This window comes from Phoxinus phoxinus (genome assembly GCF_949152265.1).
Source record: "Phoxinus phoxinus genome assembly, chromosome: 4".
NCBI lineage: Eukaryota > Metazoa > Chordata > Actinopteri > Cypriniformes > Leuciscidae > Phoxinus > Phoxinus phoxinus.
The window spans coordinates 16,040,168-16,184,346 of record NC_136879.1 but is presented as its reverse complement, the minus strand read 5'-3'; the positions used below and the strand labels follow the sequence as shown (position 1 = coordinate 16,184,346).

Here is a 144,179-nt window from a genome sequence, read left to right as displayed (position 1 = left end):
GGAACATTTTCCATTCGCTTTCTGTACAGTCTCAATGGTGACACTGGTTTGTATTTTTAATTCCTATGAATATCTTTCCTTTTCAGTGACCGATAACAATTCAGATATCTAAAGATCGGGGTGAAAATCTTATTGCAAATGAAACATACACAAAACATTTTGTTTTCGAAACATTAAATGAACACATTTTATGCAATTTTTACTAAGGAGTCAATATAAAAAAAGAAACATTTATCTAAGTATATCAGTAGAATTGGAACAGACAAGAGAGAGAAAAAAAGATTTCTTTCTAAGGCCAACATATTTTAACACACTTTACTTTCATCTGCTAAAAGCCCTCGTCTAAAAGGACAGATGGTTGTATTGAAGGTTTTGCACGTGCGCGCGCACACACACACACACACACACACACACACACACACACACACACACACACACACACACACACACACACACACACACACACACACACACACACACACACACACACACAAACAAACACACACACACACACACACACACACACACACAAAGTAAGTAAGACACAAGAAAGCAATTGGAGCCCTTTGCAACATGCTTTAAAGTTCAACCGGAACGCCACTCTCAATCATTTTGGCTGTTAGTGTCTAAGTTAAATAAATGTTGCATCTTCACAGCCAGATTTGGAGTTTCGGTAAGCTATTCCTCAATGGGCTTTTACGGGAAACCGTAAATGATATTACAAAGACGAAAACACTGACTCATGGACATGTTGATGTGAAACAAATGCATGCACACATGCTAAGCCTACACAGACATGTTAACAACTGCTAATGTTTGGCTTGATAGTTTCCCATCATTTTTTTCCCCTCATAAGTACCCATACTACTTTGCAATGCAATGGCCGTGGCCGGGAGCCAGAGCGCCTGACATCAAAGCAAATTTAAAAGTGCTGGCTAATGCTAAACATAAATTCTCTAAGATTATTATTCACGTCGGCACTAATGATGTTCGACTCCGCCAGTTGGAGATCACTAAAATTAACGTTAAACTTAAACTTGCAAGTACGATGTACGGCACTGTAATTTGCTCTGGCCCCCTTCCTGTTCGCAGGAGTGATGAGATAGTTAGCAGATTGTCATCACTCAATGGCTGGCTGTCTAATTGGTGTCCGCAAAATAATATAGAATTCATAGACTATTGGAAAAGTTTTTGGGGCAGTCCTGACCTGTTGAAAAGAGATGGTATTCATCCCTCCTGGTATGGTGCTGCTCTTCTCTCTAGTGATATGGCATATAGTCTTAGAGCTCAACCATGACAATCTGGGGCTCAGGTCAGGAAGCAGACAGACTGGCTTAACCGACCGTCTGCTAGCGGCCTCACGTCACCAAGGTCAGATAAATCCCATCACATAGAGCCTCTTTCACCTAGATATCATCATATAGAGACTGTGTCTGTTCCTCGAATTAGGCAATACAAAAAAACGTCTAAACCCATCTAAGGGTAAAAATGTAATTGATGTTCAACAAATAAAAACAGATATAATACAGATGAACAAATTATAAAGCTTGGGTTTCTGAATATTCGATCTCTCACATCAAAAGCACTTATTGTTAATGATATGATTACAGATTATAACCTAGATATGCTGTTTGACAGAAACCTGGCTAAAACCATACGATTACATTACTTTAAATGAGTCAAGCCCACAAGATTAAGGTTATAAACATGAACCTCGTCTGAAAGGCAAAGGGGGAGGTGTTGCTGTAATTTATAGTAATATTTTCAGAATTACTAATGATAACTAGTTTCATCATCTCAGCATCCCAGATAACTTAGAACAGGGGTGCCCAATCCTGCTCCTGCCGATCGACTGTCCTGCACAGTTCATCTCCAACCTTGATCAAACACACCTGCCTTTAATTTTCAAGTGATCCTGAAGACCTTAATTGGTTGCTTCAGGTGTGTATGATTAGGGTTGGAGATTAACTGTGCAGGACAGTCGATCGGCAGGAGCAGGATTGGGCACCCCTGGCTTACAAAAACTAGATATTGCAACAGAAACTTTTAACTCCCTCTTTTCCAGCACTTTAGACACAGTTGCTCTGTTGCGCTTAAAGAAGATTAAAGAAAATAGTCCAACGCCGTGGCACAACGAGCACATTCAGGCCCTTAAGAGAGCAGCCAGCAACTGGAAGAAAACAAAACTAGAGCTGTTTCGGATTTCATGGAAGGAGAGCTCGATTGCTTCCAGAGAGGCTTTAAAAGCTGATAGATCTGCTTATTTTTCAACCCTATTAGAAGAAAATAAACATAATCCTAGGTATTTATTTGAAACAGTGGCTAAACTAACGAAAAAGAAAGCTTCAAGCCCAGAAGTTTCCAAGCAACACAGCAGTAATGACTTTATGAACTTCTTCACTTATAAGATCGATAATATCAGGGACAAAATTATAACTATGCAACCTTCTAATACAGTATCGCATCAGGAAGTGCATTGTAGTCTCCCTGAGGAAAAATTTGATTCATTCATTGCTATAGGAGAGGAAGAATTTTTCAAACTCGTTAATTCATCTAAATCGACAACATGTACATTAGACCCTATACCGACTAAACTACTGAAATAGATGTTTCCAGATGTCATAGATCCTCTTCTTAATATCATTCATTCATCTTTGTCTCTAGGATACGTACCAAAAACCTTTAAGCTGGCTATGATTAAACCGATTGTTAAAAAAACGCAACTTGACCCAACAGAATTAGTCAATTACAGGCCAATCTCGAATCTGCCTTTTCTGTCAAAGATACTAGAAAAAGCAGTATCCTCACAACTGTGTTCCTTTCTTGAAAGAAATGATATCTGCAAGGATTTTCAGTCCGGATTTAGACCGTACCATAGTACCGAGACAGCTCTCGTTAAAGTCACAAATGACTTGCTCTTATCATCCGATCGTGGTTGTATCTCTCTATTGGTGTTACTCGATCTGCATTTGACACCATTGACCACAACATCCTTTTAAATAGACTCGAACATTATTTTGGCATTAGTGGAATTGCACTAGCATGGTTTAAATCATACTTATCTGACCGTTATCAGTTTGTAGAAGTAAATGAAGAGATGTCTTAGCGATCACAAGTTCAGTATGGCATACCACAAGGCTCAGTACTAGGACCGCTGCTGTTCACTCTGTACATGCTACCATTAGGAGATATCATTAGGAAACATGGAATTAGCTTTCAGACACACTCTGTCAGTTCAAAGCTAGATTAAAGACACATCTCTTTGACCTAGCATTCACATAATACATTATAAATTCAATGTTAGGCTGCATAGATTAGGTCAGCCGGAACTGGGAACACCTTCCATAAATCCTGATGTACTCGTTACATCATAAGAAGAATGGCATCTACGCTAATTTTAGTGTCTTTGTTTATCCCGAGGTTTTCCCGCAGCCTGCCGGATCCAGGCCGTATCCAGATCTGACGAAGGACCTTCGCCTAGACCCGATGACAACGCAGTGCTGAAGTGCCAACTAGTCTCTCCCCTGTGAAGGATCCCTTTACCACTCTACAGATAAAGCGTTGTCGGGATAATTTCGGTTTCGCGCATCTACCCCGAAGTGATACAATTCTGTATAAAAATGTTAAGGCCAGACAAGTAGTTTGTTAAGGCTTGGTTTGTAGGGAATTACAAACCTGCGCACATATATTCAAATGCGCACAACTATTTAATTAATTCTTAATGCGCACGTGAGCGCCATCAGCATCTCTCACAGGTTCGTGGTTAAAGTCTGTGTAGAGAGAACGATGTTGTCTTAGCGGCCTCTAATTTAATAACTAGGTAACTATTGAAGTGAATCAATCAAAACTAACTTTAGCTGGAAAATATCTTTATTCAAGAACCACTATAAAGCCAAAACAATCTCTGCTACCTTAAATTATCCGTTTATCACTGCAAAGCCCCTTTGAAACAATCTACATTGTTAAAAGCACTAAATAAATGAAGATGACGACTTGACTATGTGTACAATATGCGTCACATGACTAAACATCATGTGGCATCCTTTTCAAATACCTTGGTTTTCAAAGTCTACACTACTAGTTTTTTATTTATTTATCCAAAAACACCATCTCAGTGTGAACATAAGGCCAAAATTAGTGTAGACATAGACTTAGAGGAAGGAAAAACAATGTTGGACACCTTGGTGTGGAAACTACCCATGCATACTAGTACTGAAGCTCTTCTTGGAACTCTAACTGACACATTCATGACGTGGAGTCATGTGAAATTCAGTATTTTAGTCTCTATGGCTATGTTGGGAATAGGATACTACTAACTATATATATTTTACATTTTATTGGCAAAATGTACTGAACCTACTGTATACACTGCATACTGTATCCCCCAACAATGCAATGCACTACACCTGACCGCTTATTTCCATTGTGATGAATAATCTAGAACAGGGGTCAGTAAATTCTGGCATGATAGATAATCACTGGCATGTAAACAACCGCGAGAGAGGTGTTTGTTCTACTTAGTTTGCTGCTCTTAGCTTTCATATAAAAGAAATTACCGCTATCAATGTTGGAGATTTTCAACTCAGTATACAGAATCCTTCACATTCCACACACAAATCCCAATGACGGTGGTGTGTGAACTACAACATTCTGTGGAGGTCAGTAGGGTAACACTGGAAATCTGTTATTCAAAGTCTTACACCGCAATGATGCACCAAAAAACGGAAACGTTTTTTCCTTCATGTTTTTTCGCACACAGGCGGCAACGTTGGCAAAATGCTCTCTTGTTCACACGGATCCGTGAAAACTACTAAAAACACTGAATTCTGCTGTCAGGTTAGTAGTTGCCGATGTCACTTTGTAAAGAAACACTGCGCCTACAGACTGAACAGGTAAAACACATGCGCATAATGCCAATGTTTTCAAAAAATTTGAATTCTTTTTCAAAAGCTTGCGTTTTGAGGCCCCCAAAAACACTGATGTTGGGTTTTGAACATTCAAAACTCATAAAAGGTGTTCTGTGTTTACTTGAAAACGGTGTCATGTAAACAGCCCCTAATTTAAACCTGAAAATATACAAACTTAAACTTTTACCCCTGGTTTCACAGATGAGGCTTAAGCTATTCCCAGACTAAAATGCATGTTTAAGCTGTTTAAATGAAATCAACTTGCACTAAACATCTTCAAATATGTCAGTGCCATTGTTTTGTCTCAAAATGCACAGCAGTAATGTTTTTTTTTTTTCTAAGGCACGTTTATAGGAGCTACTTAAATGTCCTAACTGCACTAAGGCCAAATCCTGGCTTAATCTAAGCCCTGTCTGTGAAACCAGGCCTTAGGGCTATGAAAAGTTTAAACCCCTTTTTATGAAGAAAAAAAAAAGGAATGGAAAAAGTTGTGATTCATCATGTTATGCTGGGGCAACCTGGATCATCAGGTTTCAACTATGACATTTGCTACACCAGCCATCATCCCTAACAGCCTTAAACCTGCCTAAGATGATTTATTGGCGTGTTTTTTTAAACAAAAAAAAACCTAGTCAACCTAGTAATGTGCTGGTTTAGCTGATCTACCAGCTTGACCAACTGAAAAATTTGTAAAATCCATATAAAACCAGCCAACAGATCCGCCAGACCAAGCTGGAAGAGAAGCTAAGAACTGACAATCAGCGTAAGCTGGTTTAGGATATTAAACACCAGGGATATTTCCGCATCTCTTTCTTGACTGGACAGCCAGAAGTTAAAATTACAGTCAAAATGCAAAATAATCAGAAGAAGATAGCAGGATGTGGCATTAAACATGCAAAGTACATGCAGCATATGCAGTACAAAGTGCAGTTTTGCACAGTATGTATTCCATTTTGAACAGAGCCATAGTCTTATACAATAACAGATACAGCACGTCGTTACACACTCCAACAAGCAACATTATACAGCAGCCCAGACGAAACCATTGATGGACTTACCGTTCATCAACGCAGTATAAGACACACCAGCAATGCAAAAGCAGAAGTGAACTGGTGCCACTGCTGTGGAAGGACTGGAATAAACCATCTACTGGAGAATGGGGGGGAGGAAAGCCAATGTTTTGTTAACATGACCCAGAAAGGGCAGGTCGCTACCGTGGGAGAGGGAAAGCTGCTGGGAATGAGGAACAGATAAACCTCACTTCCGAAAAGGAGACTCCTACCTCGGTTACACGGGTAACAGTGAAACCCACACATGGGGAAGTTGTGAAAAAGTCACTGAAGTTAAAGTAAACAGCAGTTGTGGACTGAACCACTGATGGATGTTGTGAGGATATGGGATAATGTGGGATGCTAACCATGTGAAAGATCTACATTTGTCTTTGATGCATTGGCACGAAGAAACTTCTTGTTATTGAACAATAAGTTAAAAAGACAGAAATATAAAATTGCTCAACGCGTCCGATGACTTGAACGCACGTCATGTCATAATTATGACTTTTCAGGAGGGCTTGAAAGTGGCATAACACACAGTCGTTAACAGAATTCATGTTTTGACAATGACATGCTAAAATCTTGCCAAATATTCATCTTCATCTGTTCCACGTCACACTCGTCTGATCATACGGAAGATCAGGCTGCTTGCTGTATTTTTATTCTTCTGTAAACCATCCTCATTCCAGAAACAGCCGGTATGACTCAATAAGCCTGCTCCTGTTAAGTAAATATTTCTCAAATATTTGTATTGAATATTTATTTCAAGACACTCATAGCTAACGTATAACCAGAAGAGTTTACCAGAAAATCCATATTTTAATAAAAGTTTTAAAATGTCATGTCTTGCATAAGGTAGTATTTTTCATACACCTTGAATACATTAATTACATGTACCTACAGTGAACGAACTGGTAATGTGGGTTCAGGCTGGGTTTGGGTTAAGTTCAGGGTTAGTACCTTGTTATAACCCAGTTATTGTAATTGCTATGACTACATAGTATGTACATGGGGAACAGGACTGTAAAATAATGTGCTACCATAATAAATTCTTCATAAATATCATAAATAAGATTTTGGGGATGTTGTATCAGATGACATTTTACAACCTGAACAAGACTTATGTCATAAACAAATCAGAGACCAGATACTCACTGACCTGGATGATATCATATCCTGTTTTTTCCCAAAAAATATTTATACAAATTTGAATCGCATCTGATAAAAGTTTCTAAATATATAGTATGTGTGTGTGTGTACATATATACACACACAAACATTTATGGTAGCTGTGATTAATCACAATTAATTGCGATTAATCGATTTTGTCGATTAAGTAATTTTGTAATGTGCTTTCATTATTTTTATTATTTTTTAACATTTATATTTAGCTTTATTTTATCGGTTTAGTTTTTAGTTAGTACTTCAATTTAAACCTTTCATTTAATATCTATATATTTTATTTTATTTCATTATTATTTCATTTAACAAAAACGTTTTAGTTTTAGTTAACACTCACAACACTGCGTCGCACAACTGGTGTATTAAAGTCATTGGTTTTTTCATCAATTGTACAGTTTAGGTATTTTTTTTATAAATTAACAAATTCAGACAAAACAACAGAGGTGAAAAAAAACACTGAGGGACTCAAAACATGCCTTGTCACGTGTGTGTGTGTGTATATGTGTGAAAGATACGGCGATGGCTCAAAGGTCAAAGCTCTGTTTAAAGGCCATCACACACTCTCTACTGCCCAACCCATCGCCATGGCAACAAGGCGGCGCCCATCAAGTCAACTATCACTAATTAAATCAATATGTCCTATATCCTGTCACAGGCTGTTTGACTGTATAGAGAACTCTCCAATCAGAAGCCTTGAGCAAGAACAGCTGTGAGGTCGTGTGGGGTCACCAGGACTCAAAGAGCGAGAGGCCATTTGTGCACCACGACAAGGAAACACAATGACACACAAACAACAAATCGCCACCTTGGAATTATAAGGTTCTATCTGCATTCTGACTGGTTTTGAGATATTGAGCTTTCAAGTTTTTGCATTCCATTCGACTGTGTAGAAATAACCTTTTTATTTTCTAAATAAAAAGTTCCAAAATGTACACAACTTAAAAAAACATCATCACATGATGTAAAGAAGTGGTCATAGAATAAGAATATGTGAATAACAATTTTTTTACAAAAATGTCAGATAGAACCTTATAATTCCAAGGGGACGAAACAGCAATATGGAGATAATAATAGAGAGAGCGAGAGAGCACACTTACAGTACACATGCACACGGAGGTCATGAAACAAGCTATAATTGTTATTTACGAAGGCCTTTTTAAAGCCTTGACGCAATGGAGGAAAAGTGAAGGTCTCTCTACATCAGCCATGATACTTTTAAAGGTGAACATGATTTATTATCTAAACATATTCCAGTGTTATGAAACAGAGGCTGGAGTTTATATTCAAGGTCCTTGAATCATTTCAATCCGACATCAAAGCTGGTTCGAATTTCACATGTAAAATAAATCTGCATGTACTCAGATATCACTAAAACAGGTGTCTTTCAGTGACAATATACCGTAGGGATGGAACAATATAAAAAATCGGACTGATACGATAAACCAATAACCTACAAATGATATTAAAAATAAAAAAATAAATCAATCCATTTTAAATGTATATAATATAAACAATCCAAGTAAATTTAGACATCACACGATTATAATGAAAAAGGGATATTCATTTCAATATTTGCTAAAGACTACATTTCACAGTGTAATATAAAAAAATATTAAAAATACATTATAAAAAAATATATAATATTAAAACAACCAATTACAGACTTACCTTTACAGAAAATCGGTTAATGTTTCATAGCCTATCTTAAAGTCAGCATGTCATCAAAATGGACAATTCTTATTTTTTTATGGAATAATGCAGTAATTATTATAAATGATTTATCCGTGCACATCAATATTTTTGTTAAAATTATTGTGCCCTTATAATCTTTAATCAAAATAACTTCCCCTCCCTCTTCTATGATGCTGGCGTGAGGGCGGGGCAACCTGTCACTCACATGAGATCCACCAATAGCAAACCACAACCATCCAATCAATTCCCCATTAACAAAATCAAGTCCCGCCCAACATTTGTTCTTGTTCGAGAAGCAGTTTGACTCAGATATACATAACAATAGAGAAGAAAATATAATATAGTTTAGATTTTTTTTTTTTTTGATTTAACCAATAAATATATTAATATTAACATACTCATTAGTTATTTTAAATATTAAATATCAGTATAAAGATGACGGCAAATCTTTATTAGGGAATATGACCATACACAATTAAATATCCAATATATACACTATATGGTCAAAAGTATTGATATGCCTGACCATTACAGCAACAGGGACTGTAATGTCATTCTGTATACATAGACATTAATATGGGGTTGGTCCCTCCTTTCGCTGAAGCATTACAATTCCCTCTCACAGGAAGTAAAGGGCCGAGCCCAACCCCTGAAAACAGCCCCACACCATAATCCCTCCTCCACCAAACTTTACACTTGGCACAGTGCAGTCAGGCGGGTAACGTTCTTGCCCATCAGACTGCCAAACAGAGAGGCGTGATTGGTCGCTCCACAGGACATGTATCCACTGCTCTGGAGTCCAGTGGCGGCGTGCGTTACACACTCCATCTGACGCTTGGCATTGCACTTGGTTATGCGAGGCTTGCATGCAGCTGCTCGGCCATGGAAACCCAATCCATGAAGCTCCCGCCACACAGTTTTTGTGCCGATATTAATGTCAATGGAAGTTTTCAGCTATGGTATGAGCGCTGGCGACTTTTACGTACTTCAGCACTCGGTGACCCTGCTCTGTGATTTTACATAGTCTTCCGCTTGTGAATGAGTTGCTTGAGTTCCAAAAACGCTTTAATTTCCAATAATAAAACTTAAAGGGCCCCTATTATGGAATTTTGAAATGTACCTTTCATGTAGTGTGTAACATAGATCTAAGTGAACAAAAACATCCTGCAAAGTTTGAAATATGAAAGTGCACCGTATATAAAGTTATTGTCTTTCAAAAGTAAGAGTCGACTCGGAGTCATTTTTATGAATCGTTAGAAGACCGAAGCTTTTTCTCCGACTAGATGACGTCAACTTGTCAAGTTATTTGAATACGATACGCCCACTTATTGCGCTCCAAGGCCAGGGAAAACATCATGGCGACGAGACGCTGTGTTCTGAAGTGCGACTCAAAAGCCAACTTTTTTCATCTGCCCAAGGAGGAGCATTTGAAGACTAAGTGGCTACAATTCATATATAACTATACCACAGAAGTGTAGTCCGAGCCTTGTGCTTTGTTCACGCCATTTTGAAGACGATTGCTTTTTAAATGCAATCAAACTTGGATTCGCGAGCCGCTGATATTGAAGGAAGGTTCAGTTCCAAGTGTATTTGCATCAGCTTCCTCCTCCGTATCACAACCTGTAAGTGTTATTAATAATTGTTGCTTTTATGTTTTATGTAACATGCTTAATAATTATTTTGTTTGTTGTGTAAGCACCGTTTAGCTTCTAGGTCTTCAATGGCAATTGTATTGAGATGTGAAGTGTTTGTCGTTGTTTTCGGAGTTGTCTTAAAGAATAGAGTAATACCTCGTAGTAACGTAACTGCATTTTTTTTTTTTTGTAAAAACGTTATGTTTATGCATCGGGCTAACGCAAACAAAGACTGATTGTGCTTTTACAATATGAACTCTGGGCTATGCTCGCTAACATAACATTAAATTCTTTATCTTATTTTTATTTTTTTTACTACAAACTATAAAGCAGTGGACTATAATCATTATTATAACACAATTTAATTGATAAAAGCATCATTGTACTCCGTGTTAAACAATAATGATTATCTCTGTAAACACTGCTGGGTCATCTGACCAATCGCAGATTAGCGTCGCGCAAAGGAGGGGTTTGAAAAATGAGTCGTTGAACGAATCATTTGGGAGTCGGTGAGCAAATCAGGTAAAAATAAATGCATATTATACGAAAACAAAAGTGTTTTTTGTCATTGCATGCACGTAAAACTGTTGTTGGGAACTCCAAAAACAACATTAGGAACATTTTAAATGTCATAATAGGTGCCCTTTAAAGGGATAACATTTTGAAATAAAATTTTGGTATGTTTTAGCTTACCTCAAGGGCATCCAAGATGTTTATATTTTTAGGTCAAACCGTTCTTGTCTGACAGTCATATCCAAATTAAACAATTCCCCATTGTAAGTACACATTGATGGCCTAAGACATGAAACGAGCGGTTTGTGTGAGAAAACGAACGGTATTCGGCACAGCCACGACAAAGTGATCTGAGGGCGTGGGCGCTTCCTTCTGTGTGACGTGTGCGCAGACTGGTGCATAGATGTATACACTAGACGTCACCTTGGCTTCGGCAGTTCATTGGAACGAATGTCTTTAATGCGACGTCTAGTGTATACATCTATGCACCAGTCTGCGCACACGTCACACACCAGGATGCGCCCGCGCCCTCAGATCACTTGGATCTGGCTGTGTTACAAGAGGTAAAAACGATATAAATACCGTTCGTTTTCTCACACAAACCGCTCGTTTCGTGTCTTAGGCCATCAATGTGTACTTACGATGGGGAATTGTTTAATTTGGACGATGGGGAATTGTTTAATTTGGACGATGGGGAATTGTTTTAATTTGGACTCTGTGCATGCTCTTTGAGACAGTGACCATAGACCTGCATGATATGACTGTCAGACTAGAACGGTTTGACCTAAAAATATAAAAATTGAAACTACTGCGGAAAAAAAGACACCTACATCTTGGATGCCCTTGAGGTAAGCTAAAACATACCAAAATTTAATTTCAAAGTGAACTATCCCTTTAATGTTGAGTGCGGATTATCTAGCAGGGATGAAATTTTATGAACTGACTTATTGGAAAGGTGGCATCCTATCACAGTATACCACGTCTGAATTCACTGAGCTCTTCAGAACGACCCACACATGTTGGTGAATGCATGGCTAGGTGCTTGATTTGATACACCTGTGGCAATGGGTCTGACTGAATTCAATAAAATTAAGAAAGTGTGTCCCAATATTTTCATTCATATACTGTATATTTTATGCAAAACAAGGCCAGTGCATGTTATCCAATCAGAAAATGCTCTGATGGTACGAGATGCACCAGATGAACTAATCACAACAGAACTAATTTACATATAATATTACTTAAAGATACAATAGCAAAAAAAAAGGTTGATGTAATTCTAAGAGAAAACAATTGCCCGTATGCGTAAGTTGACGGCCAACAAGAAACCCACGGCGAGATGGAGACTCGCTCATGAGAGCGAGACGGAGAAAAAGAGTAGCCTTACGAGGGGAAGGGAGAGGTTTTCCCAAGTTCCAGGAGTGGTGCGGACCTTTCTCTGTGCGGAATGTGATTGTTTGAAGTGGTTTCCTGAGGAGTGTTTTTGAAAGGAAACAGCTCGGTGGGGGGGAAGGCTGGCATAGCCCAACCTCTGCCCCTGAGAGCTAGAAATACCCTCACGCTCCTGCCCCCAAGAAACCCACCCAAGCCAAGCCAAAGCCACCTTGAAGGGAGAGAGCGCCAGCTATACAACAAACTCTCTGAACGGTTATTAAGAGACTAGCGGGGCCACACACACATTTCAATCAGCCCCCAGAGACCATCCGAAGGAAAGATGAGGTAACAAAGCCCGCTTTGAACAGCCAGAATGGGCATTACTCGATCCAAGTGAGAAGAGTACAGAAGAAGGGTGAACAGAAAGGGTGGGAAGCAGCGCGAGTCCGAGAGCCAGGCCAGCATCGGTCTGCAGTCGTCCAAATGAAGGTGCTCAGACATTCTGTCGCCAGCAGACGTGGGTGAGGTCCAAGTACAAATAATCACATACACATGCATAATTACACACACAATCTGCATTGTCTGACTCGCACTCGCAGACGAATGATGACTACAAATATTGTTCATGCTAAAATAGGGCTGCATGATTTGGGAGGGAATCTAATTGTGATTTTTCTTATTGACAAATGTATACAAATTGTTTGTACAGCTACACAATATGGCTAAGATTTTGTGATTATATATCAACATGGCTATAAAATAATAATAATAATAATAAGAATAATGTATTACTATTATTATAACTATATAAAAATATAAAAAATACAAAAATAAAAACAAAACAAGAAATATTGCTATTAAAAAATATATTTAATTTTTTTTTTACATTACAGATATAAATATAAATTGTCCTATTATTATGACTGGAAAACCTAACATATATTATATAACAATGTTTGGTTTGGTTAACAATGTATAACTCCCACTGACTACACTACTGACTTTTTTTTAGAGGAAGTGAGTGGCACTTTCCAGTTTAATCAGGGCTTTGAGGTGTGACGCACGCACACACACACACACACACACACACACACACACACACACACACACACACACACACACACACACACACACACACACACACAGAGAGAGACACACACAGACAGACAGACACAATCTGTAAAATCTTAACAGCAAATGTCAGGGCCTAAGTGACCTTGCCTGATCATTTGAGGAAGTGGAATTCCTCGCAGGGTGTGGATTACACAAACAAAACACACTTACGCACGGAAAAACATTGCCTCGCCGAAAGTGGATATTGAGCAGCTGGGAAAGCTCTGATAAATTGGATGACACCAGATCTGTAATTAGGCCAGTGCTCTACAGAGAAGTGAACTCACAGCAGGGCTGCTCGATTAGGGCAAAAATCATAATCACTATTAAATCACGATTAAATTTGGTCAATATTGTAATCGCGATTATTCAACATTATTATTGAGCGCCCATATGATCAAAGTCTGTGATTTTGCTTTGTCATCTGTCGTTTGATTATCATTAATGACAGACTGCAGCAGATTTATTAGGCTGCTGTCACTTTAAGATCTAATGTTACACACAAAGCCCATTTGCTTTTCTGCGTTCGACTCCGACTCGGAGTGCACACAGAGAAAGCCTCCCGAGGAACAGTGTCTCTTTTGCAGCTTAATGGGCTATCAAACACGTCCCGCAGTTTAGCAACAGTAGACTGCATTTTACAACACACTTATTTGGCTGATTTGGATGTTAAAGGACAATTCCGGTGAAAAATTAACCAAGGGGTTAATAACACATGGTTACCGAGTCGACCGTTCTCTGGGATGCGTTTTCACGATAATCGAATGTAAAGAGTTTTATCTCTAAAAACAGATTAGCTTATAACGCTAGTATGTGGGGCATATAATAGGCCACGAACGCAGTGCTACATTAGATTTCACAAGCGTAATTCCTATCGACCAGCTCACTTAGCACAGCGTTCATGGCTCGACTGGTCGAGACTGTTTTCCAAGATGGCTCCTGCCTGTATACGCGTAATGTACTGTCTTTATAAAGTATCTTCTTATTAAAGTAACACCAGGTAACTTCTGCTCTCGGGGTCCCCCTACAGTTGGGAAACAGTATTGTCCTCTACTACTGTCGTAAACTCTGTCATCCTTCACGCACGTGCATTTGTTGACAACCATGATAGCCCTGAACACTGTAGGAGGAGTTCACATGCAGGTGTTCTGCTTGCGTCGCGTGTGAAATGTCTTCATCCAGGTACAGTGGCATATATTTCAGCATGTCATATGAATATAATTTCATGGGTTTTATTTTTTTTCAAACGACAAATGATCGCGATGCTCACGTTTACAAGCCAGCGTCATTAGAGTAGCCTAGTCTATTGGTTACCGTTTTACTGAATCTATATGATACTTCAATGCAATGTTTGAGTGGTAGATAATAACCATATATCGTCAATATTATAATATCAAGCTACCATAGATGAATCTGCAAATTTTACAAATCGATTTGCATTATAGCTTGAGGCAAGACAAATAAACAAATATAACAGACATGTTAGGTATCCTAAAATATGATTTTGTACATCTTATATATTTACTTGCAAGATTGTAGCCCCTACCAAACGTGTTCACGCCGTTTAGACATAGGCTTTCATTTGATATTTGAAAGTCCGCATCGGTCGGGCATAGGGTTGCCACCTTTGATTTGTGAATTTTGGGGTCTGAGTTGTAGGTTGTAAATAGTATTTTCTTTGACACTGGTGGCTCATCTGATTTTGTTGTGTTATCCTCCTCGTCCGTCTCTCCCCCCATTTCACACAATAGATGTAAATAGACAGTTTTTAAAAAGCTAGCTAGCAACTAAACTCACACTGTATTATCTTGGATGTGTGTTGATGTGCGCGCGCGACCGACTGACCGACCGACCGACAGCACAGGGCAGTTGCTAGGCGATAAGTTGAGCTTGCAATCAAATAAAAGTAAACGCCTGGCATTGGCCAATCCACTGTTTTACCCGTTTTTACCATGGTTTTTACCCGTTTACGGACACAGGATTGGATGTACTGTACACAACTATGAAGAAAACCACAGTAACAGTAGACGGAAAAGGTTTAATTTGAAACCAGGAAATTCTACTTTAGAAGTACATTTTCACAAAAAAACGGGACAATTCGTGTCCCGGGAAATAATATAAATTTTCCGGGACTGTTGCTCCAAAAAGAAAACAATCCCTGGAGAACCGGGACGGGTGGCATCGGGCACCCCTCCTCCGTCAGCTCACGCCAGCGAGGAAACGCTGGCCCAATGTTGATCCTCGTTCTGCCTTTAAATGCGATCACTTTCTCGTTTCCTCTTTTTCCTTTCCTCCGACAAAACCTTTGCTTTCTTGCTTTTCTGTGCTGCTTCGTCCATGACTATAACATTTGGCAAACAAACGCTAGTTTGGCTCGCACGTCCGATTTTAAGGAAGTGGGGGTGGTGGTGGAAGTGACGTATATGCCGTAAAGCAGTCGAATTTTGTAGTTCTCTTTGTTCGCCGGTTACTACCCGAAACCCGAGGTTTAAAAGTACGATTAAAAACGCTACACACCCCGTCAGGCTATGGCAGACGTGTCATTCAACCTATTGTAAGTCGATGTACCATCACAAGAGACTTGGAAATATATTATTAAGGTTTAAAAGTAACCTAGTGCTGCTTTAACCTGTCTGTACACTTACAAAGTTCTCAATGCTTCGGTTTGCATGTAGGGACCCTCATTATGCCACTGTGTTAGTGTGAGGCTATTTTAAGCCTTGTTAGTGGTATTAACTAGCGATTTACTTTTACCTATTCTATGCCCCATATACTAGCGTTATAAGCTAATCTGTTTTTGGAGATAAAACTCTTTAAATTCGATTATCATGAAAACACATCCCAGAGAACGGTCGACTCGGTAACCATGTGTTAATTACCTCTAGGTTCATTTTTCACCGGAATTGTCCTTTTAAGCTAAGGCTTTTAGGGAGGAATGAAAGCGCACCGCTGTGAAGGAAAGGAAGTTGCGCTGGACAGCACGATAATCGTTTTACCTCGATTATCTTGTTTTCATAATCGTTGGACGCCAAAATCGAAATCGAAAATCAATTATGATTAATTGCACAGCCCTAACTCACAGATATCATCGATCAGGTGCCTTTTTACTTGTGTGTTCTTCATGCTTCTTCAGCCTATTTGCACTATTTGCACTATTTGCACCTCATATTGTAGCATATTATAAAATTGAATAATATTTAGTGTATAAGATTATATTTATTAAAATCATAAGTGGATGTTTCCTTATTGGGACATTACTTGTCCCTGTCACTGAAGCCATAAGATAAGCATACCCCAGCATTAAATACACATTTGGCGCTTTTTACCCACTTTTCTAATATCTTCCTAATTATTATTTAAAATGAACGCCTCTCCTAGCTGATGCGCAAGGGGGAAAAAGAGAAGAATTAGTTTGTAAAATGGTGGATTCAAACTCGGGTCAGTCACAATAAAAGCCCCACGCCACTGATCCTGTTATCAGATGAGTTTCTTTTGTAGCTTTGTCTCAATCAGATAATGGTGAACAGGGTTAATGAAGCCTCAACAAGGTTTTGCACTTAGTGTAAATAAATACTCCCCCTCAGTCCGTTCATTAAAAGTATTGTGTTTCAAAGATGAACGAAAATCTTATGGGTTTGGAATAATGTGAGGGTGAGTAATTAATGACAGATTTTTAATTCTTGGGTGAACTGTGCCATTAAGTATCTCTATGCCTGATTTATGTGCCACTAATGATACCAAGTACAATCAAACACACACACACACACACACACACACACACACACACACACACACACACACACACACACACACACACACACACACACACACAGAGATATTTTTCCATTCCAAAATATGGATAATTCCTGTCTGTGCAAAACTATCCACCACTTGTGTGCTGTAGTGTTTGTTAATGTGTTCAAAGTGGTTTTTGGTGTGTGGTTACGTGGTTGTTTTTACATTGTTCTAAATGAATCAACTAAAAAGTTAAATCTAATCAATCTAACACATTTATTTTCAGCTATGCTCTGTCAAAAGTTATAAATCAACTGGTGTGGGGTGAGTGCTTCATCTTTAAAGTGGGAATATTCTCGCCGAATATGTTTGCTTCTGCTTTATCTTTTTATATAAGTTTAAGATGTGATGATTCAGTTATGATTGTCTCATGTGAAACCATTACGTATGGCTCTATGTATGAAATGACCTGTTTGAATTCTTAAGAAATGCTAAAAACATAACCTTCCAACTCCTTGACCAATCAACAGATTGTCCCGCCCCAAACTCACACCACTGGACCGCTCAAAAAACAGAAATATGTTTTTTTTAAAACCACAGTCACAGTTTTTCAGGAAGTCAACCTACCAATGGCTTACAGTCGCTATACATTACACCTTCTTTGTAAAGTAATTATAATAAATGCTACAAATCTAATAGAGAGAGAGAGAGAGAGAGAGAGAGAGAGAGAGAGAGAGAGAGAGAGAGAGAGAGAGAGAGAGAGAGAGAGAGAGACAGAGAGAGAGAGCTGGCCTGAGCTCTCAGTGGTGACACGAAACGGAAGTCAGGGTTCAGCAATCTCCTTTTCCTCTTTTCTTCAATTCATGACCTCTCTCCACACTCCGACAGCGAGACCCGCTCAATAACTCACACATGTACACAAACAACCACAACACACACACACACACACACACACACCTGCTAATGCAGACTGAGCAAACCACTAATTATCTCTTAGACATATCCTCAGACTGTATCCAAACAGTGACTGTTTTTGCTCGGCAAGACAGATCAACATCTTTTGTGGTTCTTGAAACAAAGTTCCTGAGAAACATTCCTAAACATTTCCATTGACTAAAATCAGGCGGGAATGTTTGGATGAAATGATTGTTGTTCAAGCCACTAACCCAAGCCTTCCCATAGGAAAGAAAAACAACAACAAAAGATGCATATCTTTGCCACGAATTAACAATTCGTTCCCGCAACTTACTAATACGTCAGCACGTTTTACTAATTTGTTCCCTCGTTTTAAGTTAATCGTGCATATGATATGATAATTTAGTTTTACTAAATCATGGCCATGTTGCAATCATTCGTTCTCTTGTTTTAGTTTTATCAAAACAAGGGAACGAATGATTACAACATGGCCATGATTTACTAAAATGAGAAAACCAAAGTAAATTAATAATTAATAATTTGTTTTCTCATTTTAGTAAATATACACACACCATATATGTGTCATGTGCAGAGCTTGAAACATTGTAAATACATAAATTGTTTGAGAAAAGTTGTGTGATGAAAAGTAGAACTTTTTACTTGTTGGTTACACCACTTGACATTTTAGCATCTCTACAATTAAAACTGTGACAGATATAAAATAACTTGACAGCTCTTTAATTTAGATTTTCTTTTAAACTAAGTTTTTCTTCTGGATCACTGACCCAGATGCTATTTATTTAGACAACACGTATATTGACATGCTGTGCACCAAATGTAAATAGCTAAAAAAATAGCATCTTGTTTACATAAAGTGCAAATGGCGATAAACGCAATTCACACAAAGTTCAAATAAGCTATTTGTTCTAAGTGTAAATTGTCTGAGCAAAAGTGGGCAGAAACACTGCCATAAACATAATGAAACAGCCCCGTAGTAACACACTTGTGCATATATTCTCACCATCTCTGTTAAGTCAGCAACGGCTGCGCCCCGGACAGCGGGAAAACAAAACAATAAATCAATCCCTCATTCAACACGCCGCATCATACAGAACCGGGAACAAGCACTGTAACGTACCTCACACGCCACAAACACATGAAAGACACAGCCTTCCCCCTCTCGTTTCCTTTTCTCCTCTCTCTCTCTGGTGGTGGCCTCCGTCACAGAGAGACCATAAACAGCGAGCAGAACGCTTTCAGACAGGGGCGGGAGGCACAGACAAACAACACATGCAGGGGAGTTTGGAAATCACAGTCAGGAGGGTCCGTGAGGGTAGGAGGGGGTTTGAGACACAAAAAGGGGATGAGAGAGAATCAACAGGGGAGTTCTCTGAAGGGATGAAGATAGTGGGAAAAGTAAACAGTTTCGTCTATGAAAAATGCCTGGGGCGGCTGCTTGTTTCATTCCACATTATGATAAAATATAGGAAAGTTCCTTATAGATGAATTTAACACCCAGTGAAAGAGAGAAGTCAAAATAGGAGCTTTGGCTTAATGTTTAGCACACACTGAGCCCTGGTGCGCCTATGGGAAACTTATGTTTGAATCTTGCTCGCAACATTAACATTATCTTCGGCCAGGCAACAATTTGAAGCCCCTTATGGGACATGGTGATGTTAAAAAATTAAAGATGGGAGGGAAAATTTCTAGGTCTGCAGTCGTCCAAATGAAGGTGATATTTTATTAATGTTGTCGAGGAACACAATAGTTCTCCCACAGAACGCAAATGTTTTACTAGCGAATGCAAAGTTTCTCGGGAAACACAATACTCGCGATGAAATGAAAATTCACGCTATTTTGAAAAGTCACGTTGTAGATATTTTTGTGACTGATTCATTTGTTACTTGTTATTTGTTACTTTTTCATTTTTTTTTTTATCTTGTAATGTTTTTCAATGTTTATCAATTGGTGAAAAGGACAGTTCTATGACATATGCCAAAGTTAGCCCACTCCACATTTTTTAACACCTACATCTTAAAATCCAATCAACAACCGGTGAATAAAACTGAAGATATTTTGAAGAACATGGGTAACCAAACAGTTGATGGACCCCATTCTCCTCCATAGTATGAAAGAAAAATCCCATGGAAGTCAATGGGGTCCATCAACTGTTTGGTTACTGACATTCTTCACAATAACGTATTTTGTGTTCAGCAGAAGAAAGAAATTCATACAGGTTTGAATCAACTAAATGAGTAAATGATGACAGAATTAAAAATTTTGGGTGAACTATCCCTTCAATGTAATGATGTTTGCCCACTAAAATGCCCCAAAATAGAGATAGTTTAGCCAAAAAACGAAAATGTTGCAGTAATTTATGCACAATTTGAGCCATGGTGCTTATAGGCAACTCAAATTCAAATCTTGCTTGCAAAAATAATCATCCCCAAGTCAAAAAGTCTGATTGTTTAGAAAAGAAACAAGCCACATGGTTTGAGGTATCATTCATGTATAATTTCAAACCTGTATGATTTTCTTTTTAAAGTTAAACACAAAATTATAAGTTTAGCAGAATGTTCATTTTGTCCTTTTCTATACAATCCAACTGGTTGGAGACTATTAGCTATCAAGCTCCTAAAAGGTAAAAATAACACCATAAAAGCATCGGAAAATGAATGACTCATGCACTTTAAATCTAAATGTATACTATATTTCTGAATCATTGGTTTCAACATCTCCATTAGTGTTTCACAGAAGAAAGAAAGAAAGCCGTACGACTTGGAAATGACACGCGGGTGAGTAACTTATGACAGAATTTTATGACAGAAAAAGAACATAACATGGACTCCACCATCTCGCAGTTTATAGAGTAACATACATTTACATCAAGCTATTTAGAGTATCCACAGAGTTCGAGGCATACCCCGTAAAAACAAACCACAACCCTTCCTTTCCTCTGTACATATTCGCTGCACAGTAACTCCCATTCAAAATCGGCCCACCACCCCCTATTCCCACAGTCCTCTGACCGCTCATTCATAGGGACTTCATTCAGGCTGCCCGCTCAGAGTGTGCTAACACTTCTGCACCGTTAGAGGGGGCTTCCATTGTGGCCGGTTAAAGGGTACAAGGACAGAGAGTCGTACTGTTGTGGTACAAAAGGCCATTCTGTCCTGTGCCGGCAGCCCAACATGCCCTGAAGTAGTTAGACACTTGAGCGCACTTCACACGAGCCCCCCTTCCACTGTAAACCAATACGCACAATGTATGAAGACCTGCTGATAGCAGCTTTTTAAATGAAATATTGTTTTTGACATTCAACTCAAAGTGAAATGCAATCTGCAAGTCATATAACAGGACTAACAGGAATGTCAAATGCTAAAGAATGCAGGGCTGGATTTAATTTTATCTGCAAGGAAATTAAAGATCATAATAGTGGGTGTTTTATAATAGAACAGGTTGTTTGAAGGGAGGAGTCGAGAAGTAAGCGAGATCGGTGACATCAGTTGTATCACATGATGCGGAACAAGTTATTATGCAGACAAACATTTTTGGAATACCATGCACTGGTGAATCACTCACGAAAATCTAGGAGTTTTCATTAAGGAAATAAACATGGTAATTATTAATTTCATGTTGACTGTAGGGCTTGGGTCAATTTGACTTATTGAATGAAAAAAAGTGGAAAGATAAAAAGAAACTTAAAAATATACAATCATTGTTGTCTAATTCTGATTCTAAAAATAATTTAAAAGGACTTCATAAATTATAAAAATCATATCGAATTAGAAGAACCTTCTGATTTGTCTTCATTACACATTGTAATATATATTGTCACTGTTTAAACCAAGTCTCAAACCATTTAGCACTTTTCTGTTTGATTAATAATTACGCTGACCTTTGTACATGCTGGAGAACATAATAATCCAGATTCAAACCAACCTGTGTAGTTCATAAAGCTTGAGTGCTGCTAGTGAAATGGTAAATAAACCAAATATTATCTGAAGAGAAATGATATCTTTGAGAATATCATACCAGGATTTAGACCATAGAACAGCACCCAAACTGCTCTCATCAGGGTTAGATACGAGTTTAAATTACTTGCTCTTATCATCTGATCATGGTTCTATCAATTTTAGTAATACTGGACCTGAATGCTGCCTTTGATACTATTGACCACAATATTGCTCGAAAATTATGTTGGCATTAGTGGAATGGCATTAGCATGGTTTAAATCTTATTTAGCTGACTGTTATAGTCAGATAATGAATAAAGATGAATCACAAGTTCAGTATGGTGTACCACAAGGCTCAGTACTAGGACCGTTGCTTTTCACTGATGATGCTTAGCTCTATATTTCCTTGAGGTTTGACAAAATTTACCAATCCTCCAATGGAAAAAAAACGGGTCTTAATTATTGTACCAAAAACCTTAATTATTGTAATAACATAGAATATAATCTGTCTCTTGATGGATGTACTGTCAAAGTCTTGGTCTTCAGTTAGGAACCTGTGTGTGTGCTATCCGATAGCAATCTGTCATCTGAAAGCCACACTCTAGTATTTACAAAACAGCATTCTACCATCTCAGAAGTATCACTAAATAATAACAGTATCTATCTATAGATTACAGAAACGTCTGTTTGTCTGTCTGTGTGTCTGTCTGTTATTCGCATATCTCTCAAACCGTTAGTCTGGTGGATTTCAAACTTGACAGGTGTCTTGCTACGAGCACGAGTAAGTGCAGTGCCAAGGTTGCATTAGAAATGCAAAAGATATCACTACATATATCGGTAAAAGAAGCACTTAGAAGGTTGTGGTTTAAAAAATAAACATTCTGACATAAACACTCTGTCAGCTAAACATTAAGTCAGCTACACTGTTTACTTCTGAATATTATATTTTACTCACGGCCATCATTTGTAGTAGCTTATTCATAAACCGTTTGCTAAGCGTAGCGTTTTTTTGCTCCTTACGCTGTTTACTTCTGAATATTATATTTCATTCTGGTGCGCTTAATGTTATCGCTACTGTGTAATAGTAGCGATAAGCAAGACACATGAGGTGGCTTTTGCCGCTCTGTTGCTGCGGCACGAGTAAGTGCAGTGCCAAGTTTGACGTTGTTTGGATTAGACATGCAAAAGATATCTGCAAATATATCGGAAAAAGAAGCACACATTGGCTTTTGCCGCTCTAGCCGCTGGCCTTAGCGTTATCGTTTTCTCAGAGTTTAGGCTACGGTGTAATAGTAGCCTAGGCTATTCAGCAACTCAAACATACCAAACCAACAATTACTAAAAACACACACAAAAACTGATTTTGCGCGGGCACTTTGCACTAGTCCCTTAAATCCCAAAAAGCAGCTAGAGTGAAGTTTCAGTCAGAATGGTTTATATTAGGCTAAATCTGATGTTTTATATTTAATTAAATTAGAGGTACATTTTTATTTTATTTTACAACATGCCAAGAGGATATTAAATGTATTTCCACATTTATCAGATTCAGATATCAGATTCAATATGATCTTTTGCTGTTCACACATGGAAAAATTGCATTTAAGCCATGTTCATGTGTGAATGCAGCCATGAAGGGTAATAAAGGCATCTGCTTATGAGAATGTACATTCTCCTTTCCGTTTGCTATGCCACCCTCGGTTTTGAGTGTGTCATCGATTAAACGAAAAGAACCACACTCAGTGTGTGTGTTTTTGTGTGTTTCTGAGAAAGAGAGAGAGTATATTCCCCAGGGTGCCCGAATGACGTCACCCATCTGGGCATCAAGGTTACCTCACTCCCCGCACGCAGACTGTGAGAGGAAGAAGGGAGGAACGGAGGAAAAACAGAAGGAAGGAAGGAAGGAAGGAAGGAAAAGAAAAGACAGTGGAGAGAGTGCAAAGAGTTTTGATTGGTTTGCGATGATACTGTGCTCTTTTTCTTTGAAACACACTACTACCAGATTCAGTTGAACTTGAGCATCAAACAATGATTTTTTTTTTAAAACACAAACGCACATTCGAAAGGAACATTTAGGACTCATAATAAGCACATTATGCAAACACACACAGCTTTCCTCCGAGCTCGAGTGGTAATGCACCACAGGAATCATGGGAGGGAGCCGTCCGAACGTCACACTCTGCTGTAGAGCTGTTCTTCACAGCACATCGTCATCTATTAACTGCTTACTTCCTGTCTTCCTGTGGACTTCTGCCTGTGCAACCCTGACAGACTTCAAATAGCTTCCCTCCTGTTGTCTAAGCTTTCACACAGGTGTGTTTGCGCACAGAAAAGCTTACACCGCAAAACACATTTTCTTAAAGAAGTAGTTTTGTTCAGTTGTCCAGTACAAATCCAAACGCTATAAAAACAGCAAGTTAAATCCACTTGAGAGGAAATAATCTGTAAGATACTTCCTTTCGGAGAATAATAATAAAAATGTGTAAAAGAAAAAAAAAATACAATTTGATTCATAGCGCCTTTCATATATTACATGCAGCTCAAAGTGCTTCACATATCAGAATATATTTTTAATTAAATTTTTTTTCAACTTCATTCAACATTTTTTTTCTTGTTTAGGCATAAAACTGAAAAGAAGAAAGTCTAATGCGAATTTATCTTGTTTAGATTATAGGGCTGTCAAACTAATCAAAATTGAAATGAGCAGTTTGTGCAACTGCACAACAAGACACAAATGCAGTCTGTAAAAGAATGAGCTAAAAACATAGAGAACAAATCATAATAATATTGTTTAGATCTAATACGCAATCGGTAAGCGATCTAGACGAGCTGTAAATTTACTACGGGAGGATGTGATTAAGAGGAAGGGGAATTGAGTTCTTCACAGTTGACTCTCTCTCTCTCTCTCTCTCTCTCTCTCTCTCTCTCTCTCTCTCTCTCTCTCTCTCTCTCTCCTTTGTCATTTTCATGCCAGTATTCAGGTACTGCAGTGCAGAGCTGGCAGAATGTTAAACAAGGCAATAATGGCAACATGGAGGAATAATAGGGACAGAGAAATACAAAAGAGAGTTAAGAGAAGGTATAAAGTGAGCAGAGAGGGTAAAGACAACAGGGGGGCAAAGCTGAAGGACAAATGCTGATGATAAAGTAGCTGGTTTGAAAAGATGAAAGAGCGACATGACAGTCAGGACAGACGGTCCCTAGAAATCAATAGTGAGTCTTTTTACTCTCTTAACCTTCATATTCTGTTTCAATAGCTCAAAAAAACATAATTAACATTAAAGTATCTGGTTAATACTTCATGAGTCTTCCTAATCTAATGAGAACTGTTTGTAAACAAAATATCAACTTGATAACAGACTTCAAACGGCCTTTAAGATTTTTTTTATTTTTTTTGTACATTACTTATATCTGGAGGCTCAGAGACGGCAGATAAGCATAAATAAATGCAATGAATTTTCACACCGATTGATGTATAAGCTGAAGAAACACTTTTGACAGGTTTTTTTTTTCTTTTCCAATTCATTTTTCTACAGAAGCGGACGCGAGATCACTATATTTGATAATAGTTGTTTTTCTGAAAAGTCTACTTTCTGAAACAACACAAGATTAAAGCTTCAGTAATGTCTCTCAAGTGAATTTTTGATTAGGTCAGAGGAACAAATTAAAAGAATCCGAAGGGAACATAAGAGGTTAATTGCACAATTACTATCATTATCTACATACATCCATCACTAGAGCCTCTGGGAAGCAAAACAACTGGAAAGTTAATCCAAGAACGTGAAGGTTAATACGCATACGTGTTTTCATCAAATTTAATTAAAATCAAATACTATGCTCCGCTTGAAACGACATCACCTAGAGTATTAAAAAATTATGTTTCCAACTTTTCATTCAATTCAATTTTTCTAGTTAGTGCTAACTAAAGGTCATGCAAATATTAGCAAAAATAACAACACAGGTTACATCCCCGCCGTTGTTTTGATTTTTTATAGTGATAAAAATAATTTAGTTCAGTTAGAGAACAGACACTACAACAAAAACTGAAGGCGTCTGCTCAATTTAGCATGAGCCGAACGAGTCACAGCTCAGATCAGCAGACGGAGTCAGATTTCACCCCACTATGCCCATTTCACCTCACTCTAGTGGGCGGGTTTGTCATTGTACTGTTTTGTTGTTGTGTTTTCCATTAAGAATAATAAGCAATATAATATTGATAAGATATCAAGCAATTGCCTCCCCCGAATTGGCGCTAATTCAAAAGCGAAAGTAAAATGCGCACAGTCACACAGGCATTCATAACGTTGTGTATCCACTGTCGCACCGTGAGAGATTTAAAAGCGAGGTGGAAAAACTCCAACATCTCCAAATTACCGGTGTTGTCACACGTCGATTACCCGGTCCCTACTCCAGATCCTTCAGATCCTTCAGATTCCTAGATCCATGTTGGTGCTTCTTCTCTTCAGTTAACCCCACTCGTTTTCTATAGGCTTCAGGTCAGGGGACTGGGATGGTCATGGCAGAAGCTTCATTTTGTGCTCAGTGACCCATTTATTTGTTGATTTAGATTTTTGTTTTGGATCATTGTCCTGATGGAAGATCCAACCATGGCCCGTTATAAGATTTCTGGCAGAGGCTGTCAGGTTTTGATTTTGTTGGTATTTCCTAGAATCCATGATACCATGTATCTGAACAAGAAGTCCAGGACCTCCATCAAAAAAAAATAGGCCCACAAACATTAAAGATCCAGCAGTATATTTAACCGTGGACGTGGCGTACTTTTTCTCCCTGTTTGCTGTCGTTGCAGTCGTGTTTGACAACTGAATATGCTGGAGTTAGTTATTGGATGAGAGCATGGGATTTTTCTTGAAACCCTCCCATACAACATGTGGTGATGTAGGGGTTGTTTGAATTTTTTTTTTTTTAAGTCCCTGTAAAGTCAAAATTAAGTATGTGTTCGGAGTTTGTCACACCACATAAAAAAATGCATTATTAGCGACCCAGCCAAATTTGAATGATAAAAAAGCCGCCAAGTAAATAAAATAAGCTATCAAAATCTTGAAAAAATTAGCAGTATTCTCTAGCAGTAAAATTAGCCGCTCAGCGGCTCCAGTGCGTCATCGACAGTAGGGGCGGGACCAGGAGCTCAGCGGCTCCAGTGCGTCATCGACAGTAGGGGCGGGGCCAGGAGCTCAGCGGCTCCAGTGCGTCATCGACAGTAGGGGCGGGGCCAGGAGCTCAGCGGCTCCAATGCGTCATCGACAGTAGGGGCGGGGCCAGGAGCTCAGCGGCTCCAGTGCGTCATCGACAGTAGGGGCGGGGCCAGGAGCTCAGCGGCTCCAGTGCGTCATCGACAGTAGGGGCGGGGCCAGGAGCTCAGCGGCTCCAGTGCGTCATCGACAGTAGGGGCGGGGCCAGGAGCTCAGCGGCTCCAGTGCGTCATCGACAGTAGGGGCGGGGCCAGGAGCTCAGCGGCTCCAGTGCGTCATCGACAGTAGGGGCGGGGCCAGGAGCTCAGCGGCTCCAGTGCGTCATCGACAGTAGGGGCGGGGCCAGGAGCTCAGCGGCTCCAGTGCGTCATCGACAGTAGGGGCGGGGCCAGGAGCTCAGCGGCTCCAGTGCGTCATCGACAGTAGGGGCGGGGCCAGGAGCTCAGCGGCTCCAGTGCGTCATCGACAGTAGGGGCGGGGCCAGGAGCTCAGCGGCTCCAGTGCGTCATCGACAGTAGGGGCGGGGCCAGGAGCTCAGCGGCTCCAGTGCGTCATCGACAGTAGGGGCGGGGCCAGGAGCTCAGCGGCTCCAGTGCGTCATCGACAGTAGGGGCGGGGCCAGGAGCTCAGCGGCTCCAGTGCGTCATCGACAGTAGGGGCGGGGCCAGGAGCTCAGCGGCTCCAGTGCGTCATCGACATTAGGGGCGGGGCCAGGAGCTCAGCGGCTCCAGTGCGTCATCGACAGTAGGGGCGGGGCCAGGAGCTCAGCGGCTCCAATGCGTCATCGACAGTAGGGGCGGGGCCATGAGCTCAGCGGCTCCAGTGTGTCATCGACAGTAGGGGCGGGGCCAGGAGCTCAGCGGCTCCAGTGTGTCATCGACAGTAGGGGCGGGGCCAGGAGCTCAGCGGCTCCAGTGTGTCATCGACAGTAGGGGCGGGGCCAGGAGCTCAGTGCGTCATCGACATAAAAAAATCCTGAACACAGCAACGGTTTAATGGTCTAACTCCACAATTCAGTACTTCACAGTTCACAGTCTTTGTAATGTGTTTTAGTAATACATTTCTAACATTTATAATATGTTTAGAATTTTTTTTATTTTATTGCCTTTACATTGACTTTAAGGCTTTCTGACCTCAAGACTTAAATAATCTCTGCAATTCTCCATCTGTGATCCTTGGAGAGTCTTTGGCCACTCAAACTCTCCTCACCGTGCATTAGGATGATATAAACACATGTCCGCTTCCAGGCAGATTCGTAACTGACAACGTAATTTTTAGTTGATTGGAAATTCTTAATTTTTGCCTTGATGGTGGAAAAGGGGGTTTTCAATGTTGTAGCTATGTTTTTACAGCCACTTTCTATTTTGTGCAGCTCAACAATCTTTTTCTGCACATCAGAACTATATTCTTTGGTTTTACTCATCGTGGTGGATGATTAAGGGAATTTGGCCTTCGTGTTTCTTCATATTAATACTCCTATGAAACAAGACAAATTCATGTTATATACTTATAGGATATATACTTCAGAGATATTTTACTGATAAAAAAATTCTAGAGGTGCCAATAATTGTGCCCAACATGTTTTGGAGGACAACATTTATTTCATAATGTGAATTTCCCCCCCCACTTTCAATTAATTTACTTGAATATAAGATTAGTACTTGAATATATATTGTTGCAACAGCCTCATTGGAAAAATGTTCTACTATCTACAGTATATACTGTACTGTACTGTATGTACAGTAGATAGAGGAACATCTTTCCAATGAGCCTGTTGCAACAATAAATATTCAAGTTCCAAAATTGTATGTGTGTCTGATGATTTATTGGTAATAAATTATATTATTGCCATTATATTGGCCATTGGCTATTGGCAATTAAGATATCGACATTGGCCATTTAAAAACCAGAGGTCGACCTCTAGCCTAGAAGTCCAGTATTGTGACTTTGTACAAGAGAAAACCAAATGTTCCAGAGTCCAAGGAAACACTGTTCAAAAAGACCTTCTCTAAGGAACATCAGATGGTGACTGAGAAGGTGGATTGCTAGATTGCTGACCTTAACTTGGACCCCTGAACACACACACACACACACACACACACACACACACACACACACACACACACACACACACACACACACACACACACACACACACACACCGGTACAGATGGAGTCTTGGCGTAGACAGGAAAGTGTGGCCATCTCCCTGCTCTCACACACCCAATGGCAGGATGTACCAGTGCTCTCGAGCCCTGAGCAGTGCTTCAGGGGTCACGCAGGGGATGACTAGAGAGTGCACTCCACCTCCAGAGAGCTTAACAACCAGCCTTTCCCACAGCAAGCCACACCCTGGAGTCTCCCTGTCTTTCTGATCTGGAGCCAGTGCTGTGTTCTCTCCAACGATGGATACGGTTTGGATCGGGATTTGACAAGCCGCTCCTAGATTAGACCGAAAGGGCAACTGCTGCTCAAAAAATCTTTTTATTTCTACTACCATACCACAGTATGCAGTGCCAAGCCTAAAATGGCACCATGTTGGGATAAAGACAACACTATTCCAGATAAGTATGGGTTAATTTTCAGAAAGCATTGATGGAGATAGTGTGCATGAAGCATAAACATGCAAACAGGATGATGCTGGTTACATAACATCTTTATCTACACAACCAAATAATCCAATAACTGTCGACACAAGCCAGTGCGTCTCTGGTCATACCAAACATCAGTAAAGCTTGGCTGAAAGTTTACAGCAAGCCTCTGGAAATGACTAAACAAATAGCATTGCTATTTAAATGTGCAAAAAACACCAAAATACTGACACTGGTGCTATTTCCATGATGCACTAAGTGCAGAAACACAGAGGAAGTAGAAGATAAGATAAAGAAGTAAGCTATTAGCAGCCTTGCACACTAGAGTTCAATACGTTCAACAACCAACAACCAGATTTTGAAGTGGATTTACTTAATGTAAAGTTAACGAAAGATATCATGAGGATTGTAATGTTTAAAGCAGATGTCTTAACAAATGTCAGTAGATTTTAAAACGAGCCGTTCATTCATAAATACGCAAGATCGCTGTGAAAATACAGACCGGAAGACAAAAGACAACGAGCGCAGAGCTGAAAAGGGGCGGGGCAACATAAGGTCTATATAGTAACAAAATATCTTACTTTCATTATATGGGCAAAAACAGTCGAAACATTTAGTGGAAGAAAGATAGTCATAGAGGTTTGGAACAACATGAGGATGAGTAAACGATTAATGAAATGTTTTGGGTGAACTCTGAAACCCGAACACATGAACGTTACTATTTTACGGTTTAGCAAATTGGTTGTGAATTGGTATCATTTTTTACGATTTGGGTCTTACAATACACGTTGTACAAATTACTATATTGTGCACATTATTTACTTAAAACAAGGGAACGAATTAGTAAAACGTGCTCACGTATTAGTAAGTCGTGGAAACGATTTGTTAATTCGTGGTCACGATACAAATATTTTTTCCCACATGTCATGTCCGGGGCTCCGTAGTACAAAAATGTACGATTTTTAGAAAAAAAAGGCTAAGCAGATTGTATGAAATGGTATGAATAAAATTGTACGAAAACATACCAATTCGCCAGAAAGTGAAATAGTTACAAATTCCCATGAAAGTGTGTTGGAACTATCCTGTTAACTGAAATCCCAGGACTGACGGACAGTGAAAATGTCTATAGTATACCATTCAGATATACTGACCTCTGTGAACCAATCTACAAACTGCATCGGTTTCAAATTATTTGCACATTTTTTATACTTAATTGAAACTGAAATATTAATGAATGCATTTAACAGATATTTACATTTTACATTTAGCAGATACTTAACCAACGTGACTTCAAAAAGAGGAATAAAAGCATTTAGTCAAAAAGCGGGCAATAAAGGCCATCATTCACTAAAATAAAAAGCCTACATGCTGTACATTCAGTATGTTCAGGAGTAATACTGAACGAGAGGCTTTTCTCGACAGGAACAGTGGTGAAGTCATTTATCATTTTGTATATAACATTAGTACACCGTGTGCGAACACGGTGTACGACATGCATCAGTCTACAAATAAATAATCTTGCAGATCCGGATAACAAAGTAGTGGAAATGACTCTGGTTCTGCAAGCAGTAATTGATTTACAGCATATTGAACTGGGCTAATTACAGCCGCTCCATCATGACCTGAGCACTCCTCCCTAATGAGGGAACAGTGTGCCTTCACATCTGCTCGAGGTACATTAGATTTAAAGAAATTAGTTGCACTTATTAGTGGTGAGGGCTAAGTTCTTCAAAACCCCCTTTCCTTGGTTGTAACGCTCCGGCAAGTCCCACACTATTTAAGCAGACATGAGTGATAAGTCCTGTGGGCTGTTTAGGAGGGGTGCTGTGATTAGACGTACGATTTTTACTTGACAGACAATAAATTAAGCATAAAATTCCAGTAGACTTTAAATATATATGAGATTTGAGACACCTTTAGATGTTTTTTAAATAATGGTTTTACTGAAATGTATATATTAGAGTATATTCACTGTAGGCTTATCTAATAGGCTGTTCTGCTTTCAGCACCAAATGATTGGAATGTGTTACAAAATCACTGAAAAAATAGAGACGTATTCAATCTCTGCTTTTAAAATATTATTAGGGAGCTTTTGGTTCACTGTTTGTAAATGCTTTCACTAATCCCTTTTTCTTTGTTTTATAGTTTGATTTATTGTATTTGCACAATGTCTGTCTGTATGTCCTCCCGGGAGATTATTCTCCTGTCAGGCTGTTGTAAATAAGAATTTGTTCTTAAGTGGCTTGCCTGGTTAAATAAAGGTTAAATAAGATAAGATAAGAACTTGAGGCAGTAAGGATCCACTTGGCAACAACTTGGCAACACCATAGACACTATCAGATCAGCCTAGCAACCACATAGCAATGTGTGACAACCACTTAAAACACCACCGTTACTGTACAGCACCTCGCTGGCAAGCACAACCAATGCAGTTTTTAACTTAAATCCCCCTAATCAATAATTGTATCACTTAAAACTCATCTTTGATCACCAAAATGACATATTTAAATGTTTGTTTTTTTCCCCTTTGAAAAAAAATATCCATGCCTTAAATAGCTTGAATGTAACTTTACACCACTGCCTCGTTTAATATACAAGGTTATTTGAATATGCAAATTAGCCCGCCTCCACTCACTCACAGCAGCTCAGAGATCCACTCGTTGACGATCACAATATGTTTGTGACATCAGAAACACCAGCGATTTCAAACCGCATTTTTGAGACTGTCTTTGGTTCACTGCTAGCCTGGGAAAACCCTGACGAACTTCAGGCAAAATTGAGATTTGCTCTGCAAGTCAGTCTGGCCAAGAGCCCATTCAAACTCATTTCCAATTTTTCCAAATCGAGGCACCAATCACAAACGTCGAGGCGGGCTTTACACGATGATGATCGCTCTGATTGGTTTTAGGTCTATCCAATTGCGCCCAGAGGCATTTGACATCTGTTGGTGATGGGCTGTGAATGAACCTTCCCCAGACCCACTCTCAGTTACAACTGAGCAGGGTCTGGTGTCAACCAGGGGTGCGTTTCCCAAAGCCAACTATGGTCGCAAGATCCGTCGTTACCAATAGAGTTCAATAGAAATTGCGATCATAGTTGGCCAACGATGCTTTTAGGAAACGCACCCCAGGCTAGTTCACTGCAGTTTTAAGGAGAAAATACTCAGCAATAGTGTTGACTTATGAACTTGTAGGCTACATGGTTTGTCCTGAAGCATATTAAAAACACCACATAAAAACTTGATTTTCACCACAGGGGGACTTTAAGAAGTTACTTCTGTTCTACCTGAGCTTAAAATTTAATTTGTTTGTATAGGTAACCCAAGGCCGTTACCATGTCTTGCACGCTTTTATTTATTTATAACTTATTTATTTGCATATGTCGAAAACCGTTTCGATTACATGAATCACTATATTTTCAATTCAAAACGGCCATTTGAGAAAAAAGTGGATGTTACTGTCGGTCTTTTAACATTTCTTTCGCAAAACATTTGACATATTTAAATGTTTCCCTATTTGCATCTTACCTCGCAGTTCAACGGTTTTAAACTGATCCTTCGCGCTGGAATTGGCATTCTGCATCTGTAACGGTAAACCCCGCCTACTTTGATTTGATTGGCCATCTAAATAATTTTGACATTGAGAGCAGACCAGAATAAAACAAGTCTCCCTCAATGTCTATGGTGGTTAGCCTCAAAACTAATATATTCAGATGGATTCTGTATTATTAAGTGTACATAGTGCATTTTAGGTTATCTGACCATTTTGCAGTGTGCGTGTTGTCCTACAGAGTTTTGCACAAGCACCACTCACAATTTCATGGACTCAGAACAGTCCATTTTGTTTGTAGGCTATCTAATTAACAAATATGAGTCTAATTAAAAAATAAATAAAAAAAACGCAGGTTTGCATCGTACTAAAGGAGAGCTCACGCGAGAATAGAGTCCTACCTGTTACAGTCCATCCAATACAACTATCCTCGCGCGACCCCCCAGTTGCCATGGTAGCGTACGCCTGTCTATAAAGCGCTGTGCAACTCAAGATGCTCTCGAAGCCACTCCCTGTAAACAAACGAGTGAAACCTCGAACACAAAGAGTCAAGCGATAAAAACCAGTTCGTCTGGAGTTGGGAAGCAGCTGTTCTACAGGAAAAAGGAATCTGTGTTATTCTAGAAAACCAACGAGTTCGGCGTGTCGTGTTGTCTTCGGGGAATAGTTTATGGTTTCAGGGAATCTACGCGCGTTAGTACAATAAATAGTTTGTTTGTGATAGAGAGCAGCGCTGTAGCGATGTCACATTTCAGCCCCATGAACATTTTGACGTAGCGACTACATCAACTGTTTATTTCCATAAAAAAAGATGCTCCGTGCTCAAAGACACGCGGAAACGAGAGTGGAAACCAGGAAACACAAACCCAATAAACGTTTGGTGCGTTATACAAGAGTAGAACATCATTTGTCATGAGTTCGTTACATCAGTCATTGCGCAACCGAAGTGTAAACATTAAAAAACAGACGCGCGATAACCATGATGTGGTGCATCTCCAAATGTGCACAATTTGCCTTTTTACGTGTCAAGAATCAATTTAAAGCAGCTTCGATCAATTCGCCCAATGACATGGCTTGCAGATGTTGTGATGTGATAAAAAAATAAAAAAAAGCATCAGTGCGACTCACGTTATTTCGTAAATCTTGCAGCGCTACACTCATCGTGCAGCATCGGCGCTCCGCACGCGACTAAGCCATCATCCCTCGCGCCTGAAACAAACATGACCCGTGAGAGTTAAAACCATCGTTCATCTGCGCTATTATTGAAAACAGACGTTTACCATAGCCTACCGCTGTACGTTTTCAGAAGACGGCGCGCATTATGGGTTGCTGTGCCACCGTCAACGACCAGCAAGTCCTATGCTCTGTGTGTTATAACATAGAAAGATGTCTGTGGAAGATAGATAGAGATCAGCCTGTGTGCGCTCTCTCTCTCTCTCTCTCTCTCTCTCTCTCTCTCTCTCTCTCTCTCTCTCTCTCTCTCTCTCTCTCTCATTCCCCCGCCCCTTTCGCTCTCATGCGCGCCGGCTCCGTGTCCGTGATTGAATGCGATCTCGATCTCCTGCCGCATCTGTATGGATGGAGGTGATGCTGACGCTGTCATAAGCATCAAGAAAGATGAGGGCTAATAACCTCTTCCTGTACTCTTAAAAAAACACCTTTTTCCCATGTACATAGTTCTTGAGTTGACATATGGTTCTTTAGAGATTAAAACGTCTCGACTCCACTGGTTCTCCACTGGTTTATGGTGCTAAATAGTTTTCTAAATAATTTATTTTTAAATTATTCGAATTTATAAAGTCGCGTCTATGTGTTAAACCATTTAGCCTTGTAATCTTTTAATCAAATTAACTTGCAGCATTTCTTCTCTTCTCTGATTATATTTTTACTGGCGTGAGGGCGGGGCAACCTGTCACTCACATGAGATCCACCAATAGCAAACCACAACCATCCAATCAATTCCCCCATGGACAAAATCAAACCCCTTTTTCACTCGGATATACAATCGCAATTTCTGTTTCGCATCAACTTTAACACTGGCCCCGGGGTCACGACTCACGAGAGCCTGATCGATGGGTTCCCACGTGAAGAAACAGACATAGCTCAGCGCTGGATCTCGAAGCTGATTGAAAACATATGTTTTAAATGACTTGAGCCTGGGTAGGGATATGTAACAGATTTGAGCCGCTCTCTCTGCTTCTCTCTCTTTCTCTCTCTCTCTATCTCTCTCTCTCTCTTGTCTAAGAAAATGAACGCAAATATCTCCGCATCTTGGAGCCCACCCAACCCCTGCACCGTTTAAATGAAATGGAAACTGCAGTAAAGTTCTGGCCCAATATCAGAAAGCCGATTAGACTGATTAGCTTTTACACAAGATGAAGATACAGAGACTGAGGTTTCTCAAGTGTATCCACCAACTGGCATGATTTCATTAAAACGTGAAAATGATAACTGCGTCGGGCTGAAACTAGCAAAAAAACACTTGCGTTGCGCCTGGATCTGCTTTGCGCCGGGTGTATGTTAGGGCCCTTAGAGTCTTAATTATAAGCATGCCCTTTAGTTGTATCATCTGTCACTTTAAATACTCAAGCTCGTTACAGAAGGGTGGATTCTGATTGGCTATCAATGTTTTTATCGTTCATCAGTTGGATAAAATCGTTCTGAAAGTGATTTCAACGATATCGTTTCTCAGTGCCGTTATCGTTATAGTTGTGGTGTGAACTCTTGTCGTGGCTATTCTTTATTATTGAGAACAATTTTTAGAACTATTATTATCTTTATCATTATCTTTAAAGTTATGGTTCTTGGTGTGAACTGGCCTTTAGAGTTTGTATAAATACATATTACATAGGCTATAAGTTTACGTAATTACTGGAACATTTTCACATTTTGTTTTTGTTCCTTCATTTATAAGTCACTTTGAACAAAATGAATAAACCATGTAACTTTTATTTGAATAATGCAAAATGAACTGCCAAAACATTTGACGCACGGTAGAGAGCAGAAAAGTTTTTCATGTTTCGAAATTGGAGCATGAAAATAAACACCCCCTACCAAGGAGAAGCAGCAACAGTGAAGTCTTTATCTCCCATCTAAATGCTCTGTGTGATCAATAGCTGAAGGCTGTAACTCTTGGGAGGTTTTCATAAAGTGCCCCATGCATAATATAACTCAGCTCTCAACTTTGGCCAGATGGGAGAGCAAGGTCGGCGGGCAGATACGTCTGCTGATAGCCCCGTCTGCTGCCATTCTCATCTCTCACCTTGAACAACATCAAGGCCTGCCAGAAACCCAACGATCTGATGCAACCACACACACTTACATTCTCTCCTTTCTATTTCCATTTCTGTTTAGCGCAAAGTGTGATTGACTATTCAGTTTCCAAACGGCGTACTGCAGAAGAGTTTCTCTGGAGAAAGCTTGGGGCGCTGTGAAGTGAGACGCACTGCAGATTGACACATTTCTTGTTCCTCTTCCAAGCTAGTTCAAGTTTAGACTTCATTTCTGTTCGCCTTCACAATCTCTCCTGCTTATTTCTGGCTGTCTCTCTTGGCCTCCTGCTCAATGATGTTTTTGTGTCTGCCTCCAACAGATTTCTCTTCACCTCCTCCCTCCTTTCTGCTAGAAGGTCAGATCTTGCCATTGGGTGAAATGAACAAGCTCTGCATGTGGCCTTGTCACACTCTTAGAGGAATATTATAGGGTTCAAAAACACGTTGAAGGAATTGTTTAGTCAAAAAAGGAAAGTTTGCCATTTTACAAATCAGGCTGAATGATATGTGAAGGATAGGACTGATTCGTTCACAGATTCACTTAATATTGAGCATTATTGAGTTCACTGACGCTATTGGATGAGAGCTCAACTTAGCTGGATGACGACTTCACTGTTTTACAGAAGAGTTGGATTCTTTTTACATCACTGAATTTCTTCAAAGCTGATTTGAAACAATTTGTATTGTATAAAGCGCACTCTAAAAAAATGCTGGGTTGTTTTAACCCAAGTCTGGGTCAAAGATGTGTAAACCAATAGTTGGGTTTGTCCATATTTGACCCAAACATGGGTTGAAATAACCCAGCATTTTTTAGAGTGTAAATGGACGGTTTTGAGAGTAAACAATTCTCAACGATTCCCCGTTCTCAAAGATACGATTGGTAAATTAGCAGTCTGAATAACATTTTCATTACGGCTGTGTTCCCTACACCATTTCGCACACTAAATCTCGCCAATCAAATGTGATCACACCTTGAGTGTTACTACAGTACTACTAGCGTTCAACATTTGAAGTGGATCAAAAAAGTCCATCAAAGTTGTCCTAAGACAAGACCGGGTATTCATGTCTAACTTTGATAAAAGGTTTTGATCCACTTCAAATGTTGACTACTGTAGTTAAGAAGAATCCCAGGAACCAAAATGCATCACTCGCTGGTCTTTTCAACAGGCTATTAAACTGCCAACTCTACAACTCTTTGCAAGTTGGTATTCCAAAACTGTATCGCGTGTGTACGGATTCTCTCACCAGAATGAAAGTGCAGCCGTGCAAGACGCAATCTTGTTTCAGATAGTGGCATATAATGGAAGACTAATAACATGCTGTTCACCCCACAATAGAGGTGTGTGTCAGGACAGGGCATAGCATGCATAAATAACACCAGCAGCCTGTCTTTACATCCCCGGCGCTTCTTGTTATCAGGGGTGGAAAACACTCTCAATTGACTCAATTAAAAGTCCAATATAGACAAAAACATAATTGAGTTCAAGTAAAAAAGCACAATTTTAACTTTAAATGCAATACTTTTTTAAGTATTACAAAAAATGTGTAACATTTTATAATGTTCATTTAAAACACTAATTGCTTTAAGACTTACAACATTAAATAATAGCCATCAAAATATTTACATCAATATTGCTGAAAAAACCCTTATTTTATTCTCATTTGTAGTGTAACGGACAGTTATAATGGACCAATCGATTTCACTGTTAAACAAAAGGTCATATTGACATACTGTATAGCTACTATCTCTTAACCTCAGAGCTCACTAAAGGTCTCTCTTAAAAGGTTTATAAATACTTTTTTTTTTTCTATCTGTTTTTATGGATTTTTTTTTAATGGCGTGTTTACTTCCAGAGCCATATTGTTGCACTCTATTGCTCAGTTAAATCACAGAAAAAAAACCCTGAAAACCCTGTATGGATATTAACTGACTGTCAAACTGTGAAACACCACTGCAAAAAAACTTACTTTTCAAGTCGAAAATAAATTTTTTAAGGTGTGTTTTTCTTTGGAAAACGTACAAGTATTCAATTTAAACTGCACTTAAACAAAATACAAATCCTTCAAAATAATCCTTTAGTATTGTAATAAAGTACAATTACACAAGTGCTTTACACCCATTAAATGAACAATGGTTTAACCAACAGTTACGGTTTGTTAAATGTCATAACCTTCGTCTTTCCTATGAGTTTTAGTCTTAACCATTCAAAACAAATGAGGAGTCAGCCATTCAGCAGCATTCTGAAATTCACTGGTCCAAAATCCACTCAAATGCATATTAAAGATGTTTATTTAGCCTGTTCTTGTGTTGTGATGCACAGTATTTTCACTTTTGAAGAAAAAAAAACCGACATGTCGCTGTAAACCTTTCACGCCTGAATGTCATATACATGTTGTAGAGCTTTTTATTCCTGCATGTTTTTTTTTTTATGAGGTGGTGTTGGCATTATTACCTGACTAGCAAACAAAACAGCGATCTGAAAAAAGGACTAGTTGCTAACATGCTGTCAGAATAATGGACACATCCCAGAGATGACCAAGCAAAACCAGGCAAACAGACGCCAAGCGGTTTGTGTCTTAATGCTGTATTTTTAAAGCATTATGTAAAAGCGTCACGTTTGCATGACTGAGCATTCCCAGCGCACACAGACCGCGATACATTCTGCGTTGGCAGGATACCATTGTGCCATGAGAGTCTCATGTTCTGATGTGGTCATAGCATCAATAATGCGATGGACTAAGGCGTTGTCATAGTATTGCCATGGCAACCGTTTCCAGCCAGTTGGAGGCCAGAAATCCTGTTTTCCCGTGGCGAGAATGAGTGTGGTGTGGGAGGATGGTGGGCTGACAGCAGCGTCTGGGGGGGAGAAACAAGAGTGTTTTCTCAACTTACAGACTTATTTTTATCATTCCATTGAGTTGTACTGAACTGCTCTATTAGTTGCTTTGTGTTGTTTAGAGTTCAACATCAAATGTGGCAATTCGATGTAGTAAACAGCCCGTATTTAGAGCACTTATTTATTTATGAAATCCTTGAAGTGAAATAAACAGAATACCCTCATTCGTATTGTGATTTTGGACATGTTCCCAGATCAACATTCCTATCAATCCGCCAGATTTTACGGATAGGAAAAAGGGTTAGGCTCATTTTAGGACTGCTAATGTGGTTTTCCTCTATAGCATTGGGACTTGGATTGGAAGTGAGAGTTTAGACTAAGAAGATGGATGGGGTTAAGGGTTTATGGTTGGAGATTTGGAGGGTTTCATGCATATGGTTGGGAAAAGGTTAAAAGGCTTAGGATACTGTAGAACTGATAAATCAACACTATGTAATTTTTAGGTTCAAAATGAACTATATTTAGGCTATATAATGAGAAAGTACATAACAAATACATATTCAAAACTGTGTTGGCCTTCATTTATCCAGATTCCCTGTTAAGCTTTTGGGACTTTATACGTGTGTATTTGTCATTTGTCAAGATTTTTTAAACTGGCAAGCAATAACCTACTTTAATGTCACTATACTTTAAGTTAAGTTACATTTTTGTAATTACACATTTGTAATGAGGATTTTGCAGTTTAGCACATCAAATATATTACTTTAAATGTTATATCAAACAAAACTACTGTTAAAATGACTAAACACTAAAGTTAATCAAATAAAAAAGTACTTTACGTGTGATTTAGTACGTTAGTCAACACAAAAATAAGTGTATTTATTTTAAGATTGACAAAAAGATAAAACAATTATTTAAAATTTAAGACAATTAATGTGACATTATTACAAAATGCACTTTTTAAAAGTGAACTTAAGTGTGTTAACACAGTCAGGAAAGTGTACACTCTTCAAGTAGAATTAAATGGCCTTTTTATTTCAGAAATATTATATTATCTGCTAGTTGTAACAGTTCTGTTTTGTTACCATGGTAATCCCTGTTTGCCAGTGTGTGTTCATAGTTAGTTTCCTTGGTTATGAATGATCCCCAACCTGTTTCTGTTCATGTTAATTGCTTTCCTCGTGCCTTTAAGCCCTGAGTTTCCCAAGTTCATTTGTCTGGTGTCATCAATGTTAATGTGGTTATGTTACATTCTTCTCCTGCGATCACCTGAGTGTTCTGTTTTTGGATTTATTAAAGACTTCTTGTTTGATTCCTCGTCTTCGTGCGCTTTATTCAGCCATATATGACAGAATACCGGACCTAAACAAGATTTGCAAGCCGTCCAGCTGCTCTACCTCGAGCAGGAAGAACAAAGCCTTGAGGACCACGCAAGGAAAGTTTTAAACCTGGCGATCCTCACCAACTTCCCTGACCTCTCGCTTGTGTGTTTTTTATTATTCCAGCCAGCACGAGCGGTCCAAGGCCGGTCTTCCAGTGGATGGTCCTCGGGGAGGTTTAGCCGTGTATGTGGAGTGGGTGCTGGCGAACATCGGATCGGCGAACATCACCGGCTCATCTTCAGACCCAGAGCCCAGCCAGCCATCGCCCCGCTGCACGGACATGACGCCAGAGCCCCTGCAGACGGAGAGCCCGAGCCTGCCATGGTGGACGAGCCAGCGTCAGAAACAAGGACTGAGCAAGCCATCGCCAGGAGCCTGAGCCTTACAATTCGTCTGACCACGTGTGTGAGCCGGCAACATCATGTGCCGCCGTGGGATTACGAGGATTACTCATGGAGTATGAGGGAATGGAGGAAGACCCTGCCCACAGTCCCACCACTCCCAGCTGAAACTGACCTTTGTATTTTTTTATGGTTTGAAAGAGGATGCTTCTATTAATCTCCCGCTGCATGCTGGTCCCGTCCAGTTCAAAGTCTCCTGTGTCTCCAGAGTTCCCACCCGGCCTCCCTCTCCCGCCTCTTCTCAAATCAGCCAGTCCGTCAGCCCCCTGGTTCCCTTCAGCCCCTCGACTTCTCCTCTGACTCCACTCTGTTGTGTAGATCTGCCTGAGGTCTTCCAGTCTCCAGCTCCATCCAGTCAAGAGGATCTCCTGGCTCTGCCTCCAGCTCCACTTTGGCTCCTTCCTCCCTCTGTTCCACTTGGGACCATCGTCCTGACGGCTCCACCGGGCTCCCTCGTCCCTCTGGCGCCGCTTTGGTCTGACGTCTCTCTGCCTGTGCCATGGATTTCCGGGCCTTCAGCTTCGCTTCGTCCATCCACTCCTTCGGCTCCATCGGGCTCTGCCTTCTCTCCGGCTCTGCTTTGGTCCTCAGTCACACCACCTTTGCCTACCGGGCTCCACCCACCATCATCGCCACTTGGTTTCTCACGCCACCATCGGCTCTTGTCTCCTGCCCTTCGCGGGCCCCTCGTCCTCCTCCTCCAGAACCCCTGCCCTCCCTCCCTCTTCAGTTTAGACTATTATCAGTGCGAGGACGTGCCTTCAAGGAGGGGGGAGCTTCTGTAACAGTTATATTCTGTTTTCTTTGGTTTCATTACCAAGGTGTTTTGTTTGAAAGTCCCTAATTTACATGTGAATTTCAACATTTCATTAGTGATATTATTGTCTCAATTGTATTAAGATGAATGGAAACTATTAAGACAGGCATTGGTCCTTCATAAGATTTTTAGGCATAATATTTAATAAGGTTCACAAAAGAATATGTGAGGCACCTTTCGTTGTTACACCGTAAGCTTTGCCCTTGATCACACCTTCAAATTATTTTGTCCACCTATAAATAACTTGAAGGTGAAACACATCTTTGCACTGGCTAAATACCAAAAACATGCGGCAAGCAAATTGCTGTCCTGTCAATTATTCAGCTGCTCTTGTATTCTTGTACTCTAATATAATATCTATTATTCAAGAGGAAAAAAAACCTGGCTGTAAGAGTTATAAATTAGTCTTGCAAATCAAATACGGGTGCCTTTCATCATAAAGACAGAACACCTGTTTATTCATTAATGCTGAAATCACCTGTCACAATAGAGACCCTTAAACGCTTTCATCCAAATGCCTTGGTTTCTTGATGCTCCGTATTCTGTGTTGTTAACCATCTCAACAAACTGGAGGAAGCTCAATGTAATGATTTTGCAGTGATTATGAATCTATAAAGCTTCAGTTCTATTAAATAATAATGTGCACTTGTATAACCATCTACATTCGGGTCCTGCTCATATAACTGCTAACACATCTCCACCTTGTGGAGACCAGAAGAGTTACATGACCAACCTCTCATGAGCTGAAGATGCGTGATTTTGCCAAGACGACTGTATCGTGGCCAGTCTTTTATATTTTCCAAGTATTTTAATTAGGACGTTAGAGAACTTTATTGACTATATTTAACTTTATTGTTATTTATAAAGGTAAAATAATTTGAGCTGCAAACGACTAGTTGCGTGTGAACTAAATCACGAGCGAGCTGTAGCTACTAATGTGGACATTTAGATGTAGACTAGCCTAGCTCTCATACTTAGGGTTAGGGGTTTAAACAAACTTTGTTACTTGTCAGAACTTTGTACTTTGTGAGTGATACCTCAAACCGTGTGCAGTTGAGGTGTGCTATTACCTTTCTTAGTGATAGACTTCTGACTGATAATAACAAACAAGTTTTGCACACTCAAGCTCCACTAACATTTTACTCAGAAAGTCTAGGTTGTATTTTATGCTTTCCTTCATAGCTTTGCGAAACTGTTCCAAGGCCACCGTAAGTAAACATTATTTGTCCTTGATTACGTGAACACTTTGTATTTACGTTTGTATTTATGAGTTAGGAAATCGTAAGATGTCAGGTGCGTTCAAGACACTTTCGTCGAAGCAAGATGGCGGTGTTCCTTCTCTTAATTATCTACACAAAAATACAGCAAGGTTTTTAAACTAGAAAATGAAGAAAGAATGTTCCTCAGATGTGTCTTTCATAATAATTAATTTATGAAGCCGCTGTTATCTTTATCGTTACATACATTGGTGTATTACAATGCTATTATATTTTGTGCAGGATTTTGCTGTAAATAATAGTAGCTATTGTGGTATTCCGCCACATTTCTCACTGACAACTCGTAAACTCAGGGCTTAAAGGAGAACTCCGGTCAATTTTAACATTGAGCTAATTTTTTTGTGAATTTGGAGTGCTGTCAATACAGAGAACAATGACAAAAATCGGTGTTGCCTTCACCGTGTTATCCTCTTTTTAACTCGACAGTCGACTACTGTGGACTTCGGCCGAAAACAGTTAAAAAAAGGTATGTGCGCTTGTTGAATTAACATAATTTTTATTAATATCTTCCACATCTACTGCAGTCAGATTCACTCGTGTTCACTCTGAAGGAATCACTCAACATGGCTGGGCACTTGTAATGACACATCAAAGATTAAGAGGATAAAAGCAGGTTTAAAACAACTTGCCCCATTCAAGTCAATAGGGTGCAAATTTTAAAAAGAGGATTTTTGTCGTTGTTCTCTGTATTGACAGCACTCCAAATTTACAAAAAATTGAGCTCAATGTTAAAATTGACCGGAGTTCTCCTTTAAAGAAGAGCCGTTCACTCCTAACTTATAAACATGATCGTTCCACCGTGGCTTGAACAATCATCATGATTTTACTATATAGAAATTTAGAAATGTACATTTCCTAAGAATAAAGGTGCGTCGGCGCCATGTCGTAATTACGAGATTCCAACTTGTAAAAAGCGTTCATCTTTGTAAACTCGTAATTATAACTTGTAAACTCGTGATTTCTGAAACCTCCGCCATGTACCATGTGACCGCTGGCACCTGACCACTGCAGATTCATTTTGCCGTTGATAGTATTGCTTTAGAATCGCATAATTTCGAGTCCGATGGCGTCTCAGAGAACGTCACGTGTTGTCCTCTTGTAATCCGTTACGGCATTGCATGAACAGCTTCATTGCTTCTTATACAGTCCCATTAAACAAAGGCAGTCATTCTGCATGCCAAGCCAACTATTACATAACATGCAAGATACTCATTTAATTCATTTAAAGAAGGGATTGCATAAATATAATGTGGAGGTCTTGCGTGTTTTACATTGAAATCAACAGAAAAGAGGACAGCACCAATAAGATTAGCATTGAAGGCACCAAAGGGCTTCGTTCTTCAACTGTAAATGGCCGTGCTGTTGGAGGCCTTAAAGCTCTCAGTAAGTGATAGTGGCAGGGAGAGATACTATACTCATCAAACAGACACTTTGCCCTGCAGCTCAGCTTGATACGAGAAGATAAATCCAAACTTATCCTTCTGTCTGCACATAGAAAAGTGATCTGTCCTCTCTCACAGTCCAGAAAGACTCCTAACCACTGCGGGTGAGTTGCGATGGCAGCACTAACCGTGAACTGCTGAAAGCCTCATTCAAACGGCCTTCCCTAAACCCAATAATCCAATCCTCATTCGGGCGTAGGGCCCACTGTGCTTTCCAACGTGGTGTATAAAGCGTTTGCCCTCGGGTATCAATAATGCCTTCCTGCTTGCTTATTTTTCTGTCAATATGAACAGTTTCATTCTTTTTATTTCGTCTGTATGAGCAGAATGAACAAACCAATATTGATTTGAGTTGTAATGCCTGAATTAATATTGGCATGTCACTCAAATTAAAGGAGTAGTTCACTTTAAAATGAAAATTAGCCCATGATTTACTCACCCTCAAGCCATCCTAGCTGTATATGACTTTCTTCCTTCAGACGAATACAATCTGAGTTGTATTAAAAAATATCCTGGCTCTTCCAAGTTGTATAATGGCAGTGGATTGCAACCAACAGATTAAAGCTCAAAAACGTGCTTTTTTCCGTCATAAACGACCTCCACACGGCTCCGGGGGGGGGGGGGTAATAAAGGCCTTCTGAAGCAAAACAATGAGTTTCTGTAAGAAAAATATTAATATTAAAAATGTAATAAAGTAAAATAACTAGCTTCCGGCCAAACGAACATACGGATTCCACTTAAGTGTAAAACGCAACTTTATACGAGTAATGTGACGTACTGCTGATATTAACGCTATGCCATGACGCACTACGCTACTTCCGACGTCACAAGTTGCGCTTTAGGCGCACGTAGAGACTGCGTATGAAAAGAAAAAAAAGAGAGACTGTATGGCCGGAAGCTAGAATTTTACTTTCTAACGTGTTAAATATGAATATTTTTTTTTACAAAAAAAAACAATCATTTTGCTTCAGAATGCCTTTATTAACTAGCCTGGGAAAACCCAGACCACTTCCGGCAAATTTAGATTTGCTCTGCAAGTGGGTCTGGCAAAGAGCCCATTGAAACCCATTTCCAATCCGCCGAAATCGCGGCACCAATCAGAAACGTTTTACACGATGACGACAGAGCAGAGACGGTGACGCAGATTTTGTACATTACAGACATGGATGCCGCCGTGGAACATCACAACATCACTCGTTCGAATCAGCTATCGCGTCTGTTTCAAGCGATTTAAAATGGTCATTTTCGTTAACACAAACATGAAATTGCTGAGAGTCTCGAGATGTTTCTCCGTCGCTCTGCATACGTCATGTCATTCATCGCTCTGATTGGTTTTAGATCTATCCGACGTCCGTTGGTGACGCCCCTGTGGAAATGAATTGTCTATGGAGCTTTGCCAGACCCTTACTCAGTTACAACTGAGAGGGTCTGGGTTTTCCCAGGCTATTTATTAACCCCTCTGAGCCATGTAAATGTTCGTTTATGATGGATGGATGGATGGATGCACGTTTTTGAGCTAAATATATAAAACGTGGAAGAGCCAGGACATTTTTTAATATAACTCTGAAAGAAGAAAGTCATATACACCTAGGATGGCTTGAGGGTGAGTAAATCATGAGCTAAATTTCATTTGAAAGTGAACTACTCTTTTAAATCCTGCCGTATAATCTTTTTTAAGCTACTCTCTAAAGCAATACTTTCTTGGACACACTTCTAGGCTGCCATTCAAATAGTATCTAGGCCTACAGTATATGCCTCCAGCCGAGAGCTGTGAGCAGATTGTCAAATCGTCTGAGACATTTTTTGTTATTTAACAAGTTTTGACCAACTGGTGCAGCGGTGAGTTCAGTGGATGTGAAGATCTCCTCAGGTTCACACAGGTGTTCTCCATCACTGCAATATCCCAATCTAGAATTTGTATTGAAAGTCTGTGTCTGAAACAAACAATAAAAAGTGTACATGAAAGGTAGGCCTATCTGAATGCATGGTCCAATACAGTTTGAATGTGTCCTTCAGTACCTGTATACATTTAAATCTGTTTTTAAAGAATTCAATCCCTGGGACATGAAAGTGTCTGTGTTAAGTTTACTGCTCGGAGTTGCCGACTTGATTACAAAATAATCACACACAGGTGGAAGGAATCAGAATATAACCAGGCAATGAATCATGGGAAATGCAGTTCATTATAAGATCAAGGCGACAGGAGGAGTGCCCTCTGGTGGTTATCGTCGGCACTCCAGCTGACGGGCATGACAGTCTGAAGTTAAAGTCCTCCATGGCAATAGTCAATTATTTGACCCTTAAAACTCATCTTTGGTCACCAAAATGACATATTTAACGTTTTCTTCTTGAAAAAAAATTATTCATGCCTTAAAATAGCTTCATAACTCTACACCCTTGCCTCATTTAGTATTTGCGGATCTATGAATATGCAAATGAGCCCCGCCTCCACTCACTCACAGCAGAGATCCACTCGTTGACGATCACACCGCGATTCCATTACCCTTCAAATTGCGCAAATTGGAATTGGAAACGCCGTCATTTCGCAATAGTTTTGCGAACAAGGAGGCAACTTCTCCAAATAAGTCTCCAAATCGACAAAAAGATTAAACGTTATGTTTACCACAGGATTTTATTTATTTATTTTTTACACATAAATAAATAAAAACCATTGGAAAATCTCAAAAGAACCAGCTGCAAATCTTGGACTAAACCACTCATATGGATTCATTTTACGATCCTTTTTGAAGCATCAAAGTGGTAGTTGCGTAGACTGTCAATGGAGGGACAGAAAACTCTCAGTTTAACAAAAAGATCTTCATTTGTGTTCCGAAGATGAACGAAAGTCTTACGGGTTTGGAAAGACATGAGGGTGAGTAAATAATGACATAATTTACCTTTTCGGGTGAACTAGCCCTTTTGGGAATCAGTTCAGATGACCCAATGATTCCTCGAAACAAACTACTGTTAGTTGAGAACAGAAGCTGTCTGAGTCGTGATGAATGTTTATCACATCATACTGTGGTCCAAAACTTAAAGAAATCATTCACATGATGGTTCTACATCTGTGCTGAGCAGGACAGCTTTCTGAGAGTGGTTCCAGGTCAGAGGTCAGGTTCCTGCAGGGCGAAAGCTCACTTATCAACACACTCTCCAGCCACTTGGTCATGTCACTTCTCAAGCCCGATCTCTGCTCTTGACCCTGAGTGTTAATGCTTCTGTTATCAAGAGCAGGGCAGAGTTGAGGCCTGAAAGCCAATGAAGAATTCAGACATGAACTCTCTGAAGTGCCGACACACAGCAGTCACATGCTGGAGGCTTGTACCTTAGATAGTGGCAGTTCAGGTCAGGTCACACAGTGTTGAGGTGTGTAGCCTAGCCTAGCTTTCCCCATGATGTTAACAGCAGTAACATCTTGCTATGCCACTGTTGTTGTTTTTACACAGTTATATGCTCAACGCTGCAAGTACCTTTAATGCAAAGGGGAAAATATAAATAAAACTGTAATATGCACTTTTCATGATTAAGTAATCGCGGCAGCTGTAATCTTACTCACATTTGTTTTAGCGCCGCCCCTTATATTCATTGAAAATGTTCATGTATCTTCACTGAGGAGAGGCTTGAGTCTGGCCACTTTATTTCAGTAAATGTTTCCCATCTCCATATATGATCATGGAGCTCAACCAGAGTAACCATCACCCCTTGGTCACCCCTCTCACGAGGCCCTTCTCCACAGATTGCTCAGGTCAGGGCCAGGAAGAGCTCCAGTCTTCTTCCATTAAGGATTATGAAGGCTATGCTTCTGTGAACCTTCAACGCAGCAAAATGTTTGTAAGTCTTCCCCAGATCGGTGTCTTGATATAATCCCGTCACTGAGCTCTACAGGCAGTGTTCCTTTTACATCATTTAGTTTTTGCCCTGATGTGGAAAAAAAACGAAGGGGTACGAATACTTTTGCAATGCACTATTTCAAATCCCGATTCCCGTTTTGTTTTGAGAAAACCCTCCTCACAGAATCATGTAATGCGCATGACAGCCGCTAGAGGGCAGCAGTAGACCGTGTTTCGGTCACTATATCCTTTTTAAACAGGTGACGGTAAGAATTGTGTACAGTCTCATGGCAATTTGTAACTATTCTACGTTTTGGCGAATTTGTGGCCAATACGTCTGAATTTAAGCGGCACAGATAAATATTAGTGTGATAAACAGTATAATGTATTGTATGACGAAAACCACTTCATTGAATAACCAATTAATTGATTGAAATATCAGACTATAATATGACAGTTGTAAACAGTCATTCATTCCTATTGCTTTTTAAGAGTACATATTCACAAAATAAGCTGTTATCTCATTGGTAGCAGGATTATTCTCAAAAGTTTGCCATGTTGCATTTTAACATTTTATATTTATTAGTTAGGCTATACACTACTGATGAAAAGTTTAGGTCAGGAATATAATAATTTTAAAATAAATAAGTATTTATTCTGCAAGGACGCATTAACTTGATCAAAAGTGACAGTAAAGACTGGTTACAAAAACACTTACTCTATTCATCAAATATTCCTAAAAAGTCAAAATTTGCTTTTTTTAATTATATATATTTTTCACTCCATGATAGCAGATTATTTTACAACTTGTATCATCTTAACTTGCCTTTTTACATTTCAAATTAAAAATACATTTCAAGTTATTTTGCAGTTATGAAACATGTATTCAGCATCTGAAGAAAACACTCGATACAGCAAAAACAAAGCTTTGTTTAAAATCACTTTTATTTCAAGATTTTTAAACTCATACAGATCGTAAGGCATCTGCACAAAGAACAGTTTCTGCAGAGGTTTAAAAAAGATCACTTCCCTCAGATGGTGGACGGGTTCTCAAACAAGGTTTGATATAGATGTTGTTGTTGTTTTTTTGGTGTTTTCCCTTCCCCCCCCTCCTTAATGTTTTTTTAATTTCTCAATAATCTTAAATTACAGCTATTATATAATTTCATACTCTTGATTTCTTACAGCAGTCAGACAAAGTGAGAGCGATGACGGAGGAAAACGTGTTTAAAATCCATTAAATATGTACATAGAGGCTTCACATCACACACACACACACACACATGGCAGGCTAAACAGTACTATGAGGGGAGCACATCATGTGTTGATGCATCTATTTACAGGTCCCTATACTTACTACACGATGACACTAGGTTCTCTCTTACGGGGAGGCGTCGGAGGAGAATCAATGCGACTTGTTTTGTTTTTTTTACCTTTGCATTTCATTTCCAGTGGGGTGTTTTTGGATTAAAGGGTGGTTCTGATGAGAAATAAGTCCTAAAACCTTAAATAACGTCACGCATATGCACACACTCCCGACCCTGACCCATCCGTAACGCAGGGCCAGTGAAGGTCTGCATGCATCGATCTACACTGTAATCCAGGACGAGTTTTAAACCCATTCGCACGGCGACCCTGATTTAAACTCACGGGACGACGCCAGATGGGGGACGAGGTGTACGTGATGGACATGAGAAGGGACGGGGTTTGAGTGAGAGGAACTGACATCGTGCGTCTCCGGGGATTGGCCCAGGCTACTTGGACACGTTGATCCGGAAGGTGACCCGGCCCATGAACTTGTCGCGCTCGTCGTTGTTGATCAGGTCCGATCCCTCCACCTTGCACTCGATGACGAGCTCAGAGTTGTAGTCCTCCTCAGCCAGCAGAAGCTTCACGGCTACCACGGGCTGGACGTAGCTCGCCTGGGGGAGACCAGAGAGAGAGGAAACCACAAACATCAGAGAAATACGGTAAGAAACTCCGCAATAATGAAGTATCGACACCAATAATAATAATAAAAAAAATATTATTTTTTTGGTTCTAGACAAACTTTCCTAGAACTTGAACAAATCCAGAACTTGTTCTTGTGTTCGATCATGTAAAGAAGACACTATTAAATATCTTGATCCTGAACCAAATCACACAATCATGTTTTACACAAAGTCAACTTTGGAATTAGTATTTTACATCAATCTATTTTAATACATTATAGACATTTAATGCAGACATTATAGATCATGTACATCATTTCAGTTGCTTAAACAATCTTTGCCATCTTATTTTTAGTTTTTTTTTGGTTGTTTATTTATCGTTTTATACTTGATGTTAATTTACACTTGTATTCACTGATCATTATATTTTGTTGTGCAAAATATAAATATTTGGGTTAAATACTTAATGACTTTAATATTTTAATTATTTTCTATATTCTGTACATATAATATACTATAAACTACACTTTAAAATGCAAATACTTTTAAATATGCATTTTATATTACTGATTAAATATTTTCAATATCAAATATATTAAAATAAAATATGACAAATACCGGTATACATTTCTACATATAAAATATACATATAATACTTAAAAATATATACACACATTTCAACAAGACTATTTGAAAATAAATATGTATATTTTATGTTTAATACATAAAAAACAAGCACTTATTTGTACGTCTCCCATTAAAGGCGCAATCAGACCAGTTTATTGCTAAATTAAAAATGAATTTTATATTACATATTTTTTATACATCTATATTTTCATATATTAAACTTTAAAACGCATTTTAAATATTGACTTTATATGAAAGATGTATACATTTTCTATACATCATTTTCATTCATAATAAAATTCATAAATTATATTTATATTTTATTATATTTTTTAAATATGTGAAATATATTTATATTTTATACATGAAATATTTTTTTAACATCACTATATTATATTGTGCATCTCCACATAAACACTGTGATCTTGCAGCATTGTACTCACTTGCAATTTCTTGCCATAATAGGGGTAGTAGCTCTTGTCCAGAATGCCCTCGGTGGGGAAATACTGCATCTGCAGGGGAGTCTCTCTCTGTACCTGGAGACACGACGGCAAAGGGTGAGATCACACGGCGGCACTTCATGGACAAAACCTGTCATGTGACTCGAGCAGTTGCCAGTAGCAACAGACTGCCCTCACATCACTCAAACTGATGACACCAGGAAAAATAAGACCCCCTTCAGATGCACAAAGACATCAGATATGTTACACGCACACATTCATACAATACAGACAGGATTTTGCATCATGTACTGTATATGAACGCATGAATCCATAACTCGCAGTCCATCACAGTAGTCTATATCCAGCAGTAGCAGGAAGCAACAAACTGTTTCAGGAACAGTTGCAAGGTTCTGATCCTAATGTGCATTCAGTAACCGGTTCATCTTTCATTAGGCGAACCGAATGAGATGATATGCTGGAAGCCGTAAGCTTTTGAAATGGCTGTGTGTCTAGAGAAAGGTCAAAGTGATGCATGCTTGCAGACAGCGTAAGTCCAACGAAAAAGAAGATCATAAAAACACTAAAAAGAAGGTGTTTAGTCAGTCATTTTAAAGCATCAAAACACTACAGACCATGATTCATGATTTAATAATCAAATTCAAGTAAAGAATGTAATTATTAAGAATCCGCACAGAAGCTCATAAAGTGCAGCGTTTCATTCGTTGCTTTCACACAAACTGCTTGAGCTGTAAATATACAGCATACATTCAACGCAAACTAGAAATTCACTTTACTCCTGTTCGATACTACAATTCGTGTACGAATAATCCGTTCACAATTTATGAATGACCACTACTGTGCATTCACTATATTTTCACAATAGCTGTTTTAATGCAGTTTTGATAAGGGGCGGTATCAAAATGTGTAAAACACCAAACACTTGTGCGCTAACAGATGCGGTATTATCACTGGAAAAGTTATCAAAAACGCAATCGCTTTTCTTGTGTGAAAGTCCCACTGAAACATTGCAAGGACTCGATTAGTGGAAGTTAGTTTAGTAAGAAATGGCAAGATAGAAACAGCAGAATCCATCAGCATAATTTAGCAAAAGCGTTAAAAGTTCAGAGAGTTCCTGAAGGAGCAGAGAGCACTTCCTTGTGTCCGCTGTATACCTTCAAGGGTCACACGGGCGAGAGCTCTCGGAGAAGTCACGAGGTACAAGAATGACTAAATGATAAGGGCAGTAAAGAAGTTCTCATGGGAGTCGAGTCAAAAACAAGTGCAGGCCTGATAGGAACGGCTCACATCTGGAGCAAAGAACTACGCCAAGGAGGCAAACAAGTGTTTGAAATGGGTCCAACATTGCATAACTCATGCCTGATATCGCTTAGATGTTTGTGGACGTGTTCGTAAGAATTCGTAAGAGGTTTCTGAGGTCAAAAGGCAATGTTTTGCAAGGGAAAAAAATATTACCACGTCAATAAAATCAATTGGAATACCTGGAAAAACCATGAATTTGACCCAAACACATTTCACTTATGTGTGGTAGATTCCCAATAGCAACTGTTTACACCTGATATGGTGATCCAAAAATAAGTGCTCAATAAGCACTTGTAATGTAAACATTGATGTGGCCTGAACAACCCTAAAGAGCTGTCATGTTTACAACCGGCTGCTACAGTGAATAGTGATGACTTTGCCTGGCTCATGTCAATGTAAAACAAACTGTTTGTTCGTTTAAATGTCCTAATTTGGTCCCTTCCTATACAAGTTGGTCCTTTCTGACCAGAATATGATGTCAAGTGTAGCAAACCTTCTGCTAATAGTCCTCAATATGCTTGTCGCGTAGCCATGCCTTGGACCAGGGGTGTCTAATCCTACTGGAGGACCACCTTTCAGTAGAGTTGATCTCTAGCTCAAAAAAGCATCCCTGAACATCTAATCGAGCGCTTCAGGATCACTAGAAACTGAACTCTGCAGGAAAGTGGCCCTCGTGGAGCATGATGGGACACCCCTGGTCCAAAGTATGCCTGAGCAAGACCACCTAACGGTAATGCTACCCTTCCACCGAAACTACTGACGGATTGGAAATGTCTTCACTATGCCGGAAAATGAACACGCAATGACGCACACCCTTAGTTTAAAAGCATTCCACAATTTGCATGTTAATGCTAGATGAATACGGAAATCTTGTGATTGAATTATTTGAATCAGATGTTAACATCAGGAATAAACAAGGGCGCCTATGGTGTGGAAGGACCCACCGCTAGGGTTGTTCTACCCAGACACTATGCGTTTCATTCTCAATGGCTGGGGGGATCTGAAGGTATACATCATTTCTAGAAAGAGGGCAGTTAAAAGCACCATAGACAAAGCAGTACAGGAGAGAGGCAGCAAAGAGATGGAAAAGGCCCGGGACAAGGACCCTGGGGAAACAATGGGGGGGAGGGAGGGGGGCCCGACATCTTACCCACCATTAATACTGCTGGCCCTATAGGCAGCGTGGAGAGAGACCAGATACAAACAGATGTGTGAAAACCCAAGATGGAAACAAGTACATTAATTCAGACTCGCACCATCATGATACACTCATCCTGACATCGTCGTCACTGTGATTCTGCCAAATAAGACATGTTCCTGGATCCACTTATTTTGTTGATCATGGAACAACTTTTGTCTGAAAAATTAAGCCTCATTAATATCCCTACCCCTAAACCTAACCCGACCCATAACTTCTCCCTAAAATCAGAGGGAAATGATAGGTGAAGAACACTGATGTAGAAGCAACTAACCCTGGTTATAGGCCTACTTATAACTTGACATAAACTGTAAACTTGTCCCTCAAATCTGATTGGTTGATTGGAATATTGTTCCAGGATGTTGATCCAGGAACATGTTGTACTTGTTGAAATCACGTTACACCTAATATTGTACACATTTAAGCTAGTATACGATGTGTGATGTAGGAATTACCTTGGCTGCACAGCTGATACGTGGGTCTCCTTTTGGCCTAAGCCCAATAACCTGCAAAAGATAAGGAACATATACACTGAACAAACATCCTTCGATAAATGATCCGACTAATTCCACAAGTTGACGAACAAATGAAACGCAGAAATTTATAAGCAAGCCTGGTCTCTCATCCTTCAAAGGGGAAGTGTTGAATTTCTGAGATGCAATTACGACAACTGCTAATAGTCCTTAATATGCTCGTCGCGTAGCCATACCCTGGACTAGGGGTGTCTAATCCTACTGGAGGACCAACTTTCAGTAGAGTTGATCTCTAGCTCAAAAAAGCATCCCTGAACATCTAATCGAGGGCTTGGAAGTTTTTGTCCACTAAAAGCCACCTCGCCGCACATAGTATACATTCATCAAATACTCTCACTTCAAACTCCCTAAATCCCAGTCTCAGCCCATTCAGAAATGCCGGTACTTGGGTAGAAACCTATACGTAGGAGTCTGATAAAAATGTTAATATTAAACAAAAACTTTAGACGGACTTAGAGGCTTTTGCATCTGAAGTCTTCATATGCTAACAGCTAGCCTGCGTTTGTTTTCACCAGTAGGTACCTTTTACTAGAGGTCGACCGATTCATCGGTTTTGCCGATTAATCGGCACCGATTGTTGACTGGTGGAACTATCGTTATCGGCAAAAATATATACCGATAGTTTTTCCTGGTTGCGTCCATTGCTGGAGCGGCTGAGAAGCGCGCGCTGTCATTCATTACACAGTGTAAGAGCTGAGAAGGGTCTGCTGGCATGATGCAGTACAAGAGCGGCCTCTAGAGGTGTAATAAAAACTCGTGCCTCGTGTTGTTTATTTCGACACATGCTGCGTGGAGAGCGCTGACATCAGATGCGCGTTTAAAGCACCGACAGCTCAAATGTATGTATACAGTTACAGTACATTGTCATATCATTATAAAGTGATAAATTTGTTGACTAAATGCTGCATTAGTAGAGAAAGAACAGCACAACAGTATGTTTGTTTGCCTTCGAGGCTGAGAGGACGCTAACATTAGTAGTACCTCAAGCGGTTAAAACACTGACAAACATAAACGCAAGTCCGACCCGAATGTTTAATGTCACAATTGTTACCTCTATATTTGCATTAGTTCATATCCAGCTGGTCACATTTATGCATTAAATATGCAGAGAAGTTGCATATTTAAAGCTAGAGACGTAAGCAAACTGATATGTTCATACAGCCGTCAGAAACATAAACGAATCAGAAAAGCATTCGATTTCGGTTATTTTTTTTTTTTCATCTTCACTTTAATACAAATTTTGTTACTTTTTTATTAATTAAGTTGGCTTGAAAAGAACAGTTAAATAGTTAAATTTTGAATGTAACTGGTTTTATTTGTTATTTAGAGTATTACTTTTTGTTTCAGTTTGAATGAATGTCTTGTATTGACTTAAATATTTATTCACATTTATATATTTATTTCATTTAGCATGTTTTCATGGTTCAATACAGTTTTTTTTATTTTTATAATAAAGTTCAGCACTGTTTTACTTGGAGTGTTATGTTTGTTTTTATCCAGTATCAATTTTAAAATCTATCGGTTCATTAATCGGTTATCGGCAAGTATGGCCCAACCTAGCTATCGTTATCGGTAAAATCCACTATCGGTCGACCTCTACCTTTTACTGGGGAGCACGTAAAAACATGCGACTCACTCGATTCATCTTGACTAGGATGCATGGCTGGCCCTCTGAATAACCAAAATTGCCATCAGCCAGTCCAGAGCACTGCCGTAGAAAACTTCTCTTGAACTGGCAGGCCTTCTTCTCCACAGCAACATCATCACCTTGCTCAAAGTACTCCCCCTTGGTACAGATCTCGTTCCCATCCTGCAGGGAGTCATTGTACTCTGAAGTATCAAAAGAGAGAGAACAGATAGTGAGATAACGGCGCTGAGCTGAAAATAATCAGCAGTAGTTTGATACAATTGTGTGGGAGACGTTTTTTCTTGTCTACAAGTGTGGCCAATTTGGAAGTCTTTGCGTGCTCCAAATAAGAGCTTAAAAGCCCCCAAAATGGTTTGAGAAGCACAACATTCCTGTTTGATACGTCCAGTTGAGGAAGGACATCTCAAAAGTTGTACTTCTCTTTAAATAGCTAATAGTTTTAGTTTAAAATCAAGGTCAGAATTGGGACATTTCTACTTGAGATCAACTCCAAAATAAGAGACATAATCGTAGTTGTCTTTAGCACCCAGTAGGCACTACATTTGATGAGGAAAGAACTTTATGACTGTTAAAAGTATGTTCTATATGGTAATGAAATCCAGACCCACTACATCCGCCATGTTGGCTTTGTCATGTGACCTATGGCACTTCACAAACCCTCTCCTTTGGGCTAAAGGGATAGTAAAATGTCCATCAGACAGTTCAGTTCAGAATCTTCCGGGAAATTTCGCCTACGGTTTTCTAAATACTATAAACTTCTATGAATACTCATATCAAACATACTAATTTACCCTACACTATATAGTAGGCATATTCGAATGCAGGGCATGTTTTACACAACCGTTTCTGCACATATTTTCGAAACAGGATTTAACAATGTAACAGAGGAACTTATTTTTCATAAAATGAATGTCATGTTTGTCATTAACCACGGACCTGGGTGCTGCTCATCTCGAGTACAATCACAGGTGTGGATTTCCAAAAGAGATACAAGTTGGAATTGCGACTTCAAGAGGTGATCTTTGCACTTTTAGCAAGCAAGATAATTGAACATAGCATCAGACAAACCACTGAACCGTGATTTGCTATTGCTAATCAGTGGTAGGTGTATTTAGGGAAGGACAAGTGTTTTATATGAGAAAAATGTGTAAATGCCTCTGAGCAGCAGCTGATGTCATTGATATTTCTGGTCAATTTTCCCAGTGTAGAAACACTTTAAATGAGTGTATCTCCTAAAACTAGCATCTAGATGACCTTAAACCTAATTGACTAAAACAGCCACAAGACTCCAATTTTGATTGCATGGGGTCCTTAAATGAGTCACTCATGACTGCTGTATCTGATCATTAGTGATCTATTTAAGAAAGACTTTGGCTGCATGTCCGAAAGCTAAAAAATGCTGCCTTCAGCCACGGTCACACTAGAGTATGAGCATGCAAAAATTCAGACACTGCAATGGTCATGATATGATGTCACGGTCTGCAGAGTCTTATTTATAAACATGAACTTAACTTTATTACTGTTCACAACAATAAACTGAAAATGTATTTTTTAAATCTACTCGAATTTACTGCAAAAATATTGTTGAATTAATTCAGTCAATAGGTCAAGCCGTTTTACTTGCTCACATCTTCATGTGATGCCAATTCGCGGCTCAGAGTTCACCAAACTTGAACTTTTGAATGCAGAAAAATACAAAACTTTTTGCATGAGCTTGCATTAGTGGCCTGAAGCGTTCGCATGTGTATGAATTGAAGTCAATGGAACAAAAAAATTTAGTGTGAACGCCCCTTTCGGATCAATGCACGTCCAAATCCAATGTTAGCTTTACTTCCTGTCTCCTGAGATACCTTCATCCGATTAATTTTTGAAGGCAGCATAGGTGTATCCTTCACTTCAGCCTTTGATATCCCACAATCCTGTGCTTTCAATTCTGTGACAGTTGAGCTACAAAATAAAGATGGTGTCTTAAAGTTGCATTTGTTTACAGTATGCTTGTAAATGCGTTTTTGACCAACGTTTTCCACTTCTTTAGTCATTTCTAGCGAGAAATTAATATCGTGGAAATTAAATATTTACTTGGTTATCACCAAAGTTCGCTCTATTTTGTTGTAGATCATTAAACTTTTATTCTGCCTCAGAAGTCTGTACGAAATCGGCTTTGTGAGGTACCTTCATGCACAAACACTGACTACAAAGTCATTGCCTGATAAGGCAGCGAGTCAACAAGTCAGCTGCCAACGTTTCCGGATGCAGCCTTCAAGTTCTACGTTCTCTAGTGGGGTGGTGATCGCATACAGCTGAGAACAATTTGTGCAAATTCAAGCACGTTTAACCATCAGCAGTGGGAGTATTACGAAGATCTCATTCAAACCATCCAAACAGAGGCTACACAAGGGGGACATTATCTGAGAAGTTTATGTATAGACCAATTTCGAGCCAACGTCACGGCGCTAGCTGGGGGCAAAACAAAGGGAAAACTGGAGGCAGCCCATACAAACCAGCACAGATTCGGAGCTTAAATTAGTATTATTAAAATGTCATCTTTTTGTGTTGTGTTGGGTGCAAGAATTTATGAAAAATGAATATGCTGTATCTGGAATTTTTATTTCTAGATAATATTCACACCATTGAAATTGCACCGTAATGCCACTCTTTACATTGTCGTCTTCTTGGCGCTGGCTAGGCAGAACTTCGGATCGTACCACACAAGTCTTGTAGCCTACATGGCCATTCAGCACATAGTTACAGGCATCTAAAGATGTATGCCCTCAGTTTCTCTTTACGCTCAGGTTTCTCTATCGGGTAGGTGTAGAAGTCAGGCCACTCGACCGGAGGTAGCGTTAACGTTAATCCTGTCACATCGTCCAGCCATAGACTGAGCATGTACGGGTCGGCCAATCTGCTTCCGTCCGTTAAAATTTTAGCAAATAACAATCGCAGTCATGGACAGTGACCTTGCATATTATCATAAAATCGGATTTTCTCCAGTCATTGTTAAAAAACAAGCTAACAAAACTTGCAAACTAACATTAGTGAAGCGGCCAGAGGGATCATTCTGCAACCACCTAAGCTCCGCCCACAGACAAACGTCATCATGTTTACTAACTGAAAAGGGGTCTATTGAGAGAAGCAAATCAAAAGAAATTGAAAACATTTCACCATTTATATATATACCCTTTATATTATGGTGGATTTGAAGTCCTCTTATTGTCTTGCAAAATATCTGACAACACAACGTCCTCCTGATTACTTAAGTGTAGCGGTTGATTGTCCCAAATATGACCTCGATGAGCAATAGTGTAACAAAAACACCCATGTTAGTAAAAAATGTCATTATTTGATCTAAAATCTGGCTATTAACAATATCCTCCTAATATGATTTGTTTCAAACATTTATTTTATCCACCCATTGCCTGCCATACATGGATAATGTTTGCTGGTTCTGAACAGAGTCTTGATCTCTTGCCTTCTCTCATCTTCACAAGACTCTGAACAGCTTCTTAGAGCGGTAACCATTAAAATGTACAGCCTGGTTTCTGGGACTAGCTGGAACTGGACGTCGAAAGGTCTAGTTTTGCTCTGGGTTTAAGTGTCTGGGTCTTAAATGGTCTAGGTATTGGGGAGGCCTGATAATGGTCACGGTCTTGGAAGGTCTGTTACTGGTTTGGGGTTTAGGCAGTCTGGAACTGGTCTGAGTCTCAGAGGATCTGGTCTTGACTAATTCTGGTTCTTAAATTGTTAAAAATCTGGTTAGGTTCAGGTGGTGCTATGTTGAGTATTACTTTATACCTTTACAAGGCAAATATGTAGAGAGGTAAGGTACTTAGAGCGTTGATACTCACGCTGCAGGAACGACTCCAGGTGCTGCACATACTTGCTGTATTGCTGGGGAATGGATCGGTTAAATCCAATTTCCAAGGACCTCGGCCTGATCATCAGCCCTGAGGACAAAATAAGTCATGCAGATAAACAATACATTGATTCAATATGTGCGTTTTTAGAGTGTTGACACAACTGCAATACTTTAATACGCACATTTACATTTATGCATTTGGCAGACGCTTTTGTCCAGAAGGACTTGCATTGCATTTCGGGGTGCACATTTGCATTCTTGTCGGTTCTTGCCTTCCCTGGGAATCGGGCCCATGACCTTGGTGTTGCGGGCACCGGCGCACTAGGAAGGTACTAGGAAGCTTACCTATCGACCGAACACGTGATGCGCATGTGCGCGCCGTCTGCGTCTTCGCGGGTTTGTGTTTTTGAGGTTTGCGCAGAGAAAACGGATAATCGTTTGCACCTTCAAGCCTATTTCGGGGAGTGCGCTCTCGAGACGCCAGGCACTTTTTGCGTAAAGGGGCGGCCGGAGCACGTTGGGGGTTTTCTGTTGGAACGGTGTCGTGTTGGCGGCTCCTAAGTTAATGACTAATGATCTTCGCAACTTCACTGTTACGCTAATTTCTATTATAACTGTAAAGCTGCTTTAAAACACTCCATACTGTTAAAAGCACTATATAAAAATTAAGGTGACTGTCGGATTACCTTCCCTTTTTACCTACATGACGTTTTAAAGGAACACTCCGACTTTTTGGGACTTTAGCCTATTCAACTTATCCCCCAGAGTTAGATAAGTCCATACATACCTTTTTCACCTCCGTGCGTGCTAAAAGTCTGTTTGACACACCCACCGCTAGCCTAGCTTAGCACAAAGACTGGATGTAAATGGTTGCAGCTAGCATACTAATCCAAATAAGTGACAAAATAACGCAAACATTTTCCTATTTACATGTTGTGATTTGTATAGTCACAGAGTGTACAAAAAACAAAGTCACATGAGACACAGACATATTTTAACCGTATAAATACTGGGAACTATATTCTCTGAAGGCGAAGCACTGCTACTTGGGCGGAGTGATAACCGCAGCACCTGAGACGCGCCGTGGTGAGGAGCAGGGAGTTTGTTCAGAGTTTGGGTAACAGAGTCAGCAATTTATAAATAGTAAAAGCGTAGTTTACAATCATGGATTTTCGCTGTATTGTAAAGAGCTGTGACAATAAACAGGGGAGACCAGGTGATACCATGATGTTTCATAGAATTCCAACTAAAAACGCTGACCGGATGAAGAAATGGCTACTTGCTCTGGATATTGATCAAAACACACCTAATGAGATTATCAAGGGACATTATGTTTGCTCGGTACATTTCACTGAGGACGACTATTTAAAAAAAATGGAATTTGCCACAAGGACCTTGAAACATGTGCTGAAGGATACGGCCATCCCATCTATATCACATAACGTTACAGGACAAAGTGGAGCGGCTGCGGTAAGTGTTCCGTTATATTTTTAAATGTTTAGCCTAACGTTACTGTAACAGTGCCATTAGCTAACTTAGATCTAATGTAACGTTAGTGACACTATTATATGAATAGGGTGGTAACTACTATTGCAGTTGTTTACGGGCTCCATGTATCCCCTGTAATGTTAGTATTGTTGCCTCGAACGCGCTCTGTCGTCCCAGTAACACTTGAGCGGAGCTAGAGTCACTCACGTGGTTTTGTTGACAGAAGAAACAACGGCGCGTCTCAGGTGCTGCGGTTATCACTCCGCCCAAGTAGCAGTGCTTCGCCTTCAGAGAATATAGTTCCCAGTATTTATACGGTTAAAATATGTCTGTGTCTCATGTGACTTTGTTTTTTGTACACTCTGTGACTATACAAATCACAACATGTAAATAGGAAAATGTTTGTTTTATTTTGTCACTTATTTGGATTAGTATGCTAGCTGCAACCATTCACATCCAGTCTTTGTGCTAAGCTAGGCTAGCGGTGGGTGCGTCAAACAGACTTATAGCACGCACGGAGATGAAAAAGGTATGTATGGACTTATCTAACTCTGGGGGATAAGGTGAATAGGCTAAAGTCCCAAAAAGTCGGAGTGTTCCTTTAAATACGTTTTCCAGTTAATGCCAATTTCTAGCCAACAATTACAAAAAAATTATATTCACTAAGACAGTTTAGAGGGAGTTTAAGACCTTTGTTTAATTATTTCCATTAGTCTTTGAAATATAAACTCCATCATTGCGCATTTGTGATCATTGACACTCAAAATCTTGCTTGGAACAGTCAATGCACTGATAATTGGAGACACTAAACTGCAACTTGTCTGAAATGATGTCCAACTGTGTCTGTACCGAGAACATTCTGTTACTAAAAGATCTCGAGAAAGGTGGGGGGAGCTGAGGGAAGAAAAAAAGAGATCAGTGGGAGGAATAAATTGACACTTGGGGAAGGATGAATGATGGCGAGCGAGAGAGTGTGTCTCATTTGCCGGGTTTAACGGCGCTCATAATCGAGAGAGAGGATGGATTTGGAGCGCACTCATCGCAACCACTGTACACAAGTGTGTGGGGGCTGTACAGTGTACGACTGTGTGTGTGTGTGTGTGTGTGTGAGACTAATGGATGATGTGTAACACTGCTGAGACTGGTGTTGTGTGTTCTGACTCTAATGGAGGTAACGGTAAAAATAGCACTGAATAAATCACACCAGCTAAATGGCACTCAATGTCACAAATTGTGCATATAGAAGGATTTATAAATCTCAAGTCATTTCAGAACCATTAACTACGTGAGAAGATCAATAAGCCATAAAATGTGTTATTAAACCACTCTGAAATATATATAATAGTGAGAATTGAACCCTAATCTAAAACACAAACACACACGGCAAAGAAAACTAAAGTTTTTGTTCTTTAACAGTGGTTTCTCAGAGATAATGCTTTGCAAAATGATCAAATATGGTGTGATAGACCGTTTCACATGAGAGGCTTGCTCTGATAATAGACAGCTTTGCTTTAAGGGATTAAAATGCAGATGTACACACAAGTCTTTTGTCTTTGTCATCTACGGTTTTACGCAATAGAAATGATTTAGAAACGCTCTACATTCCCCAATAAGACTTCCTCATGTACAGTACAACTAACCAGTTATGAAAGTTACATACTTCTAATTAAACTGCACACCATTATAAAAAAAAGCAACAAAAAAACACCAAGCCATTTTTTTGTGTATGGCGATGTTCAGAATACACACTGCAGTCCTGCTTCTACTTCTGCAGTGTACAGTATGTGCAGTATGGATGGATATTGACACAAATTTCACCATTCGATTTCTAATCACACAGTTGGGATTCAAATCCGATTTCGATTCGATATAGATTATTTTGGGTATATCAGGGACAGTGCATGGCGATTTTTCCTCATGGCAAAACTTTTTTTTTTTTTTAAGTAAAAGCAATGTTACGTGACAAGCTGTATTATTGTCATCTTTTTGTGGTTGAAACACTGATTGATAGACTACATGGAGACATATTGCATTTTTGAAAGTTGTTCGATTTCATTCAGTTTTGTATTTATTTTGCAAGAAAACGGTGCACCTTTGTAAAATGACATACAATATTTAATGCGGCATACTACTGTTTGAAAAATGTATTGCTGCATCTTGTTGAATTTCAGTTGATTTGTACCGCTTTGCATAATACATACATTTCCAAAGGGGCTTAACAAAGAATAGTACCTTAATGTTGTGGGATTGTTACCTGGATTGGCCACTCGGTCCCTGTATTTGGGAGTGTGATCCTCCAGCGTCTGTAGCATCACCCACATGGTGAGACTGAACATCCCAGCCAGGAAGCCATAGAAGACCAGATAAAAGAGTAATATAAGACCTGCAGAGAGAAGACAGACACTTTCAAACATGGCCACAGTTTATTTTACAAACCTATAAAGCATTGGGAATTTGTTCCATGTAACGTCACAGAACAAGCCCGCTTGGAGCAACCGGTGGTAAGCACCAACACAGGACATTAAAGAGTGTGTCATCTGGAAAGCATTTTATTTAAGACCGTGTGATAAACGTTGTAAAAAGAGTGGATTCACAAAACGTCAGTTACTCTAGCGTCCAACCGGAGCTGAGGAATAGGCAGGAAAGAGCCTGTGTGTTTGAGGAGTTCAGAGGTTCACACGCTCATACGATGGCTTGGGGGTCTGAAACTAGTAGGACGACAGTGTGGATTAAACTAGTTCTGGCAGTTTGCACTTCCATGCAGTGCAACTAGAAGAGGACATGCCAGAACAGAAGGGGGGCAATAGTAAAATGAGGAATGTGGCAGCTGAATGCTTTAGAGGAAGGCCAAACATATCTGCTCATTGTCAACAAGTGGAAGAATAATGAATGGCGGTTAATCTGGGAGAATCAAAGGGTGATTGGCACCAAGAAATGGTCAGGTCATATTTCACTTTAAATCAATGGGAAGAATACTTATTTATACATATACACAATTAAAATTAAGACAGGAGTGGATGTCTGGATCCAACTACTGGTGTGGCTTTGGGGTAGAAATATTTGCTAAAGTATATTTAATGTATATTAAGTATATTTAATGAATCATAATTTGTTTGAAATTTTAAAAAAGATTGTTTTTGGACAATTCATGCAAGACCTGCACGATAAATCGCTAAAAGATTGTGATCTCGATTGAAACACCCACGCAATCTTATTACAAAATGACAACAGTCGTCATGTATAGTTATGAAACGGCTTCACAGACGGTATAATTATTTATGAGTTACATTAATTTAGATTATCACAGAAGTACTGGGATAAAAGTTTATGGTTTGGATATAAATCCTGATGTCTACAGAAGCGATCAAAAGACAATCACCTTTTGAAAGTATCGTTTCAAATAAAGATTGTATCATTACATTGTTACGCCAGTATGTTAATAACATTCATTTGTCATCGAATCATTCATTCCAGAGATTTGTTTAAAAAAAATGGTGATTCATTCAGTAATGAAACAAGTTATCAAGTTACAAATTATCTTTATGAATAAATCATTGAATCAATTAAAACATTTTTTTTTAATTAATTCAAATTAAGCAAATATTTTTTAGATGCTGCAGCAATTAACATTTTGTCCTTTTGAACCTAGTAAATTGCATGTTATTTTTTTTTAGTTGTCGTGGGATAATCGCAATCTCTATTTAAAAAGAAATTTGTTTCTTAATTCTACAAATTACTTTAATGCAAAAAGTCTGTATAATAAGTTTGTAAGGATTTGTAATGAGAATCATGATGTGCAGAAACAAGTAGAAACTGTAACATTTTAAAGAACTACAACAAATACACACTTAATTATTTTATTTTGGATTAAAATAGGCTACGGGAAACTTTAAAGAAAATGTCATGAAAATGTAAAAAAATTGATTCTGGTGTGACCGTGACAATATTTTTTATTTTATTTGTTATTGCCTAGATATTGAAACTAAATGGAATGTTGAATTATTGAATATGTAAAAAAAAAAAAGAAAAAAAAAAAAGAATTGGCCAGCAATCCATTTGAGAAATTAAGCACAACGATTATATTATTATAGATTGTAGGGACATGACGACTCCATCTCTCCCGCTTACAACCGCACGTTCAGAGAACAACAGTAATGACTAACTAGAGCCCGAGAGACCGTCTACAGCACAGAGACTGCAGGGGCCGGTGAAACAAAGACTTCAGAGGAATCAACATGTTCACATATATGTTAATGCTGAAAAAAAAAGGAGAAAAAAGTACATATAGACCGGCAAGACAGAATCTGATGACTTTTTGCATTTTCTCGACTGATTTTTAGGGAAATTCTGCATAATCCTGTAAAATGTGTTTAATAGAGCTAAACACTTACAGTATTGGTTGCTGAAAAGCACTAATATATTAGCCAAAATCTATAATAAAATGTACATTAAAGAGGCAGAGCATTTGTAGAACGTTATGAATTATGCGTGTTCTAATCCTGTGGAAACATTTGCAAAATTTGCCACATTTTTACATTAAAAAAAAATTAAAATAAATAATAATATTGTATATAATATCAGGACAGATCAGTGTTATTTTAGTATTACTTTAAAATATTATTAAATTACAATAATTTTTTTGCATTTTTGTTTGTCGTTTAAATATGACTACTGTATTTTATATTTTTTTATTAATTTGTATTATATATTATTTATTTTCGCTATTTTACTACGGTACATCCATTTAAACTTAAAAATGAGAAATGTTTCTTTGGCAACTAGGCCTAGCTGAAATAAAATTAATTTAAGAATTTTAATATTTAACATTGAAATATTTAATTTTAAATATTATTGCTAATTAACGTTTATTTTAGTCAACTAATAACCCTGCTGCCGACTTAATACAACCCTTACAAAAGAGTACGGTGGTGATCCTATGGTACAGTATTAATGGCATTTCAATACAAACAAGTGTACGGTTTAAATACCATATGTATATACTGTGGTATTTTAAATGTACTCGAGGTACTTCAAGGGATGCCATGCAAAATGCCCATGGAAACACTATGGTACTTGTGGGTATACGGCTTGGACAGAGAATAACACGGGGTCTGAGGTAAGGGAACATAAATACTATTTGGAGAAAAGTAAATAAATATAAATAGCGAGAGTAAAAGGATAAAAGAGGGGAAGTGAAGGACAGTGTGTGTAAGAGCGTGAGAGAGAAGCTCAGTTTAATTATAGATGCATTTCTTCTTTGCAGATGTCTCTGAGGTAGACTCTTACTATAAATAGCATCTGGGGGAGGACAGTTTAGTGATGGCACAGCACTGGCCTAAGGAGATGCGCACACACACACGCACACACACAAACGCGCTTTCTGCTGTCTCCCATAATATTCCCCTGGTGAATCGGTCTTAAAGTGTGTGCTGGCACGCATTTGCTATAAATGCAAATGAACAACCATAATTACATTTCTCCAAAGAATTGAAATTTCTATATTAGGATTGATGAAATTACGCTCATTTACTCGCCTGGATAATAAGGAAATGAAAATGCATTTCATAGGAAAAAAAATAAAAAATATATAAACATAGCCTATAGAGGTGTTTAAAAATGATGATGATTATTTTTTCGGTGACAAGTGAGATAATACAGTCTTGATTTTACAGTTGTGGTCAGAATTATTGGCACCCGTGTTTTGGAGAAAATCATTTTATTTTATATTGTGATTTTTCCCACTTACAATTATTTTACTTCATTAAAAGCTTAGAGTTGTGTGAATTTTTTGAATGAAAGATCAAAAGGATAAACAATGCAGATTTATTTTTGCAGGCATCTTGATCATATTTACCAGGGATGCCAATAATTCTGACCACAACTGTATATTACTTAAATACAATTCCTTTAATAAAAAATAAAAAAAGTTAATTGGCACAATTTATTATTTCTTTAAATATATTAACAAAAAGCTCCACTGCTTAATTCATATGAAAAATGTCTTGATGGTCTGATTTGGAAAGGTCAGTAAGTCTCCAAGTTAAAATCTCAAATAATTTGACCAATTTTATGACAAGGAAAGTTAGTTGTAAAATGTCATGTGGTATTACTGCCCTAGACATGAAAATTAATGTATATTTTTAAAAATCTTTTTAGATTGAAAACATATTTTAAAAAAACGTATTTAAAAATGATTTTGTACATATGATTAAAATATATTTTGCCCTTTCCTTTGATAGTTACATAACATGACATTTTTAGAGACATTCAATTGAAACTTTTGTAAATTTTTCTTGTCAATGACACAAAAAAAGTGTCCATAATCAATAAATAAAAATATAGGTTGCTTCAAATACTTGTCATCAATGATGGTTTATCCAAAAATCATTTACTTTAACATTATTTCTTATTGGTGGACCACACCGTCACGTTTTGAGATATTCTGCTAAATATCTTCGTCTCTGTGTCAGAGCGATAGTGAATGGGGACAGATCCTGTTGAGCTTAAAACCATGTGAAACATAACTGCTATAATAAAAAGTATAATAAAAGATCATGAATAGACCCATTGATAAATTGAGAGATTTTTCTAAATCATTTTAAGGTCCATTAAAGAAAAAGAAAAAAATCTGACAGATTTGCAATTGAATGAAGAGTGAAACATGCTGTTTATTCTGGAAAGGGAGCCGATGAAAATCCTACATTGTATTTGTCACCTAAAACGACTTCCGGTGTCATAAAACACATGTACAATATGTTGGCTAGTTTCAGGAATGGGCGTTATAAGAGGTTTTGGCTCTCGTTAGATTTCCATTTGGCAGATATTACCCCAACATCTAAACTTTCCTTTAAACTCATCATGTTTTACGAAGAGTATTTTGCATCGATCTCGAAATTGCTTCTCTTATAGTGTAAGAAACTAGTTGCTCAATTAATATTTCTTTTTTGATTACTGGGATGTGGTTTATCAGACGACATTAAAATCTGATCTTGTCTCACCTAATTCGGCATATAATAGAGTTTGCGGATTTGTTTTAGGATGTCCATTTTCCACTCACCACTGTACAATGCATGATGCACTTCAGTGGCCATCTTTGAATGTGAGAAGGCAGATTCACTGGCTCCAATTTATATTTAAATGTACTTTGATTATCCTAGTTATCTACAACAATACTTTGTACTCTTTTCTTCAAACCACCAAGTTAGGCATTCGTCCAGAGTCAGACTTACTTTCTCGTTCCTTGTGTTAAAAAAACAATTGGTAAGAGAGCATTTATGTTTAAAGCCCTATTAGACTGGAATAACTTGCCTGTATATATTAGATCCATTACTTCATTTCAGTTGTTTAAACAATCTTTATTATTTTATTTTAAAGTAGATTGCACATGCTATCATTGAAACTGTTGTTGTTGTTATGTGTACTGTTGCTTATTTTTATTTATTGTTATTGCTATACATTTCTTTATTATTGTTATTGCTATAATTATTTTTTTTGGTGGTGTTTTGTTGTTTGCCTGTTTGCTGATGTATTGTTACTTGTAATCTTATGTTCCTTAAGTTGTAATTGTTTCATTGTAAGCACCCCCTCGAAAATGAGATGATACATCTCAAGGGGTTAATCCCAATAAATTCTAATATATAATATAACATACAGCTGGGATGCTGAACTCTGACCAGACGCTGATGTGGGAAGGCTGAGGAGGAGAGATGAGCAATAACACTGAAGACAGAGACAGAGAGACACTCCTCCTCAGTCAGTCAGAAGGGATATCAATACTGAGAACAGTAGCCAGTCATTGCTGTCAGGAAGCCACTCAGCGTATCACCACTTCTCCATCTCCAATTCACTCACGCTTCAAACTATATCCCTGGATCTCTGTCTACACTGTTAGACATTTTATTGTATTTTTGCGGTAACTTACTGGCAGCACTATTGCCAGTAAGTTACTGTAAGTTCCACTTTACAGTAGCTTACCTGTAAATGTGTTTTACGGTATGATGCCCTTACTGCAATTTTTTTTACAGTAAGATGGCCTTACCGCAATTTCATTTTACAGTAAGATACCCTTACCGCAATTTCATTTTACAGTAAGATGCCCTTACCGCAGTTTCATTTTACAGTACAATACCCTTACTGCAACTTATTTTTCAATTATTTTACACTATTAATGCTATTGAATTGAATAAATTCCAAAAAAGTTACTTGAGTTCATGTACATCAGCATATTTATTATTTACTATCACAATTAATTACATTCAATTTACTTATTGTGATGCAACATTTAAAAGAGAAATTCATGCATAACAAATAAAAGCAGATCATGACAATACGCATTTTTTTTTTCTTAAATCAAATACAAAATACACTAACAGTTCTCAGCTAAAACAAGAGGAAATTAAATCAAAAGGAAATGGCACCCACCTCTCTACTAATCCCAAAAAAATAACAATATACATTTGTATGATAAAGAACAATACAACAAAAGTTTACAAATAAATAACTGGCTCCTCCAATCACAGCAGATTTACACCCGATCATTGGCGTCAGGTGGCAGCAATTCCTTTCTGCTTATGGGAAGTAGAGAGAGAGAAACAGGGAGAAAGGGGAAAATAAATTAAAATAAATAAATAAATAAAAAATACATCCTTGGACATAACACACTCAAACAGCAAGTTCTACAGATTGTAGCACCAGCACCAGATTTGGTAGCACCGCACATGTAATATGAGCTTAATCACCGTCTTTCTTAAAGGTTCTCTAAGCGATCCTGGGTGACGTCACTTCTTGTTGACGTTCGAACTATTGCCAAACAAAACGGAGGCTAGCTAGACCCTCCCTCCTCCTCATCCGCGCACTAACAACCCAAACCCCACCCCCAAATCCTTCTTGTCGGTTATTGGCTGGAACACTGTTTGTTATGTTGTGGTGCGGGTTAGTCCAGTTTGTTTTTGTTGCTGTTTGTGGAGCCTGGGGTGTCTACAGAGACCGCGTTTTTTTAGAGTGTGTTCAGGAGACAGATAGCTAGCGGATAGTGAGGAGATATTTGCAGTATGTGACAAAAAAATGTTTGGCCTAAAAATGTGTGACATCGCTTAGAGCACCTTTAAATTTAGACTTTTGTCTCAGTGCATGCGTTGTTTTAGTTTGGCAGGGTCGCCACTAGCTTAGCTTAGCATAATGAATGGAATCTTTTGTTGCCAGCTAGCATGTTCTGAGTAAAAGTGATATAAAAAAAACACCTAATTACTTCTTGTGGCCTGCGTATTCACAACGAGTACAAATAGCGATGCAGATTAAGACTAGGCGATTTCCTAGACAGATTTTGACTTGGGACTATATTAGGGTGAAGCACAGAAGAGGGTGACTTCTCAGACAGTCAAGATCCAGAACCATACCTCTATGAACCAGAGTTTTCAGAAGAGGAGCTGCGTGCTTTGGAAATAGAACAACAGGAGAAGGAGGTTGCGATCGCTCAACAACCTGAGGACGTGAGGATGAGAGCCAACACAAACTGGTGGTGTGAGTGTGGGGGAATATGCCAACCTATGCCGACTGAAATAAACTCAACACAATCCAAAAGCGAAGATACTCGGTGCAGGTCACGCCGGTAAGTTGACAGATTTCATGTGTTGCGTGATATCTCTGCGCCCAAGTAGCAGTGCTTCGCCTGTGCTTCACCATGATATAGTCCCAAGTCAATATCTGCCTTGGAAATCACCTAGTCTTAATCTGCATCGCTATTTGTACTTGTGAATACGCAGTAGTAATTAGGTGTTTTATTTTTTATCACTTTTACTCAGTACATGCTAGCTGGCAACAAAGGATTCCATTCATTATGCTAAGCTAAGCAAGCGCCGACCCTGTCAAACTAAAACAATGCATGCACTGAGACAAATGCATTTGCCCACCTATCTAAATGTAGGAAAGACGGTGAATAAGCCCTATTTTAAAAAACGGTGGAGTGTTCCTATAAAAGAAAACTCCGGTGAAAAATAAACCTAGGGGTAATTAGCACATGGTTACAGAGTAGATCGTTCTCTGGGATGCGTTTTCATGATAATCGAATGTAAAGAGTTTTATCTCTAAAAACAGATTAGCTTATAACGCTAGTATATGGGGCAGAGAGTAAGTTTAAGTAAATCGCTAGTTAATACCACTAACAAGGCTCAAAATAGCCTCACACTACCACGGTAGCATAATGAGGGTCCTTACATGCAAACCGAAGCATTGAGAACTTTGTAAGTGTACAAACAGTTTAATAAGAAGATACTTAATAAAGACAGTACATTACACGTATTCAGACACAGCCATCTTGGAAAACAGTCTCGACAAGTCGAGCAACGAACGCTGTGCTAAGTGATATGAACTGTGACTTGTTCATTTTTGTATTATTATTTGTATTTATTTATTTTCTCTGTTGCGTTCAGTGCTTTCTTCCGGAAACAACAGAAGATTCCAAGTCACAGTTCAAATCACTTAGCATGGCAATCGTTGCTCGACTTGTCGAGACTGTTTTCCAAGATGGCTGTGTCTGAATACGCGTAATGTACTGTCTTTATAAAGTATCTTCTTATTAAACTGTTTGTACACTTACAAAGTTCTCAATGCTTCGATTTGCATGTAAGGACCCTCATTATGCTACCGTGGTAGTGTGAGGCTATTTTGAGCCTTGTTAGTGGTATTAACTAGCGATTTACTTAAACTTACTCTCTACCCCATATACTAGCGTTATAAACTAATCTGTTTTTAGAGATAAAACTCTTTACATTCGATTATCATGAAAACGCATCCCAGAGAACGATCTACTCGGTAACCATGTGTTAATTACCTTTAAAGGATTCACGGACACCCTGAGAACAGCAGGGACAAATATTTAATGGAACTGCAAAAATTGTGTACTGGTGTTGGTGTCTGACTGATTGTGGTGGCCTGTCCGGGCCAATTTTTTGTACCAGTCCAGCACTGCATAAGAAACTTACCTAATTTGATGTTCTCCACTCAATTTCGGTGAGCCTCTGCAGAAACGTTGCTACCCGGGAGTTGATGGCAGTCACCTTTCTCTTTACAACACCTCCTGTCTTTCGACTTGTGTCAACTTTGGCCGTGCACAACCTCTTCAGGGTTGATCCTTAAAAAGAATCTTAAAACAAACACAGGTCTTACATTTTCATATTAACACATACAGTAGTCATCTTTAAAAGCGGCCCTCTAACACTGCACAGTTATACTAGTGAACTCACTCAAAGCCCAGAGAGAAGGAAATTAATAGTGGAAAAAAAGTTGTTAGTTTTGTGTTTTTTTTGCAAACAAAAAATATTCTCGTCGCTTGATAAACTTAAGATTGAGCCACTGTAGTCACTTGGAATATATTAACGATCTCTTTAATAACTTTTCTGGGCCAGCAAGATTCATTCCCTCTGAAAGCCTATGGTGGAGTGAGACAGCTCTCAGATTTCATCAAAAATATCCTAAATTGTGTTCGGAAGATGAACGAAAGACTTACATGGTTGGAACAACATGAGGGTGATTTAATTACTGACAGAATTATCAATTTTGGATGAACTAACCCTTTAAAGTATTATTTAAATCATTTTATATTTTTATAATCAAAACCTTCTATTTAAAACATTAAAGTACGCGTGAACCGGAAGTTGCAAACGACTTGTCTCCAGTGTTGTGACGTATTTCCCAGTGAAACAGAATATTGAACAGAGGGCAGGGTTTTACTTTAGCGCTCCTCCTCTCCGTCTCTCGCTCAAAGCAGAGTAACGGTCTGAGGGGAGTGGTTAAGCGTTTTCCAACCCAAGCCGTCAAGCCTACATCATCAGAAAAGGAACGCCATTTCAGACCGGAAGTAACTTTTCAGACTTTGATTAGATTACCACGGCAAACTATTTTTTCTGTGTATTAACTTGCACGGATTCATTGTTCACCACAAGACTAGTAATATGCGCTAACAAAGTAAACAGGGTCAATCTTGATTTTAATGCTGACTTTAATCTCATAACACTGTTATCAATAATTTAAATGCATTCCTGCCACTTCTGAGGCTCATTTAAGTCCCAGTGAACCGGAAGTTGCAAACAACTTTTTTCCAGTGTTGTGAAGTATGAATTTTGTTGATTCTGATTTAATTTGATTGATATCTTATTCTTCCTGATTGTGTTGTATTATTATACCTCAATTTATATTAATTTATAAATTTGACATAAAGGGCCCTATCATACATTTAGATCGTTAAACCAGGGCCCAAAATAAGACACATTTAATATGGTTAAATGAATAAATTAAAGAAAGCGTAGGGCCTGCAAGGCTCCATTATCACATAATGCATCTGATAGTTACTCAAAACATATACTTACAAAGCCAAAGACCCTCAGTGCTGTGGTTCTTAAAAGAGCCTTTGGGCTGTAGTTAGCTCCTGTTGACACAGACAAAAGAGAAAAAGAAGAAACATTATTTTTTCATCGATGATTATTGGCTAATGACTATATGTTATGAACATGATTAATCACAGATCTATGACTGCTAGATTGATCACTTACACATTCAGATGACAATCGACACTGAAAAAAGAGAGAAGAGAATATAACTTTTTAGCCTACAACATGCAGGAGGGAGAGGGGGAAGGGATAGGGGGGCCGTTTTACCAATAATTAGCATAGCATTTCTAAAATATTTTGCAATGAAAATGTATCAATTAATCTATTAGCCTGCCTTTATATTGCGTTAAAAAGCGTTACTATTTTAAGCATGTCTGTCCTTTGCAGAGTGAATCCAGCACGTGTGATACTATTATGTAAATTTAGCTGTCACTTCAGAAATAGTTTGCAGCTGTCGGTCCAATACATCTCTTACATCGTGTTTACACTTTGTTAATGAGAGGATTCATATTCATATCACATTAATATTCATTCTTTATTGTCCTCAATAGAGGACATTTGTTCGCGAGCCCGAAATTCGCGAGCCTGCATAAATCGACAAGAGACCAACAACTACCGGTAATCTGTGATTGGCTACTGCTGCTCACCGCTGCAAAACCCGTTGTAAATGGATTAATTTTCCGTTCTCCAGAGCGTGAACACAAATAAGCACAAATATACACTGGGGCGTTTGGCAAATCTGTTGCGCCAAAATATTATTACAGTATCAATTGAGGGTGCTCTTGCTTGCGTTTGAGGGTGCATAGCACTCCCATAGAATCGGCCTGGAGCGAGAGCGCGAGAGAGTGCCTTTGAAAAAAACGCGCTAGGTAACTTCAAAATAGCCTAACGTCACACACATTTACGGTATTTTTTTAAATGACGAGTAAAATATGCCTTAACTGGTCGTAAAAATTACGGAAAACCATTGTTTGTGTAAATACTAGATTGGGTCCATCGACTGGAAAAGGCAGTCAGACATAATGGGATATGAAAGCGGCAGTTTTTGAGGAAAACTAAGTTCCTTCAGACTGTCCTTTTAGTAATAATAGCCTATTAGATTGTATTATTTACTTTCTTCATACATTTAGCTATATTTAATTGATATTGGTAATAGTTTACGCTGTAAAAGTAACATAAAAGAAATTTGTTCAGTTAAATTAGCCTACTTACCTCAGAAAAACTCACAGCTGGCGTCTGTGGCGATCCACTCTCAGCAGGGACGTCTGATAAGCGCGCGCTTGACACACAAACCCCTGTTTACATTCTGCGAGGCTGTTGCGCGGGCTCTGCACGCGAGCAACAATTAAAATAGTAATTTTATAAAATTATAAAAAATAAGGTCTAATGTCTATGTATGGGAACCAGTTTTTTGAGAAAATTCTAATATAAAAATGACTTATAAAATGACATAGAATTAAAATAAATCCTTCCATCCACGTGTTTTTTATTTAACTTTTAAACATACAGCGTGTGCATTGCTTATTGAGAATGCAGATTCATGATTTTCATCTGCAGAACACAGGGGAAAAAACTATAAAACATTTTTATATGACATTTTAATAGGCCTAACACATTAATACAATATGCATAGCCCTATGAGTAGCCTAATACACGTTGTGTACACAATGAACACAAGTGCAGTCATCCCGCGAATTATAAGGCAATGATTAGGCAAGTTAGGCAACTATATTAATATATATATATATAGGCTATATATTGTGCAAAAGTTCATGTATTTCAGTAATTCAAATTAAAAGGTGAAACTAATATATTTAGTATATAACTATGATTATACTTTTCAGAGGGCCGACATTTCTGTATTTAAAATCCTTTTTTAATTTATTAATGTATTGATAATTTTTTTTCTTTTTTCATATTTTTATTTATTTATTATTATTAAAAAAAAATTCCTGTATAGTGCTTTGCATATATGCCAATTCATATATACTGCAAAGAGGCAGGCCTTGTCAAAAGAAGCCTACACACTTCAAGAAATCTGTCTTCTTCATTTACAGTAGCACTACTGCTTTTGCGTAAACAGTAAAGTACTGTAAATTACCATATACAGTAAGTTACTGTAAATTTCACACAAAATACCCACAATGCAGTGCATATTACAGTAGTTAACCGTAAATAATATAAGTGGTATTTTACTGGGCTTTTTTGCGGTAAGTAACTGTAAAATTACGGCAAAGTCTAACAGTGTATGCTCTCGCTAATGAAAAGTGTTTGAAAGCAGGGGTGCATCAGCGGATCCGTCTATCAGTGGATATATTAGGGATCCGCAGATACTGTAGACGCCTGCTTTTAAACGCTCTCGTGTGTATCTGTCTCTCGATGAAGAGCGCCAAAGATGTCAGTGTTGATCATTGTAGCCAATCACAGACATGTGTTGAGCGCGTGAACACAATGACCAATCGGGAGTTTAAAAATCTGCTCAACAGCGCTCAAAATGCTAGAGGGAAATGCAGGTGTCACAGGTTTCAATTTCAGTACCAACTTGGTACCTTGTTTCTGGCACCGTTATGCTTTAAAGAAATAATCCACTTTTTTTGGAAATAGGCTTTTTTTCCAGCTCCCCTAGAGTTAAACAGTTGAGTTTTACTGTTTTCGAATCCATTCAGCCGATATCCGGGTCTGGCGGCAGCACTTTTAGCATAGATCATTAAGTTTTAAATAGGAAAATTATCTAAACTCTTTGGTTATGTTTTTGAGAGAGATGCTAACGGTCTAATCAGATTCAATGATCTATGCTAAGCTATGCTAAAAGTGCTACCACCAGACCCGGAGATCGGCTGAATGGATTCGAAAACGGTAAAACTCAACGGTTTAAAAATGAGCCTATTTACAAAAAAAAATGTTCCTTAAAAGCATGCAATTTGCAAGGTAGGGCCTCCATGAAGCAGATTTGTTGGTCCAGCGCATTTGGAGGGAATTTGGAGGCCGAGGCAACACCTTGAACTCTTTGTCATGTTCCTCAAACCATTCATGAACAATGTGTGCAGTGTGGCAGGGTGCATTCTCCTGCTGAAAGACGCCACTTCCACCAGGGAACACCATTGCCATGAAGGATCTGCATCTAGGCCAGAGGTGTCCAATCCTGCTCCTCAAGGGCCACTGTCCTGTAGTTTAGCACCATACCCAATCACACACACCTGAACCAGATAAGCAAGGTCTCACGAGGCATACTGGAAACATTGAGGCAGGTGTGTTGAGGCATGTTGTAGCTAAACTCGACAGGACAGTGGCCCTCCAGTTTGACACAAATTGCCTACCTCAGTCTCCAAAGTAACATCCACATGACTGCCAGTACTCAAGGTTTCCCAGCAAAACAAGGATAAGAATAACAAAAATAACTGCCTCTGCCTTCTTCCGATCCTGTTGCCATCTCTTCCCTGGATAAACGACGCACAGAGCCTGGTCATCTATCTGATCTATTAGAAAACGGGATTTATCAGACCAGGCAATCTTCTTTCATTGCTCCATGGTCCAAGTCTGACACTCATGCCCCAATTGTAGACGGTGGACATCATAGGCAGTCTGTACAGTTTCCGGCTACACGGACAGATACTCCGCAAACTGAGATGCACTGTGTGTTCGGACACCTTTCTTTCATGTTCTGTGTGATTGGACCACGGCGGTTTAACCTTTGCTTCCCACATGCATCAATGAGCCTTGGGCAGATTGTCCCTGACGGAGATTGTCCTTCCTTGCACCACTTTGGTAGAGACCAACCACTGCAGACCAGGAACCCCCCAAAAGACCTGTCGTTTCGGAGAAGATCTGACCCATTCGTCTAGCCATCACTATTTTGCCCATGTCAAAGTCACTCAGATCTGTTTCCGACACATGAAATTCAAGAACTTCTGTTCACTTGCTGCTTAAAATATCCCACCCCTTGACAGGTGCCATTGTAACGATATAATCAATGTTATTCACCTATCACCTTTTAATGTTCTGGCTGATCAGTGTTTTTTGTATATGCATTATATTTACCACAAAAAAAAAAAAAAAGTCTACAATTGTGTGATTGTCACACGAGCATCCACAAGAAAGATGTTGTAGGTGCGTTGTGAAGCTTGCTCGAGAAGCGACGGTCCTCCATGCTTCCCTGTTACTTCTCGCGCAAATGATGAAAAACTATCCCCCCCAAAAAAGCTCAAATCAAATATCAACATCTTAACCAAGTTCACAAATTGGAGGTGGGACTACCCGTTTGTCTGAACAACAAAAGACGGTAGTGGGACTGTTTGAAAAATTAGTTCGTAAAGTAATTATTTTTAAAATAATTATTTTTGCAATTCAGTTATATGTCTAAGGGTACGTTTACACGACAACGATATGCTTAAAACGGAGACACAGATCCGTGAAAACGACTAAAAACACTGTATTCTGCTGCCAGGCCATTAGATGGCGATGAAACACTATAGATTGAACACGTAATATGCATGACGCCATCGTCTTCCGAGATTTGCTTTTTATGTTGTTTACACGGAGGAAAAGTTTGCGCTTGTTTTTAGGCACCCAAAACACTGCTTTTCGTGTAAATAAATGGCCAAAACGCATATAAGTTTTACGCTTTTAGTTGAAAACGGTGTCGTGTAAACAGGCTGGGGTCTCGTTTTAAACTAGATTGTTTTAAACTAGATGAAAAAATGCATGCATCACTCAAAAAAGTGCAATTTGGCTATCTTTTTTTTTTGTACAATTTCAAAGCATCAAAAAAAACAATAAATGTAGATGTTAAAGTGTTGTAATGTTCTCTACTAGTGACTTGTTTATCCCTGTCTGATGAATTGGTATGTTACTTGTAACCGAATTCATTGATCAGGTCGCTAATTAAAGCACAGCCACTAAAAATATCTAAAATATCTAAAAATGTATGTAAAGTATTATGTAAAAATGTAAGGCAAAAATCGAGTCAACAGTAATCAACTGTCTGTAATTTGGGGCAGGACTGAAACAGGTCGTCCCAGGAAATAAAAGAAAGAGATGGAGATACGGAGAGAAGAGATGCCAAGAATGAATGAATGAGACAGTAAGATCCACAATGAAAGACAGGAGACAATAAAAGCCCACAAGACAAGTGTTTATCAGTGGCTTCTTATAGCCGTTGAGAAACCCAAGCCTCCGAAGAACCAGATACTCGTCCTCCTCCTGTGCCGAGGAATGCTGGGATAAAAATACTTCTTTGCAGCCAGCCGTGGGGGTGAGGGTGTGTGCCGTCACACCAGGGTGCAGACCGGAGGTAATTTAGGGTACCGTACTGAGACTGTGGCTCGCAAAGTGAGCACCACCCATAATAAGCGTCTGTTTTTCTGTAAGTGGACATGCTTGAGCTGCATATTACACCATTAACTATGACCACATAAACCTGCACTGTAAGGAAAAGACAACCTGTACCCGGATTTAAAAACATTGCGGGACAGAAGAGCCTCGATGAGCTGAAGGATTGTATCATGAAGGATTATCGCGGACTTCAGTTTTCTCAGAGACTATAGTAAATGCATTAGAAATATGAAAGTTATGTTACTGTACCATTAAATACAATTTATTTGCATTTACTAGAGCTCTCAGTTGATTCAAATATTAACCTGCATAATTTTGTAACCGTTAAAGTGTCATGAAACTCCCATTTTAGCGCTGATGATTCACACCTCAGATTTGCAAAAAAGGTTCTTGAAATGGGAGTGTAAAAGCCCCGATATACACACACAAGTACTTTTTTTCTTCTTCACTCGGGGGTAAAATTAATTTTGAAATACCTGAGCCGCATTATACTTTTAAAAAACATCCGACACCACCCAAAGTGGAACAAACATAATTTTGACCTGATTTTGTTTGAAATTACGTTACACCAGTTCAGTCTTTGATTTCGCTTGAAGTATATCGGAGCCTTAAAGGGTTAGTTCACCCAAAAATGTCATTTCTGTCGTTATTTACCCTCATGTCGTTCCAAACCCGTGAGACCGTTCATCTTCGTAACACAAATGAAGATCTTTTAAATGAAATCCAAGAGCTTTCTGAAGCTCTTAAAATATCTTAATTTGTGTAACGAAAATGAACGAAGGTCTTACGGGTTTGGAACGTCGAGGGTGAGTAATTAATGACAGTATTTTTGGGTGAAGTGAACTATGCCTTTAGAGCTGTGGAGAAGTGGGAATGCAGACAGAGTGTGGGAAAACACACGTTTTATACAGACGAATGAATTTAAACAGAATTTTGGAAATATTTTTATTTTTTTCAAATGGTTCAAAGAAATCTGTTCTACAAACCTATTTGACACATCAACTTCAGTAAATCTATTGCTGGAGATGTACTCCTAAATAGCCCCAAAAATAAAAAAACAAATATTCATCATCTTCCAGGAAACATGATAAAAAAAATATTGAAGACTCAACCAGCACTCTTGGGCCTATTCAAATTTCTAACCAATCGAATGCTTGCAGATTAAGTATGTTGCTCCCACGACTAGCAATGGCAAGTAACAAACGGCTGAGGTGTAAATTTAAGGATACAGTCTATCCAAAACAGCAGCACTTTGAATGAATGAGGCATTTATATAGCGCTTTCATATATACTACTGTACACCCAAAGCACTTTACAATCATATCAGGGGATCTCTCCTCAACCACCACCAGTGTGGTAGATGTATTGATATATTCCAGCCCAGTTTCCTGGTTCAATAGGAAATACACCAACACAAGTAGGCTAAACTGTGCTAAAACCATTTCACAGAAATTTCTCGCACCTCGCATCGTCAACTGCATTTTATTGTGAAGCACGTTTTACTCCAGAGCGCGATCAACAGGGGTACGCGTAACACAGCGTGGCCAGCTTGGCTCTAGAGAAGAGTGGCAGATCACCCAGTGATGGTGAGAGGAAGAGGCCCTGGAGAACAGCTGAGACTCCCAGTATGACTTTCCTTCCTGCCAGAATCCCTCCTCCGGGCAAAACACAGACAGCTACATTCCCTCAGGCTAGTGCTAATTCAGTCACGTGACCATGGTGGCGGCATCAGCTACACGGTCTCTCTTCTCATTAGCAGCACTGAAAATGTATTGGCATAAAATAATCTGGGAATGAAAGAGGAGTAGGCTATAATTTTCTGAAGTAAACATACCACTTCGATGCTAATTTTGTCGATGGTTGCCAGGGTGTTGCAGTGCGGTTGCTAGGTCATTCACGCCAAGGTTTAATACTTAATATTAGGGGTGTCAACAAACCACTAACCTCGAAGTGTGAGCAACTGAATTGTGAAAGTGATTATGAAACCATAACATAATTGTCAAGTTTACCAAAACTTACTGCACATTTGAAATTAACAATTTTTTATCAATGACTTCTAAATGCTACAGTGTAGTAAATAAGAGGAAGTGTAAAGATATACCCAAGAGCTCATTCTAATGGGTTTCCGACTTCATCCAATCAAGCGAGGAAAGACGCCAAATCTCACCCGTCGTTTGGCATGAAGGAAAATGGAGACAAGCCAGATATTGCGAAAAGGATTTTATCACCAAGAGTTAAAGCGATAGTTCACCCAAATATGAAAAATCAGTTATCATTTACTCAATCTCATGTCGATTTAAGCTTGTATGATGTTATTTTTTATTTGTAGCACTATGGGATACATTGTGAAAGTATTTTATGAAATTCTTCTCAATACAGCACCAATAACCACGTCTATCAACCGTGACAATTCTCCTTAAGTCTTCCGAATACTGATGATAGTGAAGAACAGAATGGAAATTACTGGAATAATTCCCCCCTAAATCAAACATATAACATCAATATAACAATGTACTCTCCCTTATGTTGTACGAAACCGTTTTCTGCGGAACAAGAGGATATTTTAAAGAATGTCCCATACAGTGAAAGTCAACTGGGTTCAGTGTCATTTGGACCCCAATACTCTTCAAAATATCTTATTTTGTTCCGCAGAAGAAACAAATGCATATCATTTCGGAATTACCAGTACATGAGGGTGAGTAAATGAGTTTGATGCATTAAAGTTATTCATTTATTCCCCACATAATCTTTGAAATCCGTGTTACACATTAATATTAAAAAAAGGCATAGCAATGCAATATGCCAAATTTGATGCCGTAATCTTCAAAACATTAAAAGCTAGCGTCAGCCCTAGCGTCCACACAGCAGACATGCTTACCTGGCGTAGATTATCCACATTATAACTAATTCGATCAAATATATTTTCCAGAATAAGAGCATAAAGTACAATTGAAATGACAAGGACGCTTTTCATTTTTAGCGAACTATTCCTTTAACCTAATTCATGAAGGGTGAAATGGCTCATGAAATCACCATTTACCCCAATTTAAAACGTGAATGAAAAGCCGGCGTTGTGCAGTTCCTCAATTACTACGTTGTGAATCTCAAGCCAAACATGCTTGAACACACACACACTCAAGGCCGTGTTAATGGGGCGAACAAGACCAGGACGTTTCATTGATGAAATGCAGAAAATAGGTCATTGTTGCATATGAAAGCATCACTGCCACATGGTTGGTCTCCTGATGGAGAACAACGTTCCCTTTCATCGGTTTAAACTGTCCGTGGTAAACGTATCCTGAGATCTTACCAGCCCAGCTCCAGGCTCATCATCCCGCATCGCCACAAATCCCAGAAGCTGTGGACAGATTAGCGTGATCGCTAACTCAAGCAAGGTCAACAGTAGATTGGGAAGCGTTAATCTGGGCTAATCCAAACGGACATGCATCAGGGTGCAGATGTCCCGCTGAGCCGGACCCGTCCATTAACTCAAGCCTGATCCTTTTATCTCTTCACTACGCATCTTCCCCTCCATCACTCTCTGGCTCCTTCCCACCCCATGGGAAAAGTAAAAGCAGCCCAGGAATCAAAACGGTTTCTCTTATGTGTACATTTTTTTCAATTACTTGGTTGTGGACAGGTCGCTCTGGGACCCAAACACTGCAGAGACGCTGCAACCGCTGGAGAAGAAAAATTTAAAAATGGAAGAATCATCATTTAATTTGGGCTTATTTTGGATAATTTTTATCTCATGGACTCAATTAATAGACTACACTACATAAAATAAGTTATTTCAATTGTCTATTTTGCCCTGCCCAACATTTTTACAACATTAATTTTTATTTTCTTGCAATTTTGACAAGCAGAATTCACAACCAAATGTCTAGAGAAAAACCAGATTAAATGTGCAAGGCATACAAATCGCATGTAAATTATACACAAGTAAGATATAGCACTGATCCAACATGTGAACTACAAGCTATCCCTAACCACTCTAGAAACCGATACCAGCATCGATCGAACGCCAATACAGGCAATTCTCATGAAAACATGAACACGGGCTGAGAAGAAAAAGCCCAGGTAAGCAGAATGACTAGGCCTCGTTATGTAAAGCAAACCCGAGCTCCATTAAAGCTGCGAGCAGCGATGAACCATGAATAAAGATCTGCATAACACGTCATATTCCTCAAGGCTGGAGATCGTTTTCATTTGAATTACATTGATTTCTTTCAGGCCTACTGGTTCAGGAGCCTGCGGAGAGCCGGTGTGACCTTGAGAGGAAAGCAGGGAGGAAGACGGGGAGGAGGGGCTGAACGCGAGCTCATGCATCACATCAAGAAACACCCATCCCAGCCCAGGAGAGGTACTGCAGAGTTTAGCATCACGGACACCAGCGACTGATCCATTGACCGAGGCGCACAACTACAAGGAAATAGTTTCATGCAAAGCTCGTTACTAAGCAACTGGGTATTTAAGAAATTGCTCCCCACCCCCACCACCGATAATTATTGACACTTTGCAGCTTTGAGGAGAATATACATGCTAACTGGATTACAAAACAAGCCCTGATATACCGGGATATCTAAATGCTCTCAAATAAGAGAACAGAGAGCTTCTTCTCCTCCTCCTCAACCTCCCTCGGTGAACCAATTGTGTCAAGGGATGTGGAAATTTCCTCTCATCCTCTCAAGCAAAGGCTGTGAACCACAGCAAAGGTAATTTGAATATCGAATGAATGCGGATGCTACGTCATCACGGCCGTGAATGATTGACAGCCGAAACGTTCCAATAGAACGCGCGCGTTAATACTTGCTCGCCGAATATCGCTGCGACTAATCGCAATATTTCCAATGAAAGGATACTTTTTTTTTCTTTTTTGCGTGTGCGATGGTAAAATGTGTGTGTAAGGGGAATTTCTCAAATTTAGTTCAACTATAAAAGACGTTAAATTAACCTGTAGGAGAGGTTTACATGCGCACCTGTGAGTTCGGAGCCGCCATTCATCGAGTTACGAATAACAGACACGTAACCTATTCGTTTTAGCGTACAAATTATTCTCTCAATGCATGATTTCACAGCTAATGTGACATGCAGGCCTGCCGTAGAGAGCGCAGTGATGACATTCAGGAAAGCTATTCATAGACCTCGAGCTTCAAGTGAAACGGCAGGACACAAACGCGGAGAATATCTGCCATGCTGTTAAATTAAAATCCGATTAATCACAGAAATCCGCGATGTTTGACGACCGCTTAAGCGGATTCATCACGTCAATAAACCAATGTTTTGATTTAGCAACAGTAATTATGGTACGGTCATTCGTATAGGCTACTGCAGTAAGTGGAATCATATGTAGGCTTAGATTTAAAGTCGCATATTTAGGCTACTAGGCTACTAAACGCCTTCTATAAAGCTTTTTTTAACAGGATCGGTTTTAGCTGACTTCAGGTTTCTATAGTCGTATAGTCGTAGAATATGCGATCGATTTGCCAGCGCTTTTATACATGCATCTCGGGTTATGGCTTATGGATATGGTCTAAAATGAACAGTTTTAAATGGTGATATTAGTATGTGGCTTGAGATTGATGCATCTCAGTGAAATCTAATGCATGCTGAACTGCACATGCTGACACATTGTAACGGACTGTAAGGTAGAGCACAGAGCCATAAAGCTCAGTTCGCTGGGTTACAAATGCGTTTGAGAATCATTATCAATGCAACTGAGCTTTGCATTAGGGGCAATTCAGTCAAGAACAGTGTGTGTGTGTAGCCGTTTAATGGCACATTATGCGTGAAACAATACCTCAACCATAGGTAGATCATATTGGTGTCTGAACATCAGTTTTAAGGGCGTGCAATTGACACTTGTCAACACAAAAAACAAACACAAAAACGATTACTTACCCCAACTGCTCGCAGTGCGCCCGATGAATTCCCCCGTCCTTGGGTTGTAGATAAAATCTTTCCAACTCGACTGTTTATCGTCAGCTTTCTCCTCTTTGTTGGCCATGGTGTGGACAGGATGAATAAACCAGTTTGAGGACGGTAGATGTGGATAAATCTAAAGAAGCGTTGTTTCGGGCTTGCCTCGTTCGCGTTGTGAAATAAAAGAGGTGTGCGGTGTTTTCCACGCGGCTCGAGACTGCAGTGCGTCCGTCGCTCGCTCGAGCTCTTCACTGGCAGCGTTTGAACTGCGCTGTGACGCGCATGCGCGGTGGAGCCGCGCCGCATTTACAGGAGCCGCATCAAGCGCGTTCAACATAATTTGTACAAGGTTTACCGAAACGCCACGTAGTTTGCACACTGCGAGGCATAGAAAACGTACACTGAAACCTTTATAGGGACCCTGGAGCTAGTTATTACACTTTTTTCCCCTCTGTGACTATTTCACAGGTTGGGAATGAATTCATTTTTTGTGTAGGTATCTTGCTTGACTCGACTAAAAGGTGTTGAGCATGTCCGCCGGGGTAAATTGTCACAATAAGTATACCACTTTCTTAAAACATGAACACAGATCTAGTTTGTCGTCCAATTTATTTAGCCTAATGGTTTTCAGCTAAATTAAAAAAGTAAAACTATAAATTATTAGTATGTTAACATGGGCCCACACAAATACCAAATATGGTATTGGATATTTTGCTTCAGGTACTAATTCTAACTTTAATACTAAAAGAAAAACTTTGACTCAAAACCTTATTGCTACCCAGATGCTCTTACAAATGCTCATTATGATGATTAGAGGATAATGAATAAAAAAATAAAACAATGTAGTGAGTGCTTTTTTATTGATGTAGCTGCGGTATTGGCTATTTGGCTTGAGAATGACATCTGATCTCATTATTCTTTATGAACACGGTGTTCTACAATGACGTTTTTCTCATTATTTTGTTTTTGGTGTAATACAGGGTTGGAACAACACGAGGGTGAGTAGCCTAAATGATGACAAAAAAAACTATCCCTTTAAGATATTTCTGATATGCAATTACATAAAATAATACCATTCCATAATTCAAATATCTGTTTTTTTTTCTCACACAAAAAGCAATTTCTACCTAATAAAAAAAATTAAAAAAAAATTATATACATCTTAATGTATATGAATTCGTTTTCATGACTTTTCCAGGTCTTGAAATCACACTTTTATAATCCACTCATAGAAAATGCAGATTGTCCAAGAAGATAATGAGAACCCCGTTTTAATTTTTTATTATTTTATTTTATTATTATTTAAGATAACGAATTACAACTAGTAGTGTGATTTCAGATTACATCTTGATTTATAGATATTTTTAAATCTTATTTAAAAAAAGTTTTTTGTCTTATTTGAAATGATTTTACGCAATCTTGCTGCCCCCTACTGGGTCCTGGTCAACTGGTTAAAAACCACTGCTTTATGTTTTTTGTAAAATCTCTGAGATCATCCTCTCTTCCTCTTGCACTCAGCTAAAAATATTGATTTCTTTTCCAGTTTATGTAGAATTCAGCGTATTAGCGCCACCGGTGGCCGTTCAGGGAACTGCAGACGACAACCTCCTGCGTGTGATTCAAGGCAAACTTCTTTTTCGCTCTTTGCTTAGAAGTAAAACATTTGAAATGCCTTTGTAGCGAACATCCCAACACCGCGCACCCGGTGAGAGCAACGTTTGATGAATATGTGGAGCACTTTCTCTCTGAATAACAAATTAAACGCACAACCAATTCGACAGCGGTGAGAAAACAGCAGTGAGAGCATCTGATCGTAGTGATATGGATATGTTTGCAGCAGCTCTGCTATTCACAGGCATCATGTCCACATATGAGGTTATTAAAATTACACGGATTATATTTAAGACATAGACTATATAGATCTGTCTGAGACTATAAGTTTGAAATAATCTCTTTTCTTAACATGACACATTGACATTACAGTACAGAATGGCATTTTTCATCATTATCCTGAACATATAGGCTTTCGTTTCACGCGTCACTGAACGGAAGAGAGGCTCGCGGGAGCGCGTGTACACGTCACATCCTTTTGATTTTCCCGGCAAAAAACATCCGGAGTCCTTCACATAAAAATCAGTCTTCAGGCTTTCATACAGAACCTAGGAAGTCGGGAAGATCTCGTGTTTTTTTGTTTTTTTTGTTTGTTACACACATTGGCTATATAAAAAAGTGATTAATATGTGAACATTCTTACATATAGCCCCTTTAAGGAGATGTCCGATGCAGTTATACTACTGTATTTCAAGAATACTTAAAATCTGTTAAATTGCCATTACAGTAAATATTAGTTTTGTTAACCCATCACATTTAAATTGCATTGCTGCTGAAATGATTTACATTTTTGAATATCAAGGTTTAATAACTTGTATTTTTAATAATACCATATTATGGTTTTGAAGTATTCAGGTTCCCCGCCCCTAGACCACACCACACCAGAGGTAACCAAAATTATATGTTTATATATGTATACATGTACATACAGTTACATTTGCAAACCAAAATTCACATCAGTTCTGTTGAGTTGGATTAAAATGCCGACCCGAGTGGATCAGCGCTGTTTCCTTTACACCGGCCACTCTCAAATCCAACAAAAATGTGTTTTTAATCACTCACAACAAGACTAAATCTCCCAACATGCAACATTCACACAGCTTGAGGCAACGAGCTGCAAGCCATCCGAACCCAGAACGGCAGATGACAACCATCCATATTTAAATTTCCTTCAACTATTGTGATGAATGACAAGGAATAAACTATACAACATGACAAACATCACACTGAATCAACCTATAAAAAAGAACATTTTCCTTTTTTTTAATTTTTAATTTTTAATGTAAAGTCCTTCCAGTCGGTGAACGGATCAGGACGCTGCTTTCCGATCCCCACGGAGAAGAAAAATAAAGTGGCACTAGCCCACTGGACTACGCAGATACTGTCATATTCATATATGACCGAAATAAATACATGTTTGGAAAGAATTTGAAAGTCCTCCGGATGGGGAGCAGAGACAGGAAGTACACGAGAGGCATCTGTTAAACCTCACTTAATCGCTCCCTCTATGGCCTGACCTGTGGCTCTCTAGCCTGAACGGCACCACAGAAGTACAGTTAACCGGTTCCCCTGGAGCCAAAGACTCCTGGCGCTTTGCAGCCAAACTGGGAAAGAGGAAGAAACAGTGAGGGAAGTTAAAATGTGGTAATGTAGAGAGGAGTGGCAGCTTATTTCCTGTGTAGCGTTCTGCTCGGGGACCCCGCGCATCACTCCGGGGAAGAGGGGTTGTCGTCGTCTTCGTCCTCGTCGTCCTCTTCCTCGTTGAAGGAGCTGGGCGTCTGTCCGCGGGACTCTGAGGTGTGTGAAGGGGCAGCGCTGCTGCGACTGTGGACAAGAGAGAGAGAGAGAGAGAGTGTCATCGAACTGAAGCTGGCCTGGATGTGTGAGACACTGCGCTGGTCAGCGTACTGTACCTCGTGAGGCTGAGAGGCGTTCTGCTGGAGTTTCTGGCCATGTCTGTCGGGACAGAACCACACGTTTATTTAGACATTAGAAGACAAACACAAGAACCCTATTATAAAAGGCACGTCACTTTACTCTCACAGAACAGGAAGGAAGTCTGTGGCTGAAGGATAAAGCGGTGACTAATGCTTTTGAGAGCAAAAAAAGAAAAGAAAAAACAACAACATTGTAACAATTAAAATTGAGGAAAAATGGTCCATGAAACCTGTCCATGGAAATGTATTGTGAATAATTTCATTGAAAACATAATTAATTTTGGTTGTCCCTGTGCTTACGTTGATCATTTAGAGGCCGTAGAAATGTGCGTATCAAACATGATACAGTAACAGCAGGCATTATAGGGTTAAGCAAGTATTAGCTGCCTAGAAATGTTCATTACTGAGAAATCGAGGTTTGGTGAGTGTTAATTTTGGACTCTGCCAATATGTGACTTGCAGATTTTGTGGCAGATGGGGCATGTAGCTACAAACACATCACACTCTCGGCTCTGTGTGTCTTGTTACTGTCCTGCTTCATGTGAGATGAGCGGTGAAACCACAGTACAGTTCTGCATTAACTCGAGAGCTGTGGATAATTGGGAGCAGAATAATCCTTTACACAGAGATGACTGTAGTGAAGTGTCTTTTTTTGAAGAGACAAAGAAGCCATTTACAATCATGCATTTGCATCAGTAATATAAAAACAAGAGGAGTTATTTTAAGATCAATGATAAGTACTTCATCTATTCAAACTATATGCTATTATCTATCAGACCTGTGATATGTTGATGTTTGGGAGAGATCCTGTCAGGCACACGCATTCACACAAGCAACAGAGAAAGAATGGCATACAAAAAAAATAAAAAATCAGCAAAAATGAGGTTTAAGAGAAGTGTGACGTGAGGTACTTACTGGTGACATAAGCCTCCAGAGACTTGGGCACTAGAGATTTGGCCATGTTGAGGTTTTCTGGAGAGCATGTGCCGTTCTCAAGCCCCAAAGACATGCCCATCCGCTTCAGGATCTCCACGTCATCATGGATCTCAAATGTGTTATCAAAGTTAAAGAGGTATTCACACCTGTTTGGAGGAATGAGATTGTGTGTTCAGTAAAAGACTCACTTTATATGCTTGAGACATGTAAAACATTCATGTTTCACGTCATTATTGGGTTCTTTGATAATAGAATTGCGTATATTTTCGACGGCATTGCGTGAACAAACTAGTAAACCAGTAAGAAGCAGTTTGTGGAAAGAGTCGGACTTCCCATCACAACCACAACAAATGCTTGTGCTGAAATTAAACTTATATGGAAATAATGCTAAAAATGAGCGCAAACAAATGCTAAAATGATAGTATTAAACTGTATTCATCTTTTAATTAAAAAGACTGTGGAGGACATTTCTACAGAAGAGACATCTCGTACTTGTCACTGGAGATGGAGCAGTCGATGACGGTGCGCACGTCTGTGTTGAGGATGATGAAGGGAAGCTGGATGACAGATCCTGGAGGGGGAGCTGACTGGGACGACACCTCGCTGGCCTGGTTCCTCTGCACCAGATTCTTGAAGGCGATCTGCTGCTCGCGGGAAGACATGCACAATTCACCACACATGTACACAGAGCGTTTCAGCACCAAAAGGGCCCACTTATTATTAACGTTAAATCAGTCAGTGTGTTGATAAATACGAAGCTTTGAGTGGTCGTAGCACTAACACGCATACACAGACGCTAACTCATGTAAGACTCGGGGTGTGTGGGGGTTGGTCAAAGACTGGAACCGAGCCGATGCATTTTAATGTAGCGCTCCAGCAGTCCTTCCCAGCTGCGAGACCGCTGGAGTGCAAGTCCTGATCAATATCCCAAGGCCTTATCTGATCCGTCCACACATCACTGACTTCATCACCGTGATGTGTTGCGTGACACGGCGTATCACTTGCGCTCATCTATAGTACGTACAAACAGGCCGCAGTGATTTCCTGAGATTCTGTGTGCGGGCTTTCATTTGACTTCAGGAGATGGAAGATGGTCTCGTCTCACTTGAAAAAAAATGAATCAATAATAGGAGATTGCTGCTTTTCCACAGCTGGCCACTGTTAATGTCTCCTTCCCCCTCTCGAAAGCTGCTTTTACTCCTATATTCGTCTCTTCTTCTGAGGTAATGGAGCGAGGGTGGTCAGCGTTGATGGCACTAACTGGACAAAGATTTTTTTCAGCAGTTTTTGAGTTTCATGTTGCAGATGTGTGTTTTGTAGGGGTTGGAGAGAAAAATAAATTCGCTATTCAATGATTTAGAATCGATGTTTTTTTTCTGTTCATGTACAATGGCACGTGTGTATGCTAGAGACTGTTGTTTTCTGCTTACTGCAATTGCACACAAACACACACACAACCATCAAACAAGTAACTTTCGTAAGGTTGAAGCGAAACACAAGGGTGATCTCGGGCTTCATTGCACAGCATATGTGCTGAGAAACAAAAGGCGTCGTTTATGTTGTTTAAAATGCTGTAGTCCCATTTATGTTCAATACACAAAACTCCCTTACTGACAGACGGCTGCTTTCAAATGCTCACATGTGCTTTGAGTGTTTATTCTGAAGAACGCTTGTGGCATACGGCTGTGCGTGACTCTGTTTTAGCGGTTAAATACACTTGCATCTCCAAATGCTTTTATGATGCCAAATTAATGTAAACACTACGGTGGCCGAGAGAGCTAAACGCGCTGTAACTGAAGAAAACTCACGCAAACAGAAAAACACCACGTTTCTTTATTTGGTTGTGTATTTGAGTATTTGCAGCGCATTTCTGTGTGTGTTTGCATTGTGAGTATTTGCAGCACGTTTGTGTATTTGGTTGCGTTGTGAGTATTTGTAGCGAGTTTCTGCATTTGGTTGCGTTGTGCGTATTTGCAACACATTTACAAATTTGCTTCCTCTAAAGTACTAAAATGGATAGCGATTCTGGTACTTTAACATTTTACTCAAGTGGAATCAGAATGGGAATCGTTAAATTAAATGTTCTACAGATGATTCCCATATGCGGTGCTGTTTGTAATTTTTGCTGCGAGGTCGGAAAGCTTCTCACACACACACAAACACAAACAGGTGTGGTACAAACCTGTAATATTAGCTCCTCTAGCTGGGCTCTTTTCTGTCGGATTCTTTCCAAACGCTTCTGTTTTTCCAGCTGAAAGATGACCACACACACACACACACACGCAAACATGTACATATCTGTAAAGTATTTCTATATTTAGAGTACAGAAACACTCAGATAACAGATAAGGTGTATGAGCTGCTCCCCCACTCTTCCTCTCATCATCATCATCCTCCATTCAGCCTGTGTGTTTCCGTCTGTCAGGCAGCCACAGATGTGACACTAACAGATGGTGTCCGGCTTTACAAACACACACATTGTGTCCTCATTGCTAATGCCTGCTCAAAGCTAGACTGATTAGTATTAAAGTATCTACCTGTGTCTCTCTTACATACAAGAACACAAATGATTAAAAAAAAGAAAAGAAGTAAATCTTACTTGATGGTCATCAGCGAATATGGTCATTTAAATTACAAAACGCTGAAAACTATCAAATAAAATACATTTTACGGGTTTACATGCAAATCAATAAACTGAAAATGGACATTAGCATTTATACACGATTTTGAAATGATCAGGTTGTTACACCGTCAGGCATTGACATGCAAAGCAAACTGGGTAACAGGCAAAAATCTGTGCGTGTCGATTAGGTTTAGCTTAAAACGTTCATGACCTTTCCTCGATAAAAGAACAAGACATTCACTTATTAACCACGATCTGTGTAAGATCTGTATATTCCCATACACCAATTTAACCAATATTCTGGTTAGTTGAAATCTGAATTGGACAGACAGATTAATGCCTGTATTAATCTGGATTCTGGGTGCCAAAAACACTGGCAATTTTGCTAAATGACCCCGTCGAAGATAACTTTGAGCATATTTCAAATCAGTGAAAAAACAAGTGTATGTTCAACAATGAAGATTTTTTTCTGTCGACCCGTTTTGTAGTAGTTCACACTTTATTTTATTTTTTAGCCTATTTTACTTTCCTGGCCGAAATGCGAGCTTAGAGGTACTGCTCCATGATATATGATATAAACACCATAAATTAAACTAAAATATTATTATTGATCAGCAGTAGATCAGAGCAATCACTTGGCATAAATGTGGGCTACTTGGTGATTGCAAACTGCTCTAAAAGCGCGTGCACGTAAAAAGCTCAACAGCACTGCGTCTTTACTTTGTAATTCATTAATTAAATCATAGCCATTCAAAGTTGAATTATCACATCTAAGCAATATCGTGATCTCTTGTTTTCCCATCTGCAGACTTAAACCCTCCCGAAATTAAAATTGAGACTTTAAAGTGTCCAGCCTGGTTCAGTTCACAGCAGGGCTTTGCCAAAAATGCAGTTCACTGGTGTGTGAGTTTGTTTATAGAAAGCTGTTGTCACTCCCATATACACAAATAATTACTTGTAATTGTTAAATTACTTTGGCAAGCTGTTTCGAACTCCCTAAATGACCTTCATTTTGGCCTGATTTTGTTTGAAATTATGTCATACCAGTTTTTTTTTTTTCGGGGCCTTTAGCCAGACCGCTAAACCGGAAGATGATGCACGTGCACATATCTTCTTTGGGATCATGGGAAGGTCATTTGTGATAGTGGATTTGTCTTTTCACACACACACACGCACACACACACACACCCACCTCTAAGTTGCGACACTCTTGGGCGGAGTTGGTGGGAAGGCCGATCCAGCGTATCTCCTTCTTCTCTTTGGAGATAATGTTCATGGCCATCAACACGTTGAGCGCGTCGTACACACGCCGGCGGATGTTCTTCTGGTCGTACGCTTGCTGCAAGTGCAAACACACACCCTCTATTAATGTCACAAAGCGCATGGAGATGTGTGATCATCCAGTGCAGTCGCAGCCCAAACCCTTTGCGTCTGCGCTTAAGTCTTTTGACTCTTTGTCTCTCTCAGTTTTTTTTTACTTCAAGTCCTTCTAGCATTCCAGGGCAGAGAGATTAAAACTGGTGGACTGTCAGAACTAATACCGGAAAATATCCACAACACGCCACTCTCACTCCAGGTAGAAACACTTGTTATGCAATGATCTAAGGCCAGCGGTCAAAACCCAAACCCTCATTATAAAAGAGATATTATCTGAGATCAACATTAAGTGTCTGTTCCTGCTTATGGTTTTGGGACACGGCCAGACGAGAGGTGGACGCTGTGCAGTACGACAGGAAGTTCTCCATAAACCACAGGCCGATAAATCACAGCTCATATTAACATGAGAGGCCGCAGGAGGAACCTGTAGGACTGAACCGTGTTTTATCGGCCCAGCTCTGTATTATTCTGTTGTGTAAACAGACACTGAGTAAGTGATGGTCATTTAGGTGAGGCTTAATGGTAAATATATGCATATTTCATATCTGAAAGGGCAGTCCAAGACAAGGACAGTCTTCTTAGATCAATATCAAATGGCTCTGTAAGAATGCATTATGTAAAACCTATGACTTCTAAGGCTGAGTGCGGGAGTTATGCACCCATTTTTAATACTTGTGGTAAGAGGTTTTTTCTTTTTTAAATCTCTAAACAGACCAGCAGTAAAAAATAATTATAAATCAAGCTTAAAGTCTTATCGTGATCTCGTGGCACTCACCGAGTCGGCGGGCATCAGGCTGCTGGCGTGTGTGAACTCAGACACCAGCTCATCGGCCACCTCGTTGTAGGACGTGGTGCCTTTCTTCTGTACCTTCTCGCACACCTTCATGGAGAAGTGCCTCAGGCCTTTCCCGTTCTTATCTGCCCTCTTCAATCTCTTACTGCAGAGACAGAGAGGAAGAGAGGGTTTGCACGACTCATAGTTGGACACTAAATGTAAAGGGTAGTACAATAAAGATTGTCAAGATTAGTAGCATTCATTTTTAATAGAAAGCAAATCAATATTCAACACATACAAACGTATTTATATATATAAATAAATGTTGAATGTTGGCTTCCTTTTAATAAAAAGAAATACATAAAAAGAAATACATATTCCTCAGAAATACATATATAGAAAGCTTGAAATGTCTACTTTTAAACAAAACAATTAAAAACGAAAATGTGTTCGTTTTGAGAATACAAAATGTATTATGTAATCCATATGAAATGTGCATTTCTCTCTACAGGCGCGTTCACTACTGTGCAGATGGCGAGTCAGCATCGTCAACATCTTTGCAGCCGAGACTGACACGGAAAACACTAGTTTATTAATTAACAATTAAAATGTCTTCTTGTTATATTTGACACATCATAATGATTACTTTGTCGGTTCTTTGTGGCACGCTTTATGCGTCGTGACTCATCCCTATTTTGTACCAGGCAATTTATGGTTGGTCATATTGTTCAATAAAGTTCTTGGTAAAAAAAAAAGAAAAAGAAAAGAAGCAGCTACTGAGCCTAATATTATTGTATACAGCGCGCATGCTCAAAGTCTTCTTCTCTGTTTTTAGTGCATCTCTGTGGCAGAATTACAGCGCCACATACTGGTCTGGCATCTATACTACATCGTTTTGAGTCGGTTTCAGTGGTTTCATATGTACGTAGAAATTTCTTGAGAAAACGCTGCGTTTACGGAGGAGAAAAAAAAAACATTGGATAGGGAAAGCTCTGGCTTCGTGTGGATGTGGCCTTAGGAAGTGTTATGACAGGCTGTTGTTTGAAGTGGTTTGTGAACCAGCAAACAGCTCTGTTCTCTGCAACGGTAGACGACGCGTTCGAGAGTGACGTGCCTTGAGCATGAGCGGAGACACTTCTTTCCTGTTACAAACAGCAGATATGTGTTACACAATCCCTTTTCATCCTATATTTCATTTACACCCATCATATCCTATTTGTCATTTGTTGATTCAAGTGTGTGATCCTATATCTCACAAACCAAAACACACACACACACACACACAATCTGTCAAAGAGACAGCATGTCCAGGGCTGTGACACTCTTTGTGCTGCCGGCATGCATGTGTGTGCACGTTCTCATGTGTGCTTCATGTTTCACTGGGTCCTTGGCCCGGGGTCGTGTCACTGTAGCTCACTGCAAGATGCGTCAAGTTCAACCCACAGAGGTGGGAAAACAAGCACACGCATGATAATACGTGTGTGAGAGTGCGAGTGACTGACTCAACGTGACGTCGACGGCACAACTGCAATGCATACAACCACACTCATTCACTCAATTTATTTATGAAGGACAGAGAAGGGGTCAGTGAACATGTGTCACAAATAAAACCAAAGACTGTTTAAAACAATGGACATGGTGTCCGTGGCGTCACCCGTAGGTTTCTGAAGAGCATTTTTTAAGCTTAAAGTGGGCGGAGCCGGCCGTCGCCATCTTGTCAGCGCGTCACTCCCGCATAAACGAAAATGGGGAAAGAAGCGGATTAGCTGAGGTGACGTGACGCTAACAGACAGCAGACAAACAGCTAGTAGTGACAGCAGCGGCAAACCACCTGTCACTCAAGTGGCCACGCCCTTAATTATGCAGAACTTTGAGGCTTAATAACATTTAATCGGATGAGTTATAAAAAAAAAAAATCACCCTCCTCACAGTTGTCATGAAGGCCAAAATTTGCTATATAAACCAAAACCACTTTTTATACCAGGCTGTAAATATGTTTTCTGCTGTAAAGTTGGACATATTAACATGGGGGGTGTATGGGATTGACTCTCTTTTGTATTCAGTCTCTAGTGGCCAGTTTAAGTCACTTCTGTGTTGGTTTCCAGAGAGACAGGAAGACCACATGAGAATAAAAACTAAATAAAACGTAAAGTTGTTGCTTTGCAAAACCTAAGATAACTAAAACATTTTTTTATTATAGCGCATTTCCTAAGTACTACCTAAAAACTACTTTTCTTTTGGTTATATACCATTATATAGAACAATTTTAAAAAATCTCAATAAAATGTAAGTAGTGACAGACCTTTTCTTTTGTATTGTGACATGCATCCGAGTGTAAAAGTGTATTTAAAAAAAATTAAAGAAACAATAATGTAGGAAGTGGGTCTAACCAACGGATGCTGATAGGATTTTAAGATGTGGGCATTGCACTTAAAAATGAATGTGAGCTTTAAAGTGGACTAAATGTTTGGAGAAGTCTGGCATACATTTGTTCACAATAAGATCTATAACAAGCATTTGCAAAAGAGATAGGGTGAACTTCTGACTTGTGCTCATGATGCCAGCAAGCAAAAATACATGCGCTAGAATATACGTAACATCTGAAGTATCCTCTGGGCTTTACAGGTACTAGCAGGTTACATAATGCGTCTGTGTACGGATTATTACATTATTACGCCATTGTTCCTCATGCACCGTCCGATGTCGAGCGCATGTGTGCCGCAGAGGCTGTGGTGCGTGCGAGCGCTTGTGAGAGTTAAAACAAAGAGATGGCTCAGGGTTCGATGCTGTGCCAAGTACACAAACGGGAATAGTCCGGAGGAAAATTCACTCATTCTTTCTCTCTCACACACATGCTGTGTGGAAAAACGCCACTGCACTGTGGGGTGAATTACGTAACTGTCGCTCAATGAAGGAGAGAGGTGCGGAGAAACAGGAGGAACACGGGGGAGGGGGAAGGGGGGGCAGTAGCGGCTGATTGGGGTTTCAGTCGTCAGGACAAATTAGTTCCAGACCCCCAGCTCACCAACATTCACCCCTAATTGCCTGGAAGTACTGCAATGCTGTAAGAGGGACTCTCACGCAGCTCTCTCTGTGTGTGTGTGTGTGTGTGTGTGTGTGTGTGTGTGTGACTGTGAATATGACACGTAACATACATGCAATGGTTTCTGCTTAGCAACAGTGCTGAGATGTGTTCCCCCCCGTGAAGAATGTTTTAGCATCAGAGAAATGCAGTCTCAGGACAGGAGAGAGGGAGGGAGAGGAGAGAGAGAGAGAGAGAGAGAGAGAGAGAGAGAGAGAGAGAGAGAGAGAGAGAGAGAGAGAGAGAGAGAGAGAGAGAGAGAGAGAGAGAGAGAGAGAGAGAGAGAGAGAGAGAGAGAGAGAGAGGGAGAGGAGAGAGAGAGAGAGAGAGAGAGAGAGAGAGAGAGAGAGAGAGAGAGAGAGAGAGAGAGAGAGAGAGAGAGAGAGAGAGAGAGAGAGAGGGCTGAAAAAGAGGAAGTGGAAGAAAGAGAGGAGAGGGGGAGGGAGATTCATCTGACCTTTCGCAGGAGAAGACACATCTGCCAGAATGCAGCAAAAACGAGGAGAGTCACAGAAGGGTAACGGTCTGTGTCAGTGTCTGTACTGTGAGCAATTCAATGAAACGCTAGAAATAATTCATGGGGGCCTAAACAGGAAATAACGATCAAATTGGAATATAAAATTGCAAATATTTAATTATTAACGATGAAGCGACCATATTCAAACAGGTTTCCTGAATGGTTCCATGTTGTGTTTTCTGTGTTAGTGTTGTCGAGAATGTCAGCGCAGTTTCATCTGGCTTTTAATTCGTTTAAATCACCAAGACGTGTGTGTTTGTATCATCCCTGGTCAGCGAGTAAACGCATTTGTTCTGGGCTCGCACTGTGCAGTCTTTTGGGCAGCAGAGCTAATAAATGGTCTCGTTTCGTCCCACTTCTGGCACGTTTAACACTAGAACGGCCATGACGGTCATTTTGACCATTTTGAATTTTATATCTGCCATAACTTTGTTGAAAAAATAAATAAAATCCTGCTGGTACCTGACTTTTCCTAAAAGTGTCTGTATTTTCATTTAAAACGTTTTCATATAAATGACACAAAAGGCAAAATAACGAATGAACATATTTACCTATTTCGGCCATAGACGGTCATATTGACCGCACTGAATTTCACGTTATTCTTTTGTTACATTTCCCGCGGTTTACCTTCGTCTCTCTCACGGTCAACAGAAAGGTCAGTAGCGGTCCTGAGTGTTTGCATATATGCTAATGTCTACAAACAGAAAGAATATTAGATTAAATTTGTTGATCAGAAATAGGATAATAATACCTGACTACATTATCTATTTACGTAGGCTAGATATTCTCTATTATATGAGTTATTATAATATTTTCTCGGTTATTATATTAAAATAAAATGTTTATAATGAAATAAGATACTTTTAGTCGTTATTATCTTGAGTTATGTTGAATGGATATGGAAATATAGCCTATCTGTTGAGAATATGCGATAATTACGGTAGGCTACTAATGATATTATTATTTATAAATGTATAATTAAACTTGTTTAAAATGTACAGTTTGGTGTTGTTTTGTTTTTAAAAGATATCCTAATACAATAAATGCATTAAATCTCTCAATTGGGTATTTATCATTAAAGATACAGAGTGTTGAATCTAGCGGTCAAAATGGCCGCTTGTGGCACTTCTAGTGTTAATTTTTCTCATGTTTCTCATGTTTTACTGTTTGTAAAAGCATACATTAAAATAAACGCTTGATATATTGAGGATTATGTGTAGTAATATGGACGAGAACTCGATGAACCAAACGGACCAGCACTACAGTAACACATTCAGTAGTGTAGGGGAACGGCACAAGAAAGCACAGCGCTCCCTGTGAAATCTAGCACAGGCTACTGACGTCAGGGTTTCTCAGTGAGAACTCGAGCGCAGATGCGTCCATGCCATCAATAATGCTCAATTAAGAGAGAAAAGCAGCTGAAGGAGGGCTTGACAGTGTGCTTTATGTTAACAGAGAAACTCATTAGGGACACGGGGGCTCTGAAACACAACTGGGGTGTGCAGCTGTGATCCTCCACTGTCCTGCTTAACATCTGAGCCTCGTAAATCCTAGTGAGACCACAGCTCGCTTTCTCTCGCACACACACATTTGTCTCATGGGCACATACATTTAAAGACAAGTGTGGCTATTGATCCCAGTGTCCCCCGACTCAACTCACTCACCTGGACGAGGAGTCACTCAAACACAGTCCGTCCCTGCGAAACACATTTGAATGTTTACACGTTTTGCTCAAGTGTCATCTCTCTTTCTTTAAAATCCTCTTTGATACATTTACAAAAATCTTTTTAAACATGATTTTTTTAAATGTAAAATTGTAAAAACGGACGCCCCACCTGTCTGAGTAATAGGAATCGATGTAGTCATGTGTCCTTTTTTTGTTCCTACAAAGGGAAGGCCACAGTTAGTCAACAAATACACAAGGTTGAGTTTGCCAAATACATTTGAATTTTAATCCGTAAAATATCTATAGCTCATATAAGGTTTTAAAGTTTACAAATGCTTTACCAAACTCAAGGAGAAACCAAATTCCCATCACTGCATGTGAGGACATTAGAGTGCAATATGAGCGCTTTATTCCCATTAAAACCAGTGCACGTGGCTCACCCCGGGGTCCATTCGTTGCCCTCGGGAGGGTGTGCCTGAGTAACCATTGCAACCGGTGTGGTGTGCGGCGTAAACGGGCTGCCGATGAGGATACCTCCAGGGTGAGACACTCTCTGTGGTGTGCTTAAAATCTACAGAATGGAGAAAAAAACAAACAGTGTGAGCTTATGCAAATTATAACTGAAGATAATTAGGTGACAGGTTAAGACCGGTAGAGAGTATCACTTGGGAAGGTTCATGTTAGTTTTGGCAGTCAAAAAAAAAACCCTGCTGGTGGATGCTGAAACTACACCAATATGGGGGAAAAACAAAAACATGTTTCTCCCTCATAATTCATAGACGGCAGCATCCAGGTTGTGTGCTTCCAGTGAACAACTGCCATTGTATAAAATAAAAAAAAATACCGTTACATTTATGGTAAAACACTGGCAGCTGTGGTTACCAGAAATTTACCGTAAAAAATACGGTAGCAACCTTTTTACTGATTTTTAAAAAAAAAAAAAATGTACAGACTTGCCTTGAAATTTACAGTAATAAACCGTATTTAATTATCTGATATAATGTTAATTAACCGACCTATTGAAGTATTAATATCTATTTTGTACCATTGTAATACACTGACAACCAGTCACATGATGAATCAAAGTTTTTCCACAAGAGAATTAATACTAATATATAGAAGCTGCACAGAGTCATTCACACACACAATAAACACCATCATGGTAACACACATGACATTTAAAAAACGCAATAAACATTCATTTAACAACATTAAATGTAACATAAAACCATAATGTACATAACTGATTAGAAAAAACAATACAAAAAAAACTATGAAGAAATGTATTTCAACAAAAAAATACATAAAATGTGAAGTGTCACGAAGGGAATGTCAATTTACGTTTTTTCACTGTAAATTATACAATGACGTTCTTTTTCACTTCCAAAAACTGTCAATTTAATGGTAATTTTACTGTAAAAAAAACATTAAATGTACCGTTAGATCTATCACAGTTATTCACCGTATATAGTCTGGAAACTTTCTGTTAACCAACTAACTGTTTTTCACTGTAGCATTTTTACAGTTTTATTTTGTACAAGTCTTTTACCGTTAAAATCACAATATTTGTTTACAGTGTGCCATTGAGATGAAAGAGAAAGCTAACGGATAGATTTCTATAGGTTTCTGATTTGGGCGACCTCCACTGTAGTGTTGCTGACAGACACTAGCATGTTCTCCGTCATCCACATGTAAATGATGGAGCGTGAGGGCCTCCCTGCCTCCCTGATTTATCTCCAGCTCTCTCTCTCTCTCTCTCTCTGCTAACCTGGATCTCTCCGCACACGAGTGTGTGCTGCAGCCCGTGGGGAGCAGAAACGCCTCAGCAAGGACGTCCTCATCCATCACCGCAGAGATCTATCCTCCTCCTAGCCCTCTGGATATATTCAGAGAGGCTCGCTATCATACAACTGGTGCATTCTGTGCGGACCGTATGACATGCAGAATATCAAAACTTTGTGGTTGAATAAAATCAGATCACAAAAAAAAAAAAAAAAGTTTCACCAAAATGTGCAGTAAATGTTGCATTGTGTGCCGTACACCAGTGGCGTAGCTACAGATGCGCCCTTCATTTTCCAAATAGATGTAGGACATCATTTCATAAACAATAATTATCTTATCACACTATATTTAATTAGTTTAAGGACTTATTAAATGGAAGTTTCCATGGTCAGCTGCAGGCGATTTCCAATGAATGTTTTATGCGTTATGGTTTATGAATGCCCGCCACCTTGAGCATTTCTGGTCTCGCACCTGCTGTATCCCACAATGCTTTGTGTTCAAATCTATTTCCAGTGCGATGAATGAACGAGGAATCGTATAGCCACAATTTCTTTTCATTTATTTTTTATAACTTACCATGGTATTCAACTTATCTTTTTCATATTTAAATACAAAACCTTATGTTTTATTTAAAACATGCTAACTGGAATCTGATAATTTGACAAACTGATTCAAGTATGCAGCATAATGTCTTCATGTTTACGAAGCATACGGATAAAAATATATATAATATATCGTGGCCACGAATTAAGAATGCTTTCACTCGCTTTAATTTGTTTACTCATTTTAGGAAATTGTTAGCCTGGTCCTACCAGACTCTCGTACATTTCATTTGTACAGAGAGTCTGGCCACCCTCCATTGACAAGCGTTATCTTCCTTGTACTCGGTTGAAGTTTAAAACTATTGGATCTGCCCAGAGTCACTCTGGATCTGCCATAACCAATCACTAACGTTTGGTCGTGACGTATGACGACTCAAACTAGGGCATAACCTCAACGTCATCGTTCTTAGACACTCCCTCTGTTCGCTGATTGGACCGGTAAAAAAATGTATCGGAGAAAACCCAAGAATACACCACAATCCCAGACGTAGTACTGAAGGAAAATGAAAATTGAGCGGAAGCACGTAGGAGGGCGGAGCCAGGCTAGGAAATTGTGGCCACTTTAAACTAATTTGTTCCCTTGTTTTGATTTAATTAAAACAAGGAAACAAATGATTACAACATGGCCACGATTTAGTAAATCAGGGGAACAAATTATTATAACAAACGTACAATTTACTTAAAACACGCTGTGAGTCATGGGAATGTATTGTTAATTCGAAAAAGTTTTTGCCCCTGAATGTCATGTGTGAGGCTCCGTACATGTCAGTGTTATTTTACAGTTTTATTTATATGTTATATTTATTAATATTTAAAATTATTTATATATATATATATATATATATATATATATGTATATTTATTAGGGCTGGGGAAATTAATCTTTGTGATTAATTTGAGATGTTTAACGCATTCAAAAAAAAAATAATGCAATTGACGCAGCACTTTTTTTGCCTCGTTTTAATATCTTGCTGTTGCGGCTGCTATTGTGCGTGTGCCGAGTCCCCTGTCCTGATGGAGGAGGAGAAGGATGGAGCTTTAGGAGGAATGTGTTAAATTGCATTTAAAAAGTTGCCTGATGGCGCGTTTGACAAAACAAAGATGCTGTGTAAAATTAGCAAAGCTGAATTCAAATACCATAGAAGATGGATGCACCGAATTGTTGGCCGCCGTAAATTATCGGCCCAAAATGGCATTTTCCGTTTTTGGCAGAAAGAGAAAAAAGGGCGAAAATATGAGCCGAAAATATGCCGCCCACCACTCCGTGTTTGGCGATCAGGTTTCACGAGCGGGTCTTTTCCACTCTGTGTGTACGCCGCGCTTGTGTGTGTGTTTGTGTGTGTGTGTGTGTTTGTGTGTGTGTGTGTGTGTGTGTGTGTGTTTGTGTGTGTGTGTGTGTGTGTTTGTGTGTGTGTGTGTGTGTGTGTGTGAGTGTGTGTGTTCTGTTTGCAATTGCCCAACTGAACTGGTATAGCCATGACCTGCTCTGATCACATGCTGGTAATAATAGCTTTGTAGGACTGTACTTTATTTTGATAATTAGTAAAAAAAAAAAAAAAAAAAAAATTCTGTTAAATCCCAGTATGTTGCATAGAACTGAATGAAGAATAATATATTTATAAATTGATGTTTAATATTATTTTAATATAGGGCTATTTTGTTCCTGTTTGATTTAATTAGGTGATTCTACGTTTAATTATTGATGATTACAAGTTTGGGGGAAATGCGATTAATTGCAAATAATTACAGCAAATTGTTCAATTAATTTGTTATTTTTTTTAATCGATCCCCAGCCCTTATAAAACTTTTACAGTTTTAGTTTACAATAACAAGACGATATAAAATGTACATCATGTCACACAGTTCCCCCAGCTACAGTAGGAAGTATGAGTTTCTGAGCGCCTTGTTTCCTCGCACCGTGTCAAGCGCTACGCAGGTGACACTGAGTGTGGAGGACGTAACTGTGAGATCCACTGAGTCGGAAAGGAATCTGTGTGTAAGTGTGCCACACATCTCTGTAACGAGTGAGTGAGGGTCCTAACGAGGGTCGTTAATAAGCTCATTAGCAGAGGTGCGGGCACACACACACGCTTCTGTTCTCTCCGCCGGCAAACTCGAGGTCCGTCCATCACTGGACTGGTTGTTTGGTGAAGGGTCTCATTTCTGCACCTCTAGCGGCACTAAACACAACTGCAAAAATGCTGTCTGCTTCCAAACAGGTTTCCCGGCATGCAGCCCTACGGCCATTGTTGAGACAAACAGGGTCCCGAAAATCACAGGTTAGTACATGCAAACAAAGTGTTTACGCTCTTCAGGAAGTCAACCTTGCTTAATTGCAGTTTACTATTAAGCTAGTATAGAATTAGATATTTTAGCACTGAAAAAAATGACATTTCACATTTAAATGTATGCATTACACAGACGACTCTTCCTGATAGATGTTTACTGCAGCACTGTTGTCAAACTTCAGTTCATCAAGGTCTCTCTCTCTCTAACTTCCTCCCTTTACAACAGTGTCTCTCCTCCCTTTAAACGCCTTTGTGTGAGTCCATCTTTTCAGCATTCCTCTCTTTTGTTCCTCAGCCATACTGACCCGTAAACACCCTCCTCTTTCCACCCCTTCAGTTTCTATTGTCCATGTACAGCAGACGAGCACATGCAGTGAAGTCAGTGCGTCCCCGTTCCCTGAAGCCTCACTGCCCACTACTGGCCGCAGGACGAACCACAGCACAACCGTCCCAGCTTCAAACATCACGCACACAGGGAGCTCGGATTGTGAACGGGGCGGGTAAAGTTTACACTTTTTGTTTATTTATCGGTAACACTGTACGATGACGTCTCTCTAGTTAACATTAGATGTCATTAACCAACATTGATAATGAGCAATACATGTTACAGTATTTATTAATCTTTGTTAAAGTCAGTTAATAAAAATACAAATACTCATTTTTAGCTAATGCAAGCTCAGGTAATATTAACAGATACAACTTTTAATTGTATTAATGTATTAGTAAATGTTGAAATTAGTAAATATGATGACAGAATTGAGATGTTTGATTAATTTTTTTTAATATACTGTAAGTAGACAAATATTTATATGTATTACAAAGTTTATATATATATATCATAGGATAAATATAAATATTCCTCAGTTTCTGTTTACCAGATTTACTGCATTTTACTTCTTGCATTCTAGATTCAACATTTTAAGTCTACTTTGGTGAGGATTATGGTTCTTCTGAACCGTTTCAAACCATTTTAAAACAAACAAATAAATGTGATTAAAGCACACAACGTTTTAGCAACTGTTGCCAATGGCGAATAGAAATACATTTTACATTTACATTACATTTATTCATTTAGCAGACGCTTTTATCCAAAGCGACTTACAAATGAGAACAATAGAAGCAATTAAACTAGCAGTAGGACAACAGTATGTAAGTGCGATGACCCTTCGCAGTTCAATCTAACGTAGTTTATTTTATTTATTAAGATAGAATAGAGGAGAAAGTGTTAGTATTACTTGATCAAGTGCTGCCGAAAAAGATACGTCTTCAGCAATTTCTTAAAAATGGCTACGGACGCAGCAGTTCTGGTTGAGTTAGGCAGATCATTCCACCAGCAGGGAACAGTCACGGTGAGGGTCCGAGAAACTGCTGCTGCTCTTTAATTTTGTCACTTTTGTTACCATTTAAGTCAGTCTGGAGTAGTGTTGCAAAGGGGCTGAACATTTCCGGTCAATTTCCTGAGACTTTCCACGGGAACTTAATCTGGGGAATTTTGGAAATATTCCAAGTTGGAAACTCAAACAGGATTTATGGGAATTAATTGGAAATGTGGGGAAATGTAAATAAACGGTATCATATACAAACACAAATATAAACATTTTGTTATTGTTATAGTTATAGTGGCAGGCATGTTAGTTGTTGTTGTTGTTCTTTTTATTGCACATTGATATATTTTTCAATTAATTACTTTTAATAATAATTTTGATACTTTGAAACTTTTGATACTTATATTTATACTTTTGATTAATTAGTAAATATGTAAAATAAATATATTTCGATTGCAGCAATTGTTATGCATGTTATTTATTTGAGTGTCACATGATCCTTCAGAAATCATTCTAATATGCTGATTTGATACTCCGTTATTATCAATGTTGTGTATTGATATTAAGCAGCACAACAGTTTATTAATAATGATTTCTGAACGATCATGTGACACTGAAGACTGGAGTAATGATGCTGAAAATTCAGCTTTGCCATCACAGGAATACATGACGCTTTACTATATATTCCAAAAGAAAACAGCCTTTTTAAATTGTAATAATATTTTACAATATTAAACATTTTTGGTGTGTAATTTGAATGCACAGTGCATGCAGGGGGTGTGGCCTCAACAGCCCTGCAGTAAGTAGTGTGATTGAGGAATGTGCAGGCTAGAAATTCAACTGAAATTGCTCTAAATCTGGTTGTTTTAAACAAGATTTTCCTGCAAGATTTTTTTTTTCCCAACTACATTTAAGTACCATGTTTAAGTACATTTAAGGGTAACCTGCAATTTAGCAAATTCCCAGTTTATTCCCATTAATTCCTGTTAATTCCCGTTAATTCCCATTTATTCCCGTTAATTCCCATGGAAAGTGTCCAGCCATGAAAATTCCCATAATGTTTCAACCCTAGCCTGGAGCAACTGCAGCCTTAGTTTTAATCTGAGTGTTTGAGAGGTTATGAAGTGCTGCTTGTTTACAAGCGTGTAAAGACGCGTGTGTTTGTACACTGGTGTGGTGTGACACTGACCATCTGGGCTCCCACATTTGAATTGACCGTTCCTAGTGTGATCTTGGCGGCTGGGCTGTAGCTGGACGGCGTTACCAGGGAAATGTGGCCTGCAAACACAAACATAGTCAAGCTGATGTTCACAAATAAGAGCTGGGAGTTTCTGAAAGGAAAAAGCATTTCACAGACAAGCAGAAGCTTGAATGGATCCCAGCGTTGACTGAATGGAAATGGTGATTTTCTCACAAATTAAGTGCTCTCAAGCAGATTGAGTTTTACAGGCTGCAAGCAAACTATAAAAGCGATTCACATTACTTATGTGCAGTGAAATGTATCATTAAAATAATGCTGCCTATTCAACAGCATCAGTCCTGAAAATGACTACTTATGGTGAATCACGCTGGTCAATAATCAATGTATAAGGCTAAAAATCACATTCTGTTAAAGTTGTATAGGAGAATGTAAAATGTATATGTATTATAATGTAAATGAATGTATAATGTAAGTTATGCCTCTCCAACTATCACGATTGTTGTGACCTATTAAGATGTGGGGCATGTTTTCAAACTCTATGGGGCAAGTTGTCACAGATGATCAAACCGTCTATTATAAGCTTTGCAATAAAAAGTAAAACAATTATGAAACACTGATGAATCGGAACATTGTTCCTTGTATCAGATCAAATTTAATTATTTATACATTAGTCAAAGAGATTTGATGTTTACTCTTATCTTGCATTGTTTCTCAAGTCCATTTCCCACTGCCTTCACTCAAAGATAAATGCCCTAAAAAGCATTCGGACACTTGAGCCACATACAATTATGAATGCTGTTTCTTTAGAATAGATACTGATGCTAATAAACTGAGAGGCATTTTATTAAAATAGGGGTATAAAGACACATCTCAAGCAAAACAACATTTAAGGCCATTGCACACTGAGTCCGAAATTTTCGTATGCGTTTTTTCGTATTCGTGATTCAGTGGCTCCGAATTGTCAAAGCACCATTCAAACTGCTTGTCACGGATGCGAAAAACGCAGAAAATCGAACCCGTTTCGATTTTTTTTATGACGGACGAAAGTTTCGGAGGCAGTGTGCAAGCGTGATTGACATAACGTGAGGTCGTATTTATTTTTTAACGTGCGAAAATTTCGGATGCGAATTTCGGACTCAGTGTGCAATGGCCTTTAGACAAAATGTGTGTGTGTATTTTTGAGAATCAAATTTGATACATCAGGCTTTTATGTCTCATATAGTATGATATAGTGAGAATATGAAGTTCATACTCAAGGAAGAAAAAAATATTTTATTCAGAGGCCCAAACGGAGCAAAAATATGCAGTTTGGTGCAGTTGCTGAAATGTATATGGCCAAGATGAAATTATGAAACCTTTTAATGTAAATCAGTTTATAACAGTATAGCAGATACTTACATAAAATGCATATCAATATCAGCCGTCACTCTATATCTCCCAATATTACGTCTTAGTAAGACGATATTTCAATGCTTAGTTTCATAATCAAAGCTCTGTAGTTTTTAAATGTATGATGTGACGCAATAAAATGATGATTGAGAGATGAACAAAAGTTCCTCAAAAGCCTGAGGGATCGTATTTGATGCTCACATTTTAACATGATTTTTCAACACAAAAAAAAGAAGATGGATAATCAAGTAAACGTAAGCTGATTCAGTCCAATATAATATTACTTAAATATTGCTAACAATATAAATGTTACTACAAGAATCTGTAAAGATTTCACAGAATAAAGACACATGAACCATTATTGTACTAAAAGGCTTTTGCCTTGATCAATCAGACGACCGAAAGATTGTAGTTGATTGTGTACAACATGTTTTTCAGTAAAGTTTTGATCATGTTGATAATTTAGAGGCCTTTGTGTATGAAATATGGCACAGAAGGCTTTATGGGATTGGTGTGATGAACTACTCTGCTCTCTGACACCTGTGTGAACTTGAGAGGACTTCACACATCCACACAAAAGCACTGCAATATCAGCTCGTCATTGCAAAACGTCCCTAAGAGGCTGAGTTAGTTTTGAGGAGAGCTCTAGCATACATTTATTTGCAGATATCATCCAATGCAACAGCATCAAGACATGTTTAAATGAAGCTGAAGGGTCCAAATACTTCTGCACAACAGTGGTTATCTGTGATTTTCCACCATTAATATCCCCTTTACACCCCAGGGAGAGATGTTGCGTCTGTGGGATAAGACCGAGAGCGAGGGAAGGTTACAGTGTGGAGATCGAGGGCAAGACAAGAAAAAAAATGCTTTCTTCGAATTTTGTGGTATCTTTTGAATAGAGATGCAAATCATGTAAAGGTTGTGGCATATCAGATGCAAAACCATGCAAATGGGCCTTGAAATCACGCACAAACACGCAATAGGGCGAACACACCCTGAACTGTGTGAATGAGACGGCATGCCAACAATCCCACTCTATGCATGCCTGCTTCCCACTCAGATCTTGCGAGCGTCTGCATCACAGCCGCCGTGCCGCTCACAGTGTGTCTTTGTCCATCTACAGCTGCAGTCGACATGCAGCACTGCGCTTACAATGTGCTAGAGCCACGGTGCACCAAACACCGACACAAAGCAGTTTTATTACTTTTCATAAAGTACAACAGCAGATGTGGTCATGACTCACTGAATGAAATTAAATTAAATTAAATGTAGTCATGATTGCCTCTCTAAACGAACGCTACCGAAAGTGACCAATCACTTTAGTGTCCACACTAATCCGGTTTCGTTTGAAAACGCATCTTTTTCTCTCCGGTTTGGACTTTCGTTCACACTGAGACTGCGTTTTTAGCAACGCAAAACGAAGCTTTTGGAAAACACTCTCCAAAGTGGATACATTTGAAAACGCCGGTTTCACGTTGTAGTGTGGGCTGTCAAAACGGAGGTATTTGAACCCACAGATATTCATGCTAATACCGATATTGTGCCTGTTATGTGCTATTCACTTTCACACAGTTGCTTAAATATGTACTTGTGATGAGAAACATCAAACATGAGAAACATGACAAAACAGGAGAGCAGTCGTGTTTAAGACCAAATATATAATGGTGACTGAGAGCTATGGCTGCACGATATGAGGAAAAGCTGCGATGTGCGATAACATTGTTTAATATTGCGATGATGATATGACTTGCGATAAATGTGATTGTTAACTATACTGTTCCCATGTCTTAGTGCTTTAATAGGTTATTTGCGTGATAGGTCAAACGTTTATTACCTGCCTGGTTCAGAATACACGATTTTAGCGTGATTTTGGCACGATCCGTTTGACGTATGGGTGTCGTGGAGATTCGTAATAACGACAACGGGCGTCGGGACGCAAGATTCGATCGTTTCATCTCGTATAGTGTGTCATAGTGGGCGACAACCTACGTCGCGTCTGCGATGCTTCACGACAGAAAGACTATAGCATGTTTAATTCTTTAACGGTCCTCCACGGGTTGAATATGTGAGCGAGGCGAGACGTGAGTGAGTGCAACAGTGAGTGTGTGTGTGCGCCAGTGAGCGTGTGAGCGTATGTGTGTGTGTGTGTGTGTGTTTGTGTCTGTGTGTGTGCGTGCGTGCGTGAGTGAGCGAGGGACAGTGTGTGTGTTTGTGTGTCTGTGCGTGCGAGTGAATGTTTGCGAGTGAATGTGTGTGTGTGACGGCACGCGATGACTGGTCGGAAAGCAACGTGTTGTCTGACATGTTTCTTGTCCACGACAAGATTTTAGGAGTCAAAAACGTGTAAGTTAGTGCTAATCTGAACCAGGCATTATTCATCGTGTCAGGCTGTCTGTTGCGATGTGTTCATCGCGGGAGTTCATATCGCGATGAAAATCCGATGTATCGTTCAGCCCCACTGAGAGCGACCTGGACGCATCAGTGAATGGGGAGAAATGTTGCTAAATGAAATGATCCTGCCAGAAGAATTGCATGATAACTTGATTATGTCTTGTCTTGGTCTGTCTGTATCCTCTTAGTGAGCTTTTGAGAGGGTTTACGCATGCGCTGTAATGCGAATTTAGCGTTTTACGAGGTTTCAGTGTGGATGAAAAGCTTTTGGAAAACACTTGATAAAAGCGCTAGTGTGGACGGAGAGCGTTTTGAAACAATAACTCTGTTTTCAAATCTATCCGGATTAATGAAGACGCAGCCCAAGTCATCAATCAGTATATAGTGTACACTAATTCGGGCACTGGTAAGGACAGTCAGGACCCTGGCTCACTACACACCGCCTGTCATTACGTGTGGCGAGTTGCCTCACATGATTTATGTTAAGGGAACGAAGTGAGCATCGATGCTCCCTGGTTTTCACTGAGCATTGTGGCACTTTTTAGGGAGTGACCCTAAGGCCCCGATCACACCAAACGTGTTTTTCAGTTTGGAAAATGGCAGGCGCACAGCACATCACACAGAACGAGCAGTGCGCTGCGTTTTTATGTTGCTAGGCAACCACCGAAACAGCTGTCCTGTCAGTCAAGTAAACGTCAAATCAGCCTTTTATTAACTATATTTACTTTGTTAACATTGTGGTAGTTACGGTTCGTGAAGTCGTTTAGCTCCTGGTAACCCGCGAGAGCAGCACAAGTTTATCCTCCATCATCGCACTCCCCGGCGTTCAAAGCAACTGTAGCTTTCATCACTACAACGCAAGGCATTCATTCGATTGGACAGTGGAAAACAACGCGATGACGTCGGGCACTTTTTCAGCTCGGAGTTGCTTTTTTTTCAACAGCAAAAATGCGAGGCGCAACAGGCGGTAAAAAAAAAAAAAATCACAAAAATGTACACAAACATAAGAATTCAAAAAATGTCAAAACACGAAATATGACCTATAACTGTAAAACATAACTTTGTTATTTGTTTAACTTTACAACTTTCTTTAGTCATAGGATAGTTAGCATTTTGTGGACAACCTCTTAAATTTTATTCAAGACAAACAAGAATCAATGCTGTTTGACTTCATTGACATCAACCCGGTGTGACATACAATATACACAAAAACAAATAAAAGTTCAAGCAAAAATTACGCAATGTGTGTCCGCAGCAGTGCGTGTAAACCACCACCCTATAATGGTAAAAATCCATCCACTCGTGTTTTTATGTAATCCCCATAAAATCCCGGTGCATCAAAAGGAGCGGTCCCGGTTTTCTGCCTAAAGTGACGTCACATTAGATCACGCCATGACTGGTGACCATCTCTGCCCTATTAACATGGAGTGAGCCGCACAGTCCGCCATGTTCATCTCCTCGCTAGAGTAGCTGACTATATAATGTCTCAGATATATAAAGATGACAACTGTTCTGTTGTTGGCTGTAATAATGAACGCACGAGTCTTCATAAACTCCTAGCATCTGAGCCACTGAGGACGCAGTGAATTCATTTCATTTATGAAGGAAAAATGCCCCAGAAATTAGCGAAGGTCATACATGCAAATTATTTTACACTGGACTGCTTATAGGGATGGACAACGATTAATCGCATCAAAAATAAAAGTTTGTGTTTAAATAATATATGTGTAAAGTGTATAATTATTTTGTATATATAAATACACACATATGCATATATATATTTAAGAACTATTTGCATGTATACATTTATACATAATTTATATTATATATCAATATTTTATATATAAATAACACATTTTTCTTAAATCTATACATACAAAATTATTATACACAGTACAAATATATATTATTTAAACCCAAACTTTTATTTTTGATGCGATTAATCACGATTAGTCCAGTGTAAAATCATTTGCATGTATGAACTTCACTAATTTCTTGGGCATTTTTCCTTCATAAATGAAATTACTATTAAATTATTAATAATAAACATACATTACTACTTTGCAACGAGGGTCAGTACAACGCAGGATTTGCACAAAAGTTAATTCGCAAAGATGGATCAATAACTGTTTGTGATCCAATTTCATACCCAGAAAGGGCAAGTATTGCACATTATATTTAGTCAATGTTTGAAAATCGCCTTTCTGAATGTGCTTGTTAGCACTCTTTGTACGACTTTTGGCCAATTCACACCGCACAGACAAACGCCAACAAACTAGTTGGCAGTTGGATGAAAAATAAGTCATGTTCACACTGCCCCAGGAGACGCCGACAAACACTGATTGAACATGGTCAGTCAGTTTAAAACAAACCCTGACCAACGCCAGCGTGTCTGTGTTTCTCTGTGCGGTGTGAATTGACCTTTATGCAGGTAAAGTTACCATTGTCTCTGACAAATTCAAAAAATACCTCTTGAGTCTCTCCATCAGTGTCTGACTCCGGTTTGAGCATGCAAGGCTGAACGATATTAACGATATTAACGATATTGACGATATTCGGTATTGACGATTTCAGACATATTGGCTGCGTGAGGTTATTCAGTGTTGTCGCATCCGAAGGCACAGCCCTCTTCTGGAGAGCAGGTGGGGAGCAGCAGCTCGTTTTTATTGAAAGATACACACACGAGAACTGCATGTTTCTGCTCCAAACCAAATAGGGCCATTTGGGGCATGCAATAATAAATGACCTGTGGGGTATTTTGAGCTGAAACTTCTTTGATTATTTCCTGTGAGTGACAGTTTGCAGGAGGGAAATCCTGTCAACAGAAAAGTGATGTTGTTGCGAGAGGGCGGATAAATTAAAATGTAATTTAAATTTTTTTTATTTCCAATATTGATTTCATGATGACTTTAAAAGTTGCACAACAGCCACATATTTTCAATTAACAGCAACTTAAATATCATTCTCTTCCTGGAATTGGCTGAGCGGTTTATTTTGTGTTCGTTGGAAGTCAGTCATGGAGCATTCAAATGACATGAGGGAGAGTAAATGATTGTGAGAATTGTCATTTTTGATTAACCAAAAAAAAAAAACTGTTTCAGTATTTCATGTTGAAAGGCAAGGAAGTGTCAAAGTAGTTTGAATGAATCTTTACAAAGTGCTCCAGATGGTGAGCGTACAGCAGCAGGACTGGCTGCGGTCTGAAGGGGTTTTGTGCAAGGCCTCAGCGCAGGAATGCGTCAGTGCCACATGCTCTTTACAGCAACAATGAGCAAAGCCACATTAGAATACAGCTGAGCAGAAGCCCAGCACACACACACACACACAAATATTGAGCCGACTCTGTGTTATATTACAAAGCACATGCACAAAGTGCTCAGCGTTTTACACATGCACTAATGTGTGATACACAGATATATGCAAGCACATAACGGAAGACATCAAAAAGAAAACACTTCTATACATGACCCAAGACAACAGGAGGAAAACACACAGTTACTTCCTGGGGCTGCCCAAACAAACTACATAACTCCAGCACGCGCTCAACACGACTGAAAACCACATCAGTGCCTGAGCGACATCAGAGAGGCTCTCACCAAACGGCAAACACAACCACCCAGCTCTGCTGCTCTAAAAACACTGGCAACAACATTAGAGAGAGAAAATAACTTCTTCTTTTAAAAACAATCATTTATAACACAAAAGTTAAAAAAATGCTAAAAAAAAAATTGGTATAGCCTTCCCTTCACATTCTCCTGTTATTTACCTGTTTGTTTATGAAGCGGCACGACAAGCACTTCCATACTTCACCTTTAACTATTCGTTTCCTAATAAAAGCTCAAGTTCTAGTCCCACACACAGACTGGGTTCTCCCCTCCTCCCACTGAGCGCAGATCTGTGGAGGAACTTCCACAGGGACCCAGAGAGTGTGTGTGTGTGTGTGTGTGTGTGTGTGTGTGTGTGTGTGTGTGTGTGTGTTCCTCTCAGCGTGCCGTCCCAACACACGTGCAGCCTTCCCAGCTGCTGCGACACAATCCCTGAATGCACAAAGAATGAAGAAAAGAAAAAGTAGGGGCTGCAGGATTTACCTGGAGAGGAGTGGAGAGCATGTTTCGAAGGCAGGCTGGGACCTGGTGTTCCTCTCCCTCTCTCGCTCAGTGTCCCTTTTGTTACCATTGAGTGGAAACTTGAGAGGCTCGGCAGGCATTGCCGAGCGAGCGCAGAGGGAGTCCATCCACACACACTTGGACTTTCACCCATGCCGAGTGGGAAACGCTCTCACTCAATGAGAGCGTGCGCGTGTGAGCCTGCCACAGGACTTCCTCCATCTGTACACACACACACTCACACACGGCGGCTCGCGGGCGATGGGCGCTCGCTTGCTCTGGCCTGAACTGATCTGAGAGCAGTGGGAAGCCCCAGAGAGCATGAGACCTGAATGGATGTGTGGCTGCGCGATGGAGCGGCCTGAACACATGTTCTCCCGGCGTAGGACCGGCCCGAGCTGGTAGGCAGTGCAGGGCTCGCATTACTGCAGGTCTCGGGGGAAAGCACATCTGGATGTGTGCAGGAGTTTTATTTGGCCCCCGAGCGGCATGGAAAACTCACAGTTGGATGAGTGCCAATGACAATTAAAAAGTATTCAATCACATACTGACTTGAAAAGACTAGAAAAACAAGTTGTTGTCTTCACTCGCTCCAACAAAAACAGTAGCCGGTTTAAGCATCATCAGTTTTATTAATGGGCTGCTTAAGGCAATATTGTTAATCATTCACGCCATAGAAAGGACTAATGTGGGTACATAAATGTGAATGTTTTCTTGTTTGTTTCAATAAACATCTCAGATGCCATCATTGGAGCATAGCATGCATTTAATCCTGACCGTTCCTTTGAAACCATAGTTGAGAATAGCACAAAGTAGCAACACTTTTTTTTTTTTTTAATTCGAGTCTTATTCACAAACTCCTGATTTGAATTGATTCTGATTAAAAGGTAATAGTTTGTTGTAAATTGAAAAAATAAATAAAAAATCAGTTACATGAGATGAAGAGATGAAGACATTTCATATATTATAACGATGTTTTATTATGTACTGTATGGTGCAGGTCGCCACCTTATTGTATTTCGCTATGCTACGTAAAATGACGAGCGCCACCATGTTTCACTAAACGCCGGAGAGGATCCTCACGCTCATCGGCTGCTGTTATAGTGGATACTATAGTAGAGAGATGGAGGAGGAAAATTAGACAATGAAACACTTTAATGTTTATTTCTGGTGTTTTTGCCTTTATTTAGATAGTATAGTTGGAGAGAGGGCAGGAAGTGAAGTGGGAGAGAGAGGGGGATGGGATCGGAAAAACACCAGAAGCCGGGACTCGAACTCGGGTCATCCAAAGCGCAATTGTGGCTTTGGATGGCGGGATTGAATGCTTTCAATGCTAGCAGGCTAAAGGTAGCATTTTCCAGATCACCTGCACCTTTAAAATTCACAAACTCGACGATGCTAATGCAAGCAAGAGAACTACGTAATGCATCCTTAATATTTATTCTTTTGGGAATAATGCTGTTGTGTTTTTCAAAAAGACAGTTTTCAAATATTTTTAGCCATAATGGGTCTTCCATTATGATAAATGACAAAGTTGAGAAATGTTTAACTTTATGCAAATGAAGACTGACTTTCAGGAGCGACAACCAATAGGAGTGAAGATTGTGTCAGTGGAGCTCAAACATAAAAAATGTAGGCAAGACTGGACAGATAATTTTTGCAGCAAGTTTTTTCTATCAGAGTGACAACTGCCGGAGAGACACTTTTTCTATGCATTCATTGAAAAGGGACAGGTTAAAAGATGAATCTCAGGATTTTAGGAATTGATTTTGGATTGTTTAAATGAATATTAAAGTTAATAAATTTTTTACGTTGTTAGTACTAAGGAAAATTGTATTTAAAGATGCTTTATTATGGGAACTAGAGATATCAAACATCGAATATTTTAGGAAGTCACTGTTAATTTTCTGTCACGTGACAATGTAACCTACGACACCATACAAGTCTCAACCAGTCACTTAAAGGTTGCATCAGCGATTTCAGGCGCAAAAATAAATGATCACATTCATCTAATCTTTCCTAACGATCCGCTAGCTGCCCGCCCCATAAGCAAGCCGTCAAAACCGCGTCTCTGTAGGCAGCCTAGGCTCTGAGATCTGCACACAAAAACAATCGGTTTCACAAACACTCAAAACCAAAATAAATAGTGTTCAACCAATCACCGACAGGGGCTGGGTGTTGTGAGGTTTTGCGCTCGTGCGCTCGTGCACTCAGCCCTCACAACAGCCAGCCCATGTCGGTGATTGATTGAACACTATTTATTTTGGTTTTGAGTGGTTGGTAAAGGCAATTGTTTTTGTGTGCAGATCTCAGCAATCGTATCTCGATCTCAGAGCCTAGGCTGCCTACAGAGACGCGGTTTTTTGACAGCTTGCTTATGGGGCGGGCAGCTAGCGGATCGTTATGAAAGATTAGATGAATGTGATCATTTATTTTTGCGCCTGAAATCGCTGATACAACCTTTAACATCTAAGTAAGCGTGCAATTAGACTATTACTAATTATTTTTTGAGCGTTTATTGTTGCGTGCCCAAACCCCTCCTTTTCACTTTGAACACAACCATTTCAAGACAACGGTAGTACATAAAAGTTTACTGCCTGCTAGTAATTGCCTGCAAATTCTTTTACAGCCAAATTGAAGAATGAAAATGCAAGGGAAAGATTTATTGCACTCTGAATGAACCCGTGCTTGAAGAACTTATACATTTATTAATGTGATCATATAAGAGAGTATCAGAGTTACTTATACCTTTGGACAGGTTGTGGTTCAGAAAGGCCTTGAGATCTCCACACAGAGCTGCTGCGCCAACCTAAAAGGACAAGAAATTAAGGAAAAGTTAAAAAGAAAAAAAAAATATTAGTTTGCAATAAACAGTGCAAATAAACACTGTCATTTTTGTAAAGTTTGTGTTGATGTTATTTATTGTTGCCTTTTTTGGCCAGGTCCATCTTGTTTTTTTAAAAGCGCAAAGTAAGTTTGGAAGGAAGGAAGGAAGGAAGGAAGAAAGGAAGGACGGACGGAGGGAAGGAAGGAAGGAAGGAAGGAAGGAAGGAAGGAAGGAAGGAAGGAAGGAAGGAAGGAAGGAAGGAAGGAGGGAAGGAATGAATGAAGGAAGGAAGGAAGGAAGGAAGGAAGGAAGGAAGGAAGGAAGGAAGGAAGGAAGGAAGGAAGGAAGGAAGGAAGGAAGGAAGGAAGGAAGGAAGGAAGGAAGGAAGGAAGGAAGGAAGGAGGGAAGGAGGGAAGGAATGAAGGACGGACGGACGGAGGGAAGGAAGGAAGGACGGACGGACGGAGGGAAGGAAGGAAGGAAGGAAGGAAGGAAGGAAGGAAGGAAGGAAGGAAGGAAGGAAGGAAGGAAGGAAGGAAGGAAGGAAGGAAGGAAGGAAGGACGGACGGACAGAAGGAAGGAAAATGGCTCCAAAAATGGATAGTTAGCTCAAATATTAAATAATTTCATAAGATAGCAAAATATCAATCAAAGTACTTATTTTAAGCACAAACAAGAGATACTTGTGAATTCTGAATCATACATTGTCATTTCACAAATATGTTTCTTCTGATACTGAATCAATACTTTGATCCTTGTATTTTCTTTATTATTACTATTTACATATACATCCGTGCATATTCTTCCAAAGGTCAATTCATTTTCAAAAGTTAAACAATCAAGCTTTTATTTTGACAGGCTGTCGGAAAATAAATGTATGTTGGCACAATTTGACAGTCGATAAGCCATATGGTGTTATACATTTTACTTTAATATATAAATATATATATATATATTACAAACTGGCAACCAAACTGACCGAATTATAAATAAAAAACAAACCATTTTGTAATTGTTTTGAATAAAATACATCTATGTTTTCATGTCTTTTATAATATGCAGACTAGCTGTGAACTGTGAGGCATCAGATGACAGTACGGAAAAGCCAGCAGACTACAGCGGGACAGAGGTCTGTTTCTGGAGCGATAGCACGATATCTCACAGCAGCAGAGCGGCTCAGTCTGTGGGAGAAACAACACCTACAAGCTTAAACTGGCTAAAACTCAAATATAAAATGTCCTTTTAGCGAACCGATTTCCTCTCCGTGCACGTGGTTATTAAATCATCATTAAAACGCTGGGCCGGAGAGCTGCACTAAACCAGCAGTGTTAGCCACTGAAAGACTGTGAGAATCTATAGAACTGAAGGCTTTAAACGGACGAGTAAACAGATGTCGGTCGAGTTTACAGAGACATCTATTCACAGGGGTCGGAGGTCGTGGAGCATGTCACCGTGATTTAATCAACATGACATCATAGAAGGACATTTAAACTAAATGAGAGATGTCAGGCATAGTCTATTGTTATACAGGGCATTATAGTTTAATACACTTCAAAATATCCATTATCAGTGAGTTTCGGGAATATTTAGACCTGATAAACTGTTACGATATCATGCATATCTATGTCATTACATTTAGTTTAACAGAAGCAGTTTCTCTCATCATAGCATAATGAAGTCACAAAATGATATGTGTTAGTATTACATCCGCAACATAAGAGCAGAACCCAACACCAATGACCTCAAAAGCCTTTGAAAAGTCCCCCTTTAAAAGATCTCTTCTGCTTTTTGTTTTGACAACAGTGGAAACAACGTTGGTTAACATGTTGACACTGAAACCGCAAGGGACTTGAAAGTCCTGTTCATTATATAACCTGATGTGTTCACACACACACGTCAGAACTCACCGTGCTGGCCATCATAGTAAAGATGACAGGGCTGTTTCTGTTCAGATCCCCTCACGCTCGCAGCTGCACAGCCCCTGTAGACACACACACATTACAGTCATCAGGTATGCACACACACTCACTCAGCCTGTCCTCATCAATGATCTCGATGATGAGGATGATGATGATGATGATGGAGGTAACACCGATGACAAAAGGGACAGTGAGAGGAGGAGACAGAAAGGGTGGAGGAGGATCCTATCAGGACCCCCACAGCACGTAACCTTCAAACTTTCTCCCCCACCGGAAAGTGTGTGTGTGTGTGTGTTGGAGGGGGGGGGGGGGGGGGGGGGGGGGGGGTCATTCCCTTTCTATTCTTCTACTCATCTATCCATCCATCTATCTGCAGAACAATAATCACAGGGACAGACTAAACCGAGGCACCTCTTTCCACTAAATATGCACTTTTCACTAAACATAAAGATAGCTTGCCACCTAATTAAAGGTACACTATGTAACTATTACACTTTTTTTTTCTAAAACAAAAACTGCATGAATTTTTGTGGATGAACTTTATTTTGGTTGTTCTTCAGCTCTGCGTGTTCAGATGAATGTGATTATCCTACAGCCCATCAAACACTCACTGCTAGGCTTAAGAGATATAACCAGTTCAGATGGACAGGATCTCAGGCTGACTAGCTGAAGACGTTACTGTAGCTTTACCCATTCATAGACACGGTACTTCCTTGAAAATAAATTCCAGCACAGCGATACAACAACCACAAATAAAATATCACACTTCACAATATATAGCCTAATGCTTTACAATGAACTCCGTTAGAGAGCAGCATATGGAGATGTATCTGTTCAATAAAATACACCTCCACGTCGCTTTTACAACATTTCAAATCCCTCAGTTCTCTCCATCTCCGAAAAGCCAAGCTTATGTTGATTCTTGTTTTATTACAAGCTCTGTTGGTTCTCCTCTGTTCAGCGATAGTTTAAAACATTAGCTTGACCATGTTGTTGTGACAAGTAACCTGTGCCACTACCACACCGGACACACGTCAAAGTCGCCAGAGCTATCTTTCCCTATTTACAGATAAGACGAGACATGCCTCTTGAAAATCCGTTGCCATGTTTCTGGATTCCTTTGAAATGGTTTAATTGAATTGTTAAGGATCCATAGGAATAGATTGAAAAGCTCGCTCTGCTCTGCGCCAGTGCACTCGCACCGTAAGCCATTTGAAAGTGAGCTGGAAAAAGAGGGTGATACCAGTGGTACCTGTATTACTGGTGTTGTCACATGTCTATTAACCGGAGGGGAAATTTCCTCACAGTCACATCCCTGGCAGAGATGAATGCAAGTATGCAGTCCTTCTTTAGTACATGATTTCTGGATTACTATAGCGGTCGTCAGTCCTCGAGGGGATCCAATCTCTTTGCCATTAAACCAGATGTGTTATTACACGGGCAGTTGGTTATCGATAGATTAACGTACTTTGAACAAGCTCAGGAAGATTCAAACTACTTCTTGGTCTTGCCATAGAAGACAGGTAATATAATATAATAATGCCTTTGCTCTCATTGAGGCAACCGGAAGCATTCAAACTTTTACACACACCACAAGGAACTTTATACACTTCAGACTGAATGTGTCCGTAAATGAAACCAATGCATTTGCCAAAGTAAACCTCTTCAACAATATTCCCCGATTTTGACCCTATATAGAGATTGCAAAATATGTATGACTTGCACAATTGCGTCCAATGTTTGCGTTAAAGGATAATTCCGTATTTACACCTTGAGTCTATATTGTAGTTTATTTTGGATGAACAAGAGTGGTGGATAACATTTTTTTGACAATGGTTCCTCTCTCGAGTTTTTGACTATTATAGAATTGGCCATGGACCCATTTAACATTGGAGTCAATGGCCATGTCCGAAAATGTCATTAAAACAGCCAATAATGTTCGTTTACAAAACTGTTAAACTCACCGAGTGGTTAATGGTGTTCGTTGATGATTATAAACAATATATCGTCGCAATATATGATTCCAATCCGTTTATTTTGCTATAGTGGAACTATTTTTTCAGACACTTCACAACCGTGTAACTTCCGTTCAATGTTTGAATCTGAAGCGTTAGCACACTCCCGACCACTTGATGGCGATAACTGATGTTTATGTCTCGCGGGACACTCACGGTCACAGTCGAGTTCAACTTCATATTGCACTGGTCAGTGGTCACGTCTTTCAATATGGTTAGAATTTGTGCGGTCAAAAACTGCGGTAAAGTTCCTAAAAAAATAGTTGTTTATTTCGCTTACTCTCCCGGAGCACAGTTGCTCTGCTCGCTAGCCTTATGAGAAACGGAAGCGAGCAAAAAGACTACATCGACCAAATGTAAACAGCCCCCTTTCCGTTTCCGGTAGCGCATTTATATTAACGAGCACTCAGTCCTTCGACAGAATTCAATGGGATTTTACAAAATGACGAATAAAACACGACAGAAACTGTATTTCGCAACACTTTTTGTTTCTGGAACATCAACTAACATCACTAATCACTCGGTGAGTTGCACAGTTTTGAAAACTAATGTTAAAGGTTGTTTTAATGACATTTTCGGACATGCCCATTGACTCCAATGTTAAATGGGTCCATGGCCAATTCTATTATAGTCAAAAACTCGAGAGAGGAACCATTGTCAAAAAAATGTTGTCCACCACTCTTGTTCATCCAAAACAAACTACAATATAGACTCAAGGTGTTAAATACAGGAATTATCCTTTAACATACTGATGGAAGTAACCCGACATATGCAAGTGTGTAAAGGTCACACCACAAATTGAAGGTCACCCACTTAGACGGCACTGATGTTCCCGTCATGCTACATGTGCGCTCAAAACAAGCATGGCTCCGTCTATACTTGTGCAAATCAATATTTTCTTGAGCGTGTCTCCATGTAGTTCCTTTAAGCCTCGGGTCCAATAAGTATGCTAATGCCGGTGCCCATATGATCTGTGTGTGTCTTTGTGGCCGGGGCTTTCGGAGGAGGCTGGGAGAGGTGTAGAGCAGACAGCTGGTAAGCCTGGCTGGGGTGGAGGGGGTGAGGCAGAATATACTGAGAAAATCAATAGACGGGGGGATCTAGCCCTGCCGCCCACCGCCCCAGTCCCACAATACCCCCCGCCTGAGCCACACATAAAGGCCTTTTGTCCCAGTGGGGAGAAGCCCGACACAGGAACCAGAGAGGAGCTTCAAAGTGGCTGGAGGTCTCTCCTTCTATTCTCTCTCTCCTTTTCTATGTCACTTGCCCTCCCCCCAATCTCGGTTTCTCTTTTCCTGGGTGAGGGAGAGGCCACCCAGTAAATGTAAGGGAACTCGGGTCACCGTGGCTTGACGCACTGCACTGGTGACATGACACTAAAGAGACAACTTGTTGCTGAGTAAGAGTAGACAAGAATGGAGCGGGACAGCACAGCGATCACATGATGACAAAAGATTTCATTTAAATGCACTGTAAATCAAGTACGTTGTCATGCTTTGTTACCTGTTTGCAGGACAGTCCTTTAAAAAAGCCTCTTGAGATCATAGGCAACTTTGTTGAGGACATTATACAATGGGCTTTATTGACCTCTTATGTGATTGTTCTCAATCACGACAAAAGGGTGCTTGCCATTTAAAATACGCATAAAGTTGGGGGATTGTTCAAATTCCTAACCCAAGGTATTAAACTTAACATCCCAAAAACCACAGTGAAGAAGGGACCAGAGTCATATCTAAAGACATACAAAACCCCTTACAGTAAGAAAGTCTTTAGTGATAATTATGGACGCACGGATATTTTCGGGCCGATACCGATTTTAACAAATTGATTCTGATACCAATATTGGTCACTCGCTCTCTTATTTGTAATTTTGTCATTAAAATAGATTAGTGTCATAAGTTTTAAATGAGCAAAGTTCAAAAACACATATGCATGTTTATTCCTGCATCATACATACATTAGGGTACCATTCACAACTTCTGTACTGCCCAGTGGAAACGAGGCATTGGGCTGCTGTCACTTTAAGAGCTGCACGGATCCAATATACTGGTACACAAGTGTTTTATTTCTCTAAACCATTTACGTTCATTAAAGACACAACCGACTATGGTTACAAGGATGCTCGCAGAGAAGGGCCATTTGATTGAATAGTGTGTGAATTAGAAGAAAGACCTCAAAAATAAATATCTGCGCGCTGTCTAAACGCAGCTTTCTAGGCACGCTTGCATGCGCACACAAAACTTCACACACAGCGAGAGGAACTCAGTTCTCTTTCGCGTCTTCTTGTGCTTGAATACGGGCACACGTAAACATGAGCACATTTCAATTAGGATCCATTTTAAAATTGTGTTATTTGCTTTTAAATCACTAAATGGTCTTGCCCCGCCATACCTCTCTGAGCTTCTACACTTTTATAAACCCGTCCGCGCTCTCAGGTCTCCTGACTGTGCCTAACACTAAGCGTAAGTTCAGAGGGGGCCGGGCCTTTGCTGTGTCTGCCCCTAAACTATGGACTGATCTGCCTTTGCATGTTAAGCAGGCCTCTTCTTTGTCTGTTTTTAAAACCCTTCTTAAAACCCATCTTTTCTCTTTGACTTTTGACACCTAGTAGGATGTCGACTTTATTTACTTTATTTAATTTGTTATTTTGAATGTTTTTATTGTGTGGTTATAAATTGTACATATGTTTGTTTATTTTTTCTGTACAGCACTTTGGTCAACTTTGGTTGTTGAAAAGTGCTAAACAAATAAAGTTGGTATGGTATGGTATGAATATTTTAATTGACAAGGCTTAAAAACACATGCAAAGGATCAAATTTTGGGAAGATGCAGCACTGGCCTGATCGGGACAGTGACAGGTCCGTCAACTGTCCCTTATTCTCGAGCCCTGCTGTATTTTGTACAGATTTTATTTAGTTTGAAATTTGTTTAAACAATGTCGGATTACTCAACAGACTTTATACAACTCGGTTAATTAATAACCATCGGATTGTGGGTCCATCAACTGTTTGGTTTCCGACATTCTTCAAAATATCTTGTTTAGTGTTCAGCAGAAGAGAGAAACTCACACAGGTTTGAAACAACTCGAGGGAGAGTAAATGATGACAGAATTTTCATTTTTAAGTGAACTATCCCTTTAACAATAATAACTATGGGTTGTCTTAACATAGGGTTTTTCTTTGGGCACAGACTATATTAAGGAGACGAACAAAAACATCCTGTCACCCATATACCAATTCCTTAAAAACTACATAGAACATCTTAGCAACTGCACAGCCCCGACAACCACCAGTGTCACCCACAATTTCTTTAGAAAATGTAAAAGTTTTCAAAGCACCACAAGCCCCTCAAACCCAGATTAGAAAATCGCATTATAATGAGTTGATATTGATCTTTTACAAGCTTTGATGTTGTAATACTTGATGAACCGGGTATTAACTAACCAGAAGTGCAGATGAACTTATGTAATGGAGCTTCTTGCACCGGTGTGCTGATTTTAGCAGAGTCATGCTGTGGTTTTCACAGGCTTGAACGCGCAGCAACAAAACGGTTGTGTGCAGGGCAGCGTGATGCATTGCAAGCACAACAACACTAAACAGATGAGGCGGCGTTTTAAACGTAAACATGCGTCGTTGCTCTTCAGTGGCGAGCCGCTCAGAGCTCACACTGGTGGGATGCAAAACCCACGTGGATAATGCACACAAACCACAGATGAACTCGCTTACGGTCACTGTCAGGGTCATTTTACTTACTAATAAACCTTGACCAGGCTAATTAATCAGACCAATCTCAGACCACATAGCAACACCATGGAGGCATTTTATAGGCACTATATCATGGTTATTATTATGGCTCACCTTCTAGTTCTCTTCCCATTACACGTGCGCTTTTATCCTTGTATGTGGTCTTAAGACACAGTGTCCTTGTGACCCTCCCCTACTCCTCTCTATTGTCATTCTCTTCCGTCCTTCAGTTGGCCTGCCATAAATCCCCAAGATCTTCGTCTGTCAGCCTGACCTCTCTTTCTCCCCCCCATCTTTTCTTCCCCCTTTTTCTGCTCATCACTGTTCTCTCTCTCTTCCCTCAATCTCCATCATCGATAGACTGAAGAGCACTGACCTGGAAGAGGCGATTCTACCGCCGTCTGAGCCGGACACGGTAATGGGGGGCTGAAGAAACAGGCCGGCCTTGATCATTTTAGGGTCGTTTAGGGGGATGGGGGTCATCGATTCAAAATTATGAGGTTTATATTAAGTAAAACAAACAAACAGTTGTGCTGTACTTTAGGTTTCATCCAAAACCAGGGTATTTATGGGTGTCCCGTCTGCTCCCCAGAGCCCAGCGGTGCCAGACAAATGAGGGTTTGGGTTTGTAAAGTACGGTAATAATAACAAATGTGAAATATTAAAAAATGTTAAGTTTCTTGCTACTTTAACGTGTAGATTCTACATTTGTCCTAATTCACTACACTTGTTTGGAGAGGAAATAATAATTTAATTTCTAATTATTTGATAAAACTCACAATTTTAACAAAACTTACTCATTTTTAAAAGCTTGCAATTAGGCCTAATCTAGTTAACTTGCTCAGACAGAAAATAAAAAATATATATTTTTATAATAATTTAATACCAATTTATATATGGTTTGATTATAATGGTCAGACGAAATAACTCGATTTTGGGATCGATCTTAAAATTTAAATAAATTATAATTATAAACTAGAGATGCACCGATAGTAAATTTCATAAGAAAAATATCTCTCCCAACTAATGCTGTACACTATACAGGAAACCCTCTCATTTGGTACATTACAATAATATTAAAGGTTAAAAGTATCAACAGATCAAACATTGACGCACCTCTTGATGGGAATAAATGTGATGTTATGTGCATCAAGAGGTGCATCAATGTTTGGTCGAGATCTTGTTTTGTCAATGCAAGAGTCCAGCAGTCTGCAAAGTCTCCTAAAGCACATCCCGAAGACTTTCAATGAATTTAGACTCAGAGGAGCCGATTCATGTGTGAAAATTATTCTTCATGCTCCGTCCCAACCATTCATTCACAGTTTGAGCCTGATGTATCTCGGCATTGTCATCCTGGAATATGGCCATGATGTGTCTTCCTACATGCCAATTTAAGAAATAAAAAGCTACACACTCCATCTATTAAAGTTAGAAGAACTGTTGCCAAGAAAACATAATAATCACTGCAATAACAATCCAATTATAGACTCTGTTCACTCGGAGAACATATTTGCAACGCCTCCGGGCAGCTATTTCCGGCATCCAAGACCAAGTCCAATCTACTTGAATGGGGGAATCCTGAAATCTCAAAAACTGCTTGCCGAACTCACATAACATATTTAAAATTAACAACAAAATCTGACATGAACTGTCCCAAAACATTTGTTTTCATATGTTAAAATAGCATTAAAAAAAAACTATTTTTCAGGCTAGTGGAGTCAATGCGCATGTGCAGTCCTAAGCGCCAATCTCAGGTTTCTATGGGAACCGGAGCTTCTGATGGCAGCTGCAGTGATGTAATGACTTTACCAATCAGCGATTGGCTCTTTTAATTTAGAAGGCGGGACGTATTCCTCCATATTGCGCATTGCAGTTTGCTCCGCTTCATAAGTAGCCTAATAGTGGTGAACCGTCTGTGTACAGTCTCTGTTTTATCGGCCGATAGCGATTACTGGCCGATACATTGGTGCATTCTTAACAGGGCTCGAGACTAACGGCGTCCTATCGTCCTGGGGACGATAGAAAATGTGTTTAGGACGAAATATTCATAAATATTCTCCAGGACGCCTACAGGACGAAAGATATTTTTGTATGCGTGTTAATTTATTACTAGCCTATTAGGGTAACTTACTTAGAAATTTTAACTTGCTTAACTTACAAAATTAACCGACCAAGCGCTGACTACAACAGAGCGCGTCTTCTCATGCTGTTACTATAGTTACTATCACTGGCCGGCTACTCACCCGGAGACTTGTTTCGCGGTACATCTTTCGCGCTGCATCCCTCATAAAACGTAAAAAAAATGTAAACGTCTGGGAGAATGAGTAGAGCAGACATATAGATCTGAATAAGAGTGACGACGCAAAAAAAAGAGCTCTATTCGGTCCGGTTTTCTGTGCGCACACACCCGACCCGAAGCGTGCAGCCATGCACATAGACACAGCGCGAGAGTACTGAATTGAGCTCTCTTTCATGTCTGAATGGACAAATACACACAACATTATGTCAAAATGTCCATTTTGGAGAGTATTCACGTAAACTACCGTATGTTGGTTATGTCTTAAACAGTTTTGAGTGTATCGGATGTGCATTCGTGCAAATGGATCCGCATGTCATTGGACATGATCCGATGTCTTAAAGTGACAGTGGGTAATAAACCTATGCGGTCCTGCACAACCTATGACTCTGGGAAAGCAGTGACCAAGTGGTGTGTGACTAACAACTAAGATAATAATAAAGTACAGAAACAACATGTTTATTTTGGGACTGTTGACATTCACTTTAGGAAGGTTCAAAAAGTTTTTCAGGACGGTTCCAGGACGGAGGTGAAAAAAGTTAGTCTGGAGCCCTGATTCTTAATATAAACATTTTATGTTTTATTGTGAACGTGACAAACTCATGAGATCTGGTTGAAAACAACAAGGGGTTTGGTGTTAAAATTGAATTAAATTGTGTCATATCTTTTACAGGGCGGGTTTGGGCTTCGAACTTCAAATGCCCGCTCAGACCCTGCAGTTCTGCTCAAGGCTGGACTCAACAGTGCAACTCAGGCCTTACTCTTTTAGCACTGGGAAAGTGCAAGTCACAATATGTTGTGCTGATGGTATTAAAAGTACTTTAATTAGATTAATTAGTAGTTTATTGTTCAAGGGAATTGAGTTATGAGATCCGCTGGCTAGTAGAAGCCGCCGGTGAGCTGTAATCCATCAGCCCGAGCTGCATGTTACAGGGATCCACTTCGCAGGACTTTCCAATGGGATGGTGGGGGTTTGCTGTCCTCGAAGACAGCCCACTCCCTCGTCTCTCTGTAACCCCCTCCATCTGTCACTTGTGCGGCTCAGTCCATCTCCATGGCAACAGCGAGGTCATCTACCATTACTTGTGGGACAGGGACTGAGAGGTGCACAGCAGCTAAGCAAGATGATATTAACGTCCGAAGCATAAAATAAGTTTGACACTGCAGATCTGAGGCTTTAAGAGCCTTTGGAGCAACATCCCCCCCCATCACTCCTTCTGTCAAAGCTATAAGGAGCCACACTCTACAGGAGACCTCCGCGACTATAGCCAAACTGATTAGCGTGGGCTACACAGAGGACGAGAGGAGGAGGAGGGTGACATTTGGTCTTCTGAGGGAGCGTATCCGTGTGTGCGTGTCTAAAATACAAACAGCCCGGCTCATGTTGTCATTATAAGGTCACTGGAAAGAGGAAGTCTACACAGACATGTTCAAGAAACAGTTGTATTCAATGCGGAGTTGAAGTTGCACAGGTCAGCCTCCGCGACACCTGGTCACTTGCCTTCTCTGTTCTCGAAGATGAAAGAAGAACTGCGGCCGTTCTCCGACTAGCTCAATTTCACACTGCTGCCGTTTTACCAATTCTGCAAGAACACAGTTCAAGTACGTGTTGCTTTCTCAGAGCTGGTGCCATGATAGCAGCACTACTGTAAACTGTCGTCTTCTAGTGTCAGTTTTTGTCTTTCAGGCCTACGGTAATGGCAGAGTTTCATACAGTTTAAAGGGATAGGCTAGTTCACCTAAAAATTTTAATTCTCTCATCATTTACTCTCATTCATGTCTTTCCAAACCTGTAAAACTTCCGTTCATCTTCGGGAAAACACAAATGAAGATCTTTTTTAATCTGAGCAACTTCTGTCCCTCCATTGACAGTCCAGCCAACTACCACTTTGACGCTTTAAAAAGTTAATAAAAAGAGATCATAAAACTAATCCATATGAATTAAGCAGTTTAGTGGAAAATGATTGCTTTATGCTATATGCTAGACCGATTGAATTCAGGCTTTTATTCACTAGTGGTGGGGGAAGAAATTGATTCTGTTTGCACACGCAATTCACCTTTGGCTAAGCCCCGCCCCCCTTAGTTACTGTTGCTACCTCCGACAACTTCGTCTGGGCTCTGGTTTGGTATCAACATGGCTTATGCTGTGACGGCTCTTCCTGCTGAAATTTTATCAAACTTTTATAAAGCAGCAAATAAAGTGTCCGATAGAAGTAGGCAAAAGGGGATGCAATATGCGTTTGAAGGCTTTATTCAAGACATACGGTGAAACGCAAGCAACAACAAGCCAAATAGAGGCAAAAGCATAATGGTCACAGTTAAAAAATGAACCACCGCATATCCTAATGGAGACGGAGGCTGGTACTAACAATATCAGGAGCAACACTGTTCATGCAAAGCTGGGTAGGTCTCTATTCACTTCTATAATCGTTATTACAAAGCAAACGGACTACGCGAGTATAAAGTTGTATTTATTAGCAGCGTGTGCTAGCGTATCAACAATTAGGGTAGAGAACCGAAATCATGAGCTAAACAGCATAAAACTGTCGAACTAGAATAACTTCACAGTAAGGTTAACAGCAAAAATAGAGCACACAAAAGTGAGCTTGTTGATCTTGAGGGGTTTCGCTGACTGTGAGGACGTCCACACAGTTTAATCCCAAAACGACACTTGTCAGTATTTGACTTCAGTTTTGGGAAGGGAAAAAAACAGACACCCCCCTCCAACCTCTCTGGGAAACGTGTATCTGTGTTACAAACGCCCCAGGCACAACGTTTAACCATATTTTTGATAAAACTACGACGGTAATAGCCTGCCGAGACCAAAAATATGAGACGCCTGTGTTAAAGTCAATGGAGCGCCGTGAAAAAGTGTCGTACCTCTGTGGAGCTCGTTCTTGGCTGCGCTGTGATTGGTCAATCTGCATTCTAGGGCGTGGCTTAGCCAAAGGCAAATTATATCGATAGTAGTGCAAAGTATTGCAATATTTATTTATAAAATTATCTGTTTTACTTTCGGGTTTTCTCAATTGGTTTTCTCAAAGTTTACTCTTATAATTTAAGTTTGCGTATTACATCCACAAGCCGGCGCTTGTTGTCGTGCATTCAACAGCAAATTCAAATGAAAATGGCTTCACCATCACAACCGGTTGTACACGACACTCCTTCTTTCAAATCGAAAGTGTGGGTAAATTTCGGACCAACTCTTTTTTTATGAACAAAAATGCCATTATTCCCAAATTCATTTTGGTTGGTGACCTTGCAACAGGGCTGGACTCTAGCTGTACACATTTGTGTTTATTTTCTCAATTTGATTGAAGCTCTACATAAGTTAGTCTTATTTATATGATTATTCTCAGGTTTTTGTTACTCTATTGTATTTAAATAATGTTAAGCTATGTGCTGGGCGCTCACCATTCAAGTGAGAGGTCTCCTATTCAGAGAATAATTACGTCCTGTCCTGTAATAAGGTCCTGTGTCCTGAAAGGACAAAGTTTTCACACTACCCTCCTAAGTTTTTGCACTTCAGTTAAGATAACGTCCACAGAATTAAATGTGACATTTAAAGTGAGTTGTGCTGTCTTATTTTCCTCATTTTTTGTAATGCCTTTGAATAATATGGGGGACATGAATCGCAATATATCTACAGATATACACAATCTATATCTACGCAATATGTTAAGAATCGCAATTGAATCGTGGCTCAAATATCGCAATACTATTGAATAGTCCCATTTTTGCCCATTCCCACCCCTATTATTCACATAGAAACACTGATCAGGGGACATAAGCAGAAGCTCAAAGTGCAGCGTAACACGAGAATGAGGTCAAAATAAAACTGAACGAGTCGACAGGATTTTTAACATCTGCCTTGTTCAAATACAGTATATCTGTCTGGCTTCTTTTAAAATCCAACATTACATATTTGAGATGGCCAAGATTCCTCCAACAGGAAGTACAGGAAGCTCTCATTAGTCTATCCCTCACACAAACACAGCCGGTGTTCTCTTAAAGGGACGGTTCACACAAACATTACAATTATTCTGTCATCATTTACTCACTCTCACGTCGCTCCAAACCCATCAGTCTTTCGTTCATCTTCAGAACATCAGCGAAGATGTTTTTTAATGAAGCCTGAGAGATTTCAGTCCCTCCACTGAAAGTCAATTCACCCAAAAAACTCCTTAAAAATATTCATAAAGAGATCTTTAAAATAAATCGAGGGGTTAAATCTTAGTCTTGACTAGAGACATGATGATGAATAGATTTAATTTAGGCTTTAAATCATAAATATTGATCAGCAAACATATAAAGTGCTCAACCGTACTTGCTTGACCGAACTAAACATTTAACTTGTAACATTCTGCCAGAAACATATTGACTTCTTGCGTAATTTGATTTGATTTTTCTTTATTTGAAAGGGGACAGCGTACATTAATGAACATTAAAACAATGTAGGCCTAAATGTACCCGAGTAAGCTCAAAAGTGCTCATTTTCATCGGTAATTAAATCAATTAAAAATGTTGCGTCACATGAGAATGCCGTCATTTCCCCAACACATCCACATTTCCTTCTCTTGGATAAAACACACCAGAGTGATGTTCATACTGCTCACTTCCACATGACAAAATCACAAATGTACCACAAGCTGTCACGCTATAAAAGACCTCTGAAGCCATTGGACGAATAGCAACTTAAGTTTCAGTCTGTTCCTCACACACGACACGGCTATAGTACTGCTTCAGAAGAATTCGAATATAAGTTAGTGAAGAATATGTCTCAGTCTTACAGACTTTATGGTGTTTTTATATCTTTGTCAATTGTCCTTCGATGCTCTACACAACATGCTGATGTGAAATGACAATCTGATGAGATGAATAATCAGCCCTTATTCTAGTGGATCTCGACCAGGTCTGCACAAACCTCCAAGGTAGCTGCACGACGACTTCAAAAGCATTTTAATTGATACATTACTATTAATATATACTATAATCTCAAATAAAATGCTAAAAACATTTCCCCCTCTCAATGTATTGTTTCTATTGATGAACATCCAGCTCTTGAAACTTCAGGAATCACAAAATGAATTGTGATTACTTCATTTACATAATTTATTTATCAATATCTTGTTTTGTTTTTTGTTAATAAAAAAAGTTTGAAAACAAACAGCTTTGATATCTCAGCTTATGTTAGGATGGGGGGCTTTGAATGTTGTGTTGGACAACTCAAACCTGTCCCGGACGACCCTCGTCGGACACATCCAATTCAAATCTTGCAGCAAAGCCCCTTGAAGGCAAACCAAAAATGCACCAAAAAGAAAGTTTTCTTATGGTTGTCAATGGAGGAGAGATTCATTTCAATGTAATCCACCAACAGTGATGGACTGTCGCTCAACTCTGAATTAAATTCAGTGACGCCAAGGCTGTGATGTGATTGGTCATCAAGGCACACGTGACCCAAGTTCTCTAACGGTAGAGCCACGGACCCTCGTATCTCCAAAACAAGACCGTGACTGAATCTGAAATCGTCTCCAATACCCTCAAATAGGGCGTTACTTCATTATTTGAGAGCCATTTGTAGTGGCGTCCGAAACCAGTGTACAACCGATGTACGCTCAATGGCTGTCCGAATTCGCTCACTCGTTTTCATTCGCTCCTTCAAGTGAACAGTATTAGTGGACTGACGTGGGAATAGTGAGCCCATTTCTGCTTGCGGTCTCTAGTAATGAGCCGGTGAGTTGAGTCTGGTGTGCTAGATGAGGGAAACACACAAAGTGTGCAGTGGGGGGTCAACAGGACAGGTTTTTGAAAGGGTAAATTCTGATATGAATAAGTCGCTAAATTCAAAGTGTAAATAACTTGCTGTGATTAAACACATACTTTGAGCAATACAGAAACCCGATGCTAGATCTCCCGCCGCCTAGAATGGAAAGTGCAGTGTTGCGACATGAATGGAGAAGGTTAAGTTTAGTCTCCCAGGAGGACTAGGCTAACATACACTGCAAGACGCACAAACACACACACACACACACACACACACCTACGCTCTGTTCACACTCGCAGGCGGCGGAGCGCTAACTGTACGCGAGCGTGTCCCGTGGGGCATGTTACAGTGACACTGAGCAAGACAGCTGGGAAATGGCGCCAAAAAGGATCCGTGGTGTGTGTGTGTGTGTGTTTTCTCTGTCGTTTCGCTCTCTTTTGTGTGTGTGCAAATACAAACACACAAAGACAGACAGCGGCCTCTCACGTGACAGCTGCGTCACAACAATGCAGCGTTAGGTCAACAGATCAATACATCTGAACTTTACATTCAATAAGCGTGGCTGCTAAACTAGCTGACGCCGAGCTTCTTCTCTAATACACCAGCAAAGGCAGCAAAATAAAGCCTCAAAAGAGCCACCAAAATACGCACGCGCACCCACACACACACACACACACACGGGAAAAGTTGCTTGAGGTGCTGAATAGCAGGGGGACACCTGTCACAAAAGCTGTGAGCTCTGGGCCGGGGTCTCATTTCCCTCCTCCTCCTCTCCACTGGAAGGATTAAATATCCAGACCGTTTGTGCGGGACCAACAGATGTCTGCCTCCAATCTGACACAGCCTGGCCTGCAATCTCGGGACACTAAGCCAACAAAAACCCCATGACCTCACACTCCACAGCTTTCTTTTCCAATTACCACACTAAACTCACTCTGAAATACATCTCGGTCTAAAACTACGTTCACACTTCTTGGAATTGTTCTGGAAAATCGTAGTAAAAATTATGTATCTGTGCACATTATTTTTTTAATTAATGTGCCTCATAATCTTTAATCAAAATAACTAGCAACAACATCTCTTCTCTGATGATGCGTTTACTGGCGCGGGGGCGGAGCAACCTGTCACTCACATGAGATCCACCAATAGCAGACCACAACCATCCAATCAATTCCTGATTGACAAAATCAAGTCCCGCCTTACATTTGTTTCTTGTTCAAGTTTTACTTGGATATGGATCACAGAAGAAAAGACAAAGCGCAACCTCTTTATATTTTTCCTCTCTCTCTCTATTTTCTTGAACGTTTACTTCACAAGTGAACAAACCTTAATAACAAGGCGCAGGTGTTTCTCCACAAAACCGTGAAAAGCACAGCTAGACATTCAACGGGGAAAGAACCCACACACAAAAATAAATGTATAATACTTCAAGAGAAACATATTGCCAAATATTCCTCAAAAATTGCAATATTATAAAAAGAAAAGACGTGAAATAAATAATAAATAAATACAAAAGTACCATGGCACTATGTTTTGGACAGATCATCATATAACATTGATATGTATTTTGTTTACCATATCAATTACAATGATTTTAGGACATGGTACAATTGTAACAATATAGTATATTGACCACGGTAGAATTGTAATGTACATGATAATGGCAATTACTCAGTACCATGGTGTGTCCCAAAGGCTCACAGTATCCACAGCTGACACCATGACTGTACCATAGTAAAAAATACAGCTGTCTGTGTTCCACTTTTTTGGGGTTATTTACAGGATTCTGACAACACTCTTGTTCTTTATGATAGTTTTATACATAAACGCGTTAAACTCGTGAAACTGACAGGAATATACAATACTGTGCGCGCGAGCTGAGGTAAAATCTGCACAGAAGTTGAATGTGACATTATCGCCTCAAGGCCACAGTTTTCATGAGTCAACCCGAGAATAAACCGCCTGTCTATTCCTATAACTTTAATATGAGAAGATGTCAGACTATAAATGTGTGGGAATAAGAGGAACTTCTCACCGAAACGCGACGCCGAGCTCGCCAGACCCGAGTCCTCCTCCGAGCAGCGGAAATGTGCAAAAGCTGCAGAACAACCCGGGGATGTAACGTTACTGTACGAGCCGCTCCCTGTGACTGACAGCTCAACTCTCACGCGCTTCCAACGTCCACTTATCACTCCCTGCACTTTATAAGAGAATATAACAGCCTTATTCAAATTTAAGTTACATTTAAGTTCAATTTAAAAGCATACAAATAGGGCTAGCCAGAAAATACCGGCACTGTTAATTTGTTGAAATTGCACTTGTTCGCATAAATAAATACAGCTAGCTGCAAGCTAATACTAAAACAAATGAACGCTGTAATGTTTATTATTTGTTAATGGCTCAAACCTACTTCTGAAAGTGAATTTTAAGCTCGTTTAATGATCGCCTGTAGCTGAACACATAAACAGCCGACGCTGCTGTCAAAATATTAAACATTTATCCACATCATGACACTCTCAAAATTCACTGTGTACATTCACATATTCTCAATTCATCCTAAATGCGCCAAAGTCACGCCTTACCTTGGAGTTCGGGCTGAATTGTGTTGAAATGGTCTGTCAAAAGTGGAAAACAAACAACTTGTTTAATGTATGAGAGTGAAAGCGCAACCAGTGACTGCTCCTGTCCTGCACTTCCTGAGTGATGGACTCCGCACACAAGCTTGGCGGTGGCAGTCAGACGGCGCCTCTGATTGGTCACACCTGTCCGTGACGTCTCACGCCAGATGGCAGATGATTGGCTGTCCTGAGTGATATGTAAAGCAGGCGTGGCGCTCCACATAAAGGCTGCATGCTATGCGCGGGTAATCAGATGAATAAAGTAATTTAAAAGGCTTTATGGTGATTTTAATTAGTGTATGCGGACAAAAGAGAAACAATGGGAGGCTGTGCGGTGCTGCGCTATTTTGGCGTGGTGCGCCATCTGGTAGTTAAGCACATGTTGATGATGACGTATAATAGTTTGACATTTAAATATTGAATATGTATGCTTCGTTAAAAACAATAGAGATGTTGTTTAAAAAAAAAGAAGAAGAAAAAACTCAGTGAGGAGGCCATTTCCCGGTTTGGCTGCAAAATGCAACAACCTTTTTGAAAGTTGCTCAATTATTATTGAAACAAGCGAAGGGCGATTTCCTGTGGAAAGTTTTGTTCCTAAACCAAAGACATCAAAAGGTCATTAGCATATTGCACATTATTGCACTTGTTACATCACAAATGGTCCATAAAACAAACTAAGTGACTGGAAGGAAGGCATTGCAGCAACAGCTTGATATCCCTAAAATGTTTCTAAAAGAGTTTAGTTGCTTGACAGTCTTAACCGTAGATCAAATTAACATGAATTATGTGCTTAAATAGGTCACACACTTCTATAAAATGAGTTCAAGGAGACCATGCTATTTAACACGTTTTATGATATTTCTCAAGGCAAGTTGCAAACAAAGCACTGCTAGAGATAGCCTTCAGATTTGTGACTTATAGCATATGCAGGGCCTAAAATGAACACTCGGTAAGCGCCAAATGTGAGTAAAAATCAGTGTTGGCGAGTGTATGAAACTGTGTAACTCGCCAGTTGGCTGGTGACATTTTTATGAACTCTAATGCATAATTGTGAGAACATGAACTTGAACAAACAGGGCAGTTCTGCACTGTCACAAAAGATTAAGCCTTTCCAATTTAAATATTCAAGTTTAAGAAAAAGCGAAAGGGAACTCAGTTCGTTACTCGCACGCGGTGTGGGACATCTGAAGCTTGCGCCCAGAAGTACGCGTCCCAGATAGCATGCGGATACTGAATTGAGCTTTCTTTCACGTCTTCATGCGCCTGAACAGACATATTAAAACATGTTTGACATTCAAACAAAAATGTCAAAATGCCCGGTTGACGATCACACGTTGATCTGATTGATTTGTGACGTCAGAAACAGCAGCGATTTCAAACCGCGTTTTTGAGACAGTCAGCAATGGTGTTGACTTAATAATTTGCACATGGTTTGTCTTAAAGCACATTAAAAACACCACATAGACATAAAAGCTTCTCTTTTTTTACCACAGGGGGACTTTAAGTGGCACTTAAAACAGTTGAGAAAGAAAATGCATGTGTATCAGTTTATTGGATCTGTGCAGCTCTTAAAGTGACAGTAACCTAATATTTCTGCTGCTTTCTGTTAATCAAACAACAAAAGACAAAGAATATTCACTCATTGCTCTTGACTGAATAATTTTTGTAACTTTAATACGGATTAATCGTTTCATGGCTGCAACCATGGTAAAACATATTTATGGCCGTAACATTTTCTTAAGTTTGTTTTAGGCCCTGTATATATATATATATATATATATATATAGTGTTGTCAAATCAATTAATCGTGAATAATTGCATTTTAAATAAAAGTTTGTGTTTATATAATGTGTGTATATATTATTATATTTACATATATGTATATATAATATATTTTTATAATGATATATATACACACATATTTTATAAACACATATTTATATTAATGCAATTTATATTAATGCAATTATTCACAATTAATTGATTTGACAACACTATATATATATATATATATATATATATATATATATATATATATATATATATATATATACATATATGTATATATACAGTGCTATGCATAAGTTTAGACACCCATGCTAAAGTTGACTAAAAAGAGGAATAAAAAATCATATTTTGGAAATTGAACTTAATGCCTTAATTTAAAAAAATAGGAAAAATCCAACCTTTAACGACACCAATTTTCTTTGCGAATGAATAATGTATCGTAAATAAATAAATGTTCTTCCTTAAAATACAGGGTGCATAAGTTTGGACAACCCTATGTTAAATTCCCATAGAGGCAGGCAGATTTTTATTTTTAAAGGCCAGTTACTATATGGATCCAGGATACTCTGCATCCTGATAAAGTTCCCTTGGCCTCTGGAATCAAAATATCCCCACATCATCACACACACTTCACCATACCTAGAGATTGGCATGGAGTACTTTCCATAAGATCATCTCTCAATGCAAATCAAACCAGCTGTTAGGCTAACTGAAATAAAACCATGCCAATCTCTAGGTGTGGTGAAGGTTATGTGATGATGTGCGGCTATTTTAATTCCAGAGGCCAAGGGAACTTTATCAGGATGTAGAGTATCCTGGATCCATATAGTAACTGGCCTTTAAAAATAAAAATCTGCCTGCCTCTATGGGAATTTAACATAGGGGTGTCCAAACTTATGCACCCTGTATTTTAAGGAAGAACATTTATTTATTTACGATACATTATTCATTCACAACGAAAATTGGTGTCGTTAAAGGTTGGATTTTTCCTATTTTTTTAAATTAAGGCATTAAGTTCAATTTCCAAAAGATGATTTTTTATTCCTCTTTTTAGTCAACTTTAGCATGGGTGTCTAAACTTATGCATAGCACTGTATATATATATGTATATATATATATATATATATATATATATATATATATATATATATATATATATATATATATATATATATATATATATATATATATGAAGACTTCCGATGCAAAAGTCTTAGTCGGTCTAAAGTTTTTGTTTAATATTAACATTTTTATCAGACTCATAGGTTTCTACCCAGTACCAGCATTTCTGAATGCATGGGTTGAGGCTGGGATTTAGTGAGTTAGAAGTGAAAGATGAACGTATACTATGTGCGGAGAGCATTCACTCAGTATTATTATCTCATTTTTGACAGAGGTGGCTTAGAGGCTTTTGCATCAGAGGTCTTCATATACTATGCATGTTTACTGTACTGTACATACTGTACATATGGGTGTGTGTGTGTGTGTGTGTGTGTCTGTCTGTGTGTGTGTGTGTCTGTCTGTGTGTGTGTGTGTGTGTGTGTGTGTGTGTGTGTGTGTGTGTGTGTGTGTGTGTGTGTGTGTGTGTGTGTGTGTGTGTGTGTGTGTGTGTGTGTGTGTGTGTGTGTGTGTGTCATACATAGGCCTACCATAAAACATGCATAGAACTATAAAACCTATCAAGTTTAACATTTAAGTGGCAGTTGCTAATTTGAATAAGCAAGATCGACCCAGCAGAGAGCAGATAGGAATGATAAGGAAGATGCCATGACAAGCCCTCAGCACCTGCTCAAGCTGCACATCTGCACACGCTGTTACAACAACAATATCAATGCTAAAACACTTGGCAAATGACTCATTTTCACAGTTGATTTTGTGAAATTCATTCAGATGAATTGCAGGGGTTAGCATCGGTGAGGTTTATTCCTGCCTAAAGAAAGCAGGACGTAAACAGGGAGAGATAAGATAAAACCTCACGGGACCAGCTAACAGCAGCAGCACTTCATCTCTCTAACAGGCCGACCCATAATTCATTGTGGAGAGGATTTCCTGTGAAGACGACCATGACGCCAAGCGCTGATCTTCACAGGGTGTAGAACATTGATGCAGCAATGCTGAGTTTGCTGACACGTAGCCGTTCTCTCACACTGCCTTTGTGTGACCGGTCAGTTCGTGACTTACTTCAGGGGATTTCACATTCTTTAGCTCTGTCAGCGATGCACACTGCACATAAATGTGTGCACATATTGTTATATCCAGCTTGTTGTCAATGCACTGCATTAGAAGACATTGCCTTCACAGCACAAGCTGCAGAACACGTTCCCAGCGTAACACTGCAAAGCATGTAAAGACAGAACTTGTGGTTTAAACATTATACACTCTGCAGTCCGTGGCTTAAACTTAACCTGAAAACTCAAATAGCAGCAAAAAAAAGTCACACCAGTCACAATGTATAAGAGCAGCAAGAGGATATTATCAGGGTAGATGTAAATTCAGATAGTGGGGAAAATGACTGCATTTGCTAAATGTAAAGTAGTATAATGTATGTATGGATACTGAGGTTACGGCTGTTTTAGTGTTACATTTTCATACTTGTTTTAGTTATAGGGCCATCGAACACTGGAAACTGAAATTAACTATCAGGGGTGTGTGTTAATAACTCGTTTTAGCATTTAATGCCCCTGGGGCCTGTACCATGAAGGTAGCTGAACAAACTCGGGGTTACAGGATTAGTTTTGAGTTGACAAAACCAAACCGATGCAATCAGGCTTTATTGGTACCATGACGCAGCTCATCAACTTTCTCTGTCAACTCAGGCTTTGATCTTAAGTTATGATTAATCCACGAGCGCGTGCACATACCAAAGTGACGTTGGCACCGAACAACCAATCGCGTTCGATATGGATAGAGCGAGAGCGATATATTTTTTTCCGCGGAGGAGCAAGAGATAATCATTCAGAATTACGATTAATTTAAATATGTATTACAAGCTCGAAACAATACGGTCTCTGCTGCCAAAGCAAGAGAAGACTGTTGGAGAAAGATTGCTGATTGCGTTAATGTGTAAGCTAAACAAATAGGCTACGTTCTATATTAATGTAAAATTATGTAGGCTATATAAGTAGGCTATCAATGTATGTGTGTGTGAAATATAGCCTATATTTTTTATAATATATAAAAATGTGCATGTATATAGCTACTAATAAAGATTAATATTCATTGATTTTTAGATGCAACTCCAAACGTTCTTGGCAGCAGATAAAGACAAAATATAAAAATATAATTCAAAGTAGTAAGTATTTACACATAACCTTTTATTATTTTTTGTAAACATTTGATCACAAACACTTCTAGTTCTAGAAAAAAGAGTGAAATTCAGAAAACCGGTGGAGGGCCACTCCTCCAGAATACACTGAGTTGCTCTGAGTAGCAATAAGGGACGGCCGATTGTGGATGGGATTACAGGTGCTGTACAATCTGACCCTGTACTGGCTCCTCTAAGCAAGTAACACTGGGTACGTGTGCGATACATTACTATTTTAAGTTTTAGATATGGCTGACTGTATGTTCTGCAGTCGAGGGAAATGCAGTGTCCCTGTTGAAGCCAGCACACACACACACACACACAGTCTCCCACTCAGAGGTCAGTATGCAGCAGACAGAACACCAGAAACATAACCTGCTTTATAACAGTTATGCTTTATATTGCCCTACTTTTATTTATTAGGGTGGAGGAAATGATGAAGACACTCTGTGTTCTGAGACAGTTGCTGAGGTGAATGCACTGGGCTTTTTATTAAGGCAAACATTTGAATGTGTGGCATAAAACAGGGAGTGGCCCTTACACATCTCTTTTATTGTAGTATTTTTCACAACCTGTCCCAGAAACTGAAGCCTCTACCTCAATAGGCTTCAGAAGAAATGTGAACAAGTTAAGGATTTAAAACCATTGACATAAATTACAGGTGTTTGTCAAGGAACTTTTTGTGAGTTGATTAGCCTCCAGAAAACTTGTAATGATCGTGGTGTAAACTTGTGAACTTGTTTGTGGTGGAATTATGCTTCAGGGCCCTTTACAAAAGGAGCCTAGAGCTAGACGGCACACTAAATGAGCCTATAGACATAGAGACTGCACACTAAAGGAGCCTGACTGTGAGCTGAGGAGGATCCACGTTTAAACAATAAATAAATTGGAGATCAAACAGCTGGATTAAACTGATCTCAGTATGTGAACTTATTTAACCAAGTAACACTTTAGCATGAATATTTATTAATGCAACTTCATCTTGTCTCTTTCTCCCCCCCCCCGTCCCACAAAACCAATAAAAAGTTTGAGACCTATCTGCAGTTTCAATGTGCTTTTATTAAGTGTAATATTGCATGGTGATTGCATCTACATCTGCACTGGGTGGTCAAGTGGCCCTGTCTGAGGGTCATCATTATGGTTATTTTGTAGGTTGCAAATTAACAGTGTTTTGTACTGTACCAAATTTAACTTGCTTTCCTCAAAGTGCTGACACAACACAGACTCACAGAAAGTAGATCCTTGTTATATCTGTTAATGTTACTATTAATTTAAAGATTCATCTCACAGAAAATAATAATTTCACATGTTCACATCATCTCTACCTGAACATTAAGGCTGTGAAAGGACTTTCTATTAACATAATCTGCCTAATGTTCTCTTAGAGAAGTGGAGATTGCAACATGTGTGCAGGCTATTGCTCCAATGACTCTAGGGAATCCATAAGATTAACCGAATAATAATACAAAATATTTAAAATAATTCTTATGTACTGTAGTAGCCAACATTTGTGAAATTAGCTTTTTGAAAAAAAAAAAAAAATGTTCATGTGATGTCACCCTATCAATATAAATACCCGCAATTTTATAAAAGCCCTTTTTTATGGACATGGTCGATATATGTCCGGGGAACATTATTAATGAAACTATCACTCCTGCAGAGCGAGGACCACCTTGCGAATAGTTCGACAAACCCCTAGATTATGTGCATCACCGATCGTGCAAGTATGTAGCCTACCACTTGCAAAAAAACGCAACACAATACCATTTGCGGTACAGTAATGAATTCGACGTGTTAAATTCTTTATGTGCGGCGCAAGAAGTTCGCAAAGATAAGATATTCCTTCCGCAGAAAATCTGTATCTTTCATACAAACTATCAGGAAAGGCAAGGGGATTTTGTCTGATTAAAAACTCTTTCTCTACGATGTGCTCGTCTAACAATTTGCGCTGAGATGTCCACAGGATTTGGAAGAAAATGTAAAGCCATTGCAACAGACACTGGGAATTAGTTTCATCACCTATATGTTTCTTTGCTCACAGCTGATTGGTCAAACTTCAGTCTGAGATCTCGAATCCAGAACTTAACCTGCCCCGGAGCAGGCTAGCCGTGCAGCGTAAGATACCATGGCAACGAACACCGATTAAAGCCGAGCTGCTTTCATAGTACCTAAAACCCAGGGTTGGCGGAAACTAAGCTGAGACATAGCTGGCTAGCCACCTAAACCGGCTTCATGGTACAGGCCCCTGGTTTACTAGTCGTAATTTATTTTTGACTAGTACAAATTCCAATTCCACATATCTATTCTGCAATTTTGAGATATCTAATGTGATTATGACTAGACATAATATACATCTGAGATATCGACAATGCTATTTTGACTAGTTATATTCTTCCATTAATCTGATATCTACAACAACAGTTGGAGTTCACCCCGGTGAACGAGAGGGTCGCTTCCCTGCGCCTTTGGGTCGGGGATAGGTCTCTCTCACCGTTGTGTGTGCCTACGGGCCGAACGGCAGTGCAGAGTACCCGGCCCTCTTGCAGTCTCTGGGAGGGGTGCTGGAAATGCTCCGACTTCAACGCCCACGTGGGCAGCGACAGTTACACCTGGAGGGGCGTGATCGGGAGGAACGCCCCCCGTGATCTGAACCCGAGCGGTGTTCTGTTATTTGGGCTTCTGTGCTAGTTACAGCTTGTCTATAACGAACACCATGTTCGAGCATAAGGGTTTCCATCAGTACACGTGGCACCAGAACACCCTAGGCCGGAGGTCGATGATCGACTTTGTGGTCGTTTCCTCCGGCCGTATGTCTTGGTCATTCGGGTGAAGAGAGGGGCGGAGCTGTCAACTGATCACCAGCTGGTGGTGAGTTGGATCCGATGGCCGGGGAGGAAGCTGGACAGACTCCACAGTGCTTAGTGGATTTGGAGAAGGC

The 144,179-nt window shown here is 39.5% G+C and overlaps 3 protein-coding genes and 1 long non-coding RNA gene across 10 annotated transcripts in view; all 4 read right to left on the bottom strand.

Moving 5' to 3' along the window:
- The window catches only part of ece2b (endothelin converting enzyme 2b), a 74,865-nt gene extending 39,994 nt beyond the window's left edge, over nt 1-34,871 (bottom strand). Inside the window, exons 1-2 of one of the 4 annotated variants that reach the window (XM_079611297.1) lie at nt 34,709-34,871; nt 34,547-34,627 (exon numbers count right to left, since the gene is read on the bottom strand). In XM_079611297.1, the coding sequence (XP_079467423.1) occupies nt 34,547-34,579 (33 nt within the window). In that variant the 5' untranslated portion in view covers nt 34,580-34,627; nt 34,709-34,871. Of the gene's footprint in view, nt 1-5,965; nt 6,059-19,138; nt 19,437-34,546; nt 34,628-34,708 lie in introns of those variants that run through there. The other 3 variants (XM_079611300.1, XM_079611298.1, XM_079611299.1) reach the window with 3 other exon arrangements.
- A 14,732-nt stretch (nt 34,872-49,603) lies between these two features.
- Nucleotides 49,604-85,966, bottom strand: atp1b3b (ATPase Na+/K+ transporting subunit beta 3b). The gene is made up of 7 exons (XM_079611296.1): nt 85,336-85,966; nt 63,975-64,103; nt 60,222-60,320; nt 56,365-56,558; nt 54,651-54,701; nt 51,678-51,770; nt 49,604-50,598 (listed from the first exon to the last, which is right to left on the bottom strand). Exons 1-7 carry the CDS (start codon nt 85,439-85,441, stop codon nt 50,431-50,433), a joined length of 840 nt encoding a protein of 279 aa, XP_079467422.1. The 5' UTR covers nt 85,442-85,966; the 3' UTR covers nt 49,604-50,430.
- LOC306997805 lies at nt 69,925-74,330 on the bottom strand. Its single transcript, XR_013797452.1, has 4 exons — nt 74,266-74,330; nt 74,083-74,141; nt 72,700-72,860; nt 69,925-70,284 (listed from the first exon to the last, which is right to left on the bottom strand). It is a non-coding gene; the product is annotated as an uncharacterized lncRNA (long non-coding RNA).
- Nucleotides 85,967-87,855: 1,889 nt separating the features above from the next.
- On the bottom strand, nt 87,856-136,245 carry tfdp2 (transcription factor Dp-2). 4 transcript variants are annotated; one of them, XM_079609519.1, is made up of 16 exons: nt 136,114-136,245; nt 135,567-135,731; nt 119,702-119,775; nt 117,716-117,776; nt 107,067-107,155; nt 100,321-100,451; nt 100,050-100,097; nt 99,879-99,911; nt 94,616-94,778; nt 93,656-93,802; nt 92,023-92,091; nt 90,333-90,484; nt 89,820-89,986; nt 88,881-88,923; nt 88,673-88,791; nt 87,856-88,571 (listed from the first exon to the last, which is right to left on the bottom strand). In XM_079609519.1, exons 3-15 carry the CDS (start codon nt 119,714-119,716, stop codon nt 88,674-88,676), a joined length of 1,236 nt encoding a protein of 411 aa, XP_079465645.1. In that variant the 5' UTR covers nt 119,717-119,775; nt 135,567-135,731; nt 136,114-136,245; the 3' UTR covers nt 87,856-88,571; nt 88,673. The 4 variants fall into 4 exon arrangements, with proteins under 4 accessions (XP_079465645.1, XP_079465644.1, XP_079465646.1 ...); XM_079609518.1 differs by having other exon boundaries at nt 87,856-88,791; XM_079609520.1 differs by lacking the exon at nt 135,567-135,731 and having other exon boundaries at nt 136,114-136,233.
- Between the last annotated feature and the right edge of the window lie 7,934 nt (nt 136,246-144,179).

Excerpts from the sequence above, each read along its gene's own strand:
- atp1b3b (XM_079611296.1), bottom strand. The coding sequence starts at position 85,441 with ATGGCCAACAAAGAGGAGAAAGCTGACGATAAACAGTCGAGTTGGAAA. Across the intron at positions 54,702-56,364 it reads TCCTAGTCAAGATGAATCGA|GTTATTGGGCTTAGGCCAAA; the intron begins GTGAGTCGCATG and ends TATCTTTTGCAG. Across the intron at positions 51,771-54,650 it reads GTATCAGCTGTGCAGCCAAG|GTACAGAGAGAGACTCCCCT; the intron begins GTAATTCCTACA and ends TCGTGTCTCCAG.
- tfdp2 (XM_079609518.1), bottom strand. Across the intron at positions 100,098-100,320 it reads GGCAACGAATGGACCCCGGG|GAACAAAAAAAGGACACATG; the intron begins GTGAGCCACGTG and ends TTCCCTTTGTAG. Across the intron at positions 92,092-93,655 it reads AAGAGTGTCGCAACTTAGAG|CTGGAAAAACAGAAGCGTTT; the intron begins GTGGGTGTGTGT and ends GTCATCTTTCAG.